Raw genomic sequence first — 144,179 nt, 5'->3', positions numbered from 1 at the left:
TTACATCTTGAGAGGCCACGCCCCTTCCAGATAAGGCCATGCCCCCCTCACGACTCCAGCAGTACTGGTAAGTCCTGTAAGTTACTTTCACCCCTGGCTTTATTGAAGAGAAAGGGGGGCTGGTTCTGTGTGGAAAACGGGCTTGTTCTTTATTGTGTGTGTGCACGCATCAATAAAGAACTTGGTTTCGGACTTTGCTGGGTTGCCTGTCTCTTGCGGTCAGACAATGAACCTGAAAAGTCTGGGATAAGGATAACCCCGACAACAACTACATCTATACAGACATCAGGGTTTCCCAGCTGTGTCTATTGATAATGAGTTCTTACCAGACAGAAAACTATCAAACTAAATTTCCTTTTACATCTTCTAGGCTCTTCCTTTTCTCTGGAGGTGATAGATCGGATCACCTTCCTAACAGCCCCAGATTGCCTTATTTCAGTATGACTAAACAGGGCCTCAGACTGTCACAGTGAGAGAAGGCCCTTACACAGATTCTTTCTTTTATACCTCTATAACTAGCTAAATAATAAACATATACCTAAATTCTTAAAGTATAGGCCTTTACAGACAGGCTTGAATATCTATATCCTAACAGCCTCTTCCCCCACATAGGAGGGGTGAGGAATGCTGGCTGGGCAGCGTAGGAGTGAAAGTTTCCCATTGGTGACTTGTAAAAAAAATGGAAGGTTCTGTTTCACAGAGCTCTTGAGTAGGCTAACACCGTCACCATCACTAAATCCGCACTATTTTTAAGGTGAAATTTGTGGCTATATGAAAATTATTTTCAAATATGCAAATCAGTTCATTAAATCTGGAGAAAGGGGTAAAAAGTGAGGTGGCAAAGTTTGCAGATGATACTAAACTGCTCAAGACAGTTAAGACCAAAGCAGACCATGAAGAATTTCAAAAAGATCTCACAAAACTAAGTGATTGGGCAACAAAATGGCAAATGAAATTTAATGTGGATAAATGTAAAGTAATGCACACTGGAAAAAATAACCCCAACTATACATATAATATGATAGGGGGGCTAATTTAGCCTCAACAAATCAGGAAAAAGATCTTGGAGTCATCGTGGATAGTTCTCTGAAGACGTCCATGCAGTGTGCTGAGGCGGTCAAAAAAGCAAACAGGATGTTAGGAATCATTAAAAAGGGGATAGAGAATAAGACAGAGAATATCTTATTGCCCTTATATAAATCCATGGTACGCCCACATCTTGTATGCCCACTGCGTACAGATGTGGTCTCCTCATCTCAAAAAAGATATACTGGCATTAGAAAAGGTTCAGAGAAGGGCAAATAAAATGTTAGGGGTTTGGAGAGGATCCCATATGAGGAGAGATTAAAGAGGCTAGCACTTTTCAGCTTGGAAAAGAGGAGACTAAGGGGGGATATGATAGGTATATAAAATCATGAGTGATGGAGAAAGTGGATAAGGAAAAGTTATTTACTTATTCCCATAATACAAGAACTAGGGGTCACCAAATGAAATTAATAGGTAGCAGGTTTAAAACAAATAAAAGGAAGTTCTTCACGCAGCGCACAGTCAACTTGTGGAACTCCTTACCTGAGGAGGTTGTGAAGGCTAGGACTATAACAGCATTTAAAAGGAACTGGATAAATCCATGGTGGTTAAGTCCATAAATGGCTATTAGCCAGGATGGGTAAGGAATGGTGTCCCTAGCCTCTGTTTGTCAGAAGGTGGAGATGGATGGCAGGAGAGAGATCACTTGATCATTGCCTGTTAGGTTCACTCCCTCTGGGGCACCCGGCATTGGCCACTGTCGGTAGACAGGATACTGGGCTAGATGGACCTTTGGTCTGACCCGGTACGGCCGTTCTTATGTTCTTATGTCAAACACAATGCACTGTTCCACGTGACATGATAGTGATGTAAGCAGCAAATCAGGACTTCAAAATATCCCAGTATAGTGGCTCTGGAACAATTTTTAAAGTGGGGGTGCTGAGGTGTCCTCTTGCCCCTGTCTGCATCCCTCACTACCCCAGGCTGGGGCCAGTGGGCCACAGCTGGGGGCAGCTTCAGAGCCCCGGTCCGAGGCCAGGAGCAGAGCCCCAGGCTGGTGGTAGGACGCCAGGCCATCAGCAGAGCCCCCGGGACCGGTAACTGGGACCCAGGGCCGGTAGCAGGCTGAGCTGGGCCAGCGTCCGGGACCCCAGGTGGCAGGGGGCTGGCGTCCGGGACCCCAGGATGGCAGCAGAGCCCCCAGGACCGGTGGCTGGGACCCGGGCACTATGAGTGCCACTCAAAATCATCTAATGTGCCACCTTTGGCACACGTGACATAGGTTGCTGACCCCTGCTTTAGACCATTTCTCCAGTTTGTCTAGATCATTTTGAATTTTAATCCTATCTTCCAAAGCACTTGCAACCCCTCCCAGCTTGGTATTGTCCACAAACTTTATAAACATTTATAAACTTTATAAATGTACTCTCTATGCCATTGATGAAGATATTGAACAGAACCGGACCTAAAACTGATCCCTGTGGGACCCCACTTGATATACCCTTCCAGCTTGATTGTGAACCACTGATAACTGCTCTCTGGGAATGGTTTTCCTACTAGTTATGCATCCACCTTATAATAGCTCCATCTAGGTTATATTTTCCTAGTTTGTTTATGAGATAGTCAAGATATACCACATCTATCTTTTCCCCCCTATTCATAAGTCTTGTTACCCTGCCAAAGAAAGTTACCAAGTTACTTGTTACTCCGCCATTAGGTTGGTTTGACATGATTTGTTCTTGACAAATCCATGCTGATCATTACTTATCACCTTATTATCTTCTAGGTGTCTGCAAATTGTTTCCTTAATTATTCACTCTATTTTCTTTCCGGGTACTGAAGTTAAGCTCACTGGTCTGTAATTCCCCAGGTTGTCTTTATTCCCCTTTTTATATATTGGTACTATATTTGCCCTCTTCCAGTCCTCTGGAATCTCACCCATCTTCCATGACTTTTCGAAGATAATCGCTAATGGCTCAGGATTATTCTAGGATGTATTTCATCAGACCTTGGTGACTTGAAAACATCTAACTGGTCTAAATAATTTTTAACATGTTCTTTTCCTATTTTAGCCTGTGATCCTACCTCATTTTCACTGGCATTCACTATGTTAGATGTCCAATTGCTACTAATTTTTTTGGTGAAAACTGAAACAAAGAAGTCATTTAGCACTTATACCATTTTCATATTTTCTCTTATTGTCCCTCCCACCCCGCATTGAGTAGCAGGCCTGCCCTGTCCTTGGTGTTCTCTTGCTTCTAATGTATTTGTAGAATGTTTTCTTGTTATCTTTTATGTCTCTAGCTAGTTTAATCTCGTTTAATATTCACATCCTACATACTATTGTGGTAATCTTCGTACAAAATATGCCTCGTGAGGTATCATTTAAAAACTAATAACTCACTGGTCAGTAATACACTGGTGGAAACTAGGTAGCAACATTATATGCAAAATTATTAATTTTCCCTGTATGATGTTTCTCGAACATATTAAAGACATTAAAAATATTTGTTCTAAACAAAGGAATGTGGGTTTGCCACAATTTACATATAAGCAGTAAGCAAGACCATCAACACAGTGAGGGAGGAGATTGCAGGAAACAGAATAATTTGCATTTTAACAAACACCAGCAGGTGGGCAGCACTGAGCTTCCTTCACCACCAGACTCCATGTCACATTCCTCATAGCTTGAATAAACTTTACTTTGAGGGGTAACCTTCAGAAGAATACATTGCAAAGGTTTACTGATCTATAAAGATAGGGGCTGAACCTGAAATGATAAGCAATGAAATCAACTGATTGTGTACAATATTTATGTGTTATAAAAGTGTATAGAATGAGGTATTTTCTGAAAGCTGACATTTAAAATTCTGGTGATTAATATAATTGTGAAATGTATGTACTACCACTATAGAAGGAAATATAGATACTTAATGATATTATGCTTTAAAGTCTGCAGCCAAACAGGGAGAAACAGTTCTCTCCCATACAAGAGGGAAAACAGATATTTACTTGTTTCCAATTAGATTAAGCAAGGTGTGACCAAAAACAATGGAAACCCCATTTACATAGAAATCAGCAAGAGGATGGGAAATCCACAGGAAGGGAAGAACAGCATGAGGGCTTCCTTCCTCTTGACACAAAGTTACTGAAGTTTTGGAAGATATAAGCAAAGACAGAAGCCATCTTTGGCACCCATCACTAGAAAAACACAAGGGAACAGAACTCTTGCAAGCTGAGAAAGAGGAGTCCCTCAACCAAGGAGAGATTCAAGTCTGGCAACTGAATATAGGTGAGAAACCTTCTTAGGCAAGGATCTTTCAACTAGGAAAACAAGGGAAGTCAGCATCTTGTACTTCTGTGGAAGGTCTTAACTGAGGGAGAGTCAGCCATGGCTGGGAAGAAGGAAGACTGGTGAGAGAAACCATCTTGAACAAAGCCTGTACCTTGCTAGATTAAGTTTTAGACTATAGGATTCATGTTTTCACTTTTATTTGCATGTAACCCTTTCTCACTTTATTCCTTTTACTTGGTATCACTTAACCTATGTCCTGTTGTTAATAAATTTGTTACCAACTCTGTGCAGTGTTTGCAAGGAAGTTAAATTAATAAGCTGTGATGCGCTTATGTATCTTTAGAGGAACAAGAAAATCTTATTATTTCTCTGAACTGTCCAGAAGAGGACAGGGTATTATAGAGCACAAATTTTGGATTCAGGACTGGGAGTGTGTTGAGGTCATCCTGCATGCAGTATCCAAGGCTGATAGAGACCAGGAAGTGTTACTGGTGTGTTGCTGGCAGGCTGATGAGGTCAGAGTTGCTGGACTAAGTTTGCAGTTATACATAGATGCTTGGGGTGTAACATATGTGGTTGTTGCTGACTGAACATGACAGGCAGGAAGTTACAGTGGCAAAGTATTTGTGGTACACAGGGTTACAGGGCAGCCAGTGACTCAACCCCTGACTGGTCTGGACTGAACTCTCAAACCCTGTATCACCTAGTCTTTGACTTGGCAGGACCTTCTGATGCTGACAGTGAAACTGTTCTGTCATAAGGGCAGGAGCAGCACCTAGAGACAGCAGAGGGGATGGAGAAGGACCCTGGAGGACCTGCTCATTGGCTCTGACAGAAAGAGTCAGGAACAGTTTGAGTTCCTTAGAAGAAGGAAGGACAAGGCTCCTCGGCAGGATGATGCACTTATGCACTGGTTCCTTCGAATGGAGTCACACCAGAGGGAATGGGAGTATGCCCAGAGGGAACAGGACCAGGCACTCTTTCAGTCACTTATGTAACTGGTGAGTGAATGCTTTTGAGACCTGACTGTCACCATGGCATATACTACTCTCTGGGACCTGGCACCACCACCACCTCTTCAACCTCCTCCTCTAGCTGCCTCCTACTCTTCTCTGGAACCACCCCCACCCCATGACAGAGAGGAGCACATTGGATGCCTGGCACAGCATCCTCCACTGGCATCTGAAAACCCTTGCAGGGGAACACTCCAGAGCATGCAGGAGGGAAACAATAAGCCCAAGGCAGTCCCTTAGCCCAGTCTGTTTGGTTCCCAAACTGCATGCAGGAGACATCCCCATTTATCCCCCGCACAATGTTCTGCAGCAGGGGAAGGGCAAGGAGACAGAGTCACAGACATTAATGTATATTTTTCAGGGAATTTGATCCTTTATTTGTTCATTTCCAGTATTTGTTAAAAACATTTAGTTCTGTGTTCCATTATTCTCTTTAAATAAAAGTTACTGTTCACTTAAATTTTGTGTGCACCTTGCTTTCTGACTATGATCAATAGGATCTTTCCCACACATTTGGAATAGGTCAGCAAGATTTACAGCACAAGACTGATGTCTGCAACTGTCTGGTGCTATGGAAATGCAATGAATTATTTGTCACTCCCTCTCCTCCAGCCATCAGTTTCCTAATCTTCAAAAAAAAAATTTAATCTAGTGTTCATAACACTAAGCTATGAAATAACTGTTGCTGTCCACAGCACTGGAACACGGAACAGAAGAAACACGTACATAGATGTCTTTATGCCTTTGTAAATAATGCAAGTGGCAATACAGAGAAATGAAACAAAACTACAAAATGAACAGTGCAGATATCTGACCCTGAGCTATGTTTTAATGGCCCCTTACCTCTACCCCCAACAAACATTCACCATTTGCAACCTTGGGAGTACTCATGCATAGCAGCTGATAAGTGCTGTAAGCACTGGTGTCAGAGAAAACTGAAGATAAAACCTTACTGAACTGTGTGTCAAGTTCTTTAACAATGATTAAGTGCTCCCTATAAAGCACCCTTAAACAGAGCTGTTAACATATAACAAAAATATTGCTCAGTACTGTCATTAAATTGCATGTACAGTCTTTGTAGTACAAAACCATTACCAAAGATATTAACCTTGTAGAGGGGTGTAGCAGGGTGGTCACCCCTCTCCTGCCCTGAGGGGTTAAAGCAGCCCTGGGAGAGGGCTGTGGTGGGGAAATGCTAGGCTGATTGGGGGAAGCAGCCACAGATGGGGCCATGCCCCAGTCAGGCTACAGCTGGCCCTATAAGAGGGATGAGGGGCAGAGACTGAAAAACACACTCTCTGTAACTCCATAGAGAGAGAAAGACCTGGCTGCCTGGGAAGCTGAGACAGGTACCTAGGATGGAGCAATGCTGGGGAAGGGCAGAGGGAGCTGGAGTGCGCCAGCCTAGCAAAGCCCCAGGCCTAGTTAAAGGCCTACAAAAGCGTACTGGGGCTGCAGAGAGGCAGCCCAGAGATAGGCAAAGGCAGCAGGTCCTAACCCCCTTGCCGATGATGAGTGGTTTACAGACTGCAGTCCACCCCAGGGAGTGGGGGCTAGATGATGACTGGCAGTAGCCACTGAGGCAAGGTGGGGATAGAGGGTTGGGGGTTCCCCTGGGAGGGGAGATCCAGAGACAGTGGGTTTCCAGCTGGGGGCAGAACCCTGAAGGAGAGGGGCACCGGGGTCTTGGAGGGACATGGGGGGCCAGTGGCAGGTGAGCCACTGGCTTGCAGAGGGTGCTCTGGGCTGGAAAGAGCTAATTCCTGAGATGACCAGCAGGAGGTGCTGTGCTGGTGAGTTGTCACCCTGCCACAAGGGGCCCTCACATAATTGTCTATTTTCAGTTGATACATTAACATTGGCTGCTGGGGATTGAAACCCACTGAGGGATGTCACAACACAATGGTGTGGCAATGACCTATTGAGCTTTTTCAGCAGCACCATCGCATCACATAGTGTCCCTTGGCACAGTCCAAAGGCACCTCCTAGCTCCCTGCTGTTCCATTATGTGTGAGTGTAGCGAGGTGGCATAGCCTCCCTCCCAGAGGGACAGCCAATACCACCTGATGCTGGGCAGAGCCAGGACACCATACTCACCCTCCCAGAAGCAGAGGGGTGGGACATGAATTGGAAATATAAAAGGCAAACCCTCCAGCTCAGTTGGAGAAGACATGCCAGAGGAGAAGGACATCTCCCACCCACTGCTGGAGTTTGGACCCAATGGCAGCTGCTACAGTGCCTGAGACCTGAAGGGACTGCCAGTTGCTGGAGATGCCAAGCAGCTGTTGGAGCTGCCTTTAGCCATTCACCTTGGCGAGATGAACGATGACCCCAGGACCCAGGTACCTCCTTGGAACGAGAATGTAGGAAGTGGCCCAGGGAAGCTGAATACAGTTCTGCTGTGTTGCTGATAGCCGGCCAGTGTGTTGCGGTCAGATTCCCTGCTGACCCAGTGACAGACAATTCTGCCAATGTTAGGGGCCTGGGCTGGGACCCAGTGAAGTTGGGTGGGCTGGGGTCCCTTATGCCCTGCCCCTTCACCCAGGGGTGGCAGGATCCCCACTCTAAGCCAAGAGGCCTGCATTTGTTGGTGGTTCGCTAGAGCCAGAACCCTCTACCATTTGGTGCCTCGCCCTGCCTGAGGGCCTGGGCTTATAGACATTGACACTCTGCCCTGACCGCAGGTCAGAGCCCTCTGTTTAGTGCCCCACCCTGTCAGAGGGCTTGGGCACCTAGACAGCAGGGCATATGTGGATGCTCCTTGTAGGTACAAGGTTCCATGTGTAATCAGTACATGGACGAGTACCTGGGGACGAGCGCAAGTGCAGACATATCCTAAATTGTGCTTCAGGACTGGATCAGGATCCAGTAGTTCCAGAGTCAGTGAAAACGTGAAGGTGGCTTACGCACAACTCTCCTGAGCTGTACTGGGTGATGATGAGCCAGTTCTGAGGTTCTGGCCCAGTATGTCCAATTCACGAGCACAGTTTTATTGGCAGGTTATAAATCCCTGAAAATAAGGGTAGACAAAGGTAAGTGGTAGACAAAGGTAATGCAAAGAGCTACATTCTGTCAAAAGTTCTATGTAGTTTCAGAAATACATTCTTTTTATTACAGTAAAAGTAAAATAAAAGAGATAGTGAAAAGGGAGAATTTTTCTTTTGTTTTTATTTGCTAGCTAAAGTATATTCAACTCAAATTATCTTATTAACTCAACTATTCTAGAACCACTCTTCATTATTTCATTTTCATGGACTAAAACATAGTACTGCAGTAGCATTACAATGGTTTAAAGCATTGGTGCCAACATAAATCTGTGGGAAAAGCTTCTCGTATCAGTTGTTTTATTTATGCAATAACAGCTGACATGTGAGGCATTGTTTGAGATTAGTGTCAGAGTGGGAGGATTTGATAGCTCAAGGTCCAACCTCCAAAGAATTGCCCTACACGAAGTTTGTCATTACTATTAGAACCTAAAAATATATAGCTTCTTATTTTCCTATCTTTTTTGGTGATGAAGCCCTATGAATAGACTTTTCTAGATGATTAATGCATTATACACTAGCCAATCAAATCATTTCTCAATATTCTGTTCATCTTACGGTATCTGTGTTTTGGGATGCACTGTGGAATGCTGATGGCACATTCTGTCACTCCACCATAGAGTTGTTTTTATTATTATGGTTTCACAACATTTTTACTTGGCACTTTCTCTATGCCTCACTGAAATCCCATGTCCCTTCTAGGCTTTTTCTCCAGCATCTATAGACCTATCACCATTTTCAGCATGATCTCAACAGGGTTATCTTGTTGGTAATTCCAGCCACACTTCTGTATGAACTTAAAATGGTAATTAAATAAGCCATCCTGTTTTGGTCATTTAGGATTGCATTTGGAAGGAATGTTTATATTCAGAACATTGCTGATGCCTCATCCAGTCCTTTACTGACCTGCTGACATCAGGAAAAAAATGTTTTGTAGTGTTAATACTCTGAGCATCAAACAATATAATACTCACATAATCAGTTGAAGTTCCACCACATCAACTATTACTAAAGCAACAATATATTTTTAGTCCAAATATGTTATCTTGTCAAAAACTGAAGACAAACAGCTTGTTTAAAATTTAAAACTAGATCAGAGATGCCTCTGTTTCATAAAATACTTGTAAAAGCTTCCAATGCTAACCTTAGAATTTTGTAGGCAAAAAAATTCTTTTACTTTCTGTTCTATTAAATAAGAGTGCTCTCATGTTGATTTGCAGATTACAATTAAAACTTGCAGAAACTGTTATTGATACAAAATTCAGAAGATGGGAGGAGCTGTTTTCTTATATATGCATTGAAATTATTTATGAGCCTAAAAATAGAAGATCTTAGTCTCATTAACACTAAGTCCCTCTGGTTATGGAAAGAGGCCTTAAAGGGGGAGTAAATATAATTTTCAAGGTTCATGCCTCATAAAATGATGGCTAAACACAGATGCTTTGCAATGAGTCTGACACTATTACACTTGGATTTTCCTTGCTGCTACAATCAACTTTCCTTTTATTTAAACACCATTTTGTGTACTGAATTCCACCCAAAAAGAGTAACTAAATTGAAATATTTTTCAGATTAAAATTCTCAAATATAATACATTCCTCTAAATGGATACTCAATTGAGTTTAATATTCATTTCCTTCCTTTGTCATTCATGAAATTATTTTTATATATCTTTTCACAAGGTACTCAAGTCTACCCCTTGATTCTCTCCACTGTTTCATTAAATCTGAATCTGTATTAAAAACTAATCAAGAGCTACTTCATTCTATGTGTGTTCTATAGCCTAAGGTCCTGATTATCTTTCCACTGCAGTGTAAATAAAATGTAATTCCACTGAAGTCAATGGAGTTCCACCTGTTTTATACTAGTGTTAGGGAGAGGAGAATTAAATGTCTACAGTAACTCGTGCTTTCCCACTATTTTTAGTTCTGACTGTTCCTTGCAAAGGAAAGGAGTTGCGGGAGTTAGCATGACTCCTCCTACTCCTTCCCAATCCAAATGAGGCACTTCCCATATCTGTCAGCCCTCGCATTAGTACCTAAACAAATGCACTAAGGACACTTCATCCCTGATAAGAGGCTCTTGCTGCTTTTATTAAAGTTTAGGATTTTGTATATCTCCTGTTTTTAATAGTAATGCAGTAGGTCCACCAGCAAGAAGATGGCTGAAATGCTGTCTGAGTTACAACTGACTGGACTTTTATGAGTTTTAACAAGGAAAAAAGGGAGGAATGTTGTATGTCAACAAAAATACAACAAAGGGATGGGTTGGTCTGTGCAGTTTACAAAAAATCCTGAATTCCTTTGTCTTGACCCAATAAAAGGAAAATTGTGCTTGTGAGACAAGCAAATACTAAAAGGATTAATTGTACTAGCTCACCTTTTAGTTCAAGTAAGTCAGTCTGAGTTCAAGGACCAAATTTTCAATTCAATCTCTTAAAGTGCACCCATAAAGTTTATGTAGTGCTAGTGAATTGCTGGAAAATACAGACAGTTAAATGTGCCTATCCAAGCTAGATATTTGATGTCACCAGGACTCCCAGATGGCCAGCTCAGGACCTACGTCCAGGTGTTTTTGACTTTCAAGAAGTGATGGGCTGCAGGAGACAGGCCATTTTAATCCTGTTTCTATTTGGGGTGGGGTGTCCAACTTAGTTCCTCTTCTTGGAGATGCTGGCATGGACCGATCCAATGGTGACCCATACTTCTGAAGATTTGAAATGTCCAGCCAAAATGAAAGTCGTCCTCTCTCTGCATCCAATCAGGGAACAAGACATCAGCTTTTGAGTTCTTGCAACTGGGTTTAGAATTTTCCAGTTTCTTTGTGTCATACCAGAGTGTAAGACAAGTTAGGCCATAACTGTTGGTAAACCATCTTGGGACATACTTTGAACACTGGTTGATTTGCTATAGTCAGCAACTTACCTCCACAAGTTGCTTTCCATGCGCCCCTTTGTGGTCCATCCCTTGACCAATTTTGTAGTCATGTGTTAGGGATCATGGGCTTCAAACGCAGAAAGTGTTCAGACCATGGCCATCACCCAGCAGCTCACCTGGACCATTGGAGAAGGGTGCCAGTGAACCTCTAGTTCACAGAGGGCCTTGTCCATGAAGCTCCTGTTTGGGGAAGACATCCAGCACCACCCATTGGTTGGGATGCACTACTTAAAACCAAAAAGAGGCACAGGGAGTTGTCTAATTTAATCCCTGGCTTGCTGTTACTATGAATCCTGCCTACTTGCCTGACCCCTGAGCCCTGACTTCTTGCCTGTTCTTGGTTCTTGTCCTTCCTATCTCAGATCCCCTTGTCTGTTCCCGGTTCCTGCTTTCCTGTGTCACTCTTGGTCTTTGCTCCTGTGCCCTAGCCTGTTGCTGCCCCCGGCTCTGATCTTCAGCATGGCACTGGACTTTGTCTCCAGCCTCAACCTTCAGCTTGGCACCTGACTCTGATTCCAGCTCTGACCCTGGACTTGACTTCTGACTCTGTCACCAGCTCTGGTTCCAGACTTCTTAATCTGACCAACCACCCTGGTCCCTACAGGACTGCAAGTGCAGAATGTGCAGCTGACCACTGACAATCAGGTGTTTCAGGAATAAGTCCTGCAACTCCACACAGTGAATGCTATGCTCTGGGCCTGTCTAGCTACACTGTCACCTGAGCTATTCCTCTGCCTAAATGCTTTGATGGGAGTTGCTCCAAATTCCCAGGCTTCCTCTGGGGATCAGTGCCTCCTGTTCTTCTTGCTTTGACCACTGACATATGCTTCCAATCCTACCAAGGTAGCCTGGTAGTCAGCTTGCTGACAGTTGGACTGAGACTCTGTCCTGTTGGAAACTAACAGTCCAATACTATCCAACTGGAATGCCTTCTAGTAGGCAACATTAATGGTCTTTGGTTACCCCAACCATGCCTACTCTGCTGAGGCCACCCTGCAGAAACGCCCACCGGGTTTGGGCAGAGTCACTTCCTACATAGCTCACTCCCATCATCCCATATTGGACACATAATGCAATGAGGGAGCCCAGTTATTTCAGTTTAGATGGGGCTTGTGGGATGAGGTTAAGGATGAGTTGGCCTGAGTCAAGACCTGCTATCGCAGGGGTTCTCAAACTGGAGGCCATGACCCCTCAGAGGGTTGTGAGGTTATTAGGGGGGGGTCCACGAGCTGTTGGCCTCCACCCCCAGGCCCCACTTCGCCACCAGCATTTATAATAGTGTTAAATATAAAAAAAGTGTTTTTAATATATTGGGGGGAGGGTCACACTCATAGGCATGCTGTGTGAAAGGGATCACCAATACAAAAGTTTGAGAACCACTGCACTATCAGATTCTGCCCCACCAGCTGAGATGATTCAGATAAACCTAAACCTCTGGTAACTCACCCCCGAAGAGAGCACCTCTCATGTCTTAATCTGTGTTACTACTGTGGCAAGCTGGGCCATGCCATTTTCAGTTGCCCCACAAGGAATCCAGTCCAAAGGTATCCAGGAAATGAGCCACCCCAGGCTTGATAAAGGGGGCTAGACTGGGCATCCCCCAACACCTGAACTAAGATCCTGAAGGGAACGCACGCCAGCTTCTGTTCATGTGCACCGCACCTACAAGTACCAGTTGCATTATGAATCCCAAGGCATTTCCAACTCAGGTGATCAGATGAGATGAAGAAAATATCAGGACACATATGGGGGGGGTCTGCCGGCGGAGCAAAACAAAATAAAGCCGAGTGCTGCCGGCAGAGGGAAAAAAAACAAACAGTGCTGCCGGCAGAGCGAAATATCGAAATATTGTGTCCCAACCAAAGATTAGTCGGGACGTGGGACAACCACCCAAATATCGGGAATGTCCTGATTTTATCGGGACGTCTGGTCACCCTATTCCCAACTACTCCATCCACAGCAGGCCTCATTGACTTGGGTGCAACAGATAACTTCATTGATGCAGAAACAGCCAGGGCACTGTAGATTTCCATGTGGCCCAAGTCCATTCCAGATCTGTTAGAGATGATTGACAGGTCCCTCTTATCCTTCAGACCAGTGGCCATGCAACCTGTTCCCCTTAAGATTGCTATCCAAGGGCACTGAGCCCTACAGTTCAGTGCCATCCATTACCCAAGATCAGAGGGACATGCAGGGATCTCATGGCTGGCCATCCACACACCACCTTATCACCTAGCATGAACTAAAAGTTGAATTTTTCTGAGAATTCTGCCAGCAGCACTCCTTGACCCCAGGAAATGGGCAGTGTGCAGTAGTTCCCCAGAAGTCACATGCCAGGGTAGCTGACTAAGCAGAGCTACCCACTATTTTTGTCCTCAATTTCCATCAAAATACAGAGACTACAAGGATGTCTTAAAACAAACCAACCAACCAAAACCAAAATCAAACCTTGCCCCCCCAGCAGGATTACAAATGCACAGTTGAGCTACAATCAAGGGCAAACATTCAGTTCAGGCATATATATGCCATGTCCAAGCCTGAACTAGCCACACTATGCATCTTCCTTTGGGTGAACCTAGGCAAGGGCTTTATTCGTAAGTCCACTTCATCTGCCAGGGTGCCAGTCCTCTTTGTTAAAAAGAAGGATGGAAGCCTCTGATTATGTGTGGACTATTGAGCTCTGAGTTAGGTTACCGTTAAAAAAATGATACCTGCTACCACTAATCCCCAAGCTAATGACCATGTGAGCACTGCCTGGGTATGCACAAAACTACACCTCTGGGGTAGGGCATACAACTTGGCATATGTCAGACAGAGGATGAATGGAAGACTGCCTTTCAAATGCATTACTATCACTTTGAATATCTCATGATGCCCTGTGGTTTGACAGGACACATATGCTACCTCCTACAGAGTTTGTATGCAATAATGCAGAACATGCTTCTGCGGGGCAAAGCCTTTATTAAACATGGATGTGTCATTCTGTACCTCAGAGTAGCAACCTGGCACCCCAACATTCACCATGGTGATATGATTATGTTTTATACAATGCCTCTAACATTCTAACATTTTATAAATGATGTACTCTGGGACTTTCTGGACCAATATGTGGTAGCATGTCTGGATGACAGTTATTTTTTCAGACAATGCTGAACAACACACCATACATGTCCATTCTGTCCTGAAGAGTCTAAACTAACATGGACCCTATGCTAAGCTAGAAAAATGTGCCTTTGATCAGTCCTCTGTCGAATTCATAGGGTTCATCCTATCTCCTGCTGGTATTGAAATAGACCTGTGCAAGGTAAAGGCAGTCCTTAAGTTAGGAGCACCATGTCATGTTCATGAACTACACCATTTCTATTGGTGGTTCATTCTGAAGTTCTCAGAGTGGATTGCTCCTCTCACTGCCCTGCTCCGCAAAAACACTAGGTTCCTCTTGTTTCCCAAGGCCCAGCAGGCCTTTGAGCAACTAAAACTTGCACTTACCACCATTTCTATATTGGTCCACCCTGACATCATGCAAGCCTTCAATCACTGAAGCAGATGCTTCCAACTTGGCAATCGAATTAGTGCTGCCCCAAAAGCACAGTCCTCAACAGTTGCCACATTCATTAGCCTTTTAGTCTAGGAAACTCAGACCCATGGAGCAAAATTCAAAATTTTGGACAAAGAACTCTTGGCAAATAAGACAGCCTTCAAAGAATGGCACTGCTATCTAGAAGGGGTCCAGTACCTCACCAGGTGTACACCAATCATAAGAAACTTGAATATCTGTGTAGGGCCAAAGATCTCAACCAGCAACATTGGTGGGCCTTATTCTTTTTTGTGGTTTGATTTTGTAATCTCTTTTCATCCAGGAACCAAAATAGCTAGGCTAACACATTGTCCCAGAAGAGCAAATAAGACACTGACCAAAATGACTCAAACCATAAAATCTTCTGCATCCTCAAGCCTCATAATTTTCTGGACACAGCTCACCACCAAGATCTGCTCACCTTCATACGATTAGCCTCAGTCCATGAGATCCTTCCTGATGAGCAGGAAGTCATAAGAAAGGAACCCCACAACATCCAAGATGGGGTAGCCTATCTAAAAAGACATATGTGTCCCTCCCAGGACTCAGGATTATCCCCCTTGGCAGGACATTTTGGCTGTTTTAAAACTGAGGACCTAGTCTCTCATGTCTTCTAGTGGCCTTGCATGTGGGCTAGAGTACCTGTCTGGCCTCTTGCAATATATGTGTCCACTTCAAGATGCACAACAAAGATCTCAGATTCCTGTAACCCCTCAAGACTCCACCTGGCCCCTGAAGAGTCACCATCTTAGATTTTGTAGTTGATCTACCTGAATCTATGACCATTCTGACAGTAGTGGACCACCTCACAAAGATGGCATACTTCATACTTTGTACTGGCCTACTCTCCTCTCAGGAAACTGCCCAACTGTGGGTGGACTAAGTTGTCCATCTTCATGGCCTCCTAGAATGCATCATCTCAGACTGTGGTCTTCAACCTCCATCCACTTCTGATGACACTCTATTTGTATTTTGGGCATCTGCTCCTGCTTCTCCTCTGTCTATTACCCTCAGACAAACAATCATGCAACGAGAACCAAGCAGCTCCTAAAGCAGTATCTTCGATGCTACATAAGCTTCCACCAGAATGACTTGTCCTTGCTGCTACCTCCTACAGAGTTTGTATGCAATAATGCAGAACATGCTTCTGCGGGGCAAAGCCTTTTTTATTAAACATGGATGTGTCATTCTGTACCTCAGAGTAGCACCCTGGCACCCCAACATTCACCATGGTGATATGATTATGTTTTATACAAAATATGCCTTGTGGGGTATCATTTTAAAAGTCTTGATCTGTTGAACATTAATATCCTGTTGGATTGTATGTGCTATCATGTATGTGCAGTTATGAAATTTAGCTATATGTGTGTTACTGAAATATGTTGTGAGGTTGGGAACACCCACAACCAGCCTTTCAGGTATAACAATGGAGTAGCCAGATGTGCTGATGGCCCATTAAAGAAAATCCACTATCCCAGGAACTATACAATGGAGACTTCTCAGAGAGAGCATGTAGACAGTGGAGGCTGCTTGACTAATGGGGGTGAACCCCCACATCACAAGCATAGATCTTTCCATCAAGCAGAAAAAAAAAAACTATAAAAGAAGGGGAAGTGATATCATGACTTGGTCTTACACCCCCCAAACTCAACACCTGGAAACACACTGAAGGACAAAGATTTTGAACTGGGGAGGGTAGTCCCGGGCTGGACCAGAGTTCCAGGCTGGGTATTGAAGATCTGTGACCTGTTTATACCATCAGAGTGCGACACTTCTTGATTCAAATCCTGTTTAGTTTATAGAACTCCGATTGTGAATTTACTTTTATTTGTTAGGTAACCAACTTTGATCTTTACACTTACTACTTATAATCACTTAAAATCTTTCTGTAGTTAATAAATCTGTTTTATATTTTACCTAAAATAGTGTGTTTTGGTTGAAGTCTTCGGGAAATCTCAGGTCATGTTACAAAGGCTAGTATGTGTTCTCTCCACATCGAGGGAGGGCAAGATGGTATATTCCACAGGTGCAAGGCTGGGGAGCTGGGGGGAATTGGCTGGAGCCTCTCTATTGTTGGTTCATGAGTGGCTGGTAGAAGCATTCATGTAACTCAGTTGCTTATATCCTTACCCGTGGATGTCTGTGTAAGTGCAGTATCTGCCAGAGGTTTGTAGCTTGTCACAATACCACAGGTGAGTGGGACAGAGGGCTCAGTGGTCCCACAGTTCAGGTTGCACCCCAGGATCCCCATCACAATGGGTTCCATCCTTGGCTCTACTCAGAGCTACCTGCAACTTCCCACAATGCAGCAGCCTTTGACTGGATACAACAGACATGTCAAACCCAAGATGACCAAAAAGTTCACCTGGATGGTGCCAAGAAGAGATGCAAACAATATACAGACCATCAACGACAGGAGCGGCCTGCCATTTTGTAGGCCAGAAGCTATGGCTCTTGATGAAAAACAACACACAAATAGACCATCTCGTAAATTGAACTACCAATTACCTGGCCCCTACCGAGTTCACAGGCAAATTAACCCCATCACCTTTGAACTCGATGTACCCCAATCTTTCTGTATACACCCAATTTTCCATATATCACTTGTGAAGATCCACATTCAGAACCATTCCCTCACCACTCCCAACCACCCTGCCAGCATATATTCAAGACATGAATGAGTATGTTGTCCACAAGATCCGTGATGCCAGAATCAGGTGGGATAGATTCTGATATCTCATGGATTGGGAAGGCAACAGTTTTGAAAAGCACTTCTGGGAATCAGAGAATGTACTTGCTCCTGTCCTGGTAGATGGCTTCCACAAAACCCCACCATGGAAAACCTGGCCTACTAACATCTGGAGGGCATCCTTAGGAAATGGGGTAAAAAGAATGATTATGGGCCTTGTACCCAAGCCTGTAAGTCCCCAGGCATCCACCCAGCAGCTTACCTGAACCACTAGAGAAGGGACCCAGTGAAACTCTAGCTCACATAGGGCCCTGCCCATGAAACTCTTGACTGGGGGAGATGTCCAGACTCACTGATTGGCGGGCATGGAGTACTTAAACCAGAAAGAGGCATAGGAAGTTCTTAACAACTAGGTGAATCTCGGGTTGGCTATTACAATGGACCCTGCCTACTTGCCTGACTCCTGAGCCCTGCCTTCCCATCCTGGTTCCTGCCTCCCAGCCTGTTACTGTCATTCTTATTCCAGATGCCCATCTGTTCCCTGTTCCTCCTCTCCTGCCTCACTCCAGGTCTGCTCCTATGCACTACCCCAATGTTGATTCCAGCTTTGACCCCTGGCTTGGTACCTGACTCTGACTCTGGCTCTGACCTTCAGCTTGACTCCTGACTCTGACCACAACTTCAGTTCAAGGTTCCTGATTTTAGCCATTAGCCATGACCGCTCATGTCCTGCTCCCTACATTATGCTTATTCAAGTTGTAGTGTCTCCATAAACAATCTGCTAGCGGCTGAAATGTCCAGTTTAAAGTTCATATAATTTATACAAAATCCTCCATATTCTTTGACACTCTTTAACCTTGTTTTAACAGTCCATTACACAATGCAAAGTCACTTCAAGAACTGTTGTTCTCCAGCAGGGCAGAACAGTTATATACATTTTCAATTTCTATTCCCCTTGTTTTAACAAGAGAAAGACTATAGTATGTACAAGTACGGCTGAGCTGAGTTTGTGCATTATTAACCAGATAGTTACATGTCTGATTATTCCACGCTAGTCAAGTGTCCTTATAAACACAAGTATCAGGGGATAGCGATGTTAGTCTGTATCCACAAAAACAAGGAGTCCGGTGGCACCTTAAAAATTATTTGGGCATAAGCTTTCGTGGGTAAAAAACCCACTTCTTCAGATGATAAGGCAGAAAACTTATGCCCAAATAAATTTGTTAGTCTTTAAGGTGCAACCGGACTCCTTGTTGCTCTTATAAACACAGTCACAATTTATCTACTGCTTCTTTGATCATATCACACATGCATAGTCTTCTGAGGACCATTGCGACAGCCAGAGTGACCACAGTCTATGGTGTCAGGTTACCCACCAAGTATTGTGTAGTGAAATTCCTAGATTCAGGCTAATCCTGTGGATTGCCTCTTTCAGCACAGTTGCATTTCACTAACATGATAGAATAAGCGTGCTTGATTGAAAATGAGTGCATTACTTCTTCACTTTATGACAAAATTAAAATAAATCAATATGAATGCCACCTCTTTATTTCCTAATAGGATTGCCCATGAAGTAAACCTTGTAATGAAAGTTTACCATATTTTGGCCAAAGTTCTATTACTTATTGTTTACTTCTCTTTTATAAGAAATACAAGGTGGGAGAGGTAATATCTTTTATTAGACCAACTTCTGTTGGTGAAACTTGCTATTCAGCTGTGCAGCTTTAAAGCTTGTCTCTTTCACCAACAGAAGTTGGTCCTCACCCACCTTGGCTCTCTCATATCTTGGAATCAAAATGTCTACAACAACAATAGAAGCTACTGATTTTTTCTCTTTTATATACATTTTAATTATAATATTAGATTCCATCAAGCTTCCTGTTTTACTACTGTCTGGCACATCATCTAATATCATCAGTGTTTGATATCAATGTAGTATGATTTTTAATTCATTCCCTGACAGCAAAAAAGGGAAGTCTCTTTAGCTGCACCAGTGGTACACTCTTTGGAAAGGCTCAGCAACTCTAAATTTCCTCAGACTGTTGAAGAAATCTAGCTGTTAGACTGTGGGTTTTTATGCTGTCAGACTTCTGTTATATCTTTATTAAAAGGTCTTGATATCTGGGCAATTCTTAAATAGTAATAACAACATAATTTTGGGGCCTTAGTTACTTCAAAGAAAACAGATCAACACAGCCTTCCTTCTCCGGAGGTGACTCTTCCCAGGGTGTAATGGGTTGGGACTCACCCCAGCGGCGCCTCCTGCTGGTGACTCTGGGAATTAGCTCTTCTCAGTGGAGCGCCTCCTCCTGGTGGTGTCCCATCCATCGTTGTCTTCCCTCTGTTGTGTCTGGACCCGCGTTGCTGCGTGCTCGGCGGCGTCCTCTTCGAGGCCACTGCCCTCCGGCAGTGCCCCTTAGTCCATCTGTGCCCCCTTCCGGGGGGTTGGTGATCAGCAGTCCCGCACCTCAGTCACTATGTTCCACCGCCCTCTGAGTCTAATCCCTCTTGTCAGGGATCTGGCGTAGCAATATGGCCGCTCCCTATGGCCAATGGCTGGGTGCACTGCAAGGGGTGGACCCAGGCCCACTCTCTACTCTGGGTCCCGGCCCAGGCGTCTGCCTCGCTGTCCTTCTCTCCCCTTCCACTGTCTGTTTCCCTGGGCCGCTTCCCCTACGGCCCCTTGCACCCGCTAGGCCCTTCCCTTCAGGGCCTGCAGCCTGGCAGGCTACGGGTTCAAGCTCCCTAGCCTCCCCGAGCCTGACCAGCACTGCGCTGTCCGCGGTGCTAGTCTCCTCCCTTGGAGACTGACCTTCCCCTGTCAAAGGCCTGAAACAGACTGACTGCTCCTGCCCTGGGCAGCCTTTATATATGCCTGAGCCTGGCCCTGATTGGCTGTCTCCAAACTGGGCCCTGATTGGCTCACTGTCTGAGCAGGCACCCTGGCCTGCTGCAGCTCCCTCTCACAGGGAGTGGGGCAGTCCACCCCACTACACAGGGACACACCTCTTACAGAAAAAACCCTATAGGGTTTAATCAGGTTTAAACTAGTAAGGTTCTACAGAAATGTGTAGGGTTCTATAAAAAGTACTCTAAAATCCTGTAGGGTGAAATCCTGCCCCACCAAAATCAGTAGGAGTTTTGCCATTGACTTCAACCGTGTCAAGATTTCACCCACTGAAAGTAATAGAGAATGAGATTATTTCTACATGTTTTGTTAAAACACTCTGCAGGTTTTATAGCACACATAAAACTCTCTGTTAAATTCTATAAGATGTCCCAAAGTTATCCATTCCTATTAAATTTCTATGGGATCTTTCCAGATGAGAGAATCCTTCACTGTCTCAAGAAGATGCCATTTGCCTTTGCCTGTACTAGCAAGGCTGAATTTTACCCAGTAATGTACACATTCACATTCAAAGTTAGTTTCTTGATAATAGTATTATATTTTTCAATAACAATTGTAATTTAATTACTGTATATTACCCTGAATTCTCTATTTCAATCAAGAAAGTTCAGAAATCATTAAGTTCAGAAGTATATAGTGTGCCTCACCTGAAGAAAATCTTTGCTCTCTATCTCTTTATGATTTTATAAGCATGTTTATTTTTTTTTATAAAGGATAAATAGTTTAACTTGGAAGCAGGCCAATTTAATAAATTTAATTCTTGCTAGTATCTTGCTTTAAAAGACAGCCTATGTCCTGTTGTCATTGTTGCATAACTGAAATTTCTGTCACACAGCTTGTTCAGACACCAATAATCACTATAGCTTTGGCAACTGGTTATTGTTACACTAATACTTTGTTGTTCAATCATACATTGTACTCAAATTAAATCAGACAGCTGGAACATCAGCAGTGAATTGTGTTAATTAAATCTTCCAGTATGAGAAATAAAGAAACAAAATAGAAAATTAGGTTGTTTAGTCTTAAACAGTTCTTATTAAAGAAGATGATAAAATAGACTAAGTTCTTTCTTTTATTTCTATAATAGACTTGCCAAAAAGAAGTGTATCACAGATCTGATTTCTTTTTTCTCCATATAATCCCTCCACTGAGGAGCTAATCCTTCATAGAAGGGAAAAAGAATGTATGACAATAGAATTATGCTGTGGTTTTGCAGGAGCCATGCCCTGGGTCCTCACATGGAGATAGGTTTGTGGGTCAGGGAAAGGGCTGAGGGACACAGTGGATCTATAACTATGCAGATCCACTAGTTAAAATCCCATGTAGGATTAAAATCCCGTGTAGGTTCAACTATAGAGCCATGAATTTCAGTTGCAGCTGCAGAGCTAGCTGAAAGAGGATTCAATTTCTGTATTCCTGTGGTTTTCCCCAACACACAGTCCATTTGCTTGGGCTGTATTTTGGGTTTAGGATGTGGTCCTGTTAGTCTCTGACTTTTAAGATCAGTTATGCATCATTTATAGCTGAATTGCCATTTCACAACAAGCATTAGGAATTTATGTTATTGAATTCCAGTTGCACAATGTTATTTAGAAACCAGTCAGTAAATATTTCCTATGATAAATTCTGTATTTCGTAATCCTTAAGGTTTGGGAAGCAGGTTACATTATGCAATAGGATCTCTGCTTTTCTCAATACATAAAAATTGGTTATGCAAAGCCAGTAACTTTATCAGATATTTTCTTTTACCAATGAAAAGGTGGGTCTTTTTATGAATAAATGGTTATTTACAAATATTCACATTTTTTCAATAATTAGCAATAATTTTAATTTGTACCTGCCAGTACCTCATTTCTTACTTATATTGTAAACAAAACAGATTCCCAGGGCCTTCTACTTCCATTCATATTTGTGCAACCCCATTAAAGTCAAGGAAGCTACTCTAACTTTACTCTGGTTAAATCTAGAAATTGGCCTAATGGGCTTTCATTGACTATCTTGAGGTAGAAAATGAGGTTGGATCTGAGACAAAAAAAGGGAAAAAACAAGTTAAAAATTACTTAGACAAATTCAATGTCTTCAAGTCACCAGGTCCTGATGAAATACATCCTAGAATACCCAAGGAGCTCAAGGAGCTGAGCCATTAGTAATTATCTTCTAACAGTCATGGAAGATGGGTGAGATTCCAGAGGACAGGAAAAGGGCAAATACAGTACCAATCTATAAAAAGGGGAATAAGGACAACCCGAGGAATTACAGACTAGTCAGCTTAACTTCGGTACCCGGAAAGATAATGGAGAAAATAATCAAGTAATCAATTTGCAAACACCTAGAAGATAATAAAGTGATAAGTAACAGTCAGCAGAGATGGCCTTCGGGATGGACCAAATGGGTGACTGCCCAAGGTGCTGTGGTCAGGAGGGCACCGTGTGGTAGCACAGAGGTGTGCTCTGCCAGATGGCAGGGGAACTCTGCAGTCTCACAGAGGCGATATGTGTGTGTGTGTATGTTGGGGGAGGGAGGGGGCGGGGAAACAGATTTCTTCCTGCTTCCTCCCAGAAGAGGAATGGTGCGGGACAAGTGGTTACACACAGATACTGCTCCCCCCAACGTTCCTCCGCAACCCACTAGGGAGTTGTGACATGGGGAGTGAGGAGCAATGTCAGGCACTCCCTACATCCAGGTCACTTTCCCCACCTGGGTTGTGTTGTGAGGCAAGTATCAGGAGCTGCTGCTCTCCTGCCCTCCCCTTACACAGCCCAGGTGGGGAAAATGACCTTGATGCAGGGATCACCTGATGTTGCTTCTCCCTCCCCCTCTCACAGCCCCCTAGGGGTGCGTGAAGGAGCATTCGAGGGGGGGAGTGAGCAGCAATGCCAAGCATTCCATGTATCCAGGTGTTTCCCCATGTGGGCGCAGATGTGGGTGCAGGAATTAGGGGTGAAGGGGGCACCGAGCAGAGGTTAGGGGCAAAGGGGTTAATCATTATTATTGTTACTGTGTATTTTACAAATAATTTCAGACAAGTTCATGTGGTATTGCTGCCCAAACGGTTTGATGGGGCTGTCAAAATTTTGGGGGCGTTCTTGAAACAATGCAGACTGCTCTTCCTGCTTTGCCCCCGAACATACCCCACAGACCAGACAAAGGTAGAGCTAGCAGTCAGCTTCTCACTGGCAAAGCACTCGATTGGGCTTCCCCTCTATTGGAGCAGAACAGCCCAGTGCTCTCCAATTAGGATTCCTTCCCGCAAGCCTTCTCAATCATTTTTGATGATTCACATCACATCCACGCCACAAAGGCTGCCCTCCAGAAGCTTAACCTAGGGGGAGGGCCAGCCACCTACTAGGCCGCTCACTTCTGACAGCTCGCAGCTGATGTCAAATGGAATGAGGCAGCCCAACTATACCAATTCCGGTAGGGACTCAGTGAGGATGTAAAAAGATGAGCTAGCCCACATTGAAATCGCCAGAGGCCTTTATTGATCTTGCCCTACTAATCTGCTTTCAGCTGCACAAGAGGAAAGAAAGGGCAGCCTGATGCCCTCCACGTTCACCCACTACACCAAAGCCTGTAGAATTGAATCTTGAATCCATGCTGGTTGACCTGGGTTGCTGATGCCTGACCTCAAAGAAGAAAGAATTTCAATAGCCGCTGAATCTGTTTTTACTCTGGGGCATAAGGATATGCCCTCGCCTCCTTTCTAGCTCAAAAGAGCTCTGGATACAGACCAGCCCAGGCCCAGTAAGGGGGATACAGCATGGGCATCATCAGAGCTCCATGCTCTGGAGCCAGCCCTTAAGTAGAACCTGATCCTGGAACCATAGTGTCTCCCTGCATTTCCAATTGCCGCTGCACTTGCAGGTTTTGAGGCAGACAAAACTGATTCCCCTTGTCCCACTGGCAATTGGTGATGATAGACTCCAGGACTGCTGCCAACTTTATGGATGCCCAAATCCTCCAGATCCCTCTCTGACCAAAAACCACACTCAACCTGATGGAGTTGATTGACGGGTTGCTCCTATCATCAGGACCAGTGACTCAAGAGACCGTCACCATAGAGGCTGTAGTGAAATGGCACTGGGTAATAATATGCTTTGGTGTGATCCATTCTCCATTTTTCCTGGTAGTTCTTGGTTGGAGCAGTATGACCCATGTATCTCCTGATGGTGGAGGTGTATTAGCTTTTCCTCCAAATATGGCCTGAAAGCTTGTCTCCAACAAAATTGATCAACCCGCAAGTGACCTGCACTTGGGGTCTTAGGGTTGCATTAGACTCTCAGGAGTGAGACCCCAGATGGTGGGGGCTAACCAGAAGGGAGTAGCTCTAGACCAGAATCCCAGTCTCCCTGACAAGTACTGGGACTACCTGGATGTGTCTGAAAGGAAAAACATGGATTCAGTACCCCCACACAGGGACTATGACTGTCCAACAGAACAACAACCCATGGCAAAGGTGCCTTATGGATGGATATAAACCATGTCTGAACCAGAACTAGATACACTATGCATGTATATCCAGGAAAATCTCACAAAGGGCTTAATTTGGGGGTCCACCTCTCCAGCAGGAGCACCATTCCTATTTGTGCAAAAAAAGGATGGGTCACTACACCTCTGCATAGACTCTCGCACATCGAATCGGGTGATTACTTGTAACAGTACTCCCTGTCCCTCATCCCAGAATTGATGGGCCACCTGAGGACTTCCAGGATCTTCACTAAGCTAGATCTTTGAGGAGCATACAATCTAGTGTGCATAAAGCTGGGAATGAATGGAAGACTGCTTTTCACACTCAAGATGGGCACTTTGAATATTGAGTAATGTCATTTGGCTTCCCAAACACCCCCACAGTGTTTCAATATTTCATAAACCATGTGCTCAGGGACATCTTGGACCAGTACATGATCATCTACCTTTATGATATGCTGGTATTTTCTGAGTGTCCTGAGCAGCACTGTCATGATGTCCAGTCCATCCTGGAGAAACTACAGAAGCATGATTTGTACATCAAATTTAGAGACCTTTGCACCTTTGACCAGACCACTACTGAATTTTTAGGTTACATAATCTCCCTGGGGAGCATTCAGATGGACCAGCACAAGGTGTAAGCCATCCGCAACTGGACAGCATCCCTGACCCTCAGAGAACTTTAGCACTTCCTGGGCTTTGCCAATTTTTATACTCAATTTTTTGCCAACTTCTCTGAAAAAATATCCCCCTTGACTTCCCCCTTCATAAAAGCATTCAGTTCACTTGGAGGCCAGCTTGCTTTCAATCAGCTCAAGACTGCCTTTACCATGGCTCCAATTCTGGCACACTGCTTGCATCTCCTCTAAACCTTACCTTGATTGAACCTTGACTCTGGCTCCTGACTTGGCTCGAACCTGACTCTGCTACTTGCCTGCTGTCTGTAATCTGGTACCTGACTCTGACTTCCAGGTATCCTGACCCAGCTTGATTTGATCCTGACCCCACTACTCACCTGGTGATGTGGTAACTGATTGGTGCACACAGGCCATCCACCTCCGAGCTCTGACAGGTACTTGAAAACTTCTTGTCTAAGTGTCAAACTTTGCTTTCATTTCCAGGAAAAATATCCATTGTATAGAGTACATGCCAAGCAGTCCAACAGCTTTTGAACTAATTTTATATGGATTATCTAAGAAGATGCGCTGTGAATAACTTTTTGAGTAAAATTATGGCGATCATGTCATGAGAAATTGAAACATATAGCAGATTGTTCATGCAAAGTTAATATTCCTTCATTTTACCAAATTTTTATACAATTTATTTCTTCTGAAGGATTATTAAAAACTTGCTGTTCATCTGAATTGAGACATTCTGCATGAACAGTAGCACAAGTACGTCACAATATGTTCAGAGAATTCAAAGACCTGAATGGTCCTTTACGCATAATTTCTTCTTTTGCATGGATATGATTGCAGATGGGTTATCAGACAGAATGCCTTCTTTCTAATGACATAGAATAGAGAGATTATATTTAGCTGCTTTAAAAATCAGCCATTCATTAAATGATGGAATTGTTTTTGAAGCCATAATATAGTAAGTAACCATTCTGTAATAGACAAAGCTTTGGTAATAAAAGCCTCATTTCTAGTGTAATTACAGAATTTACCAAGATGACACAGGGGCTAAAGAAGTTCCTGAGATAAGTGCCTTAGAATAATTCTCCGTTTTCAGAGGATTTTGAGATAATCTCCTAAATAACTTGCAATATAATTCAGTAAGGGCACAAACACTCAAGCACATCTTAGGCACAGCTCAGCTGAAGAAATTAAAAAAAAAAGGGAGCAGCTAGTCATAGCCATTATGAACTTCCTTGCTTTGCAGACCCATCATTGTCTGTAAAGCCAAACACTGTTCCTAGGCCAGGGTCAGGGTTTAGTGGGCCTGAGACAAAAGTGCAAAAGTGAGATCCTCATTCCATTTTTTCACCAATCTCCACCATTTGCCATCTTCTCCTTATTTATTTTTAACAAACTTGTTTAATAAGCATTTGTCAAATTGATGTTTTAAATTTCTTTAATCGTTCTGTGACCATTATAATACATTTTGATAATTTTCTTTTATATTCATATATATCTTACCAGAAGATCCAAGACAAAGTAACAGAAGTAGGGGCAACAATGCAGGCGAGTGAATGTGTAACTGAGGTAGGGAGAGGAGGCAGGTAAGACCAGTAGGAAGCTCCAAAAGTATCCCATCCATTATAGCTTCCAATCTAGGAATCTGGCTATTGAAGTAATTAGTACACAGCATCAGTGCATACTCCACTCCCCCATATTCTCACTTTTTTAGCAGTCAACCTCATCATGACTTATGCCACTCATGCTTCAGTCACTTTTTCCACAGAAACCACCATTTATCATCTGCAAAAATCCACCTACACACTCACTTTCCCAGCTCAGCCACCCCCCCACACTCATGCAGATCACTTCCTCTCCAAGTCACCTCACATATACCACCACCATTACCTCTTATCTTAATCTTCAGATTCCTGTCTCTGTAAAACCAAGGGTATCTTCTCTCCTTTTTATCATAGGACTGGGGAGAAGAAACCAAGAGTAGGAAGACCTGGGATTGTCTATCAGGCATGCTGAGAAAACTGAGGTAAAGGCTGTCCTTTCTCTCCTCTCTCCTTGCCCATGGAGGAGATTCTGCTTGTATGACACTGCAATCGTCAGAAGCTACCCAAAGCCAGTTTTTGCCACATTTCAAACTTGTCAGAAGTTAATATGCAAATGAAAGTCTCCTATTATGTCTAATTTGAAATACAAGTGAGATATTAGACTACATGTCTTACACTTCAAAGTGGTGTATGTTATCAGGAACTAAAGAGCTTTGACAGATTATGAAATGCCGAGTGGTCCAAAGATTATAGAGACAGTGATTGGGATATATGACATTTCCAGTGGAAAAATCCTAGACTTGTAAGGGCTAGGTTTGTTCTGGTGGAAGATCCACCACAAAAACTAAACAAAAAAAAACCCACCTAAAAATGGTGTTAAAAGGAAACTATTAAAGTGTACAAAGGTAGATTTTAACACTAGAGGGAGCTGTAAACACACAGAATAATATGTTTAACTTTTAACCCAGAATAATGGTAATATTTTTCTTGATAACAGGATGTATGAAGAAACTCACAGGATTTCAATGATTTCTGGCAAAAGTTACTTCTCTGATAAGGTATGTTATTCTGACCAGGGCGATGAATAACCAGTTTGTTAAACTTTCTTTCTTTCTTTCTTTCTTTCTAAAATATATTCAGTCTATAGTAATTGTCTTTACATAAAATCATTTGAAATTTGAGAACAAGCAAGCTGAATGGACAAGCTAGTTTTGTGTGTTTATACAAAATAACAGGAGTGGCAGCATCTGCTGTAGTTAAAGTTTTTTAAAAAATCATTCCAACCCTATTTTCAGTCTCCCATAAATATCTGAAACTTTAATCTTTCAGGTTGAAATTTTCCAAGCTTGGTCCCTATCCTAGGGTGAATGTTTGAAGAAAAACAATACATTTGAGTACAAGGAGAATGTAAAATTATTGTCACTTTCTTTTGAACAGCTCTCACAATGTTGCTTCCTTTTTTAAAATAAACACACTTTCTAATAATCACAGTCAAGGTGGAAGGCAGCACCACTAGGCCAACAGATATTATATATCACTCCTGGAAATTATTATACTTTGTCCTTGAAAAATATATAGAGTATAGCTCTATTCCTGCAGTTGGATCCAGGCAGATAGATCTTTGTCTGCACTGACTTTACTGGCCTATGACCTCAGTGGGGCTCCATGAATCTATTTGCAAGACTAACCTATATTTCATATAGTTTGGTCTATATAATATATACGCGGGGTGAAGACCTTTCAGGGAGTTCAAGGATGCCCTCCTTTGGGAATTTATTTATTTATTTTTGTACCTGACATTTGGTTCAATCTGCTCCATTCCAAAGACAAACTAATAGCTCTTCAGACGTTTTTTTAATGTGCTCCAGGGAAAAAGGTATCTCTGGCAAGCAAGAGGTGAGCTCCAACAGAGGCAGCAAAGTCACCCCAAACCTCCTTTCTGTTTGGTTATGGAGTTTTAATGAGGAGCACCCCCTGTAGCACATCACCGGTGTTATTTTGGAAGTGAATATATGGTGAAAATATACCGCTAACATTAAAAAAAAGAGTCTTAAAGTGAGGGTTCAGTGTCTAGACAACTTGAAAACACCGATGAAGGAAATCCAACAAACTCAATACATCTATTAGAGTTGGACACAGCAGAATGAGGGATGAAACATAATCAAACATGAATGTAGTATATTTTTGGTGTCATAGGCTGTCACGTAATAGCAACCTTTATGTTCATTAATTTTTTATTCATTCTTTCATAGGTCTTCCAGAGGGAGAACCAATTGGATACTAGACTAACACAAAAAATAGTAACCAGACTCCAATGACCTGTTTAACCCTGACTGTGAGGGATGAAAAGCAGCAGCCTTCTTGTATCGGACAGTGCTTCAGGTATGGAAACACTTTCTTCTGTTGGTTCTTGTTTTCTTTCCTTCTGAGTTAATGGATCACTAACAAAAACTGTCAAGACTCTGAGTTGATCATGTTGTCTAGATAAGACTTTGTCCCAGCAGTTTTAGAAACAGATATGTTATTAGAACCACAATAGCTTATTTTTAGTCATAAATACTTAACATAAATCTAAATGAGTTGAAAATGTAGTCATTTAAAAGTCATATTATCTTAAATGAGAATGAGATATGTAATTGTTTACCAATCTTTCACTCATCTTTTTAAATATTGTGTCAGCTTTCATGGAAGTAAACAATATTCTCCTTTCTTTATTCCACTGACACAAAAATATTTCATTCTAAAAATAGGATTCTAATGTATCTCAGTGATAGGGTATAGAATCTGGTACTGAAACAGAAACTGTGCCTATCTTTATCTTTGTTAATAAAGAAACTTTAACTTGCTCTAGAAAACTGGATTTGACTGTTTTTAATTATCTAAATCTATTATTATTCTGATCATATTTTTATAGGATAATTAAAAGTAAGTAGGCAAAACTCCAGTTGATTACAACTGGAGGATGATTAGGATGACTTTGTTAGTGTCTCAAAGTTTGCACAGCTGATCAAGTTCTTGAAAATTTAGTGACAATAACAAAATATTAAAAACAGTGCTTTATGAGAAAGTACAAATTATGTTAGTTTGCTGTCCTTAAAAGTAAGATCCATCTTAATTTACCTTTGGTTTTTGCCTCTGCTGTGGTGCAATGTATCCAGCTTTGGGTAATGGAATTTTTAAATTGTGCTGTACTTCAGTGACTTTATACTGTTGTCTGGTTATGAGAGGTTTGATAATGTCAGTGAGCCAGATCCTTGACTCTCCCCTTGACTCGAGTGTGAGCAGAATGGGTCCCAATGTTAGTGTCATGTTAAACATGTTACAGTCATGTATTTCTAAACAAATAGAACTGTAATGCAGCTGGTAAATTAATATTTTACGCCTGAAATAATATAATTTTTAATGATTAATATTTGTAGTATGTTCAATTCATTTAATGGGTACATTTGCCCTATGACATTTATTTCAGCTGGATACATGAATTTCAGTAATTCACAGGATCGTGAACCTTGCTTTTATTTATTTGAATAAGAAGTCATTAAAAGAAATCATAAATGTAAATACTGTTTTCTTAAGGAAATCAAATAGGTTTTGCCAAAGTTACATAGTTTAGTTTACTTTTGTGTGTAATCTCATGTAACTTTTTGACCAACATGATGGTTTGTTTTTTTTATTGTTGTTTGTTTTTAATGGCATGTTTGCTCTTCTTTTACAATGGAATAAAGATAAAGAGTTTGAATTTGTTACAAGGCTGAATCTGAACCAAAACGTGGCCTAGTAAATAATATATGAATAAAGGCAGGATAATGTTTCTAGCTCAGCAGTGAGAAGAGAGAAATGGCAGAGTAGTCGTTTTATTTGACACACTAATCTTTTAGTTCTCAGAAATGTCTGCCTCCAAAGCATGCCCACAACTCATTGTAGATTTTTCCTATGGTTATATTTTGCTGTGATCAGAGCTTTGTTGTGGCTGTTCTGTTGTGAAAGAGGCAGATCTTTCCCTCAACACCAAATCCAAGTATAGCTGCCAACAGCATATAAAGAAATTCTTCAGGTATCACGAGCACTCCTCCTCATACCCTGCAAAGTGGTAGTGGAGCCATTCTGTGGATGGTAGTTTGTGGTAGTTTGGATCCAATGACTAGTCTACATTTAACCTTCATTCATGCCATGCAACTGAGGGGCCCTGTAGCAAATTTATCACAGACTTCTTATGAATTCTGCCAGAATTATTGCACTATAAGCCATCCATGACATCTGAATGTGAGACCCTACTTCACTTCAGCTTTTCACACACATAAGATTATAGAAGGTTAATTCTATAATATAGTCCATTGGGCTCAATCCTTGGCCTCTGGTCTAGTCACTTTGTGCTGCTCAGGAAGCAAAAAGTGGTCAGAAATCTGCTCTAAAGAGGTGACTTGGGTGATAAAAAGCTGACATCCCATTGAAAGAAGCCAATGATCTTAGTGGAAAGTTCAATTATATGTGTAGGACTTGAAAGAGAAGGGGAAAACAAACTAAACAATTATCCTGAAATGTCCTTTTACTCTGTTCAGGCCTGATTCTGCATGCATTGAAGTTAATGAGAATTTTGCTATTAATTTAATTGAGAGCAGGATCAGGCCTTTTATTTGGGACATTCGGCACCTAACCCAAGCATTTTTTGTGTGTGGCGATTTTGAAAATCACTTTAAAATAATGTATTTTGGGGGAGAGGAAGGGTCTGTGGTTTTTTTGGAAAAGTATATGCTTTTCAAATTTTACTTACACGTAAAATAGTTTAGAAAATAACTTTACAGACTAATAAAACCTTATTAAAATTAACAATCAGAAATATTATCCCTACATCTGCAATCCCAGTTGTTCTTTTTTTCCCCCTTCAGTAGTCTTGGTAATGCACAGATAAGATGGCTGAACAAAGGCAACGGGCTTTATCCACATCAGGAGAAGCATTATATGAAATTCTGGCTCTGGAGAAGGGGGCAACACATGAAGAAATTAAGAAATCTTACAGGTATTTAAGAAATGTCTAAAACACAGGCAACAAAAATGTTTTATGTCACAGCAACATAGATTTTACTGTGCTGAGCTATTATATGTACTGTCCAGGGAACAGCTCCTACAAACAGCAGCTATTCAAAGAAGTGTAAATCAGAAGTAACTGTACTGAAGTCCATTGTTCCATGTTTGAATTTAATAATGATTTGAGATCATCAAATAACAAGCTCAAATTATTTAATCAAAGATTAATACAGAACTATACAAAATACAGAAAGAATAGATACATTACTACCTTTGGTGTAAGGTAAAGAGCTGGCCTCTGTGTCTCTCTTCTCTGTAACTGGTGGGATACTGGCAATCTAATCTGCACTCCCCAAAGTAACTTCCCTCTATCCTTTTATAGGGTGTGAGACAAACCCCATTTTGGAGGGGAAAATACTTTCCCCATCCTTATTTTTACCATGTATTCTGTTTTCCTAATTACTAATAGAATGTCTTTTATGGTCCATAGTTTACCTGACTGATGAGCAAAAAGGAATCTCTAATCAGGTCATAAGTTCTAACCATTATGACAACTGACAGTTCTTAATGAATTAAAAACATCCTTCAATGGGGTCATTATTTCATTCATTACAGAACCCATCTGCATTAAGAAGTATCCCTTATCAATCATTCAGTTTTGCTTATAACATACTTGTGCAGACACTTTTTCATTAGTTTGAGGGGTCTCTTCCTTGGACACCTGGACTGAATTAAAGTCAGAGTAAACAAGGGTTAAAAGATTACACACATTCCATTATTGAATTCATTTTCACATCACTCATTAGTTTCAATTGAAAGACAAAGAACTTTTTAGTTTCAATAGCCGTAGGACACTAAACATATCAATACACAACACAAAAAGGATTCTGGGTAGCATATAAAAGAATTACAAGAGTTTATCATACAAAATCATTAAAATTAATATTTACTAACACCATGGAGTTACATGGTGTAAATTGGGGTGTAAAAGTGAGAGTAAAATCAGGCCCTCCAACATCAATAACTTACTGTATGGCCAAAATGTTCAAAAATAGTCTTTTATTGGACCAACTTCTGTGGGTGAGAGAAACAAGCTTTCAAGCTACACAGAGCTCTTCCTCAGGTCTGGAAAAGGTACTGAAAGAGTCACAGCTAAATATAAGATCAAACAGCTAGTTTAGCATAAATAGTTATCACATATTCTAGGGACCATTCAGGGTGAAGTGGCCTGTTAATACCCCTGTAGGTATAGGACAAAAAGAGGGGTCAGTGGGTTACAGATTGTTGTAATAAGCCATAAATAAATAAATAAATAAGACTATGGTCTTAATAAAGACACTGGATTTGGCCAGGAACCCTCATCACCTGCCAAGAGTGGATTGCTGCCTCCAGAGCCTGTGCCAGATCTGTTGAGGTTATCCCCTGAAAGACTTTTGCCGAGCCATGAGACGGTGCTGCTCCCAATCACCCCGGAGCCACAAGGGACCTGTTTAGCCTCCAAGTAGTGGTATCACCAGCAGAAGAAGATCTTCAGCTGGTATTGATGCCCACAACTCATACTTCAACGTATCGAGATCCTGTGGTACTGCTATCGAAGGCCTCTGCAAAAGCGTATGCTGTCAAGAGGAAAGCCTAAAATGATTTCCCTGATACCACCATCCCTGGACTCAGGCTACCACTCATCAATCCCAACTGGATCTGTCCCTCCATTGTCAGAAGTATCTGGCTTGTCTTCAGACTTGGAGATGAAGTCACTTGTATCCCATTCAGGACAAGGAGTATACCCTCCCCCCCATCAAAACCTTTGGGAACATGGGCCATGAAGAAACCTTGGCATCCTTCTAAGGTTCAATGGTCCTGGCTAAGATGTGTTTCCAGCCCATACTAGTAGCATTCTGGACATCATGGGGCCTCCCCCATGCCAGCTAGGACCTCCCCATAATGGTCCTGCTTGCTATCATAGAGAACACACCGGAGACATCAGCATCAAGAGCATCATTCCCTGGTACCTGGTACCAAGACCAGTACCAAGCAGCCAGAAGTCACTCTGGCAGCTTCTCCACCACAAGTCAGATACCAGCTACCACCTCAGATGCCTGTTGTGTTCTTGTCCTTGTCACCAGATGAGGCTTTTGAGCTGTCAAGTGACTCACCACTGAGAGAGGACCACAGGGCTCATCAAGATCTTTTGAGAAGGATGGCCTCTCTACTTAACATACAGGCAGAAGAGGTGTGTGAAAGCTCTCACAAGTTGGTTGACATTCTGGTATCAGCAACCCCCAGGCAGGGTGGCTCTACCAATTAATGAAGCCATCATGGAGCCAGTCAAGGATCTTTGGCAGGCACCCTCCTCCTAGCCCCCCACAGAAAAACAAGCTAAGAGGAAGTACTTTGTGCTCTCTGAGGGATATGAACATTTTTACTCTCATCTCCCCCACCTCCGGTTCTCTTGTGGTGACAGCTACCAATGAGTGGGAAAGACAGGGACAACAAGCATTGACACCAAAAGGTAAAGACTCAAAGAGACTGGATCTGTTTGGTTGCAAACTTTATTCCTCAGGGAGTCTACAGCTCAGAATTGCAAACCAAAAGCCATTCCTGAGTCACTATGATTTCACCCTCTGGGAGAACATAATAAAATTTAAGGCCAGTTATCACAGAACTGTAGATAGGAGTTTGCAGTAATGGCTGAAGAGCATAAGCTGGTCACTAGGTCTGCTCTCCAGGACAGTATGGATAGTGCAGACTTTGCTGCTTGAATCATAGCATCAGCTATTGCTATGAGAAGGTATTCATGGTTGCTGTCACCTGGGCTACCCCTAGACGTCCAACAGACTATCCAGGACCTCGCTTTTGAAGGTCCCTTGCTTTTTTTCTGGAAAAAATGGATGACAGGCTTCATAGCCTTAAGTATTTCAGGGTGACACTCAAATCCCTTGGAATTTATACTCTGGTCATGAAAAGAAAGTGGTTTCATCCACAGCAGCTATACAGTCACCAAGTTTTTGCTCCCTGATCCCAAGATCTGCTAAGAAAAAAGGGCAGGGATTATGGAAAGCACCCTCCAATGCCCTCCTCTTCAGCATCAGTGGGCTCATTCTGTGCAGCCATCTCATACAAATAGGCATTTTGATGGGGTTGGTCGAAGACAATGGACCAGTTTCCATAGTTCCATCAATTCCCCACCTTTTGTTTACCAATCACTTGTCCCACTTCCTAGGTGTTTGGACCTATGTAACATCAGACCGGAAGGTGAGGTGGGGGGGTCTTAAGCATTATGGAACTGGGATATGACATCCAGTTCATTTCTACCCCTCTTCCCCCATCCCTCTTCAGGGACCACACTCACAAGATTGCCCTTCAACAGGAGGTCCAGTCTCTTTTTCAGGCAGGGGCCACAGAAGAAGTCCAGTGCTACTTCAGGGAAAAAGGCTTCTATTCCTGCTACTTCCTCATTCCTGAAGCAAAAGGCAGCCTCAGGCCTATTTTAGATCTAAGAGAGTTGAACAAATTCCTGAAGAAAATAAAATTCCACATGATTACCCTAGCTTCAGTTATTCTTTCCCTGGAACAGGGGGACTAGTTCACTGCTCTTGACTTAAAGGAAATTTACTTCCACGTCACAATACATAATGACTACTGGAATTTTATCAGATTTTTGGTGAATGGTTGCCATTATCAGTTCACAGTGCTTCTGTTTGGTCTGCCAGCTGCCCCTTGGGTGTTCACAAAGTGCATGATGGTGGTGGCAGCACATCTACAAAAATTAGGTGTCCATGTGTTTCTGTACCTGGACACCTGCTTGATCAGAGGGCAGGCCATGACTCCAGTCCTATCCAGGCTATCCACAATCCTGTCCACATACAATGCACTAGGACTCCTATGTAAATTGGGACAAATCACTCCTGAAACTTGTACAGACAATAGAGTTCACTGGAGCAGTCTTAGACTCCTCAAAGGCCAAGGCCTTTCTATTGCAAACTAGGTTCAAAATGTTATGGGATCTAGGTCTGTGGCCGAAAGCGTACCCTCTCACCATGGCATGCAGCTGCATCAGTCTCCCGAGTCACATGGCAGCTATATAGTTCAGAATGCAGGCTGCATCTCAGAAAGCTGTAGGCATGGCTAGCATCAGCGTATGCCCTGAGTCATCACCATGTGTAAAAAGTGATTTGAGTGCCAACACTAATTTTGTCATCTCTGTATTGATGGATGGACCCTCTGAAAGTTTCCATGGGTGTTCCTTTTGTCCCTCAGCTACCATCCCTCACTCTAGTCACAGGTGCATCATCCCTGAATAGGGTAGCTCATATGGGATCCCTGCAGTCTCAGGATCTCTGATTGTCTCAAGCTCTAAAGACTCATGTAAATGTCAGGGCATTCAGAATGGCACATCTAGTCTGCTCGGCCTTCCTCCCCCACACAGTAAGAAAGAATTTATTAATTCTAACAGGCAATTTGGCAACCATGTTTTACAGTGAGGGGCACTGTTGACTCAACTGTGCCGGGTGGTAATTCGACTCCGGGACTTTTGTACAAACAACTCAAATAATCTCAAGACTGCTTACCTTCCAGAGCAACTGAACCCTTCTCTGATCACCATGAGTGATAACTATATCCCGATGTGGCCAGGTCTGGGGGATTCCCCAAGTGGACCTGTTTGCAACAAGAACAACAGAAACTGCCATCATTTCTATTCCTGAGGAGGGATCAGCTCAGGCTCACAGACAGATGCTTTTCTCCTACCCTGGAAGAATTTTCTCCTGTATACCTTCCCTCCAACTCCTTTACTTTCCAGGGTAATGTATAAAGTCAAACAAGACCATGCCCACCTCATCCTTATAGCACCGGTGTGGTCTCGTCAACACCAGTACATGATCCTGTTAGCCTTGTCAATCAAGCCTCAGCTATCTCTCCCATTGGATCCAGAGATAATTTCCCAGGACCATGGGCACCAGCTTCATCCCAACTCCCAGCCCTCCATCTGACAGCGTGGACACTCTATGGCTGACACCCTTTGAAAGGTCGTGCTCGAATTTTGTTCAGAAAGTGCTTCTGAATAGCAGAAAACCCTCAACTAGGAACACGTAACTTGGCTAAGTGGAAGCACTTTTCCATATGGGCTTGTAAAAAGATGTATCCCCAGAGTGGGCACCCTTGAACTTTGTACTGGACTATTTTCTATATCTAAAACAGTTTGGCCATTAGCTCTATAAGGGTGCATCTGTCAGCTATTTCAGCCTGCCATGTCTCAGTGGATAGTAGATCTCTTTTCTCCAACCCCATCATCATCCAATTCCTAAAGGGCTTAGTAAGATTGTACCCACACATACAAGATCCCATCCCTCCTTGGGATCTGAACTTAGTCCTAGCAAAGTTGATGGGACCACCCTTTGAGTCCCTTGCAACTTGCTCTCTCCTACACCTTTCTATGACGGTAGCATTTCAAGTGGCAATTACCTCAGCCAGAAGGATGGGTGAGTTGAGAGCCTTAGTGTCAGTGCCTACCTATACAGTTTTCCTTAAGGATAAAGTTTATCTCTGCCCTCACCCAAAATTTCTCATGAAAGTAGTCTTTAATTTTCATGTTAACCAGGCAAACTATTTGCTGATTTTCTTCCCAAAACCCTGTGCACACAGGGACAAAGAAAAACTTCATTGGATGTGAGAAGGGCTTTAGCTTTCTACCTGGAATGTACCAAGTCCTTTAAATCCTCCATGTAGTTGTTTGTTGTGGTTATAGAATGGCCTACCAGTTTCCACTCAGATAATCTCATCCTGGATCTCTTTGTGCATTAATTTATGCTACCAACTGGCTCATATAACCCCACCAGCTTGAATACTGGTGCATTCTAGTAGATCACAGGCAATGTCAGCGGCTTTCTTGGCACAAATGCAGATCATAGATGGTTGTAAAGCAGCAATTTGGTCATCAGTGAATGATTTTGCTTCTCATTATGCCATTTTCCATCAGTCCAGAAATGATGCCTGTTTTGGAGAGGCTGTCTTACAATCGCTGTTCCGGTAGACTCCAGGCCCACTTCCATGTCTTGTGAGTCACCTACAGTGGAATGGACATGTGCAATCACATGAAAAAGAAAAACTGTTACTGTTGTTCTTCGAGATGTCTTGCACATATCCATTCCATGACCTACCCATCATCCCCTCTCTTTTGGAGTCTATCCTGTACAAAGGAACTGAGGGGGGCAAGGGCGGCCCCATCATCTTATACCAACACGCAGGGACACGTGGTGACAGAGGGCACTCAAGTCACCCAGACAGGTACCGCTGAGGGAAAAAAATATCTGACAACTGTGCATGAGGCGTGCACACATCTACAAAGGAATGGACATGTGCAACACATCTTGAAGGACGATAGTTTCAAAAAGATAGGTAACCATTTTTTTCAGATAATTGAGGTCTGGATAACTGAGAATACATGGTGTAGGTTTCTGGACAATGGTGATTATGAAATATTCATGGCTGAAAGAATCTCAGAACTCTGGGTCAGCTTCTTTTAAAATATTTGAACAAATTACAGAGGTGTTTCCTGTATTTTGTTAAGAAAGGATAGAAATGTCACATGGTTACATGTCACAATGGAACAAGATTTTGAGAATCAACTTCTTGACACCTTTAACAATTGCTTCTTGCCAAGTAAATCTACAGCATGGAAGAGAAGAGACTATTCATGACTTAGTTCTAAGTAACACAGATAAATTAATTAAGTAAATATTTAATTATTGTCAGTACCCAGGGCATACATTTAGAACTACATTCTCCCCTCAGTCTACAGCCTATTGATGCCAGTGGGAGGTTTTTACAAAAATCAAGACTAGAATATAGCTTTTATTTAATACTTACATTTTTACTTATCATTTTCATTATTTGTTCAATACCTTATTTTCTCAACATCGCTCAGTGAAAAAATAACCTCATCTTTAGTGTCACCACTGTCACTTCTTGTTTCTCTTCTTTCCCCATCTGCTTGTCTCTCTTTCTATTTTCCTTTTGTGTGTGTTTCCTCTACTCCTCCCTCTGCATTTCCTTACCATCAGGGCTTAATTTCTCGAGTATTTCCTAGAGCAGCAGGGCTCGGGGCTTCTGCCCCATTGGGCATGCTGGGGCTTGGGGCTTCTGCCCTCAGGGCACACCAGGGCTCCCACGCATTTAAAAATATTTACCAGCCTCAGGCAAACATAACTGCAATGGTTTTTGCATTGTCTCTTTGAGTGGGGTGGGACATGGGATAAGTGTCTGTGAATCCATCTGTCTTACCACACAATGAATCTATGCATTTGATAGTGATGACCCAAATCAATACTATATTATGTGATGTGGATCAACACACACTGGAAAACCCTGTGTGACCCTGAGGGGATTTGGGAGTTGCGAGTAGCAGAAAAACATGGGCAATATGGTTCCTAAAAGTGTGATGGACATTGGGTGTGGAAACACAAAAGAGTGAAATCCTGATTCCATTGAAATCAGTGGCAAAACTCCCATTGACTTCAGTGGGACCAGGATTTCACCCAGAGTCCCTGCATGGATGGCTCTAGCCTTGACGAATCTCCTGAGATCTGTGTGGTTTAGGGGGCCAAAAACCATGTTAATGCCAAAAGTCAGGGGAAGCCTTTCCCCCTGAGCAGGGGCGGCTCCAGGCACCAGCACGCCAAGTGCTTGCTTGGGGAGGCAAGCCGCGGGGGGCGCTCTGCTGGTCGCCGCGAGGGCGGCAGGCAGGCTGCCTTCGGTGGCATGCCTGCGGAGGGTCCGCTGGTCCCGCGGCTTCGGCGGACCTCCCGCAGGCTACCTTCAGCGGCTTGCCACCTGCGGGAGGTCCGCCGAAGCCGCGGGACCAGCGGACCCTCCGCAGGCAAGCCGCCAAAGGCAGCCTGCCTGTCGTGCTTGGGGCGGCAAAATGCCTACAGCCGCCCCTGCCCCTGAGGGTACAACGCTGGATAAACTCCGTGGGTGGGAACTCCTGTCTCCTAAGTGTTTTTTTTTTCTCAAGCAAGGAATGATTCACATATGGTGGATAAGGATGTTAGTTTAATTACAGGCTCCAGACCATTATACATAATAATGAATATCTGTGAAACCAGAAAAAAATTGGGGGAAATTGCATGGCAGTCGCCCATCTGGTCTGCAAAAAACAAAGCCCTTCCACAAGTCTCCTCCACTGACTTCCATCAAAACTATAATTAAAATGTCATTTGTAATTTACATTCATTTCTATGAATGAAATATAATTTGTGTATAGTTTTATTATCTGAGATTTGTTTTATTAACAGAAAAATACAATATCTTCCAAGCATAGGTTGTATAAAGTTTATTTAAACACAAAATCTACAGCATTTTCATACAACAATCAGTATATTACACTTAGTTTTTTATTAATATTCCCCACATTTTTTCTCTGCTGATTAGGGTAATAGAATGCTGCAGAAGGCATTCAGATCCATCTAACTGATAAATTTGTATTCTGTTAGTTATTCAAAATGTTTAATCAGGCTGAGAGCCCACCGAGAATATCATTCTTGTACTCAGGGATGTGGCATAAAGCCATCACAACATTGTTAAATAAAAAACCTGTGAAATGTAATGAAACGGCAAGGCTCTTTACTCACACTTTTTCAGACCACTTCACTAGAGTTTGTGTAACTATTGTCACTGTATGTCAGATGCCTCATAAAAACAAATAGTTTCATAAACCCTTTACACCTTCTTTGTGCTTTGAAAAGAGGAAACTGGCTTATGCTACCATGACTCAGATGCCACAATAATGCAAATTTTGGTTTCATAAGAACCATTAAAATGTCAGATTGCATTAGGGTTATAGGTTTGTCTTGGTACATGCAGGAAAAAGTAAAGAATTAAGAGAACTCATCTCAGACTGTTCTAGACCAATAAAACTGGGATGTGTTTTAATTAACTGGTAAGAAATAATAAGCCATATTCATTGGGTAAGAATAGTATGTATAATGTCAAATATAGTTTACCATCACTCATCTGGTAGAACTTTTACTGAACAACAATGTACATGATGCAATATGTTACTGTGGTTGTAAAATGACTTTTTAAGGCATTTGACTTAGTGCTGCATGACATTCTCATTAAAAATTTAGTTCTAAAAATATCAATGAAACACACATTAAATGGATTAAGAGCAGGCTAACTGACAGATTTCAAAAAGTAGTTGTCAATAGGAAATCACTGAATGCTAGTGTTTCTGCAGGGATCAGTTCTAAGTCTGACCCTATTCCACATTTTATCAGTGAACTGGAAATAAATATAAAATCCCTGCTGGTAAAATGTGCAGATGACACAAATATTAGCAAAGTGGTAAATGATGATGAAGATAAGGCAGTCATATGAAGTGTGGTATACTGGACCCATTCAAACAAAATGTGTTTTAATATAACAGACTACAAGGTCATACCAATAGGAACAGAGAAGGCAGGCCAGACCTACATGCTGGAAAGCAGTGACTCTGAAAAGGATTATGGGGTCAGAGTGGACAAACAACTCTATATTGTTGTGTGATGCTGTGGCAAAAAAGGCTAATTGGATCCTTGGATGTATAAACAAGAGAATAGTGAGTAGGAGCAGGAAGGTGATTTTACCACTGTGCGTGGCATTGGTAAGACCAATGAGTCCTGTTCTGGTGTCCACATTTGGATGTTGAAAAATTGGAGAGGGTGCAGAAAACAGCCACAAAAATTATCTGAGGGCTGGAGAAAATGTCTTTCAGGGAGAGACTTTTAAAGAATTCAATCTGTTTAGCTTTTCAAAAGAAGACTGAGAGGTGACTTGATTCCACCTTCTCTGGGAGAAAATATCAAGTACTAAAGGGGTCTTTAATTTTATGGAGAAAGGTATAAAATGTACCAATGGCTGGAAGCTGAAGAAGACAAATTAAAATGAGAATTAAGGCACACATTTTTAATTGTGAGGGTGACTAACCACTGGAATAAACTACCAAGGGGAGTGCTGGATTCTCCATATCTTGATGTCTACAACTCAAAACTGGCTGCTTTTCTGGTAGTTAAACTCTAGCCCTGCCAGACCCAAGTTATTGGGCTCAATACAGGGGTAAATGGGTGAAATGTAATGGCCTGTGATATACAGAAGGTCAGACTAGCTGATCTAGTCCCTTCTGGCATTAACATCTATGAGTCTGTTATGTTTTTATTAAAACAAGAAAGGGTGTTAAACGTCCAGTGTAAAATAACTGCTATTGAAATATGAATATAAATATTATAGTACAGGCCAATTTAGGCAGTATCACAGTTACAATATTTGTGCTTAAGGTTATAGGTGCTTGATACATATTAACATATATATAATGCACATAATACATATTATTTATATTATATATATGCTAAGTACCCATAACTCCTTGCATTTGCTGCAGTAAGCATTTGGCAGATAGGAAACTTGTTAAAATCAAGATACATTCATTCTATGTCTTAGTACAAGCTAGGGAAATATCTTCATGGATCAGTAGCTTGAATGTGTAACTTATAAAATCATACACATTTCAGCTGGTATTATTTATAACTCAGGGAGCACAGCATCTGCATCAAGTGAATGTAATATTGCTGCACAGGACTGGTATTACGTGCACCATATATTTATGTTAATATGCATCAAGCACCAATAACCTTAAGCACAAATATTTTAACTGTGATACTGCCTAAATTGGCCTATATATATACATGTTAGCCAGCATATATTAGTCAACACATCAGCTACTTTTAGTCACTCACATGTGACAATATGACTCAGTCTCATTTTTGCTGGTAACACATGGCCAGCTTCTCCCTTATGCCGAGTATCCCATCACTGGCCTATCGTGTGATGTTTAATACTCCCATTTACTCTTGCTACTCAGAGAGGTGACAATTTTTTGAAGGGTCTCCAAGCAAAAACTTGAAGTGAGGCCCCCATGTCATTTCTTTCCATCCCCTGACACTCTCTTTCCACTATTCTTCCTGGATGTCTACACCACATGCATGCATGCCTGCAGATTCCACTCACACCTCAATGTCAGTGCATACGCCTGCGCACAAATCCCACATGATCACTGCAAGCAGTAATACACAACCCTACATCATTAGCATCCACACCAGCCTTCATATATAATCCATAGAGTCAGCTGCACTTTCTTTATCTTATACAAATGAGGGCCTGATCCTGCAATTAACTCCACATTAGCAGATACCTGCACACATGCAGAGTCAATTGCTAGATCAGGGTTTAGCTGTGGTAGCCTTCAGCTGGACAAAATAAAGATGTCACTGTGCATGAATGAAGTCTCTACCCCATTTTTACTCTTCCAAAATATTCATGGGGAGAGGAGGGGTGGGAGGATGAGAATGTCCACAGCTTTCAAAGTAAGAAAGCTAGACTTTTGACATCCTGGGTGAACAGACCTATAAGGTCAAATTCAGTGCTGACTTATACCCTATGTACTCCATTGATGTCATAACAGCTTATGTGATTAATGTAATTTATTATATACATTTGACATAAAACATTTTGGCTCCAGAAGTCATCAGATGACTTGTATATCAAACCTCATGTTGTTGTTTTTACATTTAACTTTCTGGAAAGGAAACATTCTTTAGTCCCAGAAGGGGAGAGTTGTCATGGAAGAATGCAAAGTGAGGTGGATTTTATTTTGCACTGAACATAAACAAGGATGGTAAAACTAACAGTGGTGCTTTACCCATCTTTATTAGTAATTACAGGAAAACAGAGACTGCTTCTGAATAAAGTGGAAATGTCAGAGGGATTCACATTTAATGGAATAGTTGTAAATACTTGCAAGATAAAATGATGAGTCAGGCTCTTAGATTTGTTTTAATTAAACTTTTATCTTATGCTAATTTGTTTCATGAGTCCAAAAACCTGCTGTTGAACTAGTCTTCAGTGCAGTGTAAAAAACCAGCAATACTTGATTGTAAGTTTCTTGCCATTATTAATTAAGTTGGTACTCACCATAATGACACCGCCTAGGGGAAAATTTCATTTTAATAAACATGACATAGGTACCGCTCCATGATTTTCTTTGCAATTTAGCATCAGTTAATTTACCAGGGAAATAAAGAGTTAGCAAGGTTTCTAATTAAAAATAACTTGTTTTTATTTCTGGGGTCTAGGGTAGACCCTAAAACAAATATTTTTTTAAACAAATCATGGGATGGTTCCTTTAAAACAGACATTGAGGCTTGGGTTCCATAATGGCAATGTAACCACTTGTGGTTAGTGGTTACCTTATTTTCCAGGGTGTTTTCTTTTTAATTGTGAAGAAATGCAGTATTGGTGAAAGGAGCCAGATTGATAGCCCTGAATACTGAGATCTCCTTCTGATTATCTATGGGACAGTTATAGCACAGACATTAGCTAGGAAAGCTTCTGCACATGGTCCTGCCAATGTAACTGAACCCTGACCTACAGTTAGGGATGAGAAGACAGATTAATCCTAATGCCCATTCATAACCATGGTGACGTGGAAATTCCCATTAAGATCTTGGAAAGAGACCACCAAGTTTTTCAATATTTTTAGATTCTGGTCCTTCAGTAGCTACCACATAAGTAATAAAGCCCAGATTGCAACCCTTCCTGTGTGTCTGTATAGATTAGTTAGAGGGTGTAAGGAGACCCCTTCTTTTCTGGGCTTCCTATCTATATTCATGGGTCGCAGCTCTGAAGGAGTAAAAGGCAGGTACTCCAGCACAATCACACCTTCCATGTGCATAGCTATTTCAATGACAAAGCAACAAAAGCAGCGCTGGTCAAAACTGCATTTGATACAAAAAATTTCCACAAAGCAAAATGCACTGCAAGAAGTGTGGAAAATTTCAATATTTCCTTACAACACCGAAAACCAAAATATTTCAATTCAAAATGGTGCAGCTCTGCCCCCTAGTCTCATGCCTTTTGCTCCTGTTCTCCTCTAGCATGGACTCACTGGAAGACAGCCACACTCCACAATGCACCACTTTCTGCCCTCTCTAGAGAGGTGGGAAGAGGATGCATCATGGGAGATGTAGTCTGGCCAGAGATCTCAGTCCCTAATGGGAATGGGTGCATAGGGCACCCAGGACTATAACTTCCATGAACACTGCAGTGACATTTTGAATTGAATTATTTCAGGTTTTAGTCAAAATGTTTTGTAGAAAAGTTGAAAATTTTGTGGAAATAAATCCTATTTTCTCAGCAGCTCTAAATCCTTCTCAAAGCTCCTGAACACTAAGTAATAGGGATACATTATAGGAGTCCTGAGGCATGGTGCATCTTGGGTGATGTAGTCTATCCAGAGATTTTAGGTTTTGTGCTTGTCTAGTCAGAATGTCTCTTTTGAAAGTCCCATGTGATGTGATTGTTTTATATTTAGTGAACTGCAAAGTAAATAGTTGTCTTAGAATAGGAAATAAGTTATCAGCATTTAGGCATAGTAGCTATTTGACTGTCAATCTGCACTAGTATATTAATTGCAGTGAATACATTTTATCTAAATCAAGAGTCAAATTCTGACTGAGTCTGTGTTGATATAGAAGGCAGAGGGAGGTAGTGAAAGGAGAATCCTTCATCCCTTTGAAGTCAGAATAAATTTTGTCCAAATAAGGGCTTCAGGACTCAGCCCTTAATTTGTATAATTTTGCTTGAGTACAGGGAGGGTGGAAATGTCTACAGATATATTAGTGCAAAAACCATGGAAGCCAATGAAGTGTTTTGTGTTATCCTTAGAACCAGCCACCAATTTCCAACAAATACCTCAGTCACTATTAATCTTAATAGCCTGGGCCTTTTTCCCCCACTTAACAAAAAAGAACAGATCCCATATGCAACCTAAGTTCTTAGACACCATAGAATGTCATTAGACATGTAAAGTCAGCCTGTTTATTCAGTCTATATATTTCAGTGTTTAATATTATTTAATACTATGTTTAAGTATAGGATGCATGGTCTACTAAATACCATTAAACATGAGACATTGATATTAAAGGCATGATTTTAAAAATATATTTAAGGCATGCAAGAGGAGATATTATTAAGTTAACAGTATAAGACTAAATTCCCCACTGGTATAAATGCCAGCAGAAGTATGTTCACAGGCTTATGTCTGTATAAAAGATGACAGAGTGCCTCCAGGCCAGCAACCGTACTCCAAAACAAGGGTTGACCAGTGGAAATCGGCCGTATTGTCTCCTGATGGTGACTTTACAGTGCAGCTCCTGTGGAAAATAAAGCTGAACTCCAGCCTCAGTGTAAATTGAGGAAAGAGCACTGATTTCACTCTAATGGAGACATCTCTCCTTTGGCGCAGTTAGGGTGACCGGATGTCCTGATATTAGAAGCTTTGTCTTATATAGGCAATTATAACCCCCTCTGAAAAACAAATGTCCTGATTTTTTACACTTGCTGTCTGGTCACCCTTGGCGCAGTGGGCTTTCTAAGCTCAGGGGACACCCTGGGAGTGTATTTTACAGCTCCCTGCACCAGCCTTGCTGAACTTGGTTTGTAGATTAGAATCATATAATTTAACAAGACATAAATCACTTTTATTGCCACAAGAGGGCACCTCCTATCATTTAATAATTGTACTAAGGAAACAACTTGTGTCAATCCCTCAGAAGGGAGTACAGTCTTCCAAAATACAAAGCAGATATAAACAGGGGCGGCTCTAGACATTTCGCCGCCCCAAGCACAGCGGCATGCCGTGGGGGCGCTCTGCCGGTCGCCGGTCCCGCGGCTCCGGTGGACCTCCCGCAGGCGTGCCTGCGGAGGGTCCACTGGCTCCACCGAAGCTGCGGGACCAGCGGACCCTCTGCAGGCATGCCGCCCCAAGCACGCGCTTGGCATGCTGGGGCCTGGAGCCGCCCCTGGATATAAACATGAGCAAAACAAAAATACTGACTCTGAAACCCGCCTCCCTGAGTTATGAATGGGACCCAGTTATCATGTCAACAGACTTGATATATATATATATATATAGTATCTTTGTTACCAGTATGTTGTGTTTTGGGTGGGCCTGGGCATGAGCTCTACTGTAGTATGATCTGGTCATGGGGAGAGAGCTCCCTGCAGGTCTCACTTCTTTTCCCACCAATTCCTTAAAATCTCTATAGCATCTCAGAAGCTGCTGTACCTCAAAAATATAACCAGCTCATGTTAACTTTTAGAAGTGCAACTCTTGGAAGTCAGAGTTTCAGGGTTGACTGCACCTTTGACAGCCCCCAGGCCCCGGTCTTCTTTGAGGGCATCCACTTAAAGGTTTCAGGCTTCCTAGCAATCCCCTCTCTCAGGTAGAAACTAATGTCTCCCTACCTCCAGGCTGGGCGTTTAGGCTTGCAGTCCCTCTGCAACTCACTGTGACATAATTTCCCCAGTCTGTCCAGCAGTTGTGGTTAAGTTTTCTCCAGGAGCTACAACAGTGTATACCAGTTACCAACCAGCCTTCACAAAGCAAAATACATTTATTGTTAGGACAAAAGCATTAAAGAGAAAACATACAAAAAATACAATAAAAGTTCCTATACACATGTTAAAAGCTTATCAGAGGTCACCCATCAGCCTTATGGGGCCCAGGTAGGCCAAGGACCTTCCAACTTTTCTGCAAAGGTTGTTGGGACCCTCCTTGGACAAAATGTCTTTTTCATTTTCTGATCATAAAGAAGGTGTGTGTCAGTTTAAACACAGCCTTTTTATACCAAAAGCCTGTTCTTTGTCTGTTGGTCTATGGAACACCCAGCTGACCGTGTACATGCAAACCACACCAGAGGGAGATAACTCTCTAGAGTTGTTTACAGTTTCAGCAACTATCCTTAATCACCCCCACTATTTTTAGCTCCTGGAGGAGCAGTGGTAACCCTCCCTCGCTGCAGATGCAAACAATCCCTGGCCCACAGTGATACATTAAACCATTCAAAAACTTAAGACAATATGGTCCCCCAAAGATACTGCATATGGCTGCAGTATCTGTGAGAGTGACATCAAAGTGAGAGGAAAATACGTTACTTAAATATTTTATGCATTCTTCCTGTTTGGAAATATGTCAGGTATTTAAATACCATGGTGCTGGGTGCAGTAGAAATGGAAAGACAGAGCCAAGTGCTGTCCTAGCAGAGACATAAATAAAGTTATTAGAGAGTCAAGGTGGGTGAGGTAATATCTTTTATTGAACCAACTTCTGTTGCTGAGAGAGACAAGATTTCAAGCTCACACAGAGCTCTTTTTCAGCCCAGACCTCGAAAGCTTCTCTGTTTCACCAACAGAAGTTGGTCTAATAATAGATGTTATCTCACCCACCTTCTCTCTCTAATATCCTGGGAACAACCCAGCTACAACACTGCATAAAGAAAGATAGGTAACTAGCTCAGCTCTTTGCTAACACAGCTGGTATTACATGTGGAAGGTTGTAAAGGTATTTCCTTGTAGAAAGCCTTACATTGTTGATTTGATTCCAGCTTGAAGGAGAATTAAGGTTTTTTTGCATTCAGATCCTGGTAACCCATACAATAACAGGAACAATATAAGAACCTGAACAGAATAGTTAGAAACATATAGAAAATTACATGTGCATGCATCCTCCACTGAGAGGCCTGGGGAAGATTCTAGCTAGTTCTACAGTGAAGCAGAGAGAAAATTTAGGAATAAAATTGCCTTCATTATTCTCATAAAGTTTCTTCTTTGGTATAAGAAGACAGTGGTTGTTTCTGTAATTCAGCCTGTGATCATGAATAGATGACGAAGTTGTAAAAAAGCCTGAGCCCTGTCTATGCTATCATTGTAGTCAATGGAATTTCTCCAGAATTTCTCACTGGTGTAAATGAGATCAGAATCTGGCCCAGAGTGTGCATGTTGAACTGTAAACATGTGGACACTCCAGTTACCCTATTACCACCTCTATCTATACTAGCCAAGTTAGTGTTTACATTTTTATGAATGTACCAACTTCTATCTAGACATAGTAACATGGTATCCAGTACTTTCACTTATCTAATTTCATTTGGTATTGACATCAGACACTGTCTCTAGACTTACACTGCATTTCCCATGAGATCATAGTAACAGTATTAAGTCCATTTCAAGGGAATAAGGGAAGTTTAACACTGTGTAAAAGCATATATGAAGAGAAATAGCTGAAGCACAGGTTCAGTAGCTACTCAACAGCAATTTGTAAATGGATCAAAAGTTTCAAAAATTGGTGGGGTTTTTATTCAAAGCATCAAATGAGGTCAGCCCACTTTAAAGACCAACCCCCTGCAATTTCATTATTTTAAAAACGAGGGGCCCAATTCACAGTTGTTATACACCTTTAGTCATTTACATCAGAGCAAAGTGGATGTAAAATGCTACCAGATGCAAACAGTAGCATTTTAAACTCAATTTGCACCAGTGTAAAATATTGCATATTGTATAGGCAATGGTGAATCAGGTCCAAAGATTGCTTTTGCCTGGAGCTTGGCAAAAGGGCGTTTGAAACTGACTCTATTCAAAACCACTGTTTTCCCATTCTGTACTTCAGAAGGCTGCTCCCATTCTGTTGGAGCTCTTGAATTTCTTTTACGTTACTGTTGTTAGGGTTTCTGAAAGCCTACCTCCTGTATATAATATCTTGAGGTATCTACTGATTCATGAGATCATCAAAAGATGTTGTACAGTATTTCCCTTCCTTTAAGGAAGGTAATTTGGAGGGAATTGAAAAGTTGTTATATTTGATACATTTGCTTTAAAACTGATTTATATGTGTTTTTAGCATGTATCAATTTTCTGCCTAGAGGGTTTTGTAACTGACAAGGTATCAACACATATTAAATAAAATATAAAACATAGAGTCAGCCTTAACTACAGCAGTGCCATGTTAAGGGAAGACTTCTTTTTTCTCTCACATTAGAGCGATACTTAAGGGCCTCACAAAACTTCCTCTGACTTCAGTGGAAGCAAGACTGGGCTTGTAATCTCTACAGTTAAAGAAAAATTATGCCCCTTTTCCTCAGACTGAAAGTCAAAATGTTTGAGAGGTAAGAAGCCCATGTCTTTACAAATTAAGTGTAAGGTGTATTTTAAGGGTGACATCCTTGCCCTATTTAATGCATTGTGACTTTTGCCATTGACTGCAATAGGACCAGCATTTTACTCAAAGGTAAAATTACTCCAAGTGTTACAAATGTCAATACAGCCATGTGAATTAGCTCTACTGAGGAAAGGACGTTTATTTAATATTTATCCCTATTTAGGAGAATATTTATTATTTTTCTTTCAAAAACTCTCCTATTCACCTTGCTGCCATCTTTCAGATCTGTCTTAGAAACCTACCTCCTTCTGTTATCTTTGCACCATTAGCCATGATCAGTTGCTATAGACTGACATCCTCTTATCTAGCTCATGCTACAGTAAAGCTGTAACTAACAAGACTCAGGCCAGACCTTCTGCTCAGAACAAAAATGCATCAACTAAAATATTTTGTAAATATTTATAGCAAAAATGCACTTTTTCTTCTCTTTCTTTCATGTTTAAGAAAATTGGCTCTGAAATATCATCCTGACAAGAATCCCGACAATCCAGAGGCTGCTGAAAAATTTAAAGAGCTCAACAATGCTCATGCGATACTGACTGACCTGTCCAAGAGAAACATATATGATAAGTATGGATCATTAGGGCTATATGTGGCGGAACAATTTGGAGAAGAAAATGTTAATGCATACTTCATGCTTTCAAGCTGGTGGGCAAAGGTGAGTGGGTAAAATAAAATCCTCTATTCTCTTTTCTAAAATGTACTGAGCAAGCTAGGAAATCATGCAGTCTTCTAACCTAGTCTGGCCTGGGTTCTGCAAAGTGTTCCATGTGAGTGGACCTTTACATAGATGTGGAGTCCCATGGGAGTTCATGGGGCTCTGCATGGGACTAGGAGTCCCTCGATGCAAAACAATTTTGAGGATCAGGGCCTTAAGTCATAGCAGCTTCATTAAACAATGGCATGTCTTGAATGATTAGAAACCGGCAAAAATATAATTAAGCACCTCTCCAGAAAAGTGCTAATGAAGGATTTTTCCTTTAATTTACTAAATAATTAAATACACTTCATGTCTGGTAACACTTAGACGCATAAATTATATTTGAAACTGGGGCTCCAGGTTAATTTTGATTTTCTTTTCAGTAATGACTAAATAAAAATGACTCATTGCTCAAAAATGAGAAGTCCTACTTGTGTGACAACCAGCTAATAAGTTACCGTACAAATTTAGCCATGTTCTTTGCTATATATAGCACACAGCATACGTAAGCAATAATAATACATAACACAGTGTGTGATTATGGTGTCATATACGTGCACCTTGGGTACATTGTGAGGGGGCAGGGGAAAGGAAGTGGAAGAAGAGGTGAGAACTGCAGAGTGGAGGAAGAGAGCAGGAAAGAGAGAGCATGATACCTCAAGTCAGCAAATTGAACGAGGAAAAACCCCTGGTGGGGGTTCTGATGACATAAGAGCTCGGTTCATTTGGTTTATTATGTAACTGTAATCCTTTGATATTTATGTATATATTGCAAACCCTAGTATTGCAATCAGTGTGTCAGTGACTGTAACAAGGCTATGACATCACAACTGTGGAAAATCCCACACTTTGGATTTTATTCTTACTGCTATTTCCAGCAACAAAATGTTGGGGCAGCAAAGAGTCCATTGGAATAAATAGAAAAATTGTCTTTATGTGAACCAAATACACTGTAATGAGAGGAGAAATGACAGATCTGATTTAGGAACATGGGAATCTCCATCCTGGATCAGACCAGTGGTCCATCTAGCTCAGTATCCTGTCTCCAACAGTGGTCAGTGCAAGGCCAGTTCCATGTGTCTGGGAAAGCATCCTTCAGATACTACTTCAGGTGGGAATAGAAGCAGCTCAAATACAAATTAATGGACTACATTTTCAAAACTGGGCAGCTAAATCATATTGGCAAAATTTGTATCCCCACCAGCAAAAACTGAAGATGGACCTGAACCACATCTCCATTCTGAACTCCCAAGACTTTACAGCTGGCCCCTATTTCTCTGGCAGCAAATTTGCACCGGCTGTGGCTGCTGACTCCTGCTGTGTCCTGGACTTCCTTCACTATTGATTGCTTCTACTACTGCCAGCTGCTGTGTCAATCTTCCTTCTCTTTGCTCTCAGCTACCCTCTCTTCAGCCTTCTTGTCCCCATATCTGAGCACAGGGAGTCATTGGCTAAAAAGGGAGAGAAGAGAAGAGACACTGATAAATCCACTAGCAGCAGCATCAGATGAGCCACTCCTTTGACTCAGATTACGTGAATATGGATGTGGGTATGAGAATAGGAACAGAGACAACAGCAGCAGCAGCCTTGACCAACAAGAAGAGTAGAGAAGAGTATAGGGTGCAGCTGAAAAGTCTTATAGGCTGTATGAGGGCAGGGAGAGCAATTGCTGGGTTTGTTTTGGGCTGCTATGTTCTGGAGGTATGGAAGGATTTGTTATGGACCCTGTGTAAAATTCATTACATTGCATATTGCAGAACCTCCTATGACAAATGTACACAAATCTGAGGTACTTATGTATCATCCCTCCCAGACTGTCAGAGGGTGGTCTCTCCATCACCACTAAACCAAACAAAGTTTTCCCATTTCCAGAGTATAAGCAGGTCAACAAAGACTCCTCTCAAGTTGAGTCCAGCCATTTCCCCACGTGCCTAGCCAAACCTTTCCTATTCCACCTCTTATACCCAATAAGGTAGGCCCTGTAGTGAATGAATCTTTTTCAGACCTTATACTGCCACTCATTGCCATAGTGTCTGTCCAAGTGGCATCTGATCCCCAGTCTGATTCATACTCCTGTAAAGCCAACAGGAAAACAAGTTAGTGGACCACAGTTCTTGCTGGTTACACTCGTCCTATACTTCTCAGGGCCCTGATAGGCACTGTATCCCATCATACTCACACACACTCAGAAGATACTAAGTGGTGGCACAAGTCATTAAATATAAAGAAATGAAAATTAAAGGTGAAGTGTAAAGCAAAAATGACTGTTGAGTTAAGCCCAGAATTCTCTGAAGGCTTAACCAAGCTGAGATAGTGGGGCCATTTTACACAGAAAAAAGCTTTAACTAACATTTCATCATTCCATTTTTTCCCTTAAGGGCTTGTCTATACACAGTGATTGTGCCACTTTAACTACATCGGGTTGAAATCAGTAAAGTTAAAGTGGTACAACTCCCTAGTGTAGACACAATTATAGTAGTATAAAGGTGCTTATACTGACATATCTTATTCCCATAAATTTAGGGAAATAATCAATACCATTTTAGAGAACCTTTATATGGGTATAACTGCATTCACACTTGGGAGTGTGTGTACCAATTTATCTATTTCAGTAAAAAGTCACACCCTAACCCAAATAGTTAAACCAGTACAAAATCTAGGTTTGCTGTGAGAGAAGGCACAGCATTTTTAAATAAATTCAACTCAGCATAAATCTGGCCAGTCTTTTGAAAACATCTGGAGGTATTTGTGAGCTTAACCTGCTACAGGTATTACGAGCGTGCTTGGGGCGACATGCCACGGGGGGCACTCTGCTGGTTGCCGGGAGGGCGGCAGCCAGGCCACCTTTGGCGGCTTGCCTGCGGAGGGTCCGCTGGTCCCATGGCTCCGGTGGACCTCCCGCAGGCATGCCTGCGGAGGGTCCGCTGGTCCCGCGGCTTCAGGCATGCCTGCGGGAAGTCCATCGGAGCTGCGGGACCAGCGACCGGCAGAGCGCCCCCCCCCCCGCGGCATGCCGCCGTGCTTGGGGCGGCAAAATGTCTAGAGCGGCCCCTGCTTGAGCCTCAACACTTGCTCAGATGGTTAACATGTGAATCATTCCACTGACTTCAAATTGGCCATAATTGCACCCATGCTAACATTTCATCATTTAATTCACATAGTCACTTCCATACTATTAACCTGATATCTATCCTCACACATGTCACAATCCTGCGATGGATTTGGGATGGTGGTGGTGGAGGGGAGATTGTTTTATTATTAATTAATATTATTATCAAGCCATATATTTTATTTTTTGAATACATTAAACTATTGGTGAGAGCACTTTTCCTGAGTTAAGCTGCATGTGTTAAATCATTCTTGACAGTGGCCTTTTAACTATAATCTAAGGGCTAAATTGAGCCTCCTTGATGAAAGCAGATTTGTGCCTGAAGGCCAGAGGATCTGCACTGACCAAGGAGTCCTGATTCTCCTCTACATACACCTGAGTAACTTCACTTGATTTATCCCAGTATGTGCGAGAGGAAAATTAAATGTTTCATGTGGCTATTATCAACACTCTATCAGTGAATAAGAATTTACACAGTGATCTACTGTAACGAGCCATTTTTAAGGGAGGTGGGGGTTTTGCACTATGTTTGGAATTTCTGGAAGGCCTCACTCAGCACTCACAACTGGGGCCAGATTTGCAAGAGCTCAGCATATTGGGTACATGTTGGGTGCTGAACCCTTGAAAATCTAGCCATAAATGTCATAATGACAGAGGGTGGGTGGGGTGGCGGGCAAGTGTTCTGGAAATCTGGCCCATATTTAGGTTTTTGAGTGGCAGCTAAACTCTGACAATCTGGCTCCAATTGTGGGTGTGGAGCACTTTACTCCTGGTGGAATTCTGCACCACTGTGTGTGCACAGAATTCATGCCCCACCTCCCAATTTCTTTGCTTCCCCCACAGAAAAATGACTTTCTGACAGGGAAGCAAAGGGAAGCTGTAAGAACAGTCATGCACCAGTCCCTAGCCATGCAGGTACCTCATTTCAAGCACCCAGAGCAGCCATCGGAGAGGTAAATCACCGCAGGGCTGAGGACACTCCAGGTAGTGGCTCCTACCCTGAGCTGGGATCAGCTGCTAGTCCCGGCTGGGCTGGAGATGGCGAGGGATGGGATTTCCTCTTCCCCTGCCAGGAGTGGTTTGGGCTGTGTCAGATCCACCCCCAGAAACCTCCCCCAGCTGCGGAAGCTCAGCATTGTCCCCTGCTTCCTGCCCCCATTGCTCCTCAGCTGCAGGGGGAGGGGTCACTGTATGGGGAGCTGCTCCCCAATCCACCCAACCCCCACGCATCTGAACCTCCCATACCCAGACACCCCACCAAGCCTCTCCCCATACACCCAGAACCGCCTAGCCTTCCATACTCAAACCTAACCCACTGAACCTCAACCCCTACCTCTGGACCCCCAACCCTGCACCCAGACTACCCCCCACTAAACTCCCTGCACTCAAACCCCCATCCTGATGAGCCTCATGCCCCAGCACCACCCTGAGCCCCCACATGCAGACCCCCATGCCACTTATCCCCAACTAGCTGCACCCCAGACCCCCAGTCCACCAAGTCCCCACTCTCCCAGCACCAGACCCCCTGCTGAGACCCCCACACCCAGACCTCTCTGCTGAGCCCCAACCATTTTCACCTGGAATCCCCTGCAGAGTCCCATTGCCCCTGCAAGCCTCTTTGCATCCAGATCCCTCAACATGTAGACCCCCCACTGAGCTGCCTGCACCCAGATTGTCCCATACAGAATTCGCTCACCCCAACCTGGATCCCCCTACATTGAGCCCTTCCACACTTGTATCCTGCCTGGTTGAGCCTGTCTGCCCCACATCTGGTGCACCTGGTGCAGAGGGGCAGGGCCTCAGGGTGTTTCTGGGGTAGGCCCAGACCTTGTGCAGTGTCAGGGTTGGATGCAGCCTCACCACTGAGTCCATGTCCCGGGGGTGGGGCAGGGGAGGCTGCAGGGTGATTTTCTACCTTCGTACAACCAGTGGCCTGTGCTTCCCACTGCCATGCTGGAGCCTCTGCATTTATTTATTGACAAATAAAGCTTGCAGAATTTTAAAATATTGTGCACAGAATTTTTAATTTTTTGGTGCAGAATGCCCTCAGGAGTAGCACATGCAAATCTGGCCCTGAGCTCTTTTGAAAAACTGACACTATGTGCTTTATGTCTGTTACAAACTGTCATTAATTAAAGGAAGTTCACGTGGTAATAGGGGTTTCTCCCGCATTTTATCTAGGCCCTGTTTGCAGTTTGTGGCCTCTTGACAGGCTGCTACTTTTGCTGCTGCCTGTGCTGCTGTTTCAATTGCTGTTGTGGACAGTGTAAACCCAAGCCACCAGGAGGGGAAGAACATGAGTTCTGCATGTCTCCTGCGGATTTGGAAGAGCAGATTAAGACAGACATGGAACAAGGTACTGGTTGTAGAGACTTACTATGTAGTGAAAATGTACAAAACCATTTAAAAAAAACTATTGATCAGGTCCTCTGCTGGTGTTAACTGGTGTAGCTCCATTGATGTCAATGGAGATATGCTGATTTACAGCTGCAGGGTATCTGGTCCTACAAATCTTCAATATGGCAACTAAGCCAAAAGCAAAGTACAGTAGAACCTCAGAGTTATGAACACCAGAGTTAAGAACTGATCGGTCAACCACACACTTCATTTGGAACCATAAATATGCAATCAGGAAGCTGCAGAAACAAAACAAATACAGTACAGTATTGTGTTAAAAGTAAACTACTAAAAAAAGGGAAAGTTTAAAAAAAGATTTGACAAGGTAAAGAAACTTTTTCTGTGCTTGTTTCATTTAAATTAAGATAGTCAAAAGCAGCATTTTTCTTCTGCACAGTAAAGCTTCAAAGCTGTATTAAATCAATATTGAGGTGTGCACTTTTGAAAGAACAACCATAACATTTTGTTCAGAGTTACGAACATTTCAGTTATGAACAACTTCCATTTCCGAGGTGTTCATAACTCTGAGTTTCTACTGTATATTGCATATAGAAATGACAGTTTCTTTGGATCTGTTATTGTCTTGATTACGCAAAAGTGTTGTAGCAGTATCAGTCCCAGTATATTGCAGACACAAGGTGGGTGAGGTCATATATTTTATTGGACCTGCTTCTGTTAGTGAGAGAGACAAGCTTTTGAGCTTACATAGAGCTCTTCTTCGGAATGGAATCAATTAGACATACGGACATTAAAGATCCTGTGACACTTTGTGTAGGAGAGGGATTTGTTATATTGTGAATGGCCTATATATCCTATTTCACTCTTATGTCATGTGTTGTGCCTGATCTGCTGCTTTCCCCCACAGAGCTATCTGAATGCCAGTGGGCTTGATTGTGTAACCTTTATTTATGCAAACAGTCCTATTGACTTTGATGGGTCTACTCGCCTGAGAAAGGGCTGCAAGATAAGGCTTATTCTTTTAAAATGCTTTGGATCTTTTATGATAAGGGTTATAAAAGTATTTTCATTATACCTAGAACCACCATGTCAAAGCGCACACCTGCCCTGTAGCACTCCCTTCTGGCCAATTGTGGCTCTGCAGTAGCGCTACCTCCATTTTTCCGTAACTCATTCTCCTTTTGAAAAGTCCACACAGGCCAGATAGTCAAAAAATTCCTCTTCCTGGGGTCCAAGTTATTTACAACACAGTCTTTCAAAAGAAAACTTAAACTTTCAAAATCCCAGAATTGGCCTACCCCCTCCCCCAAGAGGGTCTTTCCACGCTTTAGCAATTCATTTATTTTGCTCCATCACGCTGATGTCTGACATTACTGAGATACCCGTTTCCCGTTTATTCAGAATGTTCACTAATTTGCCAGTTTTAAAAATGAATACAACATAGATTTGGATTTTGTAAATCCAGATTTCACAGGGAGGGCCTGAAATAAACTAGAACTTTTCCAGGTCTCTTATCCCTCTTGTCACTTTTGTTACACTTTTCATAAATCAAAAGCAACAGTATAATTTCAGTCACAACTGCCTCTATTTTACATTAACAAAGCAACAGCAACAACAAAAATCAAGAACAAAAGTAAGGTCTCCACGTGACAGGACAATGAATGCATTTCCTCTGCATCTGAACACAAATAGCATCTGCCTCTTCCTTTACATTTGCACTTCAAAGAAAACAAGTGATAACAGACACAAGCTGCACACACAAGTTGTATGGATGCTGGTTGAAAAGATGTAACTGAATGAAAATGGCATAGGTTGGTACTAGCACTGGCTCGTCAAGGAGGCAATTCAAACTTGATTGTCCTAGATAGGCAGGTTCAGACTTTTCTGCACCCCCATAGGTTTATGTAAGCTAGCTTCTAGAGAAGGGTTCCATCAGGTAATTCAGAAAACAAATGTAAATTCTCCTGCAGCAGGCTGTTTTGGAAGAAAAATCCACATTTTGAGCCAAATTCCTTATAGGTCGCCTGCCCACAGTGGGATCACTCTCTCTAATAATTAATCTCTTTGTCTCTCACTGTTCTCAGCATAAATAGCATCATTCAAAATTTTGCTACAAGGTCAAAATGTAGCTCCTCAAACCAAAGTCAAAGTTTAACTAAATAATTTATTGTAGTGTTTTGTACATAATAAGTCCTTTTGTTTCCAAAGAGCTCAATATACAAAAAATACATGATTCTTGGTTTACTTCATGATATCTCTCTCTGAATAGTGTGCATGTTATCAGCCAGATTATCACCACACCTAGCAGTTCCTGTTGCTTTCAATGAGAGCGCTAGGTGCTGAGTAGAGCTGGGTGAGAACTGGAATTTCTGTGTCACAAGAAATTCCATGATTTTGAAAACTGTGTTGCAAAAATGTCAAATTTTGAAATTTCCCACATTTAATTTTGATAAAATCAAAATGATTTGTTTGGATTTTGACTTTATCTTTTGTTGTTTTTTTATAATATGCAATACATTTCTAAAGGAAAAATCAAAACTTTCCATTCTGAGTATGTGGGAATAAAATGAATCTTTTTTCCCGATTGACATGTCCCGCGGAAGGTTTGGTTTTGACAAAACAGCATTTTCTGATGGCAAAACATTCATTTGGAAAATGTTCAAACAGCTCTAGTGCTGAGCTACTTTGAACACCTGGCCCTGTGGGATGAATCTTACAACCTTTACTCCTAGGAGTAGCCTCAGCAAAAAAACTACAGAAACTTATCCATGAATAAGGTTTGCAGGACCTGCCCTTTACTCTTATTATAGTCAAGAGACTGATTTCTTTCCACTAGCAGGAGTGCTAATAACTAGGGACCCGATCCTGCTTCCACTGAAATCAATGATAGTTTTGTCTTGATTATTACAACATTGGACCAGTTTCTAAATGTTTTTATGTAACCATTATACCCTAAAACCAACATATTTTAAGAGTCAGAATAAGACAATAAATAAAAAGTATATTGCAATGCATGCAGTAACCACACTGTTTCAAATGCTTTGAGAAAATGCACATCAGAAGAGAAGGAAGTAATTATTTCCGTCCAGCTGGGACCTATGCTCCTGCTTTGGAGCCCAGTCATGCAGTGTTCTCACTCACATAAACAGTTTCATTTATGTTAGTGGGCCCGATTCTGCCCCATTGGAGTCAGTGTCATGTCTCCCACCGACTCTCCTGGTGCTGAATGAGGCACTGTTTAAGTTTGGACTGATCATGTGAGTAAAGTGTCAGGCACTTGGTATATTAGACTGTGGTGTTGTTCTCCAACTGTTTGTCAGTGGGGTTTTTTTCCTGGCTGGTTATCATCATAAGAACAAAATGATACATTTCCAAACAATGTTCAATTTTACAGCAAATGTAATCAGAAAAGGGAAGGGGGGGGAGAACTGGAATGAGCTGAACTACTTTCCAGATTCATAAGCAATAAGTATTTAGCACATCATTGTCTCCTCCGCACTCCATATGATATCAACGTAGGCGAAGAGCGAACATGAGCTATCTATAGAAAACAATTTCAGCTGTGAATTCTGCTGCACCTCCATTCTGCAGCTCTCCATTAAAAGACTATATTTGTATAGCTTATTATACCCTGGGTATCCACTCTGATGACACCCAGAATAAATCTTAGAGGTGTGCAGACAGAAAAGTATTTGGATAAACTGCCAGCCTCCTGAAGTGTTTTCAGATTAGTTTGAAACAATGTAGTACATTTCTAATAGATCCCCCTCTCTTGTAGTCACTGAGTTCCTAACCTTGAAGTGCACTGTTTCTGGTTGCAAATGACTGCCCATAAAATTAAAAACTCACACACACAACCCTATCAACTTACATGAAAATCCAGAAAATATTTTGCTTTTCTAAAAGGCCTTAAAAATGAATTTGAACTCCCAATCTAATCTAAACCAAAGTCACGTTTTAAAAAGTAATTGCTTGTAAACTTTGTATAAGTGCTAATAGTGAGAAATAGTGTCTGTTTTTGACCTTGTGTCGAAATATGGAATTTTCCATACAGAGAAGCTGTTTGCAGTCTAATCACTCTTGCCTTTCACCTTGACAAAATCAAACTCGTTCCACAGCCACTGAGGTGATGCCATATGGCATGCAATTAGATGCCTGCTCTTGGTCGAGTTATTACTGACTGTTATGTTTTGTGTCCATAATTCACCCCATTTACTGCCCAGAAAAAAAAATCACAACAGTATTCATGTTACTCCCAGTCCCAAAGGACCAGTCCCTTACTCCAAGTCAGTTGCACTTTAGATGTTGTAGCCAATCCTATAATAAATTAACTAAAGATTTATTAACTAAGAAAAAGAAATGAGAGTTATTTACAAGGTTAAAGTAGGTAAACATACTGTGATGGGTTGGATCACAGAACCCCCCCTGGGAGCTGCCAACTGATGTGCCAAGACTACCTCTGCTCCTGTTTTCCCTGCCAGCTCAGGACTCCAGCACCCTGTCTTGCTGAGCCAGACACTCCCGTCTGCTCCAACACAGACCCAGGGTCTGAATTACCTGCCCCAAAGCTGCAGATTTACCTGAAAGCAGCTAACAGAAGTGTGCTTGTCTTTAGCACTCAGATGCCCAACTCCCAATGAGGTTTAAACCCAAATAAATCCATTTTACCCTGTATAAGGCTTATGCAGGGTAAACTCATAAATTGTTCGCCCTCTAGAACACTGATAGAGAGATATGCACAGTTGTTTGCTCCCCCAGGTATTAATACATACTCTGAGTTAATTAATAAGTAAGAAGTGATTTTATTAAATACAGAAAGTAGGATTTAAGTGGTTCCAAGTAGTAACAGACAGAACAAAGTAAGTCACCAGCAAAATAAAATAAAACACGCAAATCTATGTCTAATCAAACTGAATACAGATAATCTCACCCTCAGAGATGCTTCAGTAAGTTTTTCCTCAGACTGGACACCTTCCAGGCCTGGGCACAATTCTTTCCCCTGGTACAGCTCTTGTTCCAGCTCAGGTGGTAGCTAGGGGATTCTTCATGATGGCTCCTCTCTTTGTTCTCTTCCACCCTTTTATATATATTTTGCATAAGGCGGGAATTCTTTTGTCCCTCTGTGAGTTCCCACCCCCTCCTTCTCAATGGAAAGGCACCAGGTTAAAGATGGATTCCAGTTCAGGTGACATGATCACATGTCACTGCAAGACTTCATTACCCACTTGCCAGCACACATGTATACAGGAAGACTTATGGGTAAAACACAGCCATTTGCAGACAATGGTCCTAGTCAATGGGAGTCATCAAGATTCCAAACCACCATTAATGGCCCACACTTTACATAATTACAATAAGCCCTCAGAGTTATATTTCATATTTCTAGTTTCAGATACAAGAGTGGGACATTTATACAAATAGGATGATTACACTCAGTAGATTATAAGCTTTGTAATGATACTTTACAAGAGACATTTTGCATGAAGCATATCTCAGTTACATTATATTCACTTATTAATTTTTTATAAAACCATATAGACTGTACAACGTCACACATACATATACAAATAAGTTATAGTCTTGGGTTCCAAAAGGTAATAGAAGCTGCCTTAATATGCAAGCTCTAGGGATAACCCAGACTAAGCAGCTGCGGATCCCTTGCTTATGCTTAGAAATGTTGCCCTCCCAAAGTCCAAGTGGCATAGAGGTAAAAATCTCTAACAAAAAAAAATTGTATCTCCCTCTCCCCGGCGTTCAAGCTGATGGGATGATTTCATGCACATATCTCCTCTTCATGGAGGACTGGAGGAAGGACTTCGTTCTTTGATGTTTCACAATAGGCTCATTTGGTTTCAATGAGCCTTCTTGGTGGGCAAGACCTAACATCTGCTGTAGGAAGCCAGCATTTTACATTAACTAAAGCTTCTTTCCTGTTGAACTTACACAATTACAGAGGAGTACAATGCAAACACTATCACCTTATAACATGGGGCACAGATGTTATAAGTGAGATTAATACATGCAGCATCCTCCAAGCATTTCATAAAGTCTAAACACTAAACACATTCTTATAAACTTAGCATCTCTTTTAACAATACTAACATACTGCTGAGCCAGACTGGTTTCCAGCTATGTACTGGTCAGTGTTCAGTTGAGGCCTAAGGCTCTTGGCAGGAGTTGGCACCTGGTCTGCGAGCCTCACAGCCACTCTAGAGGCATGTACTTATATCAAGACATAAAAGCATCATATTGAGATTGCCCTGCCTTTAAGAGCCAGATCCCGAGTCCTGCACCAGCTTGAGGAGCTGTGCCAGGGAGATTCATAGAAGAGGCAACTAAACCTTGTATGTTGTCTAAACTGAACACAACAATCTGTGGGCTGACTGCAGCTTTCCAAGGACCTAGCTTTTCCCCATCACAGCCCCTCTCACAAGAAAGCACAAGCATCTTTTTTACTGATGTATTTTGAAAGCAAAAACCAGAATCTATACTGAATGACAATATAAAAAACATTAGGAATTAATCTAGTTATATGAATGTTTGCCAGCCCCAAACTGTTTTGGACAGTAGTTCTCAAACTCCTATTGTAAATGTGTTACATGGGATTTCAAAAGACAATTTATCATTTTAATATAGCCTAGTGGCCTTCAGAATGTATATAATTTTATTTCTACTGAATATATGCCTGCTCACTGCTTTTCATTTTAAGCCTCATTCTTTCTTTCTCTACCATTATCTTCATATTCTTGAGATCTAATTCAAGGCCCAGTCCTGAAAACATTATCAGTAGGGCCCTACCAAATTCACGATCCATTTTGATCAGTTTCACGGTCATAGAATTTAAAAAATGGTAAATTTCATGATGTCAGCTATTTAAATCTAAAATTTCACTGTGTTGTAATTGTAGGGGTCCTGACCCAAAAAGGAGTTGTGTGTGGTGGAGGGGTGTTGCAAGGTTATTATAAGGGGGGTTGTGGTACTGCTGCCCTTAATTCTGTGCTGCTGCAGGCTGCAACACTGCCTTCAGAGCTGGGCAGCTGGACAGTGGTGTCTGCTGGCCGGGACCTCAGTTCTGAAGGCAGAACCGCTGCCAGCAGCAGTGCAGAAATAAAGATTTCATGGTATGGTATTGACACCCTGACTTCTGTGCTGCTGCTAGTGGGGCGCTGCCTGCAAAGCTGAGTGCCTGGCCAATAACCGCTGCTCTTCGGCCATCCAGCTCTGAAGGCTGCGCAGAGATAAGGGTGGCAATACCATGATCCCCCCTAAAATAACCTTGTGACCCCCCTCTACAACTCCCTTTTGGGTCAGGATCCCCAATTTGCTCAAGTCTGGTCTCTCCTGTGAAATCGATATAGTATAGGGTAAAAGAACACAAAAGGCCATCTTTCACGGGGGGAGACTAGATTTCACGGTCCATGGCGCATTTTTCATGAATTTGGTAGGGCCCTAATTATCATGGTAGTATTCACTATAGTCAGTCTAAAGAACTCACAGTAGTAATCATTACACCCAATAGTATTTGCAGGAGAAGGCACTTAGACTGTAAATGTTAGGGGCAAGGATCATGGTCTTTTTAATCTCTGTAAAGCATCAGGTAAAATCATGGTGTAATAATAATAATAATAATTAATAAGCAAACTGAAAAAGGAGTATGTGGCACACTGGTTTATATAGCAACATAACTTCCTATGTGAACATTCGGGTAAAGTATACACAGGCTTAGTGTAAGTATTAGTAAACATAGAATTCTGTTGAGTATGCTTACGGCCATTTAGAGCTCTATCCTGCAACCCTTACTCATCCAGGATTGGACCCTAAAAGGGTTTAGATGAAAGCTACAGTACACTAGATCTTACTATTTTTGCTAAGTCATTCTATCAAGAAAGGCAGCTTGACTTTTGTATCAATTCAACGGTGCTTAGAGGGGGTTGTTTTTTTCTGTTTGATTTAGATGGAGAAACTCCAATCATACTTCAGCCGACAAATGCAAATGAGAAAACTCAACTAATCGGAGATGGCCATCGCAGCTATCACACAGACTCATAAAGCAAGAGCAAGTACAGTCTGATTGCAGTTTGCTCTCTAAGTAGGAATGTCACAAAGAGGGTTCAGAAAAGCTAATTGAAAAGCACTGCATTTTTTTTCCATATTTGTATTTGATTTTTAAGTTAGGCAAAGATAACTTGAATGTAATTTCCTGTGGATGCAGACTCTTTAACTCACGGGGCCTTCAAAATGAACAGTCCCATCCTCTGTGTTCTGCACTGAGATACTTACCGTTAGCATACTGTTATACTGATTAGCATATTGCCCTTGAAGGGGGTTAACACTTTTGAGCTCAAGCTATCCCTTCAATACAATAATATTCCTCTCTCTCATCTCCCCTTAAATGAAGCTCCCTTTCCTCACCTAAGTAAGGACTTTCCCTGATTAGGGCTTTGAGTCCACTCAAGAAGGCACCAGTTCTGTCATTGTCTGACAATGTGATGTTCTTAGTTTGCCACCCAGTTTTAGGGTAGAGACTGCATTTATAATGCTATTGCTTCCTTTGAGGAAACGATGGAAGTGTTTTCAATAGACAGCAAAGGAACGGTAGGTATCAGGAAGGGTCTGACTTTGCAAAGAGGGAGTGTTCCCTGACAGCACTAATCTGCCTAGTAGACTGAAGCTTGCTGGGAATGGGACCAGAGCAGTAAAGAAGCTGAGTCAACTGCTTGGTACAGGGCATGAATCCCACACCCAAGAGCTTAACAGTCAGAAGGCAGTTCAACCTAAACCCAGGAGATTAATCTCCTAATTGAAATGCACATGATCTCTGTGTCTTGATTCTGCGCATGTGCATTACAGCACCTGCACGCGAGCAGAAGCAGGAGACCGGCAGGAAAATACCACACAGATGTGGATGGTTGATGCTCCCTATTTGCCAGTTGTAAGACTTGGCAGCTGCATTTCTCCTTCTTCTTGGACTGATCAATCTGAGACACATATCAAAGTTCTGTTGTTGTTTTTTTTAATTGGGAGTATGCCTGTGACCTCATGCAACCCTTGGCTCCTCCACCTCCCTACCTTTCGGCTCCCTAACTCCTTTGGGATAGAATGGAAGATGACCCTCAGCCGAGTCAACAGACCATTGCCTGCCTACTTATTCCCCTTACTGATGGCTTTGTACTTGTTCTTTCCCAACTGTCCTACTGACATGCAAAAAATGGGCTGAGGGGTGGGGTCAGGAATTGACAGGAAGAGAAGGAGGCAATCATGCTGAAAGGGCAGGAGGTAGCTTCCTGGCAGAGGGAGGCAGAACAAGATAGGACTTGCTTCTCTTAACAATCTTGCCCTGATCCAGTGACCATTTCCCCCACCCTCTGCTTTGCTACAAGTCTATAATACATGTATTGCACTTCACATTATATAATAATTACCCAATCAGGTTTAAATTGTATTCCAGAAGCAGGCTCTCTTTGCTTTGTTTAACCAGCACACTGTTGTAAGATATTTCCAGCCCTGATTCCATGGTACTGACACGTCTTAGACATGTAAACCATTCTGTGTAGACAATTTTCAGGCAAGTTATATGTTAATAATAAATGTGTCCTTTAATACACTTAAAGTTCCATTTTAAGTCAAAATATAGTCTTTACTAGCAGTGCACTGCTGCACAAAACTCTTGTGGTTGAAATTGTAATTTATGAATGTGTAATTTATGAATGTCTCATCAGAGAGACAAGAAAACATTGTATGGTTTTAATTTAAAGTATACATATCTAGGGTCTGATTCTTCTTTCTTCGCTGAAGCAAATGAAGTATATCTCTTTTGAAGGCAATGGATTATACCAAGGTAAAACTGGAGCAGGCGGGAGAAGAGTCAGACCCTAGTTTGTAAGAGCTAAAGCACTAGTTCAGAAATCTTGAACTTAGCACTGCGCTGGTTTGACATCTTAGCTTCATCCTTATGCAGTTTATATCCTCTGTACTGAAAATATTCCATCAGTCGTTGTCACACCCCGGTTCTGTGCATTTGCTATTGTGGTTCCTCTTTTCACAATTCAGACTTGGGGAGGATGTAATACGCTACTAAATTATAGAAACCAGGTAATATATTGGTTGTCAAAAGTTTAAATGATTTCTGTCTTAAAAACTGGATTCTGTAGTTGTGAAACATTTTCTTCCTCCTCTTCCCACCTTTCACATCAAATGCCATTCAGCTGCAGCTAAATATACAGCTAAAATCAGTAACTATAATTCCAAAGTCATTAAATACTACCTTCTTTAAAGCTCCTTTAAAGTTCCTATGATACACTAATATTTTAAAACCCCTTAACACTCAGTTAATATATATCTCCATAAAGCTGTGCAGGCATTATAGCGACTTCTACCCTTGTAATCAGAGATAGTTCTCCAATTTACTTCTATAAGGCCCTATGCTACCTTCACATATGCAGCACATAATTATTTCCCTTGCGTCAAGTTCTGTCCCAAGGTATGCACATTCAACTGCAACTGATTTTAGTGGGCGATGTATATGCATATATCTTATGGATAGAATACAGCCCACTGTATTTATATACATTCATACATCATCATCAAACATACACACACACATATCTGTGGGCCTTATGTTCTACTCCTTTACACTGTTTTTATGCTGGTGTAACACCACTGAAGCCAATATAAACCCACTGTGGCGGAATGGAGAATCCGGCCCTATACAGATACATATTACACATGCTGTGTATATGGTTTTCTAAGTACACTTTTTCAAATTTATTTTAATAATTTACTGTGAAAGTGTGAAAATGCTAGTGACTGTTTCCTGCCTAGAATTAAATGTGAAAATGTATCCAGTTAAAAGTCTAGATGAAAGTTACACATGGTATATATAAAAATCATCTTACAGGTGCTGCTCCCATAGAAATCAATGGGAATTTCACCATTGATTTCTATGGTTGCAGCAAATCAGACCCAAAGGTAATAAACAAAGGCTAAAGCCCAGACTGGGAGTTAGGCTCCTAAATACTTTGAAGATCTAGGCCTGAGTGCCTGATCCAAAGTCAACTGAAATCAATGGAAGATTCCCAATGACTTCAAAGGGTTCTTGGCTCTTGGCTTAAATCCTGTAATTTTTACTACATTCTTAATGGAGAAAGGATGCCTGAGAAAGAATTTAGGCCCCAATCCTGCATTCTGATCCACACAGACAACGGCTGCATCTGCAGGGAGCCCCACTGTCTTAAGTGGGGCTCTGTCTGCAAGGATCACTATGCACTGTTACAGCCTAAGTCAAAAAAACCCAGCAACTCTGAATACAGGCTTCAGGATATGCCTCTGAAAGAATGTGTCTTTGCTAAAATGACACTATTAGACTGATAAAAACTATGGTCAACCTTTTTAAAGTTGGGTGCCTAAATCCACATTTAGGCAGTTAAATAAAGGCAATCTGATTTTCAGAGGTGTTGGGCACCTGCAGGTCCCAGTAAAGTCAGAGAGTCTGCTTATATGAGGACATAATAAAAACTGAATAAGGATGTCCAGATTTGGTCCATAAATATGAATTTAATTTTCTTTTGCTTTTGTTTGCTTTCTAGAAGGTGTTCTAAAGTGGAAACAATGATGCCTACATGATTTGCTTCCATGTAAAGTCCAGTTGAATTACTATTAATCATTTGAAAGCTTATAGTTGCAAATATTTTGCTCTATAGTGTTGCGTTTATTTGTATGAAAAATACTATGTATTTGAAATCCGGCTGTCAAACACTCTCTGAACAATAAAGACTCCCTATGTGTAAGAATTACAGCACTACCTTTATGTTTCTACCCTAAGAAAAAGTTGTTCTAGTAACAGCCAAAATAACCAATAAGATCCTGATCCATCCAAAATGTCTATAGTGACTTTCCAAGCTGGTAAATTCTAAAAGAACTTTGTTTTCCCAAGAGGAGCTACTTCGCAGAAAAGTTGGCATGTGGCAAATGAACCTACCCAATGCATTAAAAAAAATATAACCAGAACTTCAGCTGCAAATGCCTTCTTTGTTCTACAGTGCAGGATGCTACTTATCTAGATGGGGAAATCTGGCAAATTTCCCATGTAGACAATCCCTTCGATTATTTAAAGTTCTCACATATACTGTGCATCAAGAGGTGTTACTCCAACTCTTTCCTGAGTTACTGGTTGTGGGGAGTCAATGGCCCATGCAATAATACTCGGGATTGGCTGGCAGTGTTTTTCTCATGAAAAGAGCCTGAGGAGTCAGGTGGTGAAATCCTGGCTCTATCGAAGTCAATGGCAAAACTCCTATTGTCTTCAGTGAACAAAGGATTTCACACAGGGAACTCTGCCTTTGTGAAGGTGGCAGCACAAGATGCCAAACATTTCTATGCCTGCTAAAGTGAGGGATTTTTTCCCCCCGTACAATGTTATTTAGTCCAATCAAGTGATTGGAAATTACCTGAGCAGCAACTGTTTTGGCTGGATCTATTATATTGAGATCTGTTCTATTGAATGTTTGGAAAATGACTCATACCCAGGTCACACAAAACAGAAAATGGGAGAAATATTTTTAAAGATTAAAAACTAGCAAAAACGTAACTTGCTGTTTAAACTTTTTGTGCACTTTACTTCCCTGTAACATAAATACATAATAAAATAAACCGTTTAATAGGAGACATTTTTCAAATATGTCTGTGGGCTTTAATTTCATTATTTTACCTTTCCTTAAGATTTGATATCTAAGATATTGGTGTAATTTTAGTCAAGGATTCTTATGTTTTTTTCCTCTTTTCAGAATTAGAGCTATCAAGGAAGATTGAATGACAAAACATATGCACAATTAAATATATACTTGGCATTGCAGATTTATTGTATAAAATTCAAATGAAAAAACTGTCTAGTGCATTCCTGCTAAGTGGCAAGGAAGACCAAAGTGTGGGAGTAGCATCTGTAGTTTTTTTTTCTCATGAGCTATTAGGTCTGATCTACACCTAACACTTAGGTCAAACCAGGTACGTTGCTCAGGGGTGTGAAAAATTTACACCCCTGGCTGAGAAATGTAGTTAAGGAGACCTAAGCCCCAATGTAGCCACATCTATGTTGACGGAAGAATTCTTCTATCTACCTAGCTACTGCCTCTTGAGAGGGTGGAGTTACTACGGTGACAGAAAACCCCTTCTGTTCCTGCAGCATGTGTTTACACTATAGCAGGGTAGCTGCAACACTGCTGTGCTTGTTGTGTAGATATACCCTTAGAGCTCACTTAGTTTAGATTACAACATACTCTTCCACTTTGGGAGGAGATTAACAGATTCTCACTTCCCAAACTCCTTAGAGCAAGACTGATAGCCACAGAACAAGTAGCTTGTTCATATTTGATGGCCATCTTCAAGGAAGGAACCAAAGAAATGGTGATCTGCAGAACTGTTAGTTTTTATGGTTAGGCATAACAAAGGAGACTCCACCAATAATAACAGAGATAAGAAAACAGAATGTATTATTATTTGTATTATGATATCACTCACAGTGTGCATGCCCAGATTCTGTCCTGAAGAATTTACTATTAAAGGCCTCAATCCTGCAAGTTATTCTGTGTAGGCAGACTACTGCCTCTGCTGATTCTCTTTATCTGGGCTAGGATTTGAAAGATGTTACCTGACGTGTTAATTAACACCTGTTCCCTAACCCAAGTTCAGAGACTAGTGTACGCAAGGCACTCTCTTTTGGTCTACACTAGGCTGTTAACAAATTAGCTAATTTAATATATATGTTAACACTATAACATGGCACAAAAACAGTATGCCTTTTTTTCCTTTCAACAAATTATTAGATTTTGATTTTCACATAAAGGTAACACAACATTCATTTTTACCACCACCACCTTTTTGCTTGTTTGTTTGGAGTAGATCCTATTGAAAGTAGAGCTGGGCCCAAACAAAATCATTGCATCCAAACTTTCCCACATTTTACAAAAGTTTGGATTGGGACTGAAATTTGCACTGGGAGTCCATCTATAATTACAAGTGCTGAGCAGCCTGCCTCTGTGAACAAGAGATCCAAAAATGTCCTTTTCCAGCACAAACAAAAAGCAACTCTGCCTCATTTTGATAAAATATTTAAAACTATTATCTATTTCCTATAACTTTGCACAGGTATTACACATGGCATATGTTGGCCGATTATCTGAGCCAGTACTGTGAGCCGCAACATTAAATCAACGTCCTAAAGCGCAGATAAAGATGGATGAGGAAGAAAAAAAAAGAGACGTCTCCTTCGAGCCGGAATCGAACCAGCGACCTAAGGATTCCCGCAGGCAGTTCCCTCTACAGTCCTCCGCTCTACCAGCTGAGCTATCGAAGGGACATGGAAGCGTAGCACCCGAGTTCCACACTAGAGCTGAGAGAGTCGGCATTAACAGCGCGTGCGCAAGCCGTTTTGCTAGTGCAGCAAGGCGCATGCGCATGGCCGCTGAGCGGGTCTGGTGACCCAGGGCGATGCGCCAGGGGGTCCCATCCGGGTCCCACCCACAGACCCTGGCCGGGCACTAGTCGCTCCCGGCTGGGCGCCCTGCGCCTTCCCAGTGTTCGGGGCGGGGGAGAAGGGCTGTGCCTGTATCTGCAGCGCCCGGTCTGGGGTGGAGGCGGGGTGACCGTCTGGCCCTTGCACCACAGGGTGTCCCAGGGTGGATGGGGGTTACCGGACCCTACCAGCATCTTTCCTCGTCCCCTTACTTGACAGTCAGATATTTTTTACTTCAGCCGTGGGCCAGTGGCGCAATGGATAACGCGTCTGACTACGGATCAGAAGATTGTAGGTTCGACTCCTGCCTGGCTCGACAGCGTGTGTTTTGTTCTGACTGATACAACTCAGTTGTACAGGCTTATTGAAGAAACACTTATTTTGAATATGAGGAGGAAACGCATAGTTGTTTGGCTGAACAGCCATGTTACCTTTATGCCTGCATGTCCAACAGAACTCCCCGCTCACAATTTAACAGTGGCCTAAAATAGAACTGGTAAATTGGAATTGCAAGACATACTCAAGTATTTTTACCCATTTACCCATAATTACAAATGTGCATTCTTTCAAACAAATTCAGGGATTGCATAATGAGCTGTGAAAGGTGAAAATTTTAAAAGCATACCAGATCCCTCTAGAAAAGTCAGCTGCCTAAGAGCAGTACTTATTTTTGGGAAACGTAGGGGAAAACATGGGCTTCTTTTAGGTAGCAGTTAAAAAAATACTGACGTGGAAACTCTTGGCCTAATAGAAAATGAAAACCAGGAACATGTACTGTTAAAAACAAAAGTATTGCTTTTCAGGCAGCAACGGCCTATTAAAGTTCACCTACAAGAGGTGAGTTCTGGGTTTCATTTTTCCCCCAGCTATTTTATGAAAATAAATATTTTTAGGCCATATCCTAAAAAAGTATAGGTCCATTCATTGACTGATCTTTGATCTGGCCTATCATCTTTAATTAAACAAAGTATAGCTGGAAATAATTAGGTCCGGGAATCCAGTAAGTGATATTTATGTGATAAATTATTTTCCATGGTGATGATTTGTTATTCTTTAGAAATTCAGACCATATTATATATTTACTAACCTGCAGTTTACTTTTTCATTCCTAGACCCCCCCATTCACTATCTGATCTTTGTTTTATGTTATGAACATTACTATAAGAAGTCTAGTTAATATAGAAGTATTTTGCAAATTATTTTTGTTTATTGCCCCTGACCTGTCCCTGACTTTTATTTAAAAAACTGACAAAATGTGGAGAGTTCAGCACCCACTACTGCTGGTGCTCTGGGGTTCCCCCCGACTGTCTACAGTAGCTGAGTGTACTAGGGTCTCCCCTGCCACCTATGATAGCTCAGAGCTGCAGGGCCAGCAGCTTAGAACTCTAGGCCCCTGCTGCCCCCTATGGCTGGGAAATCTAGGGTACCCTGCTGCCTCATGGTTTAGAGATGAGCCCCAGGGCTGAAGTAGAAAATGTCACAGATTCTATTACCTCTGTGACAAAATCTTAGCCTTAATTCTAAGAAATGTTTAAAGTATATGTGAGATTTTCAGTATGTTTAAAGAAGAATCATTTTTGATCAGGAAGCTAACATAATTGAAATGGTAAGAAATACTCAAAATACCAAATATTTGTAGATTTAATAAAGTTTTCCATAAATTTACAGTGAACAAGCCCCATTATCAGTGATAAATGTTGCAGTTAGAGCTTTGGTTTTAGCACTCTATCATCTTTACATGAAGATCATAGCTTTTTTTTTCTTTTACAACTTTAGTAAATTGTCCTACAGTACTAAGTGAAGTATCTGAATAGAACAGAACTCTCACTCCAGAGTAAGCCATGCTACAGATAGAAGAAATTACTATGAAGTAGTTTGGAATAGCAGGCTCTCTGTGTGTATTCCTGATTTACTGCATGCCCACAAAACCCAATTCAAGTATTTATAACTTCATAAAGTTATTTTTTTTCAAATTCTCATGACTTCTTCATTGGGAACTTGTGCTGCTGGATTTGAATATGTGATGGCTGCACTATGAAAATGTAACTGTAAAGGGCAAAAATGCCAAATTTAAAGTGAAAAAGTGCAAGTTTCTTTACAAAAGAGAAATTAAAAAACAGCAGTAAGTATTTTACAGAAACCAAAAGGTTTTCCAGTCGCCTGACACCAAGAACAGGAAGCTTCAGGTCAGAAGGAGACGTTTGGGGGTTTTAAGAGTGTTGTGGAGTGAAACTAGTAAATTATAATGAAAGTCGTTTTGGAACGTTAGCTATAACAGTAGTTTCTCCCAGGCAGGCTGTAATCAATCAGTAAAATACCAGAAAGAAAATGGTTCAAGAGACTTGTTTTACAGAAAAGAACACCCGAGCCAGGCAGGAGTCGAACCTACAATCTTCTGATCCGTAGTCAGACGCGTTATCCATTGCGCCACTGGCCCTGAATAGTAATTCTTTGTTATGAACAGAGAGATATATAGTATTATTCTACCCAAACTACTAAATATGGCATTAGGGTAACACTGTACAGAGGCCAGGTTTGTATTACAAACTTACATCAGTAGAACTACATTACTCCTGATCGATTCAGTTATACCAACCTAGTCCCCGGTGTAAAGAGTGCTATGTTGACAGGAGAAACCCTCCCGTTAACATAGCTATCACTACTTGCTAAGGTAGATTAACCAGGAGAAGCTCTCTTGTTGGTGTAATGTCTTTGTTGCAGCTGTGCTGAGCCAGCATTTTAAGTTTAAACCTGCCTTTAGGATGAATAATGTAGCAGGTAGAGCTGGAGGGAGCAGGAAGAGCTAGAGGATACTTATATAGTATCAAAAGTGTGGAAGGTTATTTAAAGGCAAATATGAGATCAGCTCTTTGCAGAGCTTGCAATCTAAACAGCTGATCTTACAGAGGGGTCTGTAATTATGCTGATATTGATAAAGTGATATGACGCCCACCTACTGTGAGCACCGTTATACTGATATAAAAGTGTTTTGTAGTGGTATAGCATTTCCATATGGAAAGAGGAATAACTATACTGGCATAAGTCACCACTCCAACCATGTCCATGGTAGGGCTTTGACTGGTATATTGGTAAATAGTTATACCACTACAAAAGCTGCGTAGGCCAGGCCTTACTCCCACCCACCAATGGCTACTGCACAGCAGTAAGGGCTCTTCCCTCCTCAGAGGACGGGACGCAGTGAAAGGCAAGGGCTAAAACAACGGTCTGCACGTGGGAATTTGGAGCCATGATTTAGCAAAACCTGTCTGACAAACATCTGTCAGCTCTGGGGGCAGGTGAAAACATGGGCCCTGCACAGCTAACAAGGGGGAGAAAGACAGAGCTGAGCTGGGGAGAAGCAGAGGCCGCGCTGGCCAGGGCAGGGGGCCGGGGGTACTGCCAGGGCAGGCGGCTCTCAGACAATACGGCGTAGGAGCCAACAAAACATCCGCCCTAGGGCCGGGGCGGAGGCGGCGGGGGCAGGAAAGAGCCGCGAGAGCTTGGGGGAGGGGGCAGAGGCTGGGGTCTCCCTCTTCCCCCAGCTTTCCCGCCCCTGGGGAAGCGCGCTCCGGAGCCGCGGGTGCGGGATGCAGTTAGCGAGTCTGCCCACGCGCCGAGCGGAGCCCGCGGCAAGTAGCGGCCCTTGGCTCTGATGCTTCTGCTCCATCTTGCACCGCTCACTTGTAGTGCGCATGCTCAGAGTTAGAATTCGCCCGTCTAAGACTCTTGTGTGTGTCTGAGGCAGCTTTTCCCATGTCCCTTCGATAGCTCAGCTGGTAGAGCGGAGGACTGTAGAGGAGCTGCCTGCGGGAATCCTTAGGTCGCTGGTTCGATTCCGGCTCGAAGGAGACTTAGTTTTTATTTTTTTTCTCTTCATATTTTGAACGTTTTTGTTCCCAAGATTCAGTTTCTAAAGGCGGGAGGTGGCGCGCGGAAGCCGCCCCGGCGCAGGGAGTATCCCTGGCCAGGCCACTGCCTACGCTGCCACCGAACTGGGAACCAGGTGCGCGGCCCGGCGGGTCCTGCCGGGTCACTGCCCGCGCTCAGGCAGGGGTGGGCCGCCGCCGCCCCGCACAGCGGTGGTGCGGGCCAGGCTAAAGCAGCGTGACCCACCTCCCTCGCCAGGAGGGCGCGGGGGCGTTTATCCGCCTCTTTCCTGTCAGCGCTACGGCCCTGAGCCACCTCCCTGCACGGGCTGCAAAGGAGCCGGCCCTGGGGTGATTTCAGCCTGGGGGGGGGGGTTCTTGTTACTGGGATTAGTTTTGTTACAGAGCAGTAGGCAGCGCTAGAACTAGACACGGTGCATTACCACAATAGCCAGGCTGTGATTAGTTAGTGTGTGACCTAGAAATCTAGCTAGAACTACATCATCTTGCCTGGCTGTCTCCAGCACGGTGGTAAAGAATCCCCTTCATAGTCATTTATAATTTGTCTAATACAAATTATACCCCCCAAAATCATCTTCTTTCCATCCCCAAATAGGGTAATAATGTGCCAGGTGTCATCCAAGTAATAGTAAGTGGCTCTGCATGATGCTACATAGTTTTTGTACCAGCACACTTATTTTGGCTACTTTGTGGTGTTTACTGAAATAGTTATACTCAGGGCCGGCTCCAGGCACCAGCAAAGGAAGCAGGTGCTTGGGGCGGCCAATGGAAAGGGGCGGCACACATCCGGGTCTTAGGTGGCAATTCGCTGGCGGGTCCCTCAGTCCCTCTCGGAGCGAAGGACCCACCGCCAAATTGCCGCCAAAGAATGAAACGGCGCGGTTGAGCTGCTGCTGAAATGCCGCCGATCGCGGCTTTATCTTTTTTTTTTTTCCCCCGCTTCACCACTTGCGGCGGCAAAAAAGCTGGAGCCGGCCCTGGTTATACTGTATAACTTCTGCAGCTAGAGGTGTAATTTCCAGCTCAAGTAGATATATATGTGCTAGCTTTGATTAAGCTAGCATGCTAAAAATAGCCTGTGTGGTTCACAGTATAGGTTAGCCACTAGAGTATGTAGTTAGGGTCCTGGATGGGATTGTACCTGTCTCACTGCCCCCAGAGCCACATGCATATATGTGCTCAGGCTGGAAATTACATCTCCAGCTCAAGGGTAGGCATATCCTCCTCATTCCCTGTGGTGGGAGGGCTTCTAACCTGATTTTGCTATTCACAGAAGCCCCAGGAGAGAGCAACCCCTAATAGCAGCTGGGAGGGAAACCGCCCACAAAATACACCTGGTTTGGTTCTCAAGGATTCAGCTGTTCTTAAAATTATTTGCATATGTTCAGAGAATATTCATCTTGCAATATATGCAGGAGCCTGTGCCAAACCTGTTCAAATATAAGGAGATCTTATGGGTTAAGCCAGGGATCGGCAACCTTTCAGAAGTGGTGTGCCGAATCTTCATTTATTCACTCTAATTTAAGATTTTGTGTGCCAGTAATACATTTTAACATTTTTAGAAGGTCTTTCTATGAGTCTATAATATATAACTAAACTATTGTTGTATGTAAAGTAAATAAGGCTTTTAAAATGTTTAAGAAGCTTCATTTAAAATTAAATTAAAATACAGAGCCCCCCCGGACCGGCAGCCAGGACCTGGGCAGCGTGAGTGCCACTGAAAATCAGCTCGTGTGCCGCCTTCGGCACCTGTGCCATAGGTTGCCTACGCCTGGGTTAAGCACTAGCATAACACTCAGAAAATCTATGTTCAGTTCTGCCACAGAATTCGTGTATGACCATGGGAAAGACATTAAACCTCTTACTCAACCATGTATGTATACACTGCAATGAGGAGCCTACTAGATCAAAGCTACCTCAGGTATGTCTATACGTGCTGCACTCACACCTCCCAGTTGCTGTATAGGCATAAAGGTGGGGGGATAAATTCATGAATGCCATTGATGCTCAGATCAAACATTAGGAGGAGGGAAATTATTTTACCTCTGTTTATGGCATAAGTGAGACCAATACGAGAATACTGCACACAGTCCAAGAGTCCACATTTGAAAAATCAGAGAAGGTGCAAAATGATATATAAAAATAATTTGAGGACTAGAGAAAATGCTGTATAAAGACTTAAAGACCACAAACTTTAGCTTATCAAAGAAAGAAAGAAAGAAAGAAAGAAAGAAAGAAAGAAAGAAAGAAAAAGACAGAGAGGGGATGTGATTACAGACTTTAAATATCTTTACAAAGAGAAAATTCCAGGTACAAAAGGACTCTTTAATCTAGCTCAAAAAGGGATACCAAGAACAAAAGGCTGGAAGTTGAAGCCAGATGAACTCAATTTAGAAATAAGACACAGTTTTTTAAATAGGTTAATTAACCATTGAAAAAAACTAACAAGAAAAGTGCTGGATTCTTCATCTCTCAATATCTTCAAATCAAGACTGGATAGCTTTCTAGAATGTATGCTTTAGTAAAACACAATTTACTGGTCTTACTGGGGTAACTGGATGAACTTAAAAAGCTGTGATATATAAGGAAGTCAGACCAGATGATTTATCCCTTCTGGCCATACTATCTGTTAACTGTTGTATGCCAGTTTCTATTTGTTTTCCTGGGAAAGGTAATTGCTGCTCTTCTCCTTCTTTAGCGGAAGTCCAAGATATTTTTTTGACTGCAAAACAGACAGTATGTGGTAGGATGAAGTGGACCTGTAGTATCTTTGAAGAAAAAAAAAGTGCAAAGTGTATTCTGCTATGTACACTGTACTTGTTGAGTGGTGGTCCTTTCCAAGATGATGTGTAAGTAAGTATGAAGGTAATTTGTTTTACACTATAAAGATGAGATCTCTGGAGGACGTTTGTGAAGTTATGACAGGGTAGGGTGGAATTGGCTAAGTGACCAAGGGCATCCTTAGCGTATAAATAATAACAGGATTGGTGCATGCATTCTCTAAGATGTAGGTTGTTTTTTTCCTCTCCCCTCTTTTTTTCTTCTATTTCTGTCTCTTTGGTTGCTGGTTTGACTGCAGCTTGAAGGAAATGTTTGCCTTTGCTGCACATTCTTCTTTCAAGCTTGGATTGTGGCTATTACCATATTTTATTCATTTCATGGGCCACTGGCATTTGGAAATGTACTTGATTGAAAACACAACTTGCAACTACTTTCATCTGCCACACCTGCTTCTGAGTACCTTGGATGCATTTTATAGGCAGAGTTCCTTTTTCTTTGCTCTCTCGCACTCATAGTGCAAGCAGTATTGATATTAAGGCTTAGAAGTTCTATTCATTGTTGCCCTCATCTTAGGGCACCTTTGATACAAAATATACTGGCCATACTGATTACTGTAGCAGACTTCATGGAGTCTCTGGCTTCTCTCCACTTTTGGGTTAGATAAAAGCTGTTTGTTTTTGTTTTTCTCCCACTTGTTTTTATTTGTTTGTTTGTTTGTTTTTTCCTGAGTGGTAGGGTTGAGGTGCAGGGGAGTTAGGTTTTGCCGCCTGGGAAGAAGCCCAATGGGGGGTGAGCAAAAAGCCTGCTGCTGTGTGCTGTTATCATAAAAATTGTAGCAATGTGTTTGTTTTTGAGAGTGTTTCCAATATTAGATTCCATTTTGTCTACCCTTCACCCGTGAGCTCTATTAATCAAGTACTGGCAGGAAGCAATTCCATTTCCCTGAGTCTTGGGTTTTTGTCCATCACATTGGTAGTGTACGGATTTATTTTTACCACTGTCATTGCTCAATGTACGTAAAACCTTTCTGGTTGAGAATTGTTACAAGCCCCAGCTGAAGGATTTTCTTGTAATGAGTTACTGGACTATCCCATAGATAATCTGAAGAGTTGCTGTCCTTGCCCTATGCAATGAATACACAGGAAGGCAGACAGCTTGTCCAATTTACTTTGGAATTTTTTCTCTTCTTCTCATTAAACTGAGATACTAGGTACAGTTAAGGCTATGACCAGCTTTCTGTTTAAAGTGCAGCTCTGCTAAGTACTCTAAAATTGACATGCTTACTTGGTTTGCCTTGACATTTGATGTGTTTCAGGGGGTGCTATGCTCTGTTAATGATCCAAATTTGGTGCCCTTTGACTAAGGAGTTCTTGATATACAGACCCTCACCCCCAAAAAAGCTTTTCTGAAAGTTGAAAGATTCTGGCTGTCATAAACAGGACGGGGCAGTCAGCTCTAATGGCTGGAACAGAAGTTAGACCTACTGGTTGGAACAGGAATCTTGCTTAGTGGTTAGAGCAGGAGATGGGACTGGGAGCCAGAGCTGAGGTCAGGACCCAGGAGTCAAAAGCATGCATAGCAGAAGCAAAGTTAGGAAGGCAGCAAGTAGAGACATAATTGTAGCTGTAGGCAATGACATACACATTGGGCAGCTAGTTACTTGCTGCTGCTGCTGACCTTAAAAACAGGCCTGCTGGCTTCCTTCAGCCAATCAGGCAGGCTGATTAATCAGGTGGTCCTACCGCAACCCAGCTGAGCTAACTAATCCACCTGGAAAGGTTGACCTGGCTAGTTTTAAGGCTCAGCAGAAAGAGCTTGCTGCTGTGGTGATCTTGACAAGGCAACCTTATTTTGCTCTCACAGGTAGAGCTTAAACCAGGACTCAGACCACACCAGAGTCTCTAATGCTTGGGGGTTACCCCAACAGAGTGCATGGGCAGGGCTGCCCAGAGGATTCAGGGGGCTTGGGGCAAAGCAGTTTTGGGGGCCCCTTCCATTAAAAAAAAAGTTGCAATACTATAGTAACATGTATTTGGAAATGTAAAAAATAACCAGTGAACTACATTCAAAAAATAATTTTTAATTATTTGAAAATACACAAAATACATTATTTAAAAACATTAAATGCTTTAATGGTATGTATACATTTGCAATGACATAATGCTTCTTATGAAATCGTTTTTTTACAAATTGTTCTGAACATTATACAGCTGCAATTTTTTTCCTTGCTTTCATTTTGGCAAACTCATTAATAATGTCATCAAAACTTATGTCTTTGGCCATTTCATATTCTATGCTCAAAGTGAGAAAATGCTTCAGCCTTTCTTCCCCGGTGGCTGAACACAAACAATTTTTAATCAATGTTAGCTTACTAAATGCACACTCTCCCGATGCTACCGACACTGGCAACACTGTTAGTAGGCGTAAACAAATACAAATCTGTGGAAACACATTTTCCAACCCTTTTTTGAAGAGAGCATTAAGAAGTGTAAGTGCAGAGGTTATATATCCATCATCTCTTAAGTTGGAATCTTCTTTTATTTTGTAAAAGATTCTAAGTTCCTCTTTAAGATCTTCTCTCTGGAGGTCTTTTGGATATGCTGTGGCCAAAGTGTCAACAGAATTTTCTGTAGAAGATTCATCCACTTTATCTGGCAGACACAAAATGGGTGAAAATAAATTTGAGACTTCAGCCATTCTTTTGCCAAGATCTCCTAGCTCTGATAGAAGCAAATCCATTGTCGGGAAGAACACCTGTACTTTGAACTGAATATCAGGAGAGTCAAACATATAGTCTGCATCCCCTGTGTCGTCAAAGAATCGCTTGTTCTTCCGGATCCTTGAGTCATTTTTCATTTTTGGGTCAATGCCGAGACTTGAAGCGACTTGTTTGGCTTCTTCAAAAAAAATTGGCCAAGAATCTTTCATTGTTTGAATTTCCTTGACTAAGTTGCTCACATGTTTAGCTCCCTCTTCAATTGTTAATTTGGCTCTTTGTAGGACCTTGTTCTTTCAATACACTGAAGCACTTTAAACCATATTGCAATAAGAAGTACAAATTCAAATGACTTAAGCCACTTGTAACGATGCGGTTCTGGCGTGACCCAACTGAGAGTCAGGACAAACTGCTTAAAACAGGGAGGTTACAGCCCAAGGCTGGGGTTTTTCCACCTCTAAGGCAAACCAAACCAGCCAGACAAAGAGGACTTTGGTCTCACCCCACTGGCTAACCACAAGTCAGACAAGCAATTCCCTTAGACACTCTAGTTTCCCAGTATCACCACCAGTCCCACTCATTATGGGAACAGATGGTTATGAAAACCAATACCCCAATAAAGAAGAAAAAGGGTTCTCTCGATCCCAAAGAATCAAGCCTCAGACCCAGGTCTGTATACAAATCAGATCTTACCCACAAATCGCGCTGTTGCCAATCCTTTAGAATCTAAAATCTAAAGGTTTATTCATAAAAGGAAAAATATATAGGTGAGAGTTAGAATTGGTTAAATGGAATCAATTACATACAGTAATGGCAAAGTTCTTGATTCAGTCTTGTAGCAGCAATAGAATAAACTGCAGGTTCAAATCAAGTCTCCGGAGTACATCCCCAGATGGGATGGGTTATTCAGTCCTTTATGTAGAGCTTCCATTTGTAGCAAAGTCCCTCCAGAGGTAAGAAGCAGGATTGAAGACCAGATGGAAATGAGGCATCAGCCTTTTATAGTCTTTTCCAGGTGTAAGAACACCTCTTTGTTCTTACTGTGGAAAATTACAGCAAAATGGAGTCTGGAGTCACATGGGCAAGTTCCTGCATACTTTGTTGAGTTATAAGGCATATCTGCCGCCTCTCAATGGGTCAATTGTGTAGCTGATGGTCCTTAATGGGCCATCAAGCAGGCTCGGCAGAGCTAACACCAACTTGTCTGGGATGTTTCCCAGAAGCACAGCATAAGTTTGAAATACAGACAGTATAGCCACTATTCATAACTTCAACTACAAAATGACACATGCATACAGACAGCATAATCATAACCAGCCAACCATAACCTTGTCTTAGACACCTTATATGACCCCCTTTACATAAGATTTGGTGCCACTACAGGACCTTGGTTGCAACCATGTTCTGTATGGTCCCAGATTATATCAATAACATCACACCACTTAATCAAACAGTCAACATCTGCCTGGATTTCGGGAGGTAAATGAAGCTCCTCTTCAATTTTAATTAAACTTTCTAGCACACCTGTGTGATTTTTTATTAGGGGCAACCAGCATCAACTCCTGCGCTCCACCTAGTTTTAGATACAGAGTGAAGAGATATATTCGCAGTGGTCTGCAAAATTTTCCATCTCTCAGGGCTAGGAGCAAATACTTTATAGAGTTTCTGAACATTTCCAAAATATGTTTTTACCTCCACACTGGTTTCAATAGCGTGGGTGCCACAGAGGTTCAGCGTGTGAGTGCTGTATGGAGAAAAATAGGCTTGGGCATTTTCTTCCAAAATTCTTGTCTTTACTCCCTGACATGTTAGAGGATTTTCCTGACATGTTAGAGGATTGTCATATCCCTGCCCTCTGCACCAAGATAGTTCTAAGTCACATTCTTTTAAAAACCTCTTTATCTGTTCTGCTATATCTGTGCCAGTCTTCTTTTCAAAATCTACTAGTTTAACAAATCTTTCATGCTCATCCCAATTTCCGCTTTTTTGCATCACATATCCGAGAATAAAAACTAAATGCTCTGTGTGTGAAAATCAGGTGTACCATCAACAACAATGCTGAAATATCGGGCTTTTCTTACCTCTTCAAGAATAGAGTTTAAAACTTTCTCCCCACACAGTTTCAAGAACTCATTCTGACTACACCATGACAGGTAGTGAGCCTGCATTCTTCTACCAGAGTCTCTGCATTGAGCTACCATTTCTAGATTTTTTTCACCTCAGTATTGTACCTGCCCACAAGCTTCAGCGTTGACAAGAAAAGCCCACAGTCATCATAATCAACAGTAGAATGGTTACCATGAAATGGCAGATTGTTCTTTGCTAGGAAAAGAACTACATCAACAACAGCAGTTAATATTTTATGCCATTTTTCCTTCTCCTGTTTAATACTATGCTGTAATGCTTCATCAATTCCTCTTTTATCACTGAGTGTCTGAAATAATTCCTTCCACTTAATGTAATTGCTCAAATGTAAAGTGTTTTCTTCATGACTCTTGATTTTTCATAAATCATTTTCCAATTATTGGCAATTCCACCTTTGACAAATTTTGAATGATGTAATTGGTTAGTTTGAGTTTCACTTCTGTAGAGACTGCAAGGAAAACAAAATATTGCTACAGCATGTTTACTCCACACCATTCAGTCTCTTTCAATACATTCACCATTACTCAGATGTTTAGAAAAAACTGTTATTGGCAATTTCCTGCCAAAAGAATCACAAGGAAAGTTTTCGGCCTTATGTGGTGGACCCTTCAATACAATAAGATCTCTTTTCTTTATATTTAGGTACTTCCAAGAGGCTGGGTCATTACTGCACAACTCTTCTTAGTCATTCCCAGTGTTACCGCTGTGTTCTCCATTGTCTATCCAAACAGGCTGGATTTCATTTTCTTCCTCCGCAAGAACCATAACCTTGTTTTCTGAATGTGGTAATATTTTGGATTCCTCACAGACCTCCTTTTCTTTTTCTCTTACAACACCACTTTCACTTCCCACCTCTGAAGAGCATTGAATGTCAGCATCGCTCAACTCAGTCAACTGACTTGACTTGGATTGTGCCTGAAGAAATTTGTGAAGTTATTTTTCTCTTTTCTTCTTGCCTCTGTCTAGCTTTCTTCTGCTTTCTCTCCTCAAATCCTGAAAGATATGTACGTTTCATTTTTCTAACCCCTACGATCATTGAATATGCGATGATACCTGCAAACAAATTAATTCCCTTGGTATCTTTCATTTTGTTAGGTAGTGTGACGCTGTATCCCATAATGCTTTATGGAAATATGACATATCTGGAATATGATCTACTGAATCTATCTATGCTACATATGCTATATAACATAACTATATAAAGGTTATGATCTACGGAATCTATTAATCCTATCTGTATGCATGTATCATTTTTGTATTTGAAGTTATAAATATTGGCTGTGTACTGGCTTGATTTCTAAATAGCCTTAGGGTACGTTTATACTTACCGCGCGGGTCGACGCGGCGAGTTCGACTTCTCGGAGTTCGAACTATCGCGTCTGATCTAGACGCGATAGTTCGAACTCCAGAAGCGCCACGGTCGACTCCGGTACTCCACCGCGGCAGGAGGAGTTGGCGGAGTCGACCTTGGAGCCGCGGAGTTCGCTTCCGCGGCGTCTGGACGGGTAAGTCATTCGAACTAGCGTAGTTCAAATTCAGCTACGTTATTCACGTAGCTGAATTCGCGTACCCTAGTTCGACCCCGGGGCTGTGTGTAGACCAGGGCTGAGTAGAGCATTTGGTCAGTTCCTGGAGAAAGGAATGTTGAAGTAAAGTACCTAATCAAGAGACACTTAAAGGACAATGAATCTTGGAATGCTCCAATCATATAAGAAGTCTACTTGAGGACGTTCAAGGAAGCATGTAAACAATGGATACTATCTGTAAAAACTGTGAGTCATGCATGGATATGTGACTTGTCCAGGTAACTCCTAAATTCCATCTTGGAGCTGGATTGTGCATAAGAGTGAGTGGGGGGGGGTCTCCACACACAAGAAAAACTCTTTTTAAACCCCTGGGAGACCCCTCCATAATGGTCTTCAGCTGGCTAAAGAGAGAGCCTCCCTACTCCCCTTCCCCCCTCCAGGATATTTGAAAGAAATACCCCCCCAGGATACTTGAAAGAAACTGGAACTGGACAGTGTGCAAGGGGTGTGAGTGATTGCTGGACCCAGGCTAAAAGGAGATTAGTCTGTAAAGGGGAGCATTCTGGAATTGGTGAGGATCCTTTCTGTATTCAGTTTGATAAGACATAGATTTGCGCATTTTATATTATTTGGCTTGGTGACTTACTTTGTTCTGTCTGTTACTACTTGGAACCACTTAAATCCTACTTTCTGCATTTAATAAAATCACTTTTTACTTATTAATTAACTCAGAGTATGTATTAATACCTGGGGGAGCAAACAACTGTGCACATCTCTCTATTAGTGTTATATAGGGCAGAAAATTTATGAGTTTACCCTGTATAAGCTGTATACAGGATAAAACGGATTTATTTTGGTTTAGACCCCACTGGGAGTTGGGCATCTGAGTGTTAAAAACAGGAACACTTCTGTTAGCTGCTTTCAGGTAAACCTGCAGCTTTGGGGCAAGTAATTCGGACCCTGGAGTAGTGTGAGGGAGCGGTTGCATTTCTTTCGGTTTGGGGCTTTTGTCCATCCCCTTTGTAGAGCTGGGATTTCTTTGGGCAACCGTGATTGCACCTATAGCGTGTGAAAGGCTTCTGGCGGAGAATTGCTCCGAGCCCGATCTGGGGGAATTTCTGGCAAGGAGCTGCCGGGCCGCCCGTAGCTAATCTGAAGTTTTGCTGTCGTCGAGCTGTGCGCCGACAAGGCGGGCAGGGAGGCAACGCGTCCCCTTTCCTTTGCAGTTTTTGCGCTTTTTGTTGTCATGACCGGAGGCGTTAGGTATGGGTGGGTGTGCAAGGCGGGGGGGGGACACGTGTGTGAGTTTCTCGGGGATGGTCTCTGGAAAGGTGTATTTTGTTGAAAGGCAAGAAAGGGGAGCAGCGTAGTTTGCTCTGTCCCGTGTCCTTGTTGAGTGGAGGTCCTTTCCAAGGTGCTGTGCAAGCGTAAAGGTAACTTGTTTTGCGGTGCGAAGAGTTGTCTGGATGGGGTTTGCGCTGAGTTCACTGGGCGTGTCGGAGGCGGAAGGCTGTTTGCTGCAGGTGTGGGGAATTAGCTCAAATGGTAGAGCGCTCGCTTAGCATGCGAGAGGTAGCAGGATCGATGCCTGCATTCTCCAAGTGGCTGCTCTTTGTTCCCATCCCTTCTTTCTTTCTTCACCCCCACCCGCTTGCCCCCAGATACAGCATTTATGTGTGCGCGGAAAGGAGCGTTCCGGTCGGCTCTTGGCTTTGCGGTAAGCCTTTTGTCCTGAGGGAGCACAAGGGGCAGCTTCTCTTTCGGGAGAGTGTGTGTCTGAGTTCTTTTCTTTTGTGAGCCTCTTTGTGTTTGTTTTTCCCGAGGTAGGCGTAGGACTGGGAGGGCGTGAAAGGGTAGGAGAGGGAATGGGTCAATTATTGGGGAAGGGGGAGGGAAATGGCCTAAGAAAATGTGGTGGTTTTAAAGGCCCCTTTGGAGCCAGGCAGGAGGCTCCAGCGTGGGACCCTTTTCCCGTTGCGTCATCGTTCCTATTCCGGGTGGGAATCAGGGCTGGGGTCCCAGCGGTGTGGTGCGCGTGCTTGTGACAATGGCGGGCCCCTCATGGGTCAGCGGGAGGAGGCGGCGTCCCGGCTAGCGGGCAGGGCTAGCGTCGCGCCGCCTGGCGTTCCGTTCTTCCCTCGCGGCGTTGTCTTCGTGCCGTGCCTGTTAGGGAGCCTTTGAGCGGTATATGTGTGCGGGCTTCCCGTTGGGTGAATTGAGGGTAGACGAGGCGGCTCCCCAGCCCCCGGGGCAGGCGTGAGGATGAAGGGATAGGTGTGTGTCGCTTATTCCTTTCAAGGGCTGGGCGCGGGGAAGCCTCTGATGAGCATTATCTGCTACATCCATTCATTAGCAGGTACACATGGAGTGCTAAGGCTGCCAAGTGTGTAGTCCCAGACTTAGAAGGCAGAACATTTTAACAAGCAGAGCTGGCCTTAGTATATGTGGGTGGGCTTGTGAAACAGTTTTTGCCATCTCCTCTCTGCTACAATGTAAATGACTCCTGTCCACCATTATCAGACCATTGCACACAGGGCCAGCCTGCAGATTTAAAGGAGGGTTAGCTAGATGGTTCTTTTGGGCTACATTTTAAACGTAACTGATTTATTTCACCTAAAATGTGTTTAGGGTGGCATCTGTAGGTTCCCTCACACTCCTGCTGCAGAAGTAGAGCCCTTACTTCTTGCCACCTTACCATCAAAGTCCTATTAACAAGAGGCTCCTGTGAGCCACTTCTGCCTCATCAGTGAGTTTCTACTAAAATAATTCCTCCCCCACTCTCTTCTGCAGCTTATTGGCAGCATAAATGTTTCTACAGATAACACCTTGTTTTCCCTCTCAGTCTTGGCTGCTTAGAGATTATACCCATCTATACTGACTGTGACAGGGTCAGATCAGATGGCTATAGGACAGTGATAGAAGGCAGATATATTAGCCCCAGGTTAAGTAGGTCCCCTTTCCCTGGGTAAGGTAGGTAACAGGGAAGGTTCCAGAACAATCAGGAACTTTCTGGAAACAATTAAGGCAGACAGGCTGATTAGAACACCTGCAGCTAATCAAGAAGCTGCTAGACTCAATTAAGGCAGGCTAATCAGGGCACCTGGGTTTAAAAGGGAGCTCACTTCCATTTGTGGTGCGCATGTGAGGAGCTGGGAGCAAGAGGTGCAAGGAGCTGAGAGTCAGAGGGTGTGGGTGTGCTGCTGGAGGACTGAGGAGTACAAGCGTTATCAGACACCAGGAGGAAGGTCCTGTGGTGAAGATAAAGAAGGTGTTGGGAGGAGGCCATGGGGAAGTAGCCCAGGGAGTTGTAGCTGTCATGCAGCTGTTACAGGAGGCACTATAGACAGCTGCAATCCACAGGGCCCTGGGCTGGAACCCAGAGTAGAGGGCGGGCCTGGTTCCCCGCAAACCTCCCAACTCCTGATCAGACACAGGAGGAGTTGACCCGGACTGTGGGTTTCACGAGAGGGGAAGATCTCTGAGGCGAACAAATCCGCCAATAAGTGCAGGACCCACCAAGGTAGAGGAGAAACTTTGTCATATGACATTCCACCAAATTCCAGTTACGCCCACTGCATCATAGGGTACGTGTAGACTACCCACCGTATCGGCGGGTAGTGATCGATTTCTCGGAGATCGATATATCGCATCTCATCTAGACGTGATATATCGATCCCCGAAAGCGCTCCCGTCGACTCCTGAACTCCACCAGTGCAAATGGCGGTAGCGGAGTCAACAGGGGGAGCCGTGGATGTCGATCCCGCTCCATGAGGACAAGAGGTAAATCGATCTAAGATACTTCGACTTCATCTACTCTAGTCATGTAGCTGAAGTTGCATATCTTAGATCGATCCCCTCCTAGTGTAGACCAACCCATAGTCTCCATCATTTAGTAGCCCTTCCAGTTTGGCTTGCTTGTTTCTGTGCAGTTATGTACAAACATTTTAGTACATCGATACTTGTATTATTTAGCTTTTGTCTCAGAAGATCATCATCTTCTGCTTTACTTCATAGACTAGAAATACATGCCTAGTCATTTGAGTAAAGCAAAAGCTCCATTTCTTCCCTTTCTCTACCAAGTTTAAAGGTTGCCTGCAGTGGAAGGAAGGGATGCAAAAGGGACAAGCTGGTTGAGGGCTGGGGGAGAGGGAATGAGGAATTCAAACTTTCATAGACACTAACAGTCATCTCTGACTCTGCCCACGGAGGGGAGGGAAAGAGATGCATCTCTTCTCTATTGCCAGAAACTTCCCTCTCCACCATCCTGTGCCTGGTGCCAAAACTCCCAGCTGTCCCCAATTCAGCTGCCAAAACAACTTCCCCCTGACAACTTTTAAGGCCTTGTCTGCACAAGAAAGTTGCACCGGTTTCATTAAAGGTGTGATCTGAAACTGATTTCATCAAACTGGTGCAATTTTCTTGTGTAGACAAGATCTCATATATTTATACATTTTGGGTAAAATCCTAGCCCCATTGACTTTACCTTGAAAATCAACAGCAGACTAAAATAAATGGAATTTAACATGATTAACTTACTTTGCATACAAAGTGTATTACTTATTTTCATATGTATGTCAGCAAAAACCTCCATTTTTTTTAATTTACCAGAATCTGCTGCTTAGTTTCCAGACCACTGCATTGGTGTTGCATGAAAGCTAGATGCCTTGCTACTGAATTTAGGTCCATCTTGTCCCAGAGAACACCAGGTTTGTTAATAGCACTTAGCACATGTATAGCATTTTTCCTATTCAAAACACTTCATGAACATTAACTATTGTAAACAACAAGGCCATCTATAAGGTACTTTACTGATCAATTATTCTATATTCCTCTAATTCCTCCTCTAGAGAAGAGATGCATCTCTTTCCCTCCCCTCCGTGGGCAGAGTCAGAGATGACTGTTAGTGTCTATGAAAGTTTGAACTTCTCATTCCCTCTCCCCCAGCCCTCAACCAGCTTGTCCCTTTTGCATCCCTCCCTTCCACTGCAGGCAACCTCTAAACTTGGTAGAGAAAGGGAAAAAATGGAGCTTTTGCTTTACTCAAATGACTAGGCATGTATTTCTAGTCTATGAAGTAAAGCAGAAGATGATGATCTTCTGAGACAAAAGCTAAATAATACAAGTATCAGTTATTCTGTATTCCTCTAATTCTGTATTCCTCTAACACTGTTATTTGACAGTGTTATTTCAGTCAAATAACACTGAAGATAATATGTTAATTGCATGTACAGTATGTAAGCAGACAGTGCAATTTAAATTTGGAGATGGAATATGTATTGTTTGTACAGTTGTGTGATAAATTACTGGCAAATAGAAGCACAGATGGCTTTGCCCTAAGATCAGGCATCACATGCCAGAAATTATCTGGGAAATTGTCATTTTAAAAATAACTCTAGAACGAGTGCCAAGTTTTGAAGGATCCATGTGTCTAATAAACAGATATAAACACAGCAGTGTCCAAAGCTTAAATATATTTGGATTATATTATGGATATGGAAAACATGCACAATTATCACCTATCTCCTAGTAAAAATGAAATCTCTTCATATATCTTTTGTGCTTTTAATCAGGAACTGGAATTCTTTAATTGCTATGGAATGAATGGACCAAATAGTCACTCTAAATTAAGTTCTAGTTACCTAAGGAAGTTCAAGCAATTATAAACTCAGGAGAATTTTTGTATTAGTTGTTTAAAGTTATTATACTTTTAGGGCCTAATTATTTAGGAATTGATCCACAGCTCTTATTGACTTCCATCAGATTTGTGAGTACTCTGAGTTTACTAATACTTTAAAGTCAAATTATTGCAGTTTATTAAAGTTGTAGTAACTTTTCAGTTTATTAAAATTGTATTTATTACATACAGTAATTAAACAATGGTTGTTACATTACTATTCCTGATAATATTCTTTTGCTTCCCCAGAAAGTGACATCAGGTTATTGAGGGCCCTATAATTTCCACTGTGGTGCAGAGATAAGAGTGAACTAGATTGCATTCGCTGTGCAGTTAACACTTGTGCTTCTCCAAGGGGTGAGTGCTGCCATGTGTCAGTGACAACTGTCAACTCCTCTCCCCTTCCTCCGCCTCCTCCTCTCTCTGAGACAGGAATGTTGATCTCTCATCTCTGTAATCCATCACCTGTCTGAATCTGTCCTTGTGTCACTTGCATATATGGACAAGTTAGAATGGCAACTTGTGACGTTGTGCTGCTAAAAACGGCTCCCGCTCCCTTCAGCTCTTTGTTTTAACAATGTCCTCCAGTGAAAGAAATTCAAAGGACATTTGATCACACAAGCCGTGGAATTATTTCAAGGAAACTAACCCGGAAACTGATCGACAGTACCCTTTTATTCTGGACATATGCACCTTGGAACAGCTAGGAGATGAGCACTTCTCTGAATTACAAGTCCTTTTCCAAAGAGCAGCAAACCATGGATAACCTGGAGAAACAACTTATTTGCCCCATCTGCTTAGAGATGTTTACTAAACCTGTGGTCATCCTTCCCTGTCAGCATAACCTGTGTAGAAAATGTGCCAGCGATATTTTCCAGGTAGGTTTATTTCAGTATGAAGATTTGCAGGTATAAATATCATTTCCCCAAGGCAAAAGGGAGGGGAGAATTTACACAGTTTATTTGGTGTTAAGAATTTGCAAGTTTTTTAAAATGGCATAAATAGAAGCTACTTAGACAGGAAACATCTCTGTTTGTCTCTCTCCGCCTGGAGATCTGTGGGGGAAGATCCTCTGCTGCTGTGAGTTGTCATATGGTGTTTACATGTATGGTATCCATATATAGAGGCAACTTATACCAGCAGAGGATCTGCCCCCTTATCTTTTACATCTTGACCTATTTTTTGCATTTATTTTTATTCAGACTGAATTTTTAATTTCAAGTATTTAGAGCCAGGAAGATCTATCAGAGGCAGGGCCACCTGGGGTTGAGGGGAGGGTAAATGGGACAGTTTGACCCTGGCTCCCAAAATGATGGAGTGGTGGCCGGGACAAATCTGAGCGAGAGCATTGTCACCTGGTGCCCTGGGTGTCAGTGCCACTCAGGTTTGGTGCCTGCTATTGATAGTGCGGGGAGCAACTTGCCCAGCCTGGCAAGGTCCAGATACCACTGCCACTGGGCTCATTGCACGGGGCTCAAGGGAATCCACCAGGCCTGGAGCCCGAAGTAGGAACAAGATCAGAGATACTGCTGCAGAGCTCAGGGAGAGGTGGGATTTGGAGCAGCCTCCTGGCTGCATGCAGGGCAGACCCTCCAACAAGCCTGGGCCTTCTATGGTACCGTCTCACTGCACCTCCTTAAACTCTTTTGGCTCCATAATAATTTTTTAGGATGGATGGGGGAGGGGCTTCACTTTCAGATTTTGCCCAGCTCCCCCTCCCCCAAATCTCTGTGCAGCCCCGAAAAATGTTTAAAAGTATTTAATTTCACTATAGAATGGTATGTTTATCTCTAGCACTGGTTGTTGCAATATTATTAGCTGGCAGGTGCTAAGTGAAGTGATGTTGGGCCATAACTTTCATCTGGGGATTTTTAGGTCAATCAAGAGTCCTGCTTTAAGGGCCTGATCCAAAGATCATTGGAGTCCTGAGAGTGTTTTCACTGACTTCAGTGGGCTTTTGGTTAGATCTGAAATAGGTGGACTGATATGTGCCTTGTTTTGTGAAAATTAAGGCCATTATTAGAATAACCCCAGTGTTAAAAAAACAGTTAGACATGGCCTTATTCACCTGTAATTTTACTGCTTGGCAAGAACAGGCCTCTAACCCATATCTGCCAACCAGAGGAGGCACCACTATGGCATCAGGTGGTCGATTTCGCTGTCCCTCCTGCAGACATGAAGTGGTTCTGGACAGACATGGTGTGTATGGACTTCAAAGGAACCTATTAGTGGAAAATATCATTGACATATACAAGCAGGAGTCCACCAGGTAACATACTAATTTGTATCCTTAAAATAATATTTACCATACAAGATGATGCAGCTTATGACATTGTCGTAGTCTACCTTTCTTTCCTTTGCTTTGTGAGTTGTTAGTTCTGTTTGTTTTATTTTATCTTTTGGAGCTGGTGGAGGTTTACTGTACTGAGAGACTGGAATGATATCATAAGTGCCTCTGTCTTTACTATGGAATGAAATCAGCCCTCACTTATTATTCTACATCACTTGACAGAATGCAGTGTTAAAATAGGTGCTGATTTTTTGCTTCCCATATATGGAGTCTGATTCTGCAGTCCTTACTCACATGCATGATCCTTAGTCATGCAAGCAGAGTCCTTGAAGTCAATTGGGTTAGTCACATGAGTAAGGAAAGAAGGGTCTCACCCATTTACTCAGTCTTACAAATTTTTCAAAACTTGCATGTTCCACAGTTTGTTTTCAGTCCATGTATTCCTGTCTTTAAAAGGTGCCAGCACTTGTTAGGAAGCCCTAAGGGACACATAGAGTGAGAACAAATATATCTGAATTATACTCAGAAGCCATCCTGCCTCAGAATACTGAATCATCAATATTTAAAAAAACACACTCCTGTAAGCTTGGGATGTGAACTCATGAAATCAAGTCTTATTTAGGCCCCACTTTCAGTACAGAAGAGAATGAAAAGGCCAAAAATAACAGTTCATGACAACACAGTGTAGCTGTGCAAAGGAAAACCAAAATCCTGGAGGAGAAGCATGAGTTAACCCTAAAAAGTAAGATTAACACTAAGTCACAAGTACTGGATGCATAGCTGAACCAGCAGTAGAACGTTACCATTTTCTTTCTTACCAAGTGATAAGCAGGAGAGGTGCTCACACGTCACTGATCATACTTCCGTTTAAATCACAGAGAAGAAAATCTAAATAGCAAACCCAGTCCTAGAGTCTTGCTCAAGCCAGTAATCCTTATCAACTCAAGCAGACTTCAGTGTGAGTGAGGGGCTGCTTGCAGCATTGGTTTCATGCTGAATGATGCCATTTAGAGGCAGGCTGGTTGGTTGTTTTCCCTCATTAATTACCATCTCACAAACCTTTTTGTCAATGAGATCATGTAAGACAGTTTCAGTAGAAAATCACAAATCAACCACAAAGAATAGCACATATCCACTGAGTTAGTGGAAACTTTTTCAAATATTTACTTTATGTATCAAACTGTGCCTGGCCCCGTGGTGGTGTACAAGGGGAGGAAGGGTAAGGAGACCCAGTTGCAGTTGTTGTATTCCCTTCTGCACAAAAACTGCTCCTGGCTAGCAAATCTAACTACACCAAATAATGCAGGAAGGCAGAGGAGGAGGCAGGGTCATGGTCTTGCATCCTCTTCTCCCAACACACACCGTTAACTCTGAACATAGGCTGCACTGTCAAAGTGTGGGGCTGTGAATTGGGCATGCAAGGCTATGGCTACAAGGCATAATGGAACCCTGCATGCCCAATTCACAGCCCCACTCCACCCCTTTTGCACTACTCCAGTGTAGCAAAGGGGCCATAAACTGGCTAGATCTGGCTCCTAGAAAATACCCCTGATGTAAAGATGAGCTTCAATTGGTGCAAGCTCCTCTACACTGTCCTTCATCGCAACCAGGGGCGGCTCTAGGTATTTTGCCACCCCAAGCACGGCACGCAGGCAGGCTGCCTTTGGCGGCTTGCCTGCGGGAGGTCCCCGGTCCCACGGATTTGGTGGCATGCTGCCGAAGGCAACCTGCCTGCCACCCTCACGGCAACCGGCAGAGCGCCCCCCTGCGGCATGCCGCCCCAGGCACGCGCTTGGCGTGCTGGGGCCTGGAGCCACCCCTGATCACAACCCCATGTTGAAGCATGGGTAGAGAGAGGAATGTGTGACTGGAGTACTGGCTATCCTTGGCTGTAGGATGGCCCCATGGAACTGCCCCAGACTAAAAAGCTGGGGAGCACAAAGTTGACTGGGAGCTGTCTTTTCCCTTCCCCCTCGAGTGGTACACTTAGCAGAGCTCAGCTATTCTCATGAATCTCTGTCCCTGAATGTGTCAGTGATATACAAATAGTTAGCAGGGAAAATCACAGAGGAAATGAATCAGCAAAGCTACCTCACTGGCTGTAGCAGGCAACAGAACAAGCTGATCATATGTGGGTCTTTAAGTTCTTTTTGCATTTTTCTATACAGTGTGAGGTTAACTTTAATACTATAGACATTACTCTTTTTTCCCATGAGTCCGTGGCTTTATTCTGCAGCCATTGCAGCAAAAATAGGTAAAAGATCATAAGAGATTTGGTGATTCTTTTTTTTTTTTTAAACTTCACAAATATAAAATGCAATAAACTGAATTGAAGAAGAGAACAAAAATATGCATCTAAATGTATGTTGTCTCTGTTATTTCTCTGGAAGGATTATTTTTAATATATGAAGGTATTTTTAACCTTCACTTATGTCCTTAGAGTTATACTAATTATCAAGGCTATCCTGGCAACAGTAATGCATCACGGCATTATCTAAGCTATTTGACATGTTGTCTGCCTCAGCTGCTTATCTCCCTCACCCTAACTTTTCTAAAGCCATCATGAGTATGTTGCCAGGAGTCACATTGCCTTATTCTATGCTGGTGTCACCCCATTGAAATCAATGGCATTACCTTCCCAAAAAATGGGGGCAAATTAGGCCTATTACCTTTCCTCCATATCTTCTACCTTACTGAGTGATCTACAGTAACTACTACACTTTCTTTATAAGACTCTGTAATATAACACCTTCTTTGTCTCATTACTTCCCAAATTAAAGGCTAGGTTTTGCCAGGCCCTTGCACAGGAGGAGAATGTCAAGAGCCTTCTTCATATCCTTTCCCAGTGCCCCTCTTCACCATTGCAATCCCTGAGCTTTCTTGACCATGGGAACCTCCCACCTACTGTCCTTTGGGGGATGTCACCCCAAAGGTGGCTGCAAGGAGAGGGGCCCATGGCTCCCAGCTGCACTCCACACAAGCCAGTGGAGCTGGCTGGGTGCACAGAGGGGAGCATCCTAAGGGACTGTGCTCCTGGCAGGCTCAGCCAGTGCTCGCCGGGGTGTGATGGCGCTGCAAAGCCCCCAACATGGGGCCACTGCCTTGCAGGCACAGTCTGGCCTTTATGGAGGCGAATGTTACTTTTTCAGTACTAAAGGAAATGACTGGCATTGTTACCAGGTAAAACGCTGCATAGTATGGGAGTTTGAATTTCAGTAGAACATTTCAACTGAAGCTTTTTGGCATTGTTTAAATCTTGAGACAGTCACTCATGACTAAACAGTTCCTCCTCTATTTTGGTAATGAAGTACCCATTCCTGTAAACCTTTATACAAGTAAGTATTTTTTTAACCTTTAGATTTGCACTGGTGTAATGGAGAGCAGAATCTGGCCTAGAAAGCTTACACATACTATAAGGCGGCATTTATTAGAACAACCATTCTTTATCAGGCTCAATCAATTTTTCCTTTGAATGACAGTGACATGAAAATATAAAATGAGTACACAATGGTCCATATCCTCAACTCATGTAAATCAACATAGCTCCACTTCTGGCCCTAATTATACTAACTGCATATTTGCTAATTGATTATTACACTTAATTAAACAGTTCATCTTCTCATGCTTTGTTTTTAGTTTTTGTTTTGCTTTTTTGTTCCATAAACCCAACACATCAATGATGCAAAGCGCTCTCTGCTTTAAGGGACAAATCCTATCCATGCGCAAAGCAACAGTAAAGAGGCTCTATTCAGGGGCTCCAGGAGTGTGGGAGCCAAGATGCATCCCAAGTCAGATCAGGAGCTTCAATACTATTTGTGGATTCTCTCTGAGTTGCAGTTTTAGGGTCTGACCCTACAAGCCATCTGCACAGGCACTCTCATGGAAGTCAGTGGAGTATATAATACCCGTCTGTCTCTCATAACCCTAGATGCTAGATCAGTTTAGCTACCAACAGCTTCTTCAATAGGTTTATGATTAATCTTTTACTACTAAAACTGTGCTAACATTTTCCTACTGACTAGTATTTAAATTTTCATTTCAGGAGAATCTGCCTTCTGTTACACCAATGTAAATCCAGATGATCTACTTTGAAGTCAGTGGAGTGACTTCAGATTTATGCTGGTATAAAAGAGATCAGAATATGGCCCAAGGGGCTCTGGTAAAAGTCTCTCTTCTTTTGCAGGGAAGAGGCTTGTAAATTAACAGTATATCAGTTTGTTTCCTGTTTTCTATGCAAGTTTTGAAGGCCTCATTGGTCCAGAGATTTCTGCCTTGGTTTCTTTGAACTCCTTATGATTGGCTACTTCTGACAGAGGGTCCCTCAGGTCATCGCTGGGTCTACTTGATACCTTTACCTTTTTCACCCTTCTTGTCCGAGTCACATGTTATTGGTCATGATTTCAATGACAGATAACATGCTGATGGTTTCTAGTCTTGCAAATATTTTCAGGAAGTGCAGGCATTTCAGTTGTCTTGCCATTTCGATGTTTGCTGTCCTTCCACCTGGGTGTGCAGAAACTCCTGCTGCTGCCCCACGGTATGCATAGGGAGTTGGGTGTTTTGGAATCATCTGTACACAATTTAAAGCATCCTTTACAATGTATGTGTTATGCAACTGCCTGGTAGAAAATTGATCCCAATAATATAGAATATTTATAGAAATCTTGCTACTTCATCTCATTATTACTGTGTATCCTGTTATATTGCAGAGCATAGATTTTGCTTACTGTACGAACAGACTCCATAACTTTTGTTTCAAAACCACATGAAATTAAAAACATGGAAGCAGAAAATATTTTCTTTTCAGCTCTTTTTTTCAAACTTTTTAATTTCATTTGTCTTGATTTCCCTTTCAAGTAGCGCAAAAGAGAAATGGTATTCATGCCTGGTATTCATGAAAAGGAGTAGTTATCCCCACTGTACTAATCTGTATGGAAGAGTCTTATATCATTGAATAGAAATGATAATCTTTTTATTAGTTTTTGAAGCATCTAATAGAATGTTATGGACAGTTGTTTCCCTACCACAGAATTCTGTACAATGGTTTAAAAGTATGAAAACTAACTCATTCTTTGTTCAGTTCTATAGGTTTTTAGAGTAGTTTATAGAAACTATTAAATTTCTGTGGTGCAATTGTCTTCACCTCTGTTAAATTCTATAGGACTTTCTGTAAGGGAAGCATTGGGAATATAGAATATGTTAAACAGAGACCCCATTTATACTTGATCAGGACTCAAATTAAAGAAATAGTTTAAATATGGTTCCAACTAAACTGATTCCTTATGCAGACAGATTGGCTAGTGTGGCTGAGGTAAGCCATGCTAAAATGATATTAAAAATTGTGTTGTAGCCTATGTAGCCCTCCTGTAAACAAGGGGCATTTTTTATGTAACCTCTATCCTCAGTGGCTAGTATAGCGGTGTTAACTACTCCACAAAGTCCATGTTAGAAACTTGTTCAGCTAAGCTCATTTTAAATGCAGTTCCAAACATGATTCTTTAATTTGGTTCCCAGGCAAGTATGGACAGGGCCCAAGGTCTCAGTCTTGCATGGTGCCAAGCACAGTGTCTTTAAATTCTTTAATTTGTAACAGGGACTTAATTTGAAGTATATGACATTCCCTTGACACCTATGGGACTACTTGTGTAAAATTAAGACCCTGCTTAAGTGTTTTACCAGATCAAGGCCAGATTGCTCAACTTTTTGTATGACTGAGCCCTGAAGACCTCAAGCATGTAGGTGCTGATTCAGAGAGATGTTAAACAACATGCCTAACTTAAGTGCATGAGTAGTCTCTCACTGACTTCAATGGGTTTACGTACTCAGGCACCTTCCTGAATAAGAGCCATACAATGAAGCCAGGCTTCCCAGCTTGCCATATAGTATCAGAAAAGATTACAAATACCTGCACTTGTTTATTGGCAGGTTGGCTGGTTTAAACTATTTTGTGGTTATGGACTGAAACCTCAGGTATTGTTTTTATCCCTTTGTTTTGTGTTGAAGGACACAGGTGGTGTTATCAAGCTCAGTAAAGCAAGTAAGCAAGTGACTATTTCAGGGGTCGGCAACGTACGGCACGTGTGCCACCTTTGTCACGTGAGCCGATTTTTGCCTGGCACGCGGCTGCCAGCCAGGGTCCCGGCCGCTGGCCCTGCTCAGCGCGTGACTGGCTGAGTGAACGGAACCCCAAGCCGGCAGAGGCTGAGCGGGGCCAGTGGCCGGGATCCCAGACCGGCGGCAGGCGCACCCCCCCGGCTCCCCTCTCACCGCACTCGGGTTCTGCAGCTCCTGGGAGTGTGAGCCACCAGGGCATGGGGCCCTGAGCCTGCTGCAGAAGGGGCGGCAGCTCACACTCCCGGGAGCCACAGACCCCAAGCATGGCGAGGGGGCACCCAGGGGGCGCACGGGGACCACTGCCGTATACATCCGCTGCAGGAGCCCACCTGGGGGGGGCACTGGGCCACAGCCCAGGCAGGCGCGCCCCCTGGCTCCCCGCTCACTGCGCTCGGATTCGGCGGCTCCCGGAAGTGTGAGCTGCCACTGCTCCTCCCGCAGCTCCCCCGCTCCAGCTTCCTCAGCACTCCACGTGGAGTTTTGCCTCCATGTGGAGTCAGCATCTGACTGGCATGGGCATGGTAAGGGGAGTCTTGGGGGGCAGTCAGGGAGCAGTGGGAGGGTTGGATGGGTCATGAGAGTCCTGGCGGTCTGTCTGGGGGCAGGGGTGTGGATAAGGGTTGGGGCAGTCAGGGGACAGATAGGGGGTAGGGTCCTAGGGGGGCAGTTAGGGTGGGGGGGGTGTCTCAGGAGGGGGCAGTCAAGGAACAAGGAACAGGGAGGCTTAGGTAGGGGGTGGGATTTTGGGGGCAGTTAGGGGCAGGGGTCCCAGGAGGGGGCAGTTAGGGGACAAGGAGCAGGGAGGGGGTTGGGGGTTCTGCCTGGGGCAATTGGGGTGGGAAGTGGGAGGGAATGGATGGGGGCAGGGCTAGGGCAGGGCTCTCCCCTCTTTATTCATTGTTGAAATGTAACCCTAGGTGAGGGGGGAGCCGGGGGACGCATGGGGGCTGGCACCTGCATACATCCAGTGCAGCCTGCAGGAGCCCCTGGGGGGGTGCTGGGCCACAGCCTGGGCAGGAGGGGCGGGGGGGCGCAGCTGCTCCCCGCTAGCGGCGCTGCCGCCTTTGCAGGGCTGCTGCCCCCCTGCACTGCGCCAGCTCCTCCATGGCCGGGGCTCACTGCACCCCAGGTTAAGAACCACTGCACTAAACTGATAAGATCTGCATTTTAATTTAATTTTAAATGAAGCTTCTTAAACACTTAAAAAAACTTGTTTACTTTACATAAACAATAGTTTATAGACTTATAGAGAGAGACCTTCTAAAAACGTTAAAATGTATTACTGGCACACAAAACCTTAAATTAGAGTGAATAAATAAAGACTTGGCACACCACGTCTGAAAGGTTGCCGACCCCTGGACTATTTTAATGTGTTTAATGATAACTTTCACAGACCTGAAAGAAAATCTGAGCAGCCAATGTGTGAAGAGCATGAGGATGAGAAAATTAATATCTATTGTTTAAACTGTGAAATACCCACATGTTCAATGTGCAAAGTTTTTGGTGCCCATAAAGACTGCCAGGTTGCTCCTCTCAAAAACGTTTACCAGCGACAAAAGGTAAATATATTTTTGCTTCTAATCATAATGACCCACTCAATTTAAAGGGACACTGTCTACATGAAATCTAGTCAGTTAAAAAAAAGAAAGTTCAAAGTGCAAAATCTTCCCCTCAGCTGCCCTGCCAATTTTGTGGTTTTACAATCCATATTTCTGTGGTGTTGGTTTTTGGGTTTGTTTTTTTTAAGCTGTTTTCTCCTGTCTTGCCATGTGAAAGACCCAGACAAATCACCAGAGAAACCGACTCTACAGAGTGAAATATTTTACAAGAAATTGAGGAAAAATTATATTTTTCCTGTCTAATTGCTTTCACTTATTACATACATATTAGCTGTAATAATAGTAAGGAAATACTTTCAGACAGACGTGATTTTTAAGCTGATCTCCCTTTACATTTCTCAGACACTGTTTTCAGTCCTTTTAGACCATGAGCACAGGCAGGATTGCCAGCAGAAGTGAGGGAGAGAGCAACCCCACTCATTTCTAATAATTTTATATTGGATGCTTCTCTTGTTTCTGTTTAAATAGGGATCTTTAGGGGGGAACCCCTCTTCTGCTAGGAATGTTAAATAGCTGGCAGCTCATTGTGTGCCCCGTATCCTCTGCCATCACTGTCACTTGGTTATTTATTTTTAGTACAGTATTCATTTAAAGACTGACTCACTGGGATATCTACACGAGAGAAGCAGCTCTGTGTGCCCTCACATTCCTGGGTCCCCCATTTACCCCATGCCAGCAGTTCTGTATGCTCTCCCATTTCCCCCATACCAGGGTCCTCCATCCGTTCTCCCCCCCCAGCACACACACACACCAGGGGTTCTGTCTTGCCCCTCATTCCAGGGGCTCTGTGTGGGACACCATTCCTCCTTCCTTCATGCCTCTCCATTTCTCCCTTGCCTTGCACCATCCTTCTTTCTTTTTTCTCATTCAGTGTGTCAACCTTTATAAACTTCGTTGGGAAGATGGGCAGAGCTAAGATGAGGGTGTTGTGTTAGGAGGGATGTATGGCTGCCATCAACCAACAATTAGATATGGTTGAAGGTGGTAGCTCTGCTAACTGGATGCCAGGGGCTCCATCTATCCCCCATTTCCCTCTTTTTTTTTGTTTTTTTTGTTTTTTCTGGTTTTCACCATAATCAATGGGGTTCCTGCCCACTGATTCCTCACATATTCCCAGACATTTGGAATGGATTGGGTGTGGCATTCAGAAGTTATCATGTTACACTCAACTTGCTTGCATTTGGCTGTAAGGCCATGCAAGCTTGGCCAGTTAACAAATTCATACAAATTATAATTTATTCACAGATAACTCAGGAACAGAAAAAGGAGCTAAATTAATGAATAATTTATTCACTGTGAATATCTTGCCTGATTCTGCTGCAAAACCAAATTTTTGTACCTAATTACCCACGTTGCCTGCTCAAAAGGCGCTTTGTGCATGTACAAATGGATATGCCTGTACATTTTTTCCGGTGCATTTTTAGAGGCTTTCTAGGTGTCTCACAATTTTTTAGAAATTTTCATTCCAGGAAAAGTTTAAAATTTTCATTCTAGCTCAGGATGGAAACAAAATGTCAAAATACAAGAATTTCCTATAGGATGGAAATTCAATTTTTTCAATCAGCTCTAGTTCTGAGCAATTATATACCCTTGTGTAGCCCACTCATCCACTGTCTTTGCATCTCAGGTTAATGTGCTATTTTGTGAAAAGCGCATGAGAAGAAAACATATAAAGTAAAACTGCAGACAGTGCATATTATTAACTCTGCATATGCTCATTCTCCTACTCCTGTTTAGTCTGAACTCAGTGATGGCATTGCAGTGCTCGTGGGCAGTAATGACAGAGTGCAAGGAATAGTAGGTCAGCTGGAGGAGACCTGCAGGACAGTAGAGGTAAGTAATGCGGCTTGAATTATGTGTTGAATGTGAAATGCAGGAACATATCTGGCTGTTAATGATGATTTTCATGCATTTATATAATTTGCTTCTTCCAAGTTCCCAAATTATTTTTCCAAATGACTATATATTACACCAAAGCTGCCAAGTCTGATACTGTATTGAGTTTCACACTTGCAGGAATTTTTTTTAAGCTTCTCATGATTTCCTCACATCCTGCAGCAATCTCACAAACTATTCCCTTAATTTGCAGCTGTCTCCCGTTATGCACTGGTTAACATAAAATAAGTTTATTAACTACAGAAAGATAGATTTTAAGTGATTATAAGTGACAGGAAATAGATCAAAGCAGACTACCTAGCAAATAAACAAAAATGCAAGCTAAGCATAATATACTAGATAGATGGGGTTTGAATTAGCAATTTCTCACCCTGACTGATGATATAAGCAGGCTTGCAGATTCTTAAGGCACAAGCTACATCTGCCTTGCATCTTGTATTCCTCCCCTCCATTCCAAGTCCTTTGTCTTCCGGAGATTCTTTCAGGTGCTGAGTTGTGGGGGAGTGAAGCTCAGTAATGATGTCACTCCCCACTTTATATAGTCTCTCCATATTGCAGGAACCCTTTGTTTTAAGCTAAGTTCCCAGCCTAGTTTGTGGAACTACAGGTACCAAAATGGAATTCAGTGTCATGTGGTCTGGTCACATGCCCATGCATGCCTTGCTGAGTCATAGCAGCCATTATCCATAGGCTGTCTGAAGCATTCCCAGGCAGGCTAAGTTCTTCAATCGTTTATTGTCTTTGGTGATGGGCTATCAGCACTGTCTAGATTCTTCATTTTTGTACCTGAAATTCTAGCTGTGGGTGTTTTCAACTTCACATCATCTTTCAGTAACATGTACATAGCAAAACTTTATAACTTGATAGCACATACAATCTAACGAGATATTAATATTTGTCAGATTAAGATTTTTAGAATGATACCTCACAAGGCATACTTTGTACATGATGCCACATAATTATGTCATAATCATACCATAATCATATTACAGTGGTGAATGTGGGGTGCACAGGTGAATGTGGGGTGCACTACCTTCAGTGGACATAGAGAACAGCTGATCACAGTCCTCTTTAACAGCTCTTTACATATTTGAAGACTGTTATCAGGTCCTCCCTCCATCTTCTGTTCTCAAGACCAACATGCCCAGTTTTTTAACCTTTCCTCATAGGTCTGGTTTTCTAAACCTTTTATAATTTTTGTTGCTCCCCTCTGGACTCTCTTCAATTTGTCTACCTCTTTCCTAAAGTGTGGTGCCCAGAATTGGATGCAGCCTAGAATTATATTAGGCTTTTTTGCAACTGCATCATTGTTGACTCATATTCAATCTGTCATTCACTATAACCCTCCGATCCTTTTCAGCAGTACTACCACCTAACCAGTTATTCCCCATTTTCTAGTTGTGCATTTGTTTTTTACTTCCTAAGTGTAGTACTTTTCACTTGTCTTTATTGAATTTCATCTTGTGGATTTCAGGCCAATTCTTCAACTTTGTTAAAGTCATTTTGAATTCTAATCTTGTCTTTCAAAATGCTTGCAACCCCTCCCAGTTTGGTGTCATCTGAAAATTGTATAGGCATATCATCCTCCATTATCCAAGTCATCAGTGAAAATCCTGAGTAGTACCAGACTCAGGACTGATCCCTGTGGGACTCACTAGGTACATCCCCAGTTTGGCAGTGAACCACTGATAACTGCTCTTTGAGTACCATCTTTCAACTCATGGAGAGCTGCCTTCTTCTGTTGTGTGAGCCAAAGGGCAGGCAGAGGTCGAGCACGTGTAGGTGGGAAAGAGCACATATTTGGTCACAGAACAATGGTTAGATTCACTGTTAAGGTACTGCAAAAAGGATAGTCTTAGCAAAAGCCCATTTACTCTGGCAGATTAGAGACTTCAATATGGTTGATGTGAAAGGGAGAAGAAACTCATGCATGGTAACTCCTAATTACATTTGTGTATTATATTAGACAGAAGGGTGTCTTTGTAGACTGAAATAGTGACATTTTTGCTTTAACTTAGTAGCATAGGAACATGACGTTAGGGTCCAATCCTGGAAAGTGTTGCATACCATCATCTCTCAGTGAAATCAGCACATAGGATCAGGAACACTGCATCTCCCAGGATTGGGGTGTAAGAGAACATTGAAGCCAACAGGAGAACAGAGCCACACTTTCACCAGTAGTTTATCTCTCCAGACATTTCAGGAGTGTGTGTATTTATTTACCTTGCTTTAACTATACTGAAAGTAAACTACTTGTTCATGAGTTATACTGTAAGGAGACCACTTTTTTTTGGTATGGCTTTTGCTCTGAGAGAGCTGGGATGGATTTAATTATTTTGCTAGCACAAGTGTTTTTCATGCAGTTCTTCCAAGATGTTTGTATCAATACAGCAAATAAAGATCATTATTCTGGTCAGTTTGGGAGCAACACAGTTTGATGGGCCATGGAAGGAGCTCATATGGAGAGTCACTTTAAGGTCAGACCCTGATGAAACACCCAGTGAACCAATCACACACCAGAAGAAGGGGAAAAAATTAAAAACCTCCTGATCCCTCAAAATAGGAGAAATAAATAGCAAGCGCACTAAATAACATTTAAAGACAATATTTATAGGTTCTAACTGGCAAGAAAAATTAATTCCATAGTCCAATGCACAATTGCTAGGGGCACCTATTTCCCTGTGCAACCAGAGTAAGGAAGAACAGATAATGTCCAGAATTTGGTTCAAAGAATATAAAACCGTTAACCCACGGAAATGAGAGAGGGTGTAAGCAGCAAAGTCAAAACTTTGTAGTCAAGAAGCTTTTGCATTGCAAGGATGAAATTGGCTGCTATCGGGAGTTTGCAGACAGAAATGAGCCTTTCAAGTAAGTTCAGTGTCGAAATTAAAATAGTACAAAAGCTTCGGTTTCTTTCCCTTCAGATTTGACTAGTTAATCCAAAACCAAGACTTCAAACATCTAAACTGAAGTTTACAGAGAACACTCCATTAAAAAATACATAAATAAATACAGCAATATCTGAAATTAGCTTTCTCAGAGTCATTCACTCATATGTAGAACCCACCTTTTGAACTACAAATCAGAAATTGAGATTGATAGAACAAGAAGTGCAGAGCCCGTCTACCTTCACACACCTTAATAGGCTTTGCATCCGTAAAATCGGAGATTACAGAAAACAGAGATTACAACTTTACATAGTGCTTCCACTTCACATTGCAGACAAATCATACTTCTTGCCATCACATGACCTTCATTTGAATTTGACATCAGTTTGACCTTGAAGGCTCAGATGAACAGGTGGAACCAAGACACCCCAGAATCAGGCTTGCTGGTTTTTCCTCTCCTCTACTTAAGTTGACGCATTGCACTACTTACACTGCTTTAGAGTGAGCAATACAGAAAGTATGTGGTCAGGTTGCTTTTAGCTCTTGTAAACAGTAAGCCCACAATTCTAAATTTAGCTATAGTTTCTATGCAAAGGTTTAAAAAACAGGCCAATATATATTCAAATTACAACAAACTAACCAAAAAGTAACATAATTTCACATATTCTACTGAGAGCCACAATGAAGTATAAAAATCTATATAATGGTAAACCATAATGAAAAAAGAAACAACTATTTAGGACTATAAAATGTGAGAGTCAAATAATAAAATAAAGTAGGAATTTCCATAATCCTGTCTATATTTGTATAGTTATGATACTTACCATAGTAAGATGCTGATTGCAAATTTTAATGTAATAAAATACCAGATTATATATATATATATATAGAGAGAGAGAGAGAGAGAGAGAGAAGGACCTCTTAGGTCATCCAATCCCCCAACCCATAGTGATATGAAGAATGTGTAATACACCTCTGTTGTGGAATGATGCTTGATGCTACGTCCACTAGCAAATGACCTACTTTAAGGTTCAGGGAACATAGTTGTAGACAATCTGAAATGGAGGACAAGGGTGGAACAAGAGGAAGGAGAGATCTAGGTAGGAAAAAGAATGGGGGGGGGGGAAACTGTAAAGGAAGTAAAAGGGGAAGGGGAAAGTGACTGAAAAGGAGGAAGGGAAAACGCAATGGTACTCAACTGTTTATTTGATTTTGGCACATCTGTCATAAACCCCTAACTACTGCAAAAAGTCATGTGGGATCTTTAACTATCACAAGGGATCAGGAGCTAAGTTTTATGTCTCATTTGAAAGATGGCAGCAACATAGTGGCCCCAAATCTTCATGGGGAGTTCGTTCAGTCGCTACTCCTAGGGAAGAGCACTACATATAAATTCACCAGCACCACTTCCCACAGCACGTTATGTTCAGTCCAAACATTCATCCACCCCAATCTTTTAGCCTGTGAGTTCTGCTAAAATGACAACATGAACGACCATAGGTACGGCACAGGCATATTTATTACAGTAAAAATAACTATACTAAAGCAATATTATTTAGGTTGCACAGTCAACTGTTTGAACATTAGGAAAAGCTAGAATTTAGGTTGGAACCTTAATTTGCTCCTATTTTGTGCATTATTATGATAACAAGACCACATGCTATTTTCGGCACAGGACCCCTGCCTCATTCAGTGCACAGTAAAAGTAGTATAATTGACACCCACTTTAAGCCCCTTCATGCTACCTGAGTGATGTAAAGGGGCCTTAAGGGTAAAGGATCAGTAGGTGCTCACAGTAGCATTTCAGGAGCTCTGGTGGTGATGGAATTTTCTCTAGAACTAATTTGAGCTGATCTGTCCTGTTCTGCTCATTTGGCTATTAATATAGCAATTATCTTCCTGATTTTCCTATGAACTCTTAAGTATTGCTACAAACATAACACAAATGTCTTTCAGCTTTTTTAGCATGCTGGAAATGAAATAGTCGATTTGTTTTTAAAAATATTCACAAGTATTCAGAAAACTTTTTGTTCAAACAGATTTAACTTAGAAAATTACGAAAGTCTCTGGGGTCTTTAAAAAAAACCTTGTATTGTTCAGAAAAGGATTTCTTTGATGAAAACACTTCCAAGTAATTGTAAAAATAGAAACACTTTTAAGCAACATAACACTTCTAACATAAACCAAATGATTCACAGGAATGCTGCAGAAGACAAAAAGAGCAACTGTGTGAAAAATTTGATTATCTGTATGCAATACTGGAAGAAAGGAAAAATGAGATGACACAAATAATCACTAGAAACCAAGAGGAGAAACTGGAACATGTCCGCTCCCTGATGAAAAAGTATGCCGATCACTTGGAGACAGTGTCTAAGCTAGTTGAATCAGGAATCCAGTTCATGGAAGAGCCAGAAATGGCAGTGTTTTTGCAGGTATATTTCAGAGGAGTCTAAACAGAGGTAGGAAAAGAGTGGGGGAAATTAATCACAAACAAACTGTGACTCACTTTTCAATTCAAGCAGAATCCCTATTTGTTCACTTCCCAGTGAACATCCACACAAACGAGTTTCCATTCACAACACTGTGCAGAAATGGTTTTTCTTCGTTTGAATAACATGCAAACAAAGGGGTAAGCAGGAGAATACGAGTATTTTCTATTCACACCAAAAATGCTGCCCTGTTTATAAGCTTTCAGTCATCCAACCAGGATGCAGAAACAATATTTTCATATATATTTATATGATCCCCAGCACTGCAATATTTGAGCAATATTTGAGCAATTCTGTATATGGATTTAGCCATTTCACTTCTGTGAGGTAGTGGAGTATTATTATCCCTATTTTGCCTATGGGCAGTTGAGGCACAGAGAAGTTAAGTGACTTGCACAAGGCCACACAGGCTGTGGCAGGGCCAAGAAGTTTTAGGTGACATTCCAATGCCTTAACTATAAGACTATCCTTCCTTCTTACTATGGGTTTGGACCTGCTACCACTGAAACCAGTGGCAAGCTTCCCATTGATTTCAGTCAAGTAGGATTTGGTCTCATGTGACTTTCCATCCTGGAATCTTAAAATCCCATCTGACCCCCAGCAGGGAGGATCTTTTTTACAAGAACAATGTGCAGGAACAGGAATTCATCCTGAAGGGCAGAAAACCCTCTGTAGGATATGTGGAACTGTAAGGCGTCAGAACTAGAGGTGACCAATCACCCACTGTGAATAGTCAGACATAGTCCGAGAATGAAATATGCTAGAGTGAAATGTTCGTGGAACAGTTATGAATAATGATACATTTGTAAAAATTCAAAAGTCTATTCTCAGTTAATTTACATATAGCAAAAGGGCACAATGCTTTGGCTAAATTAGTCTGTGGGAAAAGTTTGCCCAGTGCAATTTCTAGGAAACAGAAGTCACTGTCAAGGAGAGCAGGGGTATGTGGGTCGTGTCCGGGAGGGAATATTGGTCGGGCTGGTCAGCTTCAGTTTTGCCCATGTGTGCACTACATATGAGCCTATGTATCTCTCTCAAAATAAATTAAGGGCCTGATTCTCATTTACACTTTACACTTCCAGAGCAGCATAAAGGGGTCTTAATGTAAATGAGAATTAGGGCCTGTTGTTCACATGTAAGCTAGTTCCAACCTCAGTCTAATCTTAGTCATAGGCCTCATAGCTCTCCTTTATAATGAGAGCTCAAGCCAGGGGCGGCTCTAGGGTTTTTGCCGCCCCAAGCATGGCAGCCTGCCTGCTGCCCTCACGGCGCCGGCAGAGCGCACCCCGCGGCTTGCTGCCCCAAGCACGCACTTGGCATGCTGGGGCCTGGAGCCGCCCCTGGCTCAAGCTAGCATATTTAGAAACAGTACATGTAAGAATCAGGTATCAAAGTATAAAAGCTGTTTAATAAAATGAACCTTTTAAGCATTCCGTCATTTCACTTTTGTTTTCACAGAATGTCAAAGCATTGCTACAAAAGTAAGTACTTCCTCTTTGAAAGGAAGTGTGTGTTTTTGATATTTATCATAAATTATCCATTTTGTAAACATTTATTTGCCAACCCAGATGCAAATAACAAAATATCTCTATTTTAGAATTACTGAAGCATCTAACGCATTTCAGATGGAAAAAATAGAGCCTGGCTATGAAAATATGAGCCATCTCACAGTCAGCCTCAATAGAGAAGAAAAGATAATAAGAGAAATTGACTTTTACAGAGGTATGTTATTGATGTAACCAAACCGGCTTTCTTTCTCTTCAGTTGTGTGCAATTTACATGATGATACCGTGTAAGGAAAATTCAAATCAGGTATTCCCCTCTATCCACAAATGTACCTAGATCATTTAACATAAATTATAATCACAAATAAAACCCACCACGGTTTAGAATCATGTAACATGTTGATTCTTATTTTCCTTTACTATAGACTCAGTTCTTTCCTAAGGACCTGATCCTTCAGCCCTTACTCATTGATTACTCATGTAAAAGAGCTGTAGGATTGGGCCTGTATAGGTACTAGTCTGTCATTGCAATGAGAAACAGCAGTTTTATGGACTGTCTGATGTAGAAAATCATTAAAGAAATAGAATAATGCAAACTAATAAAAGTAACTATGAATAATATATTTTTCTTTTTAATTATATCAGAGAAATTTCATTGAAAATGTAAATGGAGTTCAAGATCATACATTTATGGAGATGAACAAGGATACCATTATTTCTTATACATTTAGGGATCTGGTGTCATTTGTATGCCTGATATTTCAGAATAGATGAAATAGTACACAGTTACTATTCTGTGCTTAACAAAGTAGCATGCAAACAGGGCACCGTTACGCTTCAGTTTACAAAATGATGGGAAATCAGAGGGTCTGAATAGTTGAAATAAACAGATTTCTCTCTTAAAATCTTGAACATCTAAAAATATAGAGACTCACAAGGCTGGTCCTCTATACTTTACCTACTAACCTTGGGCTTTACTGTTACATTTACATTTCATATGATAGTAACACCATTACTAGGATGTATGTTAATATATAGTGTCAACGTAAGGGGGTCAATCCTGAACTCCTAGTACATCTAACACTCCCACTGAAGTCAGTGGGGCCTCTATTTTCAGAGGGCTTTCAAGATCAGGTTCAAGATGATTTCTTGTATCAGTATATAAGAACATTCCTCATTGTGATAACTTTGTCTAGTTTGCAATTTGTTCTTGGTATCTTCTTAGTCATACAAAAGATGTAAGCCAATGAAAAGGTTTAGTAAAATCTTTCTGAGTGAAAGATAAGACTCTCCCTATCTTTACAAAATATATGGTCAGTTTGAAACTACAGTTAATACATCATAGGATCATAGAAATGTAGGGCAGGAAAGGGACCTCAAAGTCATCTAGACCAGTGGTTCTTAAAGCCAGTCCGCCGCTTGTTCAGGGAAAGCCCCTGGTGGGCCAGGCCGGTTTGTTTACTTGCAGCGTCCACAGGTTCGCCGCTCCAGGCCAATGGGGGCTGCAGGAAGTGGCGCGGGCTGAAGGATGTGCTGGCCACTCTCCAATTTCCTAGTTGACTGTCATGTTGCCATTTAATTCCCATGTTGTTGATTACTCTAGACACTTTGTATTAATTCTGTGTCCTTGCTGGTATTCAAAGCTCCTCTCAATTTGGTATAATCTGTGCAGATTTTATTAACTAGCTGTATATTCCTTCCTCTACAAAGATGTTACTTGAGATCAGGACTAAAACAAATGTCTGAGGTTGTCCACTAGACACATCCCTTCAAGTTAATAGTCTGTCATCTATCATAAGACTTTCTTTACAGTCCTTCAGTCAGTTTTCAATCCATGCTGACAGTGTTAATATCCAAGCTGATGTGAACTGATTTTGAGAGGAAGATTTCATGGAACACTGTGTCAAATGCTTTAATAAATCCAAATATAGTACATCTACTAATTTTAATTTAACCACTAATTTTGTATTCCTGACCGGGCCATTAAAAGTCCAGTTGGCCACCTGCAGTGGGGCAGGCAGGCTCCATACCCAGCTCCTTGTGGCTCCCAGAAGCGGCCGGCATGTCCCTCTGGCTCCTAGGCACAGGGGCGGCCATGGGAACTCGGCGCCCTGCCACTTCCCCAAATGCCAGCTCTGCAGCTCCCATTGGCCTGGAGCCAGTGGCGGATTAACAAATTTGGCGCCCCTAGGCCCTCAAAAAATTGCCGCCCCCGCCCGGTACCGCGCCCCCCCCCCCCCCGCCAGCTCACCTCTGCTCCCCTGCGGTAAGGGAGCGGGAAGAAGGGGAGTTGTGGCGCGCTCAGGGGATGGCAGCCGTGGAGTGGAGGTGAGCTGGGGCAGGGAGCGGTTCCCTGCCCCCCATCCTCCCAAGAGTCACTCCTCGCACCCGCCGACTCCAGCTCACCTTTGCTGCACCTCCTCCGATCGCGCCGCTACTCGCTTCTCCCTCCCTCCCAGCGCTTTTGCGCAGCGAGCCTGGGAGGGAGGGGGGAGAAGGGGAGTTGCGGCATGCTTGGGGGATGGCACCGATGGAATGGAGGTGAGCTGGGGCGGGGAGCAGTTCCCGGTCCCCCCGAGCTACTCTCTGCGCCCGCGGGCCCCAGCTCACCTCTGCTCTGCCTCCTCCAAGCGTGCCGCTACTCGCTTCTCCCTCCCTCCCAGCGCTTTCGCGCAGCCTGGGAGGGAGGTGGAAGAATGGAAGCACAGTGCGCCTGGGGGAGGAGGCAAGCTGGGGATTTGGGGAAGGGGTGGAGTTGGGGAGGGATCATGAGCAAATTTGCCGCCCTAGGCCTAGGCCTTGTTGGCCTAGGCAATAATACGCTGCTGCCTGGAGCTACGGCCAATGGAGGCTGTGGGGGTGGTGCCTGCAGGCAGGGGCAGCATGCGGAGCTGAGTCACCTGGCCACCCTTGCGCCTAGAAGACAAAGGGACATGCTGGCTGTGTCTGGGAGCTGTCTGAGGTAAGCGCCACCCGGACCCTACATTCTGCACCTCCTCCTGCACCTCAACCCCTGCCTCAGCCCTGAGCCCACAGCCTGCACCCAAACTTCCTCCCACAGCCTGCACCCTGCACCCCCTCCCACAGCCCAACCCCCTGCCCCAGCTCGGCCACCCGGAGCCTGAACCCTGACCCCCTCCTGCACCTCAATCTCCTGCTCCAGCTCGGCTGCCTAGAGTCCGCACCCCAACCCCCTGCCCCAGCCCTGAGTCCCCTCCCACACCCAAACTCCCTCCTGGAGCCCGCACCACATACCTCCTCCAACACCCCAACCCCCTGCCCCATCTCGGAGCCCCTTCCTGCACTCCAAACCCCTCGGCCCAGGTCCGCTCCTGCAGTCCAAACACCTCATCCCTGGCCCCATACCAGAGCCCGCACCCCTATCAGGAGCCCTCACCCACTCCCAAACCCCTGTCCCCTGCCCCAGCCCAGAGCCCCCTCCCACACTCTAACCTCTCATTTCTGGCCCCACTCCAGAGCCCACACCCCCAGCCCAAACCTGTACCCCATCCCACACCCCAACCCCCTGCCCCAGCCCAGAGCCCCCTCCCACACTCTGAAATCCTTGGCCCCCAGCCGAGAGTCCACCCCCCACACGCTGAACCCCGGTCCAACCCCAGACCCAGCACCCCCAGCTGGAGCCCTCACCTCATTCCGCACCGCAACCCTCTGCTCCAGACTGGTGAAAATGAGCGCGCGAGCAAGGGTGGGGCAGACCGAGTGACAGATGGAGGGGGGGATGGAGTGAGCAGAGGTTGGGCCTTGGAGAAGGGACAGGTCAGGGGCATGGCCTTGGGAAAGAGACAGGGAAGGGGGCGGGGCAAGGGTGTTTGATTTTCTGCAAATAGAAAGTTGGCAACCCTATGCCCGAGGGGAGCTTCTGGAGGCTATTTACTAAGGCTGTCAAGCGATTAAAAAAATTAATTGCGATGAATCACGCAGTTAAACAATAATAGAATACCGTTTATTTAAATATTTGTGGATGTTTTCTACATTTTAAAATATATTGATTTCAATTATAACACAGAATACAAAGTGTACAGTGTTCACTTTATATTTATTTTTTATTACAAATATTTGCACTGCATTTTTCAATTCACCTAATGCAAGTACTGTAGTGCAATCTCTTTATTATGAAAGTTGAGCTTACAAATGTAGAATTATGTACAAAAAATAACTGCATTCAAAAATAAAACAATGTAAAACTTTAGAGCCTACAAGTCCACTCAGTCCTCTTTCTTGTTCAGCTAAATCACTCAAACAAGTTTGTTTACATTTACAGAAGATAATGCTGCCCACTTCTTGTTCACAATGTCACCTGAAAGTGTGAACAGGTATTCTCATGGCATTGTTGTAGCCGGCATCACAAGATATTTATGAGCCAGATGCGCTAAAGATTCTTATGTCCCTTCATGCTTCAACCACCATTCCAGAGGACAGTTGCTCTTTTAAGACTTCTGAAAGCGTGTTCCACACTCCACCCTTCAGATTTTGGAATGCACTTCAAATTCTTAAACTTTGGGTTGAGTGCTGTAGCTATCTTTATAAATCTCACAAGCTTATTTGTGTTTTGTCAGATCTGCAGTGAAAGTATTCTTAAAATGAACATGTGCTGGGTCATCATCCGAGACTGCTATAATACGAAATATATGGCAAAATGCAGGTAAAACAGAGCAGGACACATACATTTCTCCCCCAAGGAGTTCAGTCAGAAATGTAATTAATGAATTATTTTTAAACAAGCGTCATACGCATGGAAGCATGTCCTCTGGAATGATGGCTGAAGCATGAAGGGACATATGAATCTTTAGTGCGTCTGGCACATAAATATCTACAACAATGCCATGAGAATACCAGTTCTCACTTTCTGCTGACATTGTAAATAAAAAATGGGCAGCATTATCGCCCGTAAATGTAAACAAACTTGTTTGTCTTAGCAATTGGCTGAACGAGAAGTAGGACTGAGTGGACTTGTAGGCATTTTACATTGTTTTGTTTTTGAGTGCAGTTATGGAACAAAAAAATCTACATTTGTAAGTTGCACTTTCATGATAAAGAGATTGCACTACAGTACTTGTATGAGGTGAATTGAAAAATTGTTTCTTTTGTTTATTGTTTTACAGTGCAAATATTTGTAATCATTAATATAAAATAAGCACTGTACACTTCGTATTCTGTGTTGTAATTGAAATCAATATATTTGAAAATGTAGAAAAACATCCAAAATATTTAATAAATTTCAATTGGTGTTCTGTTGTTTAACAATGTGATTAAAACTGTGATTAATCACGATTAATTTTTTTGAGTTAATTGTGTGAGGTTAACTGCGATTAATTGCCAGCACTACTTTTTACCTCAGGCAGGGGAATGCAACTGCTGCAACACCCTGTGGCAGAATGCAGTGTGTGTTTCTGTCTCCAGCACTTGTGGGGAGCCTACACTGTTGGTGGCACTGGCCGGCTTGCCCAGTCCTTACGCTCAAGACCTGTACCCAGAGATGCAACACGTGAGGAGATGGCTCCTCCTTGGTCTCTGTCTCTCTCTTGCATCATCTTCCTTCCTTTTGCATGCATCCAGGGCAGATTCCAGTCTTGCCCTTATGAGCATCAGCTGGAATTAAAGCACAAGTTGTACTGTCCCTTGAGAAAACCCTCACCGTGGGTCCCTTTCACTATCAATAGACCTACTGTATAATTACCATAGTAACTTCATATTTCTAAATCTCTGTTATGTATAAAGAGCGTACCCCATGTATTGTTGTGTTAACCTAGTGCTGTGCTTACATGAATGTTTATTAGAGGAGGAGGGTGATGAGGAAGATGAGGAGGTGATGGAAGGTGAAGAGTTTGATGAAGTCCGCACAGAGTCATCTGGTGAGGAAGAAGAGGTAGCTGAGAAAGTATCCCAGCAATCTCAGCTGGACTCAGAACCCAAGAGCACAACAGGAGGCCCGCAGACTGAATCAGCCCCATCATTATCACCAGCTGCCTCAGTTAGTCAGGTAATTGCATCCAACCATTCTCTGTCCTATCAGCTATGCTGAATGTTTCCTCCATTCTAGAGCACTATGAATGATCTAATCGGGCCCAATAGATGCTGAAACATATGTCAGAAACATGTCAAAAATATAGCCCATTCAAGGAAGAAAGCAAAGATTTTACTGCCATTGCTTATATTCAAGCTGTGTATGTGTGTGAGTTCATTGGTTTAAAAAAACAATAACAGTGTTCTCTTATGTAAATCAAGGAACATTTGGTTACTAAGATCTAATTTTGGAGCAAAACCCTTAAGAACTGACAACTTGATGCTCAGTTTTGTTGTTTGTTCTTTTGCTTAGTAGAAACTAACAGTTACAATAACTGAGATGAGAAATAAAAACATGTATACCAAGAGAACTTCACTTTTAGCATGCCTTCTGAAGAGTTCATAAGCCATATTACCTGACCTCTCTAAACTTTTGTTCCTATGAATGACATTTACCTTCCTTTGGTGGTCTTGTCACTGGAGATATCATTTAGAAGTTCATGTCTCGTAGTGTTAGATGCAGAGAAGTAAGGCTGCTTATTATGAAATGGCAGCCCAAACATGTTCTGGATTTGAAATATCTTTATATTTGAAGCCATGTATTTAAGATATATTTGATATCTTTGTACTTTCTCTCCTGGAATACAATTAAAATAAAACACCAATGACTGATACTTTGTGAGATCTACACCAAAACAATACTTGCTAATCTCCTTCAGCTATCAATATCAGCAATTAACTTACCAAGCAGGACAAATTAATCTCTTCTGCTACTCCAGTTAAGTCCTTACTCCAGCGCCATGCTGAGGTCATTGACAGTGGTGCACAAACAAGGAAACAAATAAAGAGTCCATGTTTATGGCAAAGTTCTGATTTAACAGAACCGAGGTGGGAGGGGGAATAAATTATCTAGATTTATGCCTTCTTTGATCTATTTGAGGGCTTACACAGGTTTGTGCCTGTTCTCTGTGGATATTCTTAAATCAGTTTAGAAATGGCGTATATCTATTTAACTTGATTCTTTACCAACTTAATCTAAATCTAAATAAGGAAATTTTAAACTGATTTAAGAGTGTTCACAAGCAGAGTTGCACTAATTTAACTTCATATGTAGACCAGGCCTAATTAGAAACTGAACTGCCTCATAATTTTGTGAAGTCCGACACCTCCTGAGTGAAAAAGAATATAGAGACATGCTGGTCTAGCCCATCAGTAATTTAAAAAAGCCATTATGAGTTGGTCAGACTGGCATGTAGGGGCTGCAATGTGCGGGATGCTTGCAGTTTAGCTTTTTCTGTTGGCCTAGGGAAAGCAAAGTAAAAATGTTGTAATATCTAGCCATCTGTACTAATGGCACCAGGTGGTCAAAACCTGCAGTTGGTTAGTCTGGAAAGACTTGACATTGATAGAGAGGGTACAGTTCTGTCAGTGCTCCAGTCATGGATAAGGTATAATTACAGTCAACTATTATATATAAACAGTCGTGTGGTGGGCAAGCATTTATCTCTATTGTCATTATAGTCTGTTTATTCTGCCTACTCATGTCAACAGAATCAATGTTGAGTGATACAATTCTGTATATTTATTTTTAAAAATAAATTATTATCCCAATCCCAAACCCAAGGAAGTGATTTAGAAGACTCCAATTGACTTCAGTAGGCAGTGGGTAAGACCCCACATATGTCATCTTAATGTGTGAGGCTAGTACTGGAAGTTCTTACGCATTGTGTAGTATAGTTTAGCTCAGTGATTACGCAGAGATGGGTGCTTACTTGAGTATGAACTCAGGTAACTCTGAGTAAGAACCTCCAGATTGGCACTTAGACATTTCTGTACACTGGATAGTTTTTAGGCAATATCTCTAAAATAAAGGACCTCATTCTCCTCTCAGACCATTTTTTACTATAATGTGACTTCACTGACTTCGGTGAAGTTATTCCTAATTTATACTTGAGAAGAGAATCAGGCCCGAAGTGTGTAATGAAAGGAACATCTCCTTCAGTCGTTTCTCAACCAAGGTTCCCTTTTAAGCTAATGGGAAGTTTTGCTGAGTGGGGCTGCAGGATTTGACCCAGTGTTTGTATTTTCCATACATATATTATCCAAATGCTAGACACTTTTGCTCTGTATTTCAGTTGTAATTCTTTTGGACTTCAAACAATAAATTCTTTGCAGTGAGATAAAAACAAACATGGCATGCAGAGAAATATGGGCTGAACACAGGAAGGTAACATAGTGCACTCTGCTTGTGTGTTTTTTTGTTTTTACTTTATCTATCCTGATGAAGGGTGAGGTTGTGCCAAGTGGTGCTCGACAGACTGCAGAGTCTGAAACACAAATGCCATCAACAGCAGAAACCATCGATCCCTTGTTTTACCCTAGTTGGTATAAGGCCAAATCACGGCAAGTAAGCAGCCCAAGTTTGATCCAGCTGAGTGATGGGTTGGGCCAAGTAGGGCCATCCATTTCTCTGGAAATGAATGTAAAGAAGGCAGAAACTACAGAAGCAGCAACAAGCAATGAGTGTGCACCTGGGAGTGGTAAGGAAACTAGCACAACTGCAGCTACTTCCCAGGTTAGTGTTAATGGTATCTCAAAGTGTATTTGCATGCAGCCGGGGTCCAAATGGAATATAATATTGAAGGAAAGTTTGTTTTAAAAAAAAATGCAGAGGCAAACCATTATCTCAGAAATATGGAAATACAACTCAGTGTGATTTCAATAAAGTCCATGAATTAATACATTTGATTAAAAATGTATTGTGGGCCAGACTCTCAAACTTAGGGGTGTGCATGTATTTGCTTGTGCCTAACTTATGTGCCAATGTACCCAATGTGTGGAAGCAAATACCTGAGGCGCTCATGCATGTGGTCAGTTAGATGTCACTATGTCTGCACACATCAGGTATTTACACATTTGTGGCAAACAAATCCACACAGTTACCTTTATGCAATGTTGAAAATCTGAATCTATATGTCACATGCAATTTACAACCATTGCATAGGCAGCTGTTGCTTCAGACTTACCTACTGTAGTTTTGCTGCTATATGATCTGTCACACATCTGGAATGTACGGTTGCTCTTGGTTAGCTTTTTCTCTATGCACACTGGGCTACGTAAGCATCAGGGTTCTTTTGTTTGTCTGACAGCAATGCTAAAAGCACGGTGTGATTTAAGTTACTTTTGCATTGTAAATAACTGTTCCAAAAGTTTTCTTTCAAGAGTGTTTGCAATATGATCAAAGATCAGTATGAGCATCAGAAATGCTAGCCCTGTATTAGACTATCACTATTATGACATCGGTATTGATGGAATAATGGGATGTCATGTGTTTTTTTATTTTTCTTCTTAAAATGACATTGTCAGAGTTTGGCAGACCCCAAATTTGACTTTTTCCTCTCTGTTTGTTTGAAAAGGCCATGTAATTCTTAATGGGCCAAAGATTCATGGAGTGGAGCTGAGAAACATGTGAAAAATGTGCACAACACACATGCGCCTGCATTTGTGTGTGTAAATTGGTTAAGGCCTAAATTTAAAAAGCATCCACTAATTTGGAATGGCTCCATTTCTGGGTGCCAAACTCAAGAGATGTATGTTTTTGAAGATGTAGACCTCCTGTTTTTGAAAATTACTTGTGTGCATGCTTGTGTGTTCTGTGTACATGTGTGCCTATGCATGGATGTAGCAAATACTTCAATGCTATGTTTTTTCTTAAAATAAAAAAAAAATCAGTGTCAGCAGTTTAGCACTCATGAGCAACCCTACAACAATAAACCAGTGTGTGGTGGGAGGGGAAGATAAAGAAAGAGAAATACATTCAGATATGGCATATGAGGACAAAGCTCTAATGACTGAGGGCCCAATCCAATAACCATTGAATTCAGTGGAAAGATTTTCATTGATGTCAGTCATAATGAAGGCTAAACTACAGTTTTCAGTGTTAATCCTTCTAGGAATTCTACAGGACTTTATTTGTGAATAAGAGCAGACTAAAAATATTTTTTTAAATTATGAAACCTACCATGACAATGTTGTCTTAAGTGTGTTCCAGACAAGATGTCAAAAGCAGGCACTATTCAGAGTGAAACTGCTTGTTGCTGTTGTTTCAACAGAACTGTTACAAAGAATTAGGGCCCCATCCTGCACTCCACACTCAGATAAAATGCCCATTTACTTATCTTAGTGGGAGATTTGCCTGTGTAAGGACTGTAGTTTCAGGCCCTTATTATCCGGAGCAGTAAAATAGCAGAAATAAATGTTTGATGTGACTTTTACTTTTTGGAAACCCTACTGCAATGGCTTTCAAGCAAACCAACGAAGCAAACTGAAGCAATTAGGGAAAGTAGAAATACAAGAGTAAACAAGGGGGAAAGAATATTTTTTTAGAGTTGTGAGCATTCCTGATGGTTGCGAATCATTGTGTACTGGTTATCATGTTTCAATAGTTATTGGAAATAAGTATGATGTGTATGTACACTGTTGGAGGGATAGCAGGTGAGCAAATAATGGGGGTGTGGTTCTGGGGCCGGGAGGAATTATGGGTGAGATCCACAAAGGAAGGTGGGTAGTCATGGTATTGTAGGTCAGAAGGGTTGGTGGGAATGTGTTTTTAGTGGAAGAGTGGTGAAGCAGTGCTGGGACTAGGAAAAATGACAAGGTCATATGTAAAATGGCCTCTGCCATGTGGCAGTGATCATGTTAAGTAGGCAAACTTTAGTTTGTTTCCTGCCTATGATTTTAACAAAGACCAATCTGGCATAGTTTCTAGAGTCATTGATAAACCAAATAGAGACTGGGTATATTCATCATGTTCCTGTTTTCACCAATCTCTTAAGTTAAATAATGACATGTAAAAGAATAACTGAAAAAAGTGTTCTGAAAACTGAATCTCTTCACCAAACCTGGTGTGGACCAGTTCAGTTTACTATGACAATGTTAGTGAAGCATTCTTCTTATTTCCTCACAGGAGTTAGCATTCTGCATATCAGTTTTGGCTTTTCTTATCATACTGCATCATCTCTGGAGTCAGATTCAATACATGATTTTTACTTTAATGGGTAGGAAATGTTTTGTTTTACCATTAACTAACAACACAAGTAGTTTCTCTGGTGATGTTTCTAGGTGGTTTATAAAAGATTTTTTCTCTTTCTGCCATCTAAAAAGAACCATGCTAGCTTATAATACCTGCTGCCTAAAGCTTTTTCTCCTCACACTCTCAAAATGCCATCCTAGAGTTTAATCCCGCATGGTTGAAAATTAAATATCCCTGATTAAAAAATGAGAGAAACCCTGCATCAAACTCATGGGCTCATATTTCAGTTGTTGTTAGGCATTTCAGTAGCTATTTGAAACTATAAATCAATAATAACAACAAACTACCCATATTTTTTTGATCTTTGTATAACATAGTCATGCAAACTTACCCAATGAGTAGGGAGCTTTGTTACAATCTTAAAGGTATCACTTGTATGAGGAAAGGGGTTTCTTTAGGAGCTACAATGCAAATGAAAGACTCTACATATAGATTTAAAATTCTGCTCCTTACCTGCTCATGACAGCAAACTATTTATTATGTGAAAGAAACAATTGTCATTCCTAAGTTCATAGACCATTTTGTCATACACCTTTCTCACTTTGTCCTAGAGGTTTTGGGGGTTATTTTGGTTTTGGTTTAGTTTTTGAGGTCCCTGAGGCTGAGTACTTTTGGGTCAGTTTCCCCCCTCTGTGCATGAGTGTAACTCCTCTTGTCACCAATGATAAGAATACTACTGGTGAGAACAGATCCATAATAAAATATCAAGTCATACATTTTACAGCACTGGGCACTGGCCTGTTCTGGAAAAGGTACTAGGTCTTTGGACTGAATAGTTTTTTGGCTAGTGTTATTTCTCACAGTAGTTAAGGAAGGAAAATTATCTTCCTTTAGAATAACATGTGAGCCAGATTCAACCCTGCCAACACAGTAGGTGTAATGTGTACTCTCTGCAGTGGACTGGGCCATTATTCCCCTGGGGGGATTCCACTCCAACATTTCTCTGGGTTTTCAGCATGGGAGGGCAACAGGAATTCATTGAAACTGCTCGTTCCCTTGCTACCCTGGCTATGTCCCCTTCCCCTGCCAACACTGTCTGTTTCTGGGGTGTTCTGCCTGCCTGCCTACAGGTCCACTTAGACCTTCAGCAGACAGAAGGTTGCAGCTATTTTTCTCCTTTGTTGCCTCCCTCCCAGTCAACATTTTGCTTCTGTTGTTCTATGCCTGAGTTTATGCCAGGAGAAGCTGGGGTAGACCTGGGAATTAATCTGGTCCTGAAAATAACACGGAGCAAAATAATTCCTACCTGAGGCTGAAATATTTCTATCCTGTTTGGATGAGGGATTTATTTTGATGGGATTGTTAATAGAACCTGAAAATTCCAGCGAGCTCTAGTAAACTACTGGATATACTGGTTTGCCGACAGATCACAGTATCAAAGGCCAGGTGGAATTTTGCAATACATGCTGTTTGCAACCACCAATGCAATAAGCCCAAATGTCTTCTTGCCTAGCTTTCACTGTGGGGGCACCATGGCTTACACATGATTTGCAACGAATAAAGCGAAATAGAAGGTGACCAGAACATTGGTGGTGGACGTCTTGGCAGAGCTTGAGCAACTGAAATTTTTGAAGCCTTATCCTCTTATCTGCTGTTAAAGGTACAGAAGGTATTCTATGCCTCCATCACAGGCTCTGTGAAACTTGAACAGCAGACCTTTTGTGGCTTGCCTCGGTCCAGCAATCTGGGCTGAGCAATCAGCTATTGAGATTTCAGAGCAATACACTCAGAGGTCAAATGCAGCATCTTCTAGGTTTCAGTTTCAGCCAGTATAGCTTGATGCAGTGCTGAATTGCATTGGGCCATATCACATATCTGGATCATGTCTATTTTGTCTGATTCAGACCAGCGAGGAAACATTGGGCCCTCTGTGAGAGTAAGTTGCCAGGTGTGCTCAACAGGGCACTGATTAAATCCTGTTCAATAAACTGTCATTCAACACTGATAATCTTGTGAGCTACTGACAGAGATTTAATCTCCCATATTTAAGAGTGATTACTGAGAAGATTACAACAAAGCAACTCTGATAATATCTAGATAATATCCTTGACTCTGGTTGGCTTAATTTCAGATCTGGATATGGAAAACGAACAGATTTAGTAGCACTGTTGATGATCTCCTCCTAGAACTGAATAAGCCTCGTGGCCCAGGTGATATTAAATCTAGCAGCCACCTTTGATACCATTTAGCTATAAGGTATTGTTGATACAACTTCTACATCAGACTGGAATGAATGGATTAGCCCTTGAGTTGCTAATCCTTTACTCCTTCGTGAATAAATGATCACAGTGGGTGATGCTGGGTAGTTTTTCTTCTACTCCACATGCTCTTTAATACAGAGTACTGGAAGGATCTATCTCATCCCTGTCACTATATCCTCCTCAAATTATTGATAAATATATTGTATAATTCTAATGGAGTTAATGTAACTCATTGCTTTGTCCAGACTCTCGTCAACTTAATCTATCCTTTCTGGTTTCTATCCATCAGGTTTTTGCCATATTCCATTGATATTTAATCATTTCACAATGTCTCTTCTCAAGCCCAGCTACCTTTATTTCTAATAACTGAATCTCTTACAGCCCTCCCTAACTCTCATTGCTACTTACTACAACCCTTCCGGCATCTGGAAGGATTTTCTTGATGTGTAAGTAATGGCCATCCTCCTGTGTATCTGCTGGAAGAAAGGGATCGCCTCCAAGACCAGTAACATTTTTTACTAATTCCTAAGGACAGTTTGCCACAATCCTGAGTACTGCACCTGAGAGAGACATGCATCTTTGAATAGACATACCCTATTAAAATAGACTGAAAGTGGTAAATTATACAACTTCCTGTAGGCCACAAATCATATCTGGATTTATTTATTTTTATTATAATTAGTTTAGAATAATTTCTGTATTTCAGTTGCAATGGTCACCAACATAATGTGGTCCAAAGAGCAGCAACCCGATCTCCCATATGAAAAATAAAGAACAGGTGCCAAGAATAGAATAACCCAAGTAATTACATATGGATGATAAAATAGTTTTTATGCAAATGACCTTAGAGACCAAAATGTCCCTATCCTTTACCCACTTCTTATTGCTTGATTAAATAAATAGTCAAGGAGCCATGAGAGACCATATGCCCTGAAACCCCAAACGCTGATAGCTTTCCGCATTTAATTATTTTTCATTTCAAAAGGTAGTTTGAAGAAAATAAACCATAAGAAAAAGAGCATAATGTTATTCTCATGCTTAATTTCCCATGAGCACAAATACGCTCTATGTATTCTTGTAATAGTATATCTAAATTTAAAAAATAAACAGAAATAAATGAAAATTGAACTGTTCTGTACATTTAATTGAGAGACTCACAGTGTCAGATTCTATTCAAATTACTACCACATCAATGCATCTTTTAGCATAAATTATACAGATAAAGTACAAATAACAGCCTGTTTTGTGTATCAATATCTGCACTTCTCTCACAGTGCTGAAATTTTAGTATGCAAAAAGCAAGTGATAATTCACCATTGCTCATGTTTGTCATACATGCACAATATAACATTTTACAGTGCTTATTAATGCAGTAAAGATCATGAGTTCTTTAAACAGTTAAAAAGCTGGCATCTTTGTATTTTTAAATGATACACCAAAGTAGATTTTTTCTGTTTTGTCAGTATATCATACAGGCAAAGATGGGTATTGCTGCGTTATGTTTACAGTCTTGGGTCCTTAATAAATAAGGTTTACTAGTCAGATCATAAAATGCAAGTCTCCATACTTTAGCCGTCCTATTCTTGAGTTTGAGTAAAAACTGAGGGCTTGTCTACATAGGGAAGCAATTCTGAAGTAAGATAAGGTATAAATTTAAAGTGCTAGAGCTTTTCTGGAATAACTGCGTATATAGACACTTATACTGGAAGAGTCCACACACACAGTTTTTCCACAATAACTATTCCAATCAATTTCCTTGTGTAGACAAGCTCTTAGTCCCTGGTCCAGTGAAAGACTTAAACAGTTCCATTAACTACGGCAGGGGTTGGCAACCTTTCAGAAGTGGTGTGCCGAGTCTTCATTTATTCACTCTAATTTAAAGTTTTGCGTGCCAGTAATACATTTTAACATTTTTAGAAGGTCTCTTTCTATAAGTCTATAATATATAACTAAACTATTGTATGTAAATTAATAAGGTTTTAAAAATGTTTAAGAAGCTTCATTTAAAATTAAATGAAAATGCAGAGCCCCCCGGACTGGTGGCCAGGACCCAGGCAGTGTGAGTGCCACTGGAAATCAGCTCGCGTGCCGCCTTCGGCACGCGTGCCATAGGTTGCTTACCCCGAACTACGGTGTCTTCAGTGGGAATACTCATGTACCCAAAGTTAAGCATAAACCCAAAGTACTTAATTAAATGCTTTGCTGTATGAGGCCCTAATTAAGATCCCCAGGATCTGGCCCTGGAGATGGGCAGAAAGGAAAAAAACCCTGGATACAAACACCTCTGACGTTGGGAGTACTGTATTCAAAAGTCAGCAATTGGATCCAAATTTTGTGAACGAGCCCTATATCTCTCATATGCCAAACCAAAAACTTGATCCAAATACCAGGGGAACAGGCTTACCATCATTATTAGTAAAGCCTAAGGCCAAACATTTTTAAAGGTGGGTGTCTAAAGTTAGACATCTAAATCGCTGTTTAAGCATCTATATAAGTGCTACTTATTTTCAGAGGTGCTGTATATCTGCTGCTTCCACTGAAGTAAGTGCTAAGTACTTCTAAACATCAAACTACTTATTTATGTTACTAAATATGGATCTAGCTACCTAACTTTAGGCAAAGAAGCTTGACTTTTGGGGTCTAAATTCTCTCCTTTGATTTACTCATGCAGATATCTGATAGTTGGTCCAATCCATGCACTTTAGGATCAGTGTCTGTCTGGGTCTCTGGTTCCTCTAGTTATTTTGTCTAAGATGAGGTAGAACGTACAATATTTTGTAGTCCAAATGAGTTACTAGCAACATGTCATAGAGCCAAGAGTCTAAAGAAATACCATAGTTCAAAAGGACTGAACCACGTGTCTAGCTGAAAAGGGAATTCAAGTTAAATCATCCACAAACCGTACTCGATTTCATTTCCCTTTGCAGTCAGTAGCTACAGTGCTGTAATTCTGTGAGGATATAACCTGTAATAAAGATTGAGCTGTTTGGGGAGAGAAATGCTAATTGAATGACCTATGTTATTCTTGTTTCATGGGTTTTAAAATTTTCCATTACTTGGTTGTAACCTTATGCTATCAACTAGAATTACCATAGGGACATTTCTCTCTGTATTCACACACTCGTAGTTATATCTGCCCCCGTTGCTGAATACTTTTATTTCTTTCAGCTGTGGATCCTCAATATATTTGCCCATGAGATAGTATTAAATCAAATGTCAGAGAGGTCTGTAATTGGTTACGATTTAGCTAATTGCTAGTCATGTAAAAGTATTTTAAATATGCAATGTAGACAGAGCATGGACAAAACAGATTATTAAAAGAAATGTGAGATCACACACTGACTTACTGCTCCTGTACCTTTGGTTTTCAGTTGTATTTATGTACTCTGTGAAGGGGCATTTCTAAATTCCAGTGGAGTGATCCTTTAGAATTATTTTAGCCCTTTGTTGAAGACATAAATAATTTTCACCCTCCACCCCCCGCCCCCACCATAATATCAAGACTCAGCCCTCCAAGTCTTGCTCACCTCAATAGTTCTTTTGAAGTCAATGGGAATACTATTGTCAGTAAGACTTACTCATGAGAGTTTAGCTTTGGAGGACTGGATCTTATGTAAAAAACATCTAGAGTCAAAGGCTTCCTCTCAGTGCCACATGATATCTTGATTCCAACATGCTCTCTTCACCAGAATGAACTTTAATGGACCCCAACAGCAACCCTAATACAGGCAAATAAACATCCTGCCAGATCCTCAAGGCAGCTCTCAGCTCCACTAGTCTGCTCTCTCTATATGAATACATGCACATAGCATCAGCATGAGATATGCATAAAGGGAGAACAGAATAGCAGACTTGAGCTCTGCCCTGTGGATCTGAATATCCTTGTATATAGCTCTATAATAAGACTGATAGATGGGTGGATAGATATATAATATGCCAAATGACTGAGCTGAATGATCAGAGGGATCAGTTCACTGTTAGTGATATTCCCCCCTATGCAGTAGACTTGTGCACTGCTTAAGTGACAATTAAACCCTGTTTTAAGGCTCTTCTCTACACGGCTGCATTTCAGTAGTGCATTTCAGTTGTACAGCAAAAACAGAGGAAATATCAGGTGTGGAAGACTCAGAGGCGAAAAACACTCCAAAAAGTATGATTCTGTTTCTCTCTAACTTTATTGCAGAGATGGGTCTTAGTTTTAAAGTTCAGATCAGTGGCCATTTGGTTTTGAGATTTAGTTTAGGATGGTTTCTTCTAGATTTCTGTTTTGCACTTTGCTTTTATGCTTACTGCTAGATTTCGTTTAACAAACACATTCAAATAATGCAGGAAAATCCTGACTGATCTCTTAGCATCTCTGTTTCCCCTTGCTCCTGAGAGTTGTGTGATTCAGTAGTGCTGGTGACAAGTCGTGGTGACAATACATTGAGAGCAGCTCTCAGACAACTGTGTTCTTGTTATTAATTTGAGTGGCAAATAACACACCTGAAGTTTTGCATTTTAATAGTCGGGTCTGTGAATTGTCTGATTAGTCATGAGTATCTTCTTGTTTGTGAGTATTTCAGTTTTGTTCCATTTCAAGTAATAATAGATTATAAGAATCACAGAGTGGACAAAATGATTTCTTCTGTTCAGATTGTTGTAATTACATAATTTAAAAGCTGAAGAGACTTGAATTCTGATCTCCATTAAACTGCCTTTTCAGGGCATTTCTCATTTGGTTGTTTAATAAAAAATATTCTGAAAGGAAAATTATCACCTTCAAAAAAAGTATTTTCTTCTGTATCACAGCTGAATTGCTGCTGTTTTACATCATATCACAGCAGATTCGCTTCACAGTGGCACAGCCCACCTGTTTGAAAAATTATTGTGTAGATCTCATCCTAATCCTGTGAAATACGTCAGCTTTTCTGTTTAACAGTAAATGATTCCATGCTGGTGATGTGTACCCATTACAGGTGGGTGAGCATTGAAATATTAGCCTACCTGGCTGCAAATGTGTACCACTGAAATTCCCTTTGACAGTAGGATAATTATGACTGTGAGCTTGTGTTTACACATTGCTTCATCCTGCTGCTCACCCTCCCTAGGTTATGAACAAGCAGGTATTGAAATGTGAAAGAATTAACAGCATACTGGATATTTCAGTGCCTGCCTACTCACAAGAATAGCCCAAGACATTAGAATGGAGGGATAGGGTGGATGTGCACATGCAATTTCACAAACCAACACAAATTTAGGGCTGATTTTTACTAATGGTGCAGTAACTATGTACACAAAGGGAGCAGCTATTGTTCACTGTTCAATAGTTCACACCCAACTGTACCTATTACAAAATGGTTTATTGATAGATGTTGCTGTTTATCATTCTGATGGGGTATATTAGACCCAGAGACCCCCTGCTAGAAGGCTGTCAGTCCTGCCACACCCTGTCCCCAAAAGAGCAATAAAGGAGAAGCTTAGAGCGGCTGCTTGGGATGCAGCTGATCAGAAAGAGGCTGCAGGGAAGCAGCCAATCAGGGTCCAGCATGCTCATATAAAAGGAGCTGCAGAAACAGTGTGAATTCAGTCTTCTGGCAGGGATTGGGGGAGCAAGGAAGGTGTTCCTGGCTGGCTGATGGGACTGAAGGAAGATACAGGCCATGGGGAAGTGGCTGAAGGAAACACAGTTAGAGGGACATGGCATGTGGCTGCTACTTAGAAGGTCCCTGGGTTAGGGCCTGGAGTATTGGGTGGGCTTGGGTCCCCCCCAACAGCCAGTGGGGAAGTGGCTGCACCCTGAGAGAAGGAAGTTTAGACAGGCCTAGGGAAGGGACTGTATGTGGAACTGTTACCCCCGAGAAGGGGGCTGAACTGAGACTGACCCAGCTAGAGAGCTGGGGTCAGAGGACTAAAGGACATGCAAAGAGTCTCCAAGGAGGAAGCCCTGTGGCCATAGGCACCAACTCCATGGGTGCTCTGGGGCTGGAGCACTCATGGAAAAAAAAATAGCAGGTGCTTAGCACCCACCAGCAGCTCTGCCTATCAGCTCCTCCCTCTCAGTCCCAGCGCCTCCCAACGGCCCACCAATCAGTTCCTCCCCCTTCCTCCCAGTGCCTCCTGCACACTATGATCAGCTGTTCAGCAGCGTGCTGGGGAGGAGGAGGTGGAGCGAGGGCAAGGTGCACTCGGGGGAGGGAGCAGAATGGGGGCGTGAAGAGATGGGGCAGAGTGGGGGCAGGAAGAGGCAGGAGTGGGGTGTCGAGCGCCCCCAGGGAAATGAGGAAGCCAGCGCCTATGCCTGGGGTGCTGCTCCATCCCAGAGCAGGAATCTTCACACATAAGCTGGTCAACTAGGGCAGTGGTTCTCAACCAGCGGTACATGTACCCCAGGGGATCTGCAGAGATCTTCCAAGGGATACATCAACTCATCTAGATATTTGCCTAGTTTTACAACACGCTACATAAAAAGCACTAGTGCAGTCAATCCAAGCTAAATTTTCATACAATTACTTGTTTATAGTGCTCTATATACTATATACTGAAATGTAAGTATTATATTTATTCCAACTGATTTTTTATAATTATATAGTAAAAATGAGAAAAGAAGCAATTTTTCAGTAACAGTGTGCTGTGACACTTCTGTATTTTTATGTCTGATTTTTGTAAGCAAGTAGTTTTTAAGTGAGCTGAAACTTGGGGTTATGCAAGACAAATCAGACTCCTGAAAGGGGTACAGCAGTCTGGAAAGGTAGAGAGTCACTGAACTAGGGTACTGAGATAGGCCCTGTTGGTCAGACTGAGGACCAGAGTCTGAGGAGAGCTACACAGACATTGCCAGTGGAGGGGTACTGTGATGGGTCCTGTTGTACTATTGAAGGACTGAGCCCAGGGAAGGCTACAGAGAAAGGACACACCCAACTGAGGGGTACTATGATAGGCCCCATCTATCTGTTTAAGAAGTGATAGTGTTATCAGTTGAGTTCTATTATTGTTCTTAGGGTGTGAACACCTTTTGGTATCACTGTCCTAGCAAGGAGAAAACACCTACACTCACAGATCCAGACCAACAAGCACATAGCTGAGAAGATATAGAAACATGAGATCAGGATGAAGAAAAATGTTTAACTGTGCCTGGACTTTCTCTTTCCATTGCACAGTAGCTCCGAGAAATTAGAACTTGCTGCTTCAGCTGACATTTCAGCAAGTTGTTTTCTTCCTGGAGCACTCTCGGTATTTTTCTGGCCTTCATAGAATGTGCAACATGTCCACAGCTCTTATGTGCCACCCTTAACATATTTACAATAACACAGCTAAGTCATTCATTCATGACTAAGTTAAACTAGCATTCACACCTTCAAAGCATGCTGTGTCTATAAACCCCAAAAATTATGCTGGCTCTGTTATCTGATACAATGAATCAAATTCTTGGGTGAGTCACAATCTGAATTGGTGGAGTGTCTTATTCATCAGATTTACCACAGCATCCGTTTTAAAAAAATCTTTAAGTTACAGCACTGTGTATTTCCCGGTGGAACAGCTAGGCAGTATAGCCAAACTTGACTGATCCACTATTAGATTTTCTACCTATCCCTGCAGCAAGGTAGGAAAGTTTCTTTTGGCTGGAATTAGATGGGCTACGTCCTGTAAGGTAACACTTAGAGGTTTTGTATATTTTGATTCAGTTCTTGGGTGTTTCTCCCTGCTTATCTGCTGGGAGAGAAAAGTGGAGGAAGAGAGAATCTTTGAGGGCGGGCAGTAGTGTGAGTACTAGATTTCTCACATTGGCAATCAGTACTCATTCATTGCTGGTGAGGGAGTTAGAGGATTTTTAAAAGTGTTTTTATTAGACTAGTCTCTGGTGCAATTGGAAAAGGAGCAGGACCAGAAATGATCAGGGATAGTTGATTAACCAGAAAAGCTCCAGAGATTTACTATGGGAGTATCAAAGAATAATGGATGGGTAAATCCAGAAAAGACCCTTCAGCTTGAACCACCTGCATTTTGTAAAACTGCTTCCTTCACTTTCTCCCAGTGAGTAGGGCCCTATAACTTATAAGTTGGAGTTGTGACCCACTCTTCCTTGTAATTTTTTCCTTTCTGTTTTCTCTGACAGCAAGACTAGGCTTTTATCCAGACTGAAAGCTAATTGCTCTCAGTAGAAAGAGTAAACGTCTTTGGTATACATAAAGAAGCTGGATGGAAAGTTAAAAGGGTGTGCTTTTGCTAGATTTTGGCCGAGGCATTGAGATCGATTAGGAATGAAGTGAAATGAAGGGTTTTGTTTGTCCCAAAAGACCTTTCAGACAATACCAACACAAGGAAGCTTTTATTTAAGATACTCTTCCCCAGAACTGGTTTCAACATTTGGTCAGACTCCCAGACCTATGGTTTACTTAATATTCTGCAGGGAATGTATGCAGCCTACGCAAAAATAAGCAAATCTGAACAGTTTTTGCTCAGAACTAAATTTGGTATTGTTAAGATCCTGAGTAAGTAACATTGCATTATCCGTTTGCCACACAGCACTAATTGTAAGTAATGAAAATCCATTCAAGTAAAACATTTAGTCCCAATGGACTTTTAAAGTACACTACTGGCCACCATTCAAAGAATGACACAACTAGGATTATAATTGATGGAGTCTGCCTATTCATATGCTGTCTGCTACCGTATATAGCTGAACAGTTTTTTTCAGATAATATTCTGTTGGTTCACCCTGATTTATTTTTTTTAAAGGAGACGTTTAATAAAAGCAATCTCTCATCTTGAAGCAGTATGGTGATAAGGTATTCTGCTGAAGCAGCTATGTTGCATAAACAGACATTCTTTAACTAAAGTTTAAACTATTTAAAAATAACCTCTTGCATGCCCTTTATTTTCACTACCTGAATATGGTTAGTGTCAGAGGTGTAGAACCTGACAGTTGAGGCACCAACCAGAGCCTACAGATTATGGGATGAGTATGTGACCAATTAACATGTTTTTAAGCATGACCATTTTTGTCAACACTGGGTGCTGATGGTGTTTAAAAATGTTAGTTAAAACTAGTTAATTAACACACCACTCGTTTTCCTAGTCTAGACAAGCCCTTAGAGGCAGGATGCATGTATTGTTACTGCTCATTTTCCTGAGTTCCACTTTTTCCCCAAACATACATCCTTGCAATCCACTCCACCCCCCAATCAAGGGAAGCCAGCAGAAGACACCCTGCAGTCAGTGGAGTTGCTCAAGGGTAACTGAGAGCAGACAGTGGCACACTGATTTAAGAAACAGCTTTCTAAGGTCAAATTTAGAACTTTTGGCCCAAATTTTTCTTCTGCTGTATCAGTGTAAATCCAGAGCAACCTCCATTGAGTCAATGAAACAGAGAGAGGAATTTGGCCCAAGATCACTTTACGAGCCATAGGCTGTACCCACACTGCAAAGAAAACCGACAGCACTGTGTCTCAGAACCTGGGTCAATTGACTCAGCCACACTGGACTCAGGCTGCAAACCTAAAAATAACAGTGTAGACATTCCTGCTTGGGCTGGAGCAGATGCTCCGAGACTCTCCACTCTTGCCAGGTTTCATAGCCTGGGCCCCTGCCTGAGCAGGAATGTCTACACTGCTATTTTTAGCCCTGAACCCTGTGAGCCTCAGTCAATGGATCTGGGCTCTGAGATTCAGCACCACGGGTTTTTCTTTGCAGGCATACCCCTCAGTTAATGGAGTTGCTGTGGGAATGGGTTATTTTGGAGATTTTTGCCTTAGTAGCAGCAGCAATAAAAAAAAAGTCAAATACTGAGATTTTTTACTTGATCCTTACTCAAGCAAACTCCCTCTGATTGTCTGAGTAAGGGCTAATGTGATTAAAAACTGAAAAAAAGTCATGATTTCAGTCATATTCTAAAATGTCAGTGAACTGCATTTTCCTGTGTAGCCACATGGCCAATATGGATGAACTTCACTCTTATGCAGAGGTCTAGCTCAAGGCCTATGTACCACTTAAATCTCTCAAAACAGGGCATAGCTGGGACTATTTTGAGGTCTTAAATGAATGCAAGAGGCACAGAGACCTTGAGCAGCCTTCTGCACAGGAAGAGTTTCACTCAGTGTAAAGAAAACATACTGATTTCTGCTTTATTCATGTAGGCCATTTTTTTTTTTTTTGCTCTTGGGCCATGAATATAGTCTTTGGAGGAACATGAAATTGTCGAGTAGCAGCCTGCATAAAGCAGCAGGGAGACTGCAGATTACTAAACTGGCTGTCACACAGAAGCCCTGATGTCATAGGTAGCATTCTAAGGAAAGCTTTTTACTGAGTGTTAGGTATTATATAAAAGAGCAGAGATGTATAGATAGGAAATTAGGGTGACCAGATGTCCCGATTTTAAAGGGACAGTCCTGATATTTGGGCTTTGTCTTATATAGGTGCCTATTACCTCCCACCCCATCCTGATTTTTCACACTTGCTATCTGGTCACCCTATAGGAAATGCACAATAACAAATTCTACTCTGTAAACATTAGGCAAATAGCCTAATGTAACCTTACACAATCCAGTGCCCATGTAACAATACAGCAAAGATCTATAGAAGAAAGCAGGATTTTACACAATTAGATAACATCAAAAATATGCACAGCTACCAAAAAAGATAGTTATTTACTGACTTTGTAAAAAAGGGTAAGTACGACAAAGTTCTTAATTCCAGTAAAGCTTGTTTATGATATACTGAAGTTTTTGTGTGTGGATGATATGGAGACTGGTTGGTGGCTGTAAGCAGAAAGCAGAATGTAAAACTTTGAAATACTCCAGGTAACTAATATGCACTAGCGGTCTATCCACTTTCCACTCCCCTCCCCCCCATATAAATCAAACAACTACAGGACAAAGTCAATTTTCCTGTATTAATGTGAACCTTGTAAAGATTTAACTGGTGTTTGTGTCTAGTGTTCAATGAACCGAATCCTGAGAGGTGCTGAGTACCTGCAACTCATCAGATTAAATAAACCCTGAGGTTCTTAGTTTTACTCAATCCTTACTCAGGCAAGTTGTGTGTACCAGAGCTGGAGCGGCACTGAGCAGCTGCTGAATTCAGCAGGAGTTGCAGCTGGTCAGCATTTCTCAGAATATGGCCTGTTGACTTCTGCTATAATTTTGCTTGAGTAAAACCTGAATTAAGACCAGGTGCTCAGCTCTGATCATGACTTGTCCCAATAGGAATTCCTGGTGTTTATTGAGGGCACGATCCAGTGCCTCCTGAAGTCAGTGAGGAAAGTCTGAATCATATCCTAGGTGTTTAGCATGTTTCCAAAATTGCTTTAATGTGATTAATATGATCTGAAGTGAATGTTTTAGTTATTCATTATTATTTTTAGTAGAGGCCCCAGTCAAGGCATGGGACCCCATTATGCTTTGTACTGTATAAATACACAATCCCTGCCCCCAGAAAGAGCCCTAGTCTAGGAGATAAATTTCAGATAAAGGTTCATTACTTAATAGCAACAGGAAGACATTATAAAGTGTTGAATCGACTTAAGACACCATTTGAAAGGCATATGGTATAGATTGCTACGACCTGGAGAAAGCGGCCCTTTTTCTGAGTAGCAGTACACTCCGTGACGGAGGAGTGTTTCAAAGGCACAAGGGGAAGTTAGTTGCCCAACTTCCATTGACTTTCAGTTGTGTGCCAGACTCCCCTTTCTGCCTTCGAAAGTCTCTCCCTACCATTCTATTTTTAAAAGCTCTTTTTCAATGAACACTGGAGCTGAAAAGTTTGTCCTGAAATATCCTAATGATACAGTATAGTTTTGCAGCGCACAGTCAGGCTGCTGTTACAAAGGGAAGTGAGTTGAGTTATACAAGCAACATCTTTATCTGGGGGTTGAAGTAGAATTTAAGAATTTCCCTTTTTACCAATCTGATAATAATAGGTCTAAATGATTGTATGACTCGGTGAGTGTCAGATCTTAAAACATTCCAGGTCCGAAAACGCAAGTTTACAAGTCCATGCAGAGCTGCATTCTCACTATTGCCTCTACTCCACCCACAGCTAATTGTGGTGTCTATTAATGACTCTTGAAAAGACCCATGGCTGGCCCAGATCAGCTGACTCGGGCTCAGAGGACTCGGGTTGCTGGGCTATAAAATTGCAGTGCAGATGTTCGTGAAGGGGGAGGGTGCTTTAGCCAGGGTTCCAGCCTGAGCCCAAATGTTTACACTGCACTTGTAAAGCCCCACAGCATGAGCCCCACGAACCCGAGTCAGCTGACCCAGGGCAGCTGCAGCTGTGCTGTGGGTCTTTTATCGCGGTGTAGACGTACTCTCCAAGGTTTTCACCAAGCAGAGAGCTAGTAGACTGGAGTTCTGTTGAGCATGGCGAAATGCATGGAGTAAAAACTTAATACATCCAAAACCAAAGGGGGGTTGTAGGAGTCTTGAAGTTTGTGCCTAAACTGGGAAATACCATCATGCTATAACAGGTATTAGCCTGCACAATATTAGATATGATTTAGTACTTGATGTAGTGTCATAGGGCTGCCCCCTGCCTGGAGTGCTCTCTTGTGACAGACTGCAGCATAACAGGCAGGCCTGCCTCAATTCCCCTCCTTCAGAGTCCCCAGAAATAGTCCACAGAGTATTCCCAAGTATAACTATAGCCCTTGCGGGGCTCATTTATTACAGAATCCCGTGCACATAAATCATAACAAAAGTCCCACAAGAATAGTCCAGACTTCCCCCAGCATAATCCAAACACTACAGGTAACATCCAGCCCCGGCCTCCCTCTCCAGGCCCTGGCTCCAGTAGTGTGATGGAGCTAAAAGACACTGGAAGAGCATTCCAGCTCCACTACACCACTGTGCCCCATTCCTGCAGCCTGGGGACAGGGAGATGCTGCAGTTGAGGACTACACCACTGCCTGGCTCTCCAGCACAGCTCTTGTGTCCCTCACCGTGGCCCAGCTCTTCAGCGCAGCCCTGGAGTCTCACCATGCCCTAGCTATCCAGCGTAGCCCAGACCTGTCCTTGTACCAGGACAGCCCTTCCAGCTGGAATGTAACCGGGCTTTTCCCATTGGGAACCCCCCACAGCCTCTCTGTTGGGAACATTCAGTGCCCCTTCCTTCATTCTCCCTGGCCCTTTCACTCTGGGCTAAGCTCTCTGGCCCTGAGATGTCAGTTGGTAAATTCCTCTGCTGGTCCCATCTTCAGCTGTCTCCATCCCTGGTTCTCTGGCTTGGGGACAACAGCCAGCAAACCACTCTCACTGCTCTTCTGCCTCAGCCTTTTCCCTGGTCCCAGACATACAGTCTCCTAGTTCATTCCTTCCTCTTCCCAGGGAGGGCCTGCAGAGATCTTTCTGCAACTTTCCCCAGAGACTCTTCCAGTCTCCTGACCAACTCTCACCAGGACTGTCCCTCGGTAGGCCTCTCCCTGACCTTTTTTAGCCCCCAGGTGATGCCTCACTCTCATAACTGGCTAAATGAGAGCACCAGCTCTGGCACAGGGGAGCTGGACCTACTTCATTTAGTGGGGCCAGCCACCCTGTGCCACATAGACAAAAGACAATTGGCTTTAAACTTGTGTCAGCAGGCAAGGTCTACAATGTGTTAATTAATGTGCATCTCCTAATGTAGAGATGACCGAGTAATTATTCTTTTATTCTTCCCAATTCTTTTAGGTCCCAATCCACCAAAGCACTTATGCATATGCTTAAATTTGAGCTTGTGAGGTGCCCTGTTGATTTAAAGTTAAGTATGTGCTTAAGGCCCTGATCCACAAAGTTATTTAGGATCCTAACCTTCATTGTGTCAGTGCCTACGTACCTTTGTGGATCTGGGCCTAAGAGCTTTGCTGGATCAAGCCCATAGTCTGGAACCAAAATGAAATAGTTGTTGGAAGATCAGGTGGAAGTGATCCATCTGGCTGATGCTGTACAGTGAGATAAATGATAGAATAATAAGGCAGCTTTAGAGAAGAAATCAGAGGTGAGGTGGGTGTTTTTATTAATTATTTGCCAGACATTTAAGACTATGTGCACTAAGGGTGTATATTAAGTGCCCTACTGGGGACGTGGGTGCACAAAAACGTGCATGCATAATGATCATTATTTTTAGCTGTTCTAGCATTTCAGTTGCAAACTTTTCAAACGTGGATTCCCTAACTTAGGCATCTCAATCTACATAACAAACCCAAACAAATGGCTTTATTTTCAGAAGTGCTGAGCACTTACCACATCAATTGAAGTCAAGCAAAGGGGAGTGCTGGGTGCTTAACACTTATAAAAATCAGGCCACTTATTTACTGTAGGCATCTGACTTTAGGAACCCACATTAGAAGTTTTGGCCAAAAGATTTTACACACATTATTCAGGTCTGTGGGCCAGAACTTCATCTGAGGATCTGACTGTTGTGTGTCTAATTCCATATAATGTGCAAATCTAAGAGAGACTAGGTGGGTGAGGTAATAGATTTTATTGGACCAACTTCTGTTGGTAGAAGGTACAATCTTTCAAGCGTCACAGAGCTCTTCAAGTCTGGGGAAGTAACCAGAGTGTCTGAGCTAAATATAAGATGGGTTCTTGCATTTTCTCAGGAAGTAATGTTTAGTCTGGCTTCCTTCTTCTTCATATTGTGAAGTTTCCCGAAGTTGATCCAATAAAAGATATTACCTCATCTAAGCTGCCTGTCTCATAGCCTGGGATCAACAAGGCTACAACAACACGGCAGACAAACCTGTTTACTAAGTTTAGGAGACAAATTTTCACTGCAACCTTGCTGAAAAGGAACTCTAGTGCTTAAATAGGTAATTATTCCTCCAGGTCTTCCACTAATTTTGGCACTCTCGTTCAAGTGCACAATAGGTTTACTCACTGGAAAGCATTGTTCATTGAAAATTTAAATGTAAATAATATGACCAAATTTGTACACCACATTTTGAACCTGCAACAGAGATGCATCATTTTGATAATCTTGTCCAAATTAAGAGACTAGATTAGTCTGTCTTTCAAATTTTAGGGACAGATTCTTAGCTGGTGTAAATTAAATTACCCCCATTGAAACCACTGGAGCTATGTCAATTAATACTAATTAAGGATCTGGCCCTTAAAAATAAACTGAAAACTTCAATTAGATATAGAAAAAGAAACAGGAAACTACTTGTGTTCATGTCCACAAGACTTTAGGACTTGTCCTATAGTGGTATGACATTGTCCAACTAGACAGTAACTGGAATGAAGCCCATTAGCCAACTTATACATAACAGACCATCATTTCTCACTAATTCCAGTATGGATTTTAACATTACATACTTACAAAAATTGCTTGGAAAATGCTAAATAATCATCCATCCTATGCTGTAGTTCTTCATCAGTATCTGTGATATGTTGTCAATACCTGTACATATGTTTGCACCATTATTTTGATAACGTTACATTATGCAACCGTTAGAAATGGTTGAGACTTATTTAGTGTTAGTGTTAATTCTACCATCCTTACTCATTTTAAATAATACCTTACTTGCAAACAGTCCCATTGAAATCAAGTATATTTCTCACAGTTGGATACTCTTACTCACATTGTGTAGTCTCCTACTGTGGGAAATATATTTGATTTCATGTAAGAATTGAAGGCCTTTTGAGCTATGGTTTTCACATGGGGTGAAATCCTGGCCCTATCGAAGTCAATCGCAAAACTCCCATTGGCTTCAATAGGCCAGGATTTCATTCATGGCCCCTGCCCCCAAAGGCTTTTCATGTTCATTATCTTTCCTTCTTTCTACTTCCTGTCAAACTTTATTGATAGAAAGAAGCTAGTATTATAGAACCGTATTGCAAACATAATCCCAGCTTTAAAAGACGAGCTTTTCTTCTTCCCCTTGTAAACATTTTCTTCTCATACAGACTGGGTCTGAACCATCCCCTCAAGGACAAGTGGAAGACGTTCCAGTGAGCAGTGAAAGAGCTGATGAGCCGGCTCGTCATGTCTTCTCTTTCTCCTGGTTAAACTCATTGAATGAATGATGACTATCATTCCAGCTGGCTTTGGATGTGCTTACCTAAGAGGAGCCATGAGGCAGCAAGTGACCTGGCTGGAACCAACACGAAATAGTCCATATAAGGGACATCTTGATCAGGTTTAATTCCAAGGGCGTTATTTGAATTCCATTATACTGTATCTGATACTTTTAGATTAGAGTGATGTTTGGAAATAGATGAATAAAGGGAGTGGGAAAACTGGACTAATAGATGTCTTGATGAAATACTATACTAAGTTTGACTGTGTGTTCAAGTAAAACCTGTTTCAGAAAGGAGAATGTTGAACAGAAGCTTCAGGCTATAATTATAGTTGCAAAATTAGTGAGCACTATGATTATCTGTAGCCAGCCTAGGTGTCCTGCTGTATTTTTGTAAGTGCTTACCCAACACTGTTAGTTGAAATATGACTAATGGCATCATTTGTCAATGAAAATATGACCCCCTCACTACTCTTAATTACTCCAGTTGGAGTAACTCCATCTTTTCAACTTATTGCTAATGCTTGTGGCAAATCCTTGATGATAGCCACAAAATTCAAAGGTAAGTCTAAAATTCCACTCAACACAACCACTGTGCTGAATTGCTCCGGCACAGGTGGTGCTACTGCATGCTGATGTGCAATAACTGAGCATAAAGGGGGATGGCAAGAGGAGCATTTCACCCTTAGATTTGTATTTTCCAGCTGTGGTTGATAGGTCACAATGAATAACACTCAAACCATTCAGAAATGTTATTTGGTGTTATATTTTATATAGCTGTAGACAATAAAGATATAGGTATAGGAAGCACTGGATTGGAACCCTTCATGAATTATGTGGGATACTGATCTATATGTGGTTCATTATCTGTACTTCCCCAAAAGGCAAAGAGAGGGTTCTGAATGAGTGTCAGCTTGTGCCTGTCTACCACAGTCTGTTATACCTATAGCTTCTCAACTTCCTTTAATACTCTCTCACTTTTATCATAATGAGCAATTTGATAGTAAAAGGGCAAGACCTCTGAAACCAGGAAAGACCATTCTGAGCTGAACTGTGATGAGTTTATAGCAAGTATCTCTTAAAGATTGCATTTGAAAGATTATAAACCCGTGGAAAAGGCTACCACAGTGCAGAGAGAAGTGTACTACAGATATTTAACTAATGAAACTGATTACATAAACTGACATGCCTTTTATAATGGTGAGCAGATTGATATTGCATTTGATTCTGAAGGTGAAATTCTGGGAGTTTTCCCACTGACGTCCGTGGGGTCAGGATTTCACCCTAACTCTCTAAGGACAGTTTAAAAAATGATTACAGAACTGACTACTGTATTTCCTAATCAGTGCTGAGTGTCATCATCTCTGAAAGTGTTCAGTAGTCTTTGAGAGTGATCAATATCTTACAAGGTCAGGGTCTGAGAGCCAGATCCAAAGCCCACTGAAGTCAAGGGGAATCTTTCCCCTGACTTCAATGGGCACTGAAGTCAAGGGGAATCTTTCCCCTGACTTCAATGGGCTTTGGATCAGGCCCTGAATACACAGCTCTTCTTATAGCACCGTGACTGACTATGAAGACATGGTACTACAGTCAATAGCATGAAATGGTTGATTAATACATGCTAGAAGGCAGTATAGTCGAATGTGGGAGCCAAGTAATTCTTGAATACAAAGCCCAATTCTGACAACAGTTTGCAGTGTAGCCTTTGAAAAGCCATTTGCCATCAATGTTGTTTCTGTTTTTCTTCCTGTAAAATGAGACTATGAAGGATGGGTTTGAGGATCAATTAGTTAATGTTTGTAAAAAGCTTTGAAATAACAAAGCCTATGTTAAGAGTTATATCTTCACTGAACAGCAGTAAAATTCATCACCACATCCAGTTGTGTTTTTTCCACAAGATTTTGTTCTTGTTTTTTGACAAGTTATTCCTAATGAATATTTGCAACTAATACTCAGACTTGTCTTCATTGGTTTCACAAAATCCCTTTGAACTCTTTTTTTCCTGATGATTCATAAGATAATAGGAGAAAGCTGATTTCATAAATATGAATGAATTCAGTAAGGAACTGTCCGTTTCCCGTACTCATGCGAATATGAGAATTTAAAGTGTTTAACAAAATCAATAGCACTTGAGTGATTGCCTTAAACCAAACATTTTAAAAATCAGTTTCATGACACCATAAAATGCATTTCTCTGCTTGAGCGCAGCCTGCACACAGATGTATCCCCGAACTCAACGCTCACTCGTGTTAATTACCGGCCCACCAGATCCTGCCGTCTCTCCATTCACAAACTCCAGCTGTATTCAATGGGAAGTTCTTACGTACAAGGATGGCAGTGTAGGGTCCCAAGAGGAGGATATACTCCAGAGACTGAACCCTCCTTTTAGAGCAATTTAATTCTTTGGGGTTCCCATTCGGCTAGTCACACGATAGACGCTTCAGGGCATGTTACAGAGTGTGAGGTGTCATCCCTAATTAGAAACTTTCATCAAAATTCGTGCTCCGCCCAAGAGATTGGAACATCTGCTTTGAAGGTAACACAGGACCTTATTGGGCTAGTGCTGGGAGCCCAGTTCTCCGTTCCCCACGCGCCCAAACTCCCACTGGTGTCGGGGTTAGTGTGTGGCGTGCAGGATTGGGCGTTGTGTGTGTTTAGACAGTTCAAAAAGGCGTTCACGGTTCAGTCTTCCCTAGTGCCTCTTTCGGCGCTGTTGTGGCATTATACCCTGCGTCAGAAGTGTTTAATCATGCAGGGGATGGTTGAGGTGCTGGACACCCAGCAGCTCGCTCAAATCTGGCCTCTCGATAGACTGTATGGCGAGGTTAGCGGGAAGGGGGCGAGTACATTTATGTCTGTTTAAAGCGTTTTGTAGAAACGTTTCTTCTCATGAACAGAATTGGATTTTTCGACGTTAAGCGTTCAACTTTACAAAACAATCACCCGTGGTATTGCCAAGCGTGTGGCTTAATCCCCGCAAAACTTCATGTAAAATAGTTCTCAGGTGCAATAATTTTCCAGCTCCTTGGGGTTTTTTTAATTGCATCCCTGTAAACCCAGCACAGCCGCCCTCATTTTGTTTAAATGGGAGACAAGAAAAATGGGGAGGGAGATAGACTGGCTGTCTGAACGACAGGTTTTAGATTGGAGTCATTTTCTTTTAACAGAGCTGAGTTAAACAATTGAATTTGGGAGCGGAGAGTGAAAATGCTGCTAAGTACCCTGATAGATGCATTTTCTGTACATGTAGTGCATGCGGTGTTAAAGAATATAACCGGGAGAAAGCATAAATATCCCAGAGACCCTTGAAATGCAGTAAAGTCCTTTTACAGACCCAGACCCTTAGCTGTATCCTCAGGACATACCCTTAGCAGTGTCCTGTAATTGACATATACTCATCCTACACCTCTCTCCTCTTGAGCTATCAGCGTGCAAGTTATTGACCAATCCTCCGTTTCATTTCAGCGCTGTTAGGGGCTGGTGGGTGTAAAAAAAACCCAAACAAATAGCTCAGGAAAAGCTTTTTTTAATACATACCGAAAGGAAACCCCTGCTGAATCTAGAAGACCATAAGGCAAGAAAGTCTATAAAACCACAGTTACTTTGCAGCTTTTATTAAAAATATAAATATTAAACATTCTCTTACACAACAAAATTGACCGAGCGCTGAAAAGATGTTTTATTACGGACATGGTACAGGAAAAAGTTGAGTCGCAGTAGCTTACAGAGATCCCCCCACACCCACACCCACACACAAACACACACCTTTTCCCACAAGAAAAGTATCTCTCTTCTCCAACGGCTTCTTTGAAACCTTTCTTCCGCTGTCCCCCTCCTAAGTAGCGATGTCACTAGAACAAGTCTGAAATGGAGAAATAAAGGTCGGAAAGTTACAAATGACACTTTTCTCGTCACTGCACGGGAATACACTGCTGTGCATGCTAACCAAGGGCCATGGGCTCTGTTCAGCGTACACCCTCTATGTTAAAGCTATAGAAAAATAAAGAGATGACATCAGAGCAGCACTATGGTATATAATACTGTATCGTTTTGTGCTAACTGCAGAATCTCTTTGGCAAGGCGAGGCCGCTTCATTTCCCGATGATCTCCATCAGTTTCCTGTTGCTGTGAGCCTGCTGCGCTAACTGTTCGGCTCTGGCCATTTCCAAGACTTCTCGGAGGAGGTGGAAAGTCAGATCCAGGGAGATCGGGGGCTCCTCGGATCGCTTCTCCCTCTCCATCGCCTCCCCGGGCAGGCTCTCGGCTTCCCCCTCCCCGGGGCCCGCCGCACTCTCCAGCGAGCGCTCGGGGAGCTGCTGCAGCTGTTGCACCGCTGCTCGGAAAAAGTTGGCGGCGGGGGCGCCGGGCGGTAGGCGGCTGCTGCTGCTGGAGGCGAAGAAGGAGGCGGCGGGGCTCTTGTTGAGGTTGCCCAGCCGCAGGAAATACTCTTCTCCCAGGCGGAGCAGCACGGGCAGGCTCGGCGGCGGCTGGAGGAAATCTGGCGGCAGCGGAGCGCTGGCGGCGGCGGCGGGGCTCTTGCTGAGGGCTCTGCAGTCATGGCAGGGCAGGAGAGCAACCAGCAGGATCCCTGTGGAGACCAACAGCTGGAGCTTCATGATCAACGCCCAGATCTGCAGCGGGGGACAGAAGCGGGGGGAGGGCGGGAGGGGAAGGCGCGGGCGGGGAGAGAAAACCTGCCGCGTTGGAGTTAGACGGTCGGGACGGGAGCGCACAGCCCGGTGGGTGCGGCTGGCCGCCGGCCGACCCCAGCGAGGGAGCCGCTCGGGCCGCTGTCCGAGGTGCTGAAAGGATCAGCCGCCCCCTGCGCCCCCGGGCTCTGGCCCTGCCCCGGGCGCGGGGGAGCTGCTCCCTTCTCCGGCTGGCGTCTCAGAGGCGCTGGCAGGAGCAAGCCCCCGGCGGGCCCAGCGCCGCAGCACGGCCAGCAAGCGAGGGCCCGCAGCCAGCCGGGGCCGGGCAGGGAGCTAGTGTCCCGTTTAAAGACGCACCGCGCCGCGGCTGCTTCCCAGGCCATGTTCCCCCCGCCCCCGGCCCCGAGGTCATTGCTCCCTCCCGCGGGACCCCCGGGAGCTGGTTTGCCAGGCTCCTTGGAAGTCTCTGCAGCCGCTTGTCAGCCAGAGCCGCACAGCTGCACCCGGGCAGGCAGAAGTTTGCTCGGTTGCGGCTCAGGCCGGTGATCGCTGCCTACCTCAGAGATGCCGCTGCCGGTTCGTAGGGCAGGTGGAGTCTGTCCGCACTGGGGGCTGGCGAGGTCCCGCTGTCACTCTGTCCGTGCCGCCTCTTCCCCAACTTGTGATCCGATTTTCTCCTAATCAGAGCCTGGGTGCGTGATTTTATAGCGTAGACCCTCTTCTGGAATCACGCAGCACTTGCCTAATAAGCTGACGCTTTCTTGACAGCCCGATTGCGTGCCCCGATCCACTGCTGAATAAATCATGGGGGCCCTTTCGGAGCAGCAATGGGCAGAGTTTTGCTATCACAACACAGAATCTCACATCCAATTATATCAACAGATATTTATCGCCTCGTTAGTGACGTCAGCCGGAGCTGGGTCGGGGGAGCTGAGCAGGGCGCTCTCCCATTGACAAAAATCCTTGAATGAGATTTCCCAACGGGGGCTGAAAGCAACAGCGACCGACTTCTTACTATGAAAGGCCGAGCGGGCAGAAAACTTTCCACTCTAGTCCCGCATGTGAAGTACCTGCTGTCAACCCGGATCCAGAGCCGGGCAAGGCTGCTAATCAGATTCAGAGCTTGCACCCTGGCTTTGTCAGCCTCCCCAGCGAACATCTAGTCAGTTCTAATGCCAACACAGCTCATCGCCAGTACCAATTTATATGTAAGAACAACAAGTAAAACACCCTCATAGAAAAGTCCCGATAAAGGACCCCGAGGCGATATTTTACCAAGATTTCCCATCTCTAGCTCGATGAGAGGTCCGAGATGCTAATCTCCAGTTGAATCTCTTAACACACTTAGCTGGTCTGAAAAATTAATAATTGGTAACATACACTCAAGTTAAATTTCCAGTAAAGCGGGAGGTAAAATCCAGCCAATGAGACTCAGGCACTAATGTGTTTTTATGGGAAACCTACTGTTTGAAAACACATAAGCGACATCAAACTGTGATACACAAGATCTGCTGTCGGGGTGTCAGGTTTGCTAGTGTCTGTGTTTGCAAGTCGTAGGGCTAACGTTACCGCTTCAGGACGCATCTGTTAGAGAAATCAACGCCTGCATTTGCAATTAACTTGAAACGATCAGATCGGTGGCAGGTAGGAAGTGTTATAACTAAGTCTGTTGAAGTGTCTTATTCAAAAAACCCTGCAAACGCGACAGTTGCCATTAGGTTGTACATTAACCGTGTGATCCGAATTTCTGTATTAACAGTGAGTCAATCAACCTACATATAACGATCGGG

General features: G+C 42.3%; 3 protein-coding genes and 5 non-coding genes across 11 annotated transcripts; 5 read left to right on the top strand and 3 right to left on the bottom strand.

Annotated features, from left to right (window-relative positions):
• Positions 1–29,403: 29,403 nt before the first annotated feature.
• DNAJC5B (DnaJ heat shock protein family (Hsp40) member C5 beta) lies at positions 29,404–64,460 on the top strand. Its single transcript, XM_045007236.1, has 5 exons — positions 29,404–29,519; positions 32,024–32,154; positions 50,692–50,905; positions 56,238–56,412; positions 64,366–64,460. Exons 2-5 carry the CDS (start codon positions 32,048–32,050, stop codon positions 64,458–64,460), a joined length of 591 nt encoding a protein of 196 aa, XP_044863171.1. The 5' UTR covers positions 29,404–29,519; positions 32,024–32,047.
• Positions 64,461–70,667: 6,207 nt separating this feature from the next.
• TRNAY-GUA lies at positions 70,668–70,758 on the bottom strand. The gene is given in 2 exon segments: positions 70,668–70,703; positions 70,722–70,758. It is a non-coding gene; the product is annotated as a tRNA-Tyr (tRNA).
• Positions 70,759–71,160: 402 nt separating this feature from the next.
• TRNAR-ACG lies at positions 71,161–71,233 on the top strand. Its single transcript has one exon. It is a non-coding gene; the product is annotated as a tRNA-Arg (tRNA).
• A 2,048-nt stretch (positions 71,234–73,281) lies between these two features.
• On the bottom strand, positions 73,282–73,354 carry TRNAR-ACG. The gene has a single exon. It is a non-coding gene; the product is annotated as a tRNA-Arg (tRNA).
• A 1,321-nt stretch (positions 73,355–74,675) lies between these two features.
• On the top strand, positions 74,676–74,765 carry TRNAY-GUA. The gene is given in 2 exon segments: positions 74,676–74,712; positions 74,730–74,765. It is a non-coding gene; the product is annotated as a tRNA-Tyr (tRNA).
• Positions 74,766–77,568: 2,803 nt separating this feature from the next.
• On the top strand, positions 77,569–139,205 carry TRIM55 (tripartite motif containing 55). Of its 4 annotated transcripts, XM_045002794.1 has the most exons (12): positions 77,612–77,657; positions 88,581–88,678; positions 89,896–90,524; positions 91,743–91,915; positions 99,444–99,609; positions 101,407–101,502; positions 106,652–106,885; positions 108,401–108,423; positions 108,540–108,664; positions 114,246–114,448; positions 116,759–117,046; positions 137,628–139,205. In XM_045002794.1, exons 3-12 carry the CDS (start codon positions 90,357–90,359, stop codon positions 137,745–137,747), a joined length of 1,596 nt encoding a protein of 531 aa, XP_044858729.1. In that variant the 5' UTR covers positions 77,612–77,657; positions 88,581–88,678; positions 89,896–90,356; the 3' UTR covers positions 137,748–139,205. The 4 variants fall into 4 exon arrangements, with proteins under 4 accessions (XP_044858730.1, XP_044858729.1, XP_044858732.1 ...); XM_045002795.1 differs by lacking the exon at positions 88,581–88,678 and having other exon boundaries at positions 77,569–77,657; XM_045002797.1 differs by lacking the exon at positions 116,759–117,046 and having other exon boundaries at positions 77,615–77,657.
• On the top strand, positions 85,500–85,572 carry TRNAA-AGC. The gene has a single exon. It is a non-coding gene; the product is annotated as a tRNA-Ala (tRNA).
• Positions 139,206–141,497: 2,292 nt separating the features above from the next.
• Positions 141,498–143,082, bottom strand: CRH (corticotropin releasing hormone). The gene is made up of 2 exons (XM_045007773.1): positions 142,947–143,082; positions 141,498–142,371 (listed from the first exon to the last, which is right to left on the bottom strand). Exon 2 carries the CDS (start codon positions 142,354–142,356, stop codon positions 141,832–141,834), a length of 525 nt encoding a protein of 174 aa, XP_044863708.1. The 5' UTR covers positions 142,357–142,371; positions 142,947–143,082; the 3' UTR covers positions 141,498–141,831.
• Between the last annotated feature and the right edge of the window lie 1,097 nt (positions 143,083–144,179).

Source organism: Mauremys mutica, chromosome 2, assembly GCF_020497125.1.
Source record: "Mauremys mutica isolate MM-2020 ecotype Southern chromosome 2, ASM2049712v1, whole genome shotgun sequence".
Classification (NCBI taxonomy): domain Eukaryota; kingdom Metazoa; phylum Chordata; order Testudines; family Geoemydidae; genus Mauremys; species Mauremys mutica.
This window is presented reverse-complemented; position numbering and strand designations above follow the sequence as displayed.

Excerpts from the sequence above, each read along its gene's own strand:
- DNAJC5B (XM_045007236.1), top strand. The coding sequence starts at position 32,048 with ATGGCTGAACAAAGGCAACGGGCTTTATCCACATCAGGAGAAGCATTA. Across the intron at positions 32,155-50,691 it reads GAAATTAAGAAATCTTACAG|AAAATTGGCTCTGAAATATC; the intron begins GTATTTAAGAAA and ends TTCATGTTTAAG. Across the intron at positions 50,906-56,237 it reads TTTCAAGCTGGTGGGCAAAG|GCCCTGTTTGCAGTTTGTGG; the intron begins GTGAGTGGGTAA and ends CATTTTATCTAG.
- TRIM55 (XM_045002795.1), top strand. The coding sequence starts at position 90,357 with ATGAGCACTTCTCTGAATTACAAGTCCTTTTCCAAAGAGCAGCAAACC. Across the intron at positions 90,525-91,742 it reads GTGCCAGCGATATTTTCCAG|GCCTCTAACCCATATCTGCC; the intron begins GTAGGTTTATTT and ends TGGCAAGAACAG. Across the intron at positions 101,503-106,651 it reads AGACCTGCAGGACAGTAGAG|GAATGCTGCAGAAGACAAAA; the intron begins GTAAGTAATGCG and ends AATGATTCACAG.
- CRH (XM_045007773.1), bottom strand. The coding sequence starts at position 142,356 with ATGAAGCTCCAGCTGTTGGTCTCCACAGGGATCCTGCTGGTTGCTCTC.